Below are 144,179 nucleotides of genomic sequence, written 5' to 3'. Positions count from 1 at the left end.
AACGCACAGGAACTCACTAGAAGTTTTCCCGCTCACTCCTCCTCAGTCAGGTCACCTAATGATGGCATTTTTAAAACAGCTGACTCACAAGAAACTTGGGAAATGACATAAGATAGTTTAAGGTGCCGTTATCTTGTAAATATCAAAAGTGACCATTGTAGCTACTGTCAAAAGTCACTTTAGTGCAGTGGCCACGCCTATTAACAAGTTAGCTTGGCACTGGATGCTAACTGGCATTAGCTTAGGTGTTTAGAATTGACAAGAAAGTAAGCTATTCCTTTGCCAAAAATAGACTAATTACAGGTTTAGAAGATAATGTTAACGCCATCTAAGATACAAGGACATTGCATTAACATGTCACATGTTTTTAACGCTAGTTCAAATTAGTGTTACAATATACCGTAAATACAACAAGCTTACAAAGCATAAATATAGATATAGCCACTATGCCTTTGGTGGCATAGAGCAAAAGGACTCCAGACATACACGACACACTGTGGACTGTATGAACAAATAGACATATTAAAAGTGAGTGTATGTGCAATAAATGGGGAGAGTGAAGAGAGGAGTATGTGTTCACATCATCACGGTAAAGAGACAAGGGAGTGTGAGAACAGCTGGGCGCCCTGCTGGAGAGAGAGAAGAGGAAGACAGAGGAATAAATGGCTGATGAATCTGACTTTCAGACTGACAGAGAGAAACTGAGGGAGGAAGGAGGAAAGAGCGACAGAACAAAGCAGAGAGACGTGGAGAAACAGATGGCGATACAGAGCGGAGAGAGAGAGAGGCTGGGAGAAGGAGAGAGAAAGAGACATAGAAAGGCCGGGGAGGAGAAGTATAGAGAAGATATATTTAGAGAGAGGGGGAGAGTTTTAGCCTCCCAGCTAGAGGCATGACTCATCTTCTGCCAGCTGACAGAAGGATGGATGGAGGGAAGAAGGGAGGAGATGGACAGAGTCGGGGGGGGGATACAGAGCGGGTGAAAGAGGCGAGGGGAGAACGAGCGTGACGAAGACAGGGGACGCAAGAAGGGGAAAGATGGGAGGAGAGAGGGAAGGAGGATGGGTTTCCACGAGCAGTCGTAACATGCAACCACACATGTAAGCAGAAAAAACAGAGACACATATAAAACCACGAGGCCCCTCCAAAGCCCCTCTCAGCTGCTTCCAAGTCCCACTGCATTTCCCCCACGGGTGTGTACGTGTGTGTGTGTGTGTGTGTGTGTGTGTGTGTGTGTGTGTGTGTGTGTGTGTGAGAGGGCGATGAGCAGTAAATTTCCCCGCAGCCAGCTGCGTTTGGCAGTTTGTTTGCCGCACATGTGTGTACATATGTGTGTTTTTGGAGTAGGAAGGGGCTTGAAGAAAGAGAGACAAAGACACGGAGAGAGAAGCTCGTCCACAGCGAGCGGAGCAGGTAGCTCCATCGTCCCGTGGGCTTTCTGCGGTTGCCTTTGTAGTTTGGAGCTCTTTGGTTCTTACAAACGCGCCCATATGTCTGCGTAAAGTTGCCGTGTGTTCACGTGTCTGTTGTTTTTTTGAACATTTTCTGAAGAGAAGTAGTGAGCAGGGCGATATGAAAATGTATTTATTGCTGTCACTGACACCACAGAGAGCAAACCATAGATTTGAAGAATGAATTTCAGAATAAAAGTCACTATAAACCCTTTATTAAGCAGGTAGAATGTGTTAGGTGGCTTTGCAGGATGGGAATGATTATGGATTATACAGCATGTGTTGAATTAGTTTTGACATATTTACCACTCCTTTTTACAGTGTGTTGGCAGTGATGAACGTACGTACATACATACACTCACTCACTCACTCACTCACTCACTACTTACAATTGTGATACTTGTACTGTGAGGATTTCTATACCATGATACTTCATACTTTATTTTTCTTCCTACTAAGCAAATATTGCACCTTTTATTTGCATACAAAACACAGAATGAGCTTATACAACTGCAGTCCACTGTCATACGTTAAATTACCCAACATTATATTAGCTCCACTTTAATCAACTACAAAAGTAAAATGCTACTTATATAATAATGCGTGAGTAATAAGAAAATGTATAATAGTATCACAGACACAGGGGCCATTTTCCTGAATTATGAGTATTTTTACTTTTGAAGTAAATTCTGCCAATTGTGCAGAATAACTTGCTTATATAGGAGTATTTTTATGCTGCTGTATAGCTGCTGCTTCTGCTGTAGCAAAAGATCTGAATGCTTCCCCCCCACCACTTTTTTCCTGGGAAGGGGACTAAATTTTGACAAGCCAGGAAATGTTTGCCTCGAAGTTGCAGAGAACTGCGTGAACGTCTGAATGTCCCATCTGGAGGAGGCTCAGGTTCAGCCTGATTGATGCATCTTTATGTGTCACATCCTTCAGAGAAACCAGCCCATGATCTGGGATACAGTTGTAATTCTTCCTGTGAAATCTGCCACGAGCAGGTAGCTTAAGAGGAGTAAACGTGCCGCATCTAAATCAGCCCAATTCTGCCTTAAAATGTCGACATTTCAGCAAAAATTAGGATGCTTCCTTGTGTTAGCTCTCTCCACTTTCTTTTCTGTCTTTTTAACTCGGGGGTGATCATTTTTTTTAAGTGACAGTCATTTGCAGAAATTAATATTCAGCATTTTGGCTCGAGCAGCTTCCACGGGGCTCAGCTCAGAGCTCATCAGCCGACCGCAGCTGGTTTCCCTGCAGGACAGAGCTGGCTGCTGCGCTCGCTGTAGTCTGGCACTGTAGGCAATAAAAAGTGAGGCTGCCGTTAATCCAGAGAGGAGCTGCCGACTTTCTCAGGCATTGCTCCCTGTTGCATGGCTATTGCTCATATCCTCTAGGGACAAGTCCTCTCTCGCTCCCTCTATTTCTCTCTCTGTCTCTGTGTATCCATTACTTGGACACTCCCTCTCTCTTTCACCCTCCCTGCTTTCGCTCCCACCTCCTCCTTTCTTCATCTCACTTGGTCCAAGTTTTGTCTCCATGCCCTCACCCCTCCCTGCCTCATCCCCCCCCCCCCCCCCCCTTCTCTTAGCTGTGGCGTGTACTGTGGCTGAATGGCTCCTCCTTGTGTTTCAACAGGCACATCACAAGTTACCCGTCAAAGCGGCTAACCGGAGCAGCGTGGCTGCTGCAGTCCGGTGTTTGTGAAGCTCTGGGTCATGTCCCAGAATAAGCTGTTGGCCTGTTTCTCTTTAGCTCCCAAATGATGAGACAATCAGTGTGGTTTAATTAGCTCAGTCCTCATGAGGAGAAACCTATTTATTTAAATTTGGCTCTTAGATGTCTCAACCAAAATACAGATCATCTGGGAATGGGGAAGCATCAACAGTATAAACAGGAATTTTAATAAGTTAGAATATTGGAAACTTTGCCCTTCATAAGATGAAGGCAAGAACGAGCATGTGAACCAGATGACAAGTTTTAACTGATAGGTATCAGCAACTGATTACATTAAGACAATTATATATAAGAAGTTTTCTGAAATGTCATGTTTAGACTTGCAAATTAGGCTTCATATTATTAAATATGCACTATTGTGTTTCCAGAATAGAAATCTGAACACTGGATAAAGCCAGGTTCAAAATTCTTGTGTCATTTTATTGACATATTAGAGTCGAAGGTTTTGACAGAGGGAATTTTTATCACTCCATAAATCAGAGAGTACTGTCAGTAGACACAATAGAAAAAACAGTTTTTTGCCAACTTTTTAATGAATGATTTATGAGCAAACCTCTCTGTAAAACCCTCCAGAATATATTAGATAGAAATAAGAGTGGTGACGTTCGGTGTGTTTAAGTGCTTCTGAAGTGGAGATTTCTGGCTCAGAGTGTGAGAAAACACTCATTTTGAGGAACTGACCTTTAAATATATGTATTGTAAAATTCCATACACTTTTAGATTAAAAAGAAAGACACTGCTGGAGAATTTGGTACAAATTTTATATCACCACGAAGCGTCCCCAGTTGATTATTTGCACTAAAACAATTTTCTTTTTTCGTATTGCAAGATTTCTGAGGTTTTACGTTTAAATATGCAAATGCAGCAGTGCCTGTTGATTAAGGAGTCTGAGCACTTCTTCCACCACCGTCCTCAAACATCAATTTGGTATTAAGATTTAACGTGCAGCCAAAATGAGGAACATTGTGCATCACATGAAAACCAGACTGCTGAAATTCAACACTAGGTGTTAAAAAAACTTGTGATCAAACACAGTTCAGTGTTTCTTTCTGTTCTTGGATCTTGTATCACAGAGGAGCGTCCATGTTTAACCTCGCTGGTCAGCGTCCTGTTCAGCAGCAGCTGAAATGTCCATCTTTAATGAAAGGCCGGGACACAACAGTGACTCATGATAATGACACACCAATCAGCAGCAGCCCTGTTGTTAAATGTACTACAGTGCCCTCTATTGTACGCTACAGAGACTCTGGTGAGACTGGTGTCTACTGACAAACTTTGCCACTGGCTCTGTTCATGCATGTATCCCTTAAGACCCGACACTACAGGCAAAAGCATCATTCTTTCATGCATTGGTCAGTTTTGAGATTTCCTTCAGACTAGTGGAAAGAAAACCTCCAAAATACACATTAAGGTATTCATTTCAGTTTCAAGCATTTACAAAAGTAAAAGTAGCAGTACTACAGCATGAAAGTCCTGCATTCAAAGTCTTACTTAAGCAAAAAATCTAAAATATTTGCTTCAAAATATATAGTAAGTGGTGAAAGTAAAAGTTGATTTATTTTCTATATATTAATTATCTGAATCTGCAAAATAACGTAAGCTATCAGTCAATGGAATAGGATGGCAATACTCAAGCAAAGTACCTCAAAATGGTACTTGAGTGCAGTACTTGAGTAAGTTATGTAGGGACACATTTTACCACATGAGGGCGATGTTGTCACAGTAACTCCTCAGCATTTCCAGGAGCATCACTGGCCGCACCAGGTGCGTCACCTCCTCTGGACGGAGTCGAGTAGAAACGGCGAGAAGAACAAGAAGAAGAAGACAACATGTAAAGTGGAAATAAAGTCATTAAATTCAGCCTCCGGGTCACTTACTGGGTGATCGGTTGGACCAGTTTTAGTGGTGTCACATATTGTAATTACCTTTCTGTTTCCCAATATGTATCCTGTTTCATTGTGTAATTGTTTATTCACTCGCTCAACCTGACTTTGGCCCGCCCACAGCAGAATATCAATCAGATGTATATTGAAGGCAGCCAGTTAGATCACGCGCTGGGGGGGGTGTTTAGGTGCCTCGCGAGATGAAAGGTGCGCTGTGTCAGTTGCTGCGGGTCTATTATCATGCAGAGACGAGGGACATCCGACTCTTCACTGCGAGGCACACCCACAGAAGTACGAGTTTGAACTGAATATGAATGAGGAGATTAAAAAAACTAACAAAATATTATGTTAGAATAAAACCATTTAGGCCTTCAGAGTGACTTTTGTCCGTGGGAATAGCCAAAAATGTCTAGAAATGTCCTCAATATGCTCCATTCGACAAAGTTTTTACGCAAGCAAAGTTTGGATCAGTGAAAGGCAAAACTGGTATATTATTGTGTCATTTGTATGACCACGTTTCAGGCGTAATTTTCAGGCGTCATTTGTCTTTATTGAACTTGGTGACCCTCTTGATCACCCTTTTTCTCCTGGTGGTCCAAACGGGCTTTTCTAAAACGAATAGTCTCATATTTCTTTTACTGATGGGTGTTTTTTAAAGCCTCAGATTTTGGAGGCCCTGGTCAAATCTCCCCCTGCGTCCACCTTTGGTTGTGGACGCACTCTTTTGAGAAGCAGTGAGTCAGATCAAAGAGCCTGTTCCTCCGCAGGTTCACCGCCCACCGACCCAGCCGCAGTTTGTCTTTGACCGGGATATGAATTGAGGAGCGCTCGCTTCAACACGCCTTTTCTTTACTCCGGGACTTTTCAGAACTCCTGCCCGCCTGTGTGTGTGTGTGTGTGTGTGTGTGTGTGTGTGTGTGTGTGTGTGTGTGTGTGTGTGTGTGTGTGTGTGTGTTTGTGTGTGTGTGTGTGTGTGTGTGTGTGTGTGTGTGTGTGTGTGTGTGTGTGTGGGTTCGTGCGTAAAAGTGTGTGTGTGCGGGGGGGGGGGGGGTTGTGTTGTGTTGCCTTTTATTTTCTCAGACCAAAGAAGAGGGGATTAGACGATTTGGAAGCACTCACCTTTTATTCAAACAAATTATTCACTTCAGCCAATAATAGGAATTTGACGCGCGTGAACTTTTTTTTTTTTTTTTTTTTGTTGATTGAGGTTTTGCAAAACGTTCAGCCCCCGTCGCTCACTCTTGGAACTCTCAGGGTTTCTCCACACTCTCTTTGGCGTGGCCCGTTCTCAATCCTCTTATCAATTATATTTTATACTTTAAAACACTCCCCTGTCCGCATGTGACTGCATGCGTCAACTTAAATATGGCACATAAACAGGATCCGCGGTCAGAAATGATGGACAGCGCAATCAATAATTCCCCACTACTGATTTCGCCCACTTCAAGTCCAAAGCATTTGAATGCAACATCACAGGTGCATCCACTCTTTTGGCTCAACATTGACGCGTCCGATACCCATTTGATGAACCCTCATGCGCGCGCAATGTATGGTTAGGGAGGGAGGGAGGGTTGAGGTGAAGTCGGGGTGAGAAGAGGAGGGGTGTAGGCGAAAGAGAAGGAGAGAGAGAGAGGGATGTGGAGCGGCTGTGAGGGACAGGAAGGGAAAGGAATAGTCGCTTTGCTGCCCAATTAGCGTTTTAATCGTGTTAATCTTTCCCGAAGACAACAGCGGGGTCACGTTGTTCACATCGTAGCTTTGTCTTATTCTTAAGACAAGTGAGAGAGGGAGAAAGAGCCTCGCACTTAGCGTAAAAACCCAGCTGATACCATTTTACGCACGACTTTGCCTTGAAGTTTGTACCAGTGAGCTGGATTCACGGGCAGCCTCTGACCTCTCTGCTGGGGAAAATGCTGTAATCTCAAACCAACTATCGACTCTTGTTCACAGAAGCTACGAGGAAACTACTTTTGGGGTTTTTTCTGGTATTTTAATGGCAGTGTTCTTATAGTTGTAAAGGCTGGGAGGAAAGGACAGCAGGGCGAAAGACAAGTGGACTAAAAGAAAAGTGGTGTAAAAACACAGAACGCACGTGAGTTGGACTTTGGGTCTAGATCTAAACACTCGACAGGACTGAGCAGGACGCCTGCTTATGTTTCCCATGTCTCAACAGCGGAGCACTTTGCCCAGCGCCGGCTGTGAGGCGGTGACGCGGCGGACCATGGACAACAGGCCTGTCCGGAGAAGGCGAGTCGGTGCCGTGCGACATCTGCTGCTGGCAGCCGCCTTCCTCGCCTGCAGCTCCCAACTGCTGCTTGTGGATGCCAACTCATGGTGGTGAGTGACTGACTAATCACTGGTGGCGCATTGATTTCTTTTCTGAAGGATATGTTCAGCAGTGCGGTGGCGCATAAGAGGCGGATGAACTATGACCCTGGAGCGCCACTGATGACAGATTTTGTTGTTTTGAGTTTTATTTGTTATAAAACTACTGATACCAGCTTCCAAAAGTTAACTCTCTGATCGTATCCTTCATATCATTTTCCATGACTGCTGTTGATAAGATGACAAATGGAAAAAAAAATGTGAACTATAGACTTTGTGTTCCCTCTTGTGTCTGTGTGTGTTTTTTGGGGGTGATGTTCCAGTCGTGTGGTGGAGCACTAACGGTGAATGGAACAAATGTGAAGGCTCTGTCACAATATTTACCCTGGCTGAGCCCCAAATGGCGCTGCATGACGGCCTGCTGCTGCGCCCATAGGCCCGTCAATTAGCCACGCTTGTTCTTGACTTACACCATGCGACAATGCTATTGAGTTCCTTTTGTGGCGATGTGGTGGAGGGTGTGTGCAGGTTTGTGGATGCCTCTCTCAATTTATGCAGAATCTGAATAGATGGTTTAGAATAGATCTCCCTTTAGCTCTTCACATAGGAACCATCTTCACACAGTTCAATTTCCCTTTACAGCCACGGAAGGGCACACCTCTGCCGCGACCAGTCATATTTGCTGTGTTTGAGCACAGATTGCCTTATTTTTTTAAAGCAAAAATGAGTCAAAATGTATTTAAAAAAGGACTGGAAAGGACGCATGAGTATAGTGTTAGCAGTGATGAACACCAGAGAAGTCTATTTATCTGCACTTTATAGGCCAGTCGTACCAATAAACTTGTGTCTGAACTTTGTCCTCCACAGCACCAGCCTCCTTTCAGAGAGAGTTGTAGATCACAGAAATCCTGCCACTTCTCTCTGAGTTTAACAGATAGCATATACTGGTTTGAATGTAGACTAAATATGGCCTCTGTCTCTCAGGTCACTGGCTCTGACCCCGATCCAGCGGCCAGAGATGTACATCATCGGAGCTCAGCCTCTCTGCAGTCAGCTGTCTGGTCTCTCTCAGGTAACTTCCTGTTATTTGGGGGGTTTTCGTGGCCCTACAGCATCAACAAAAGCAGTTCCTCTTCTGTACTTTGACTCTGAGGAGATAAAGGGGAGAATTTCCCCACAGGGATCACTTAAGTATCAAACTATTAACGTGCTAATCTCCGCTAATCTCTCCTGCGCTGCTGTGTGGTCTGCAGGGCCAGAGGAAGCTGTGCCAGCTCTACCAGGACCACATGGTCTACATCGGAGATGGAGCCAAGACTGGCATCAAGGAGTGCCAGTACCAGTTCAGGCAGAGGAGGTGGAACTGTAGCACTGTGGACAACACATCTGTGTTTGGACGGGTCATGCAGATCGGTGAGTTTACATTTTGACGAGAGATCAGGAACAGAGCGAGGAAAGGTTGTTGTTGTCTAAAAAGACTCTTGATCAAATAAGATCTGTCAGTGGTGACAGCTGTATTGTGCCACTGACTATTTTGAAATATAAAACAAGGGATGGCAGAGGAAGTTGTAAAAAGAGTAGTCAGTCATTCTTTGTTTCACTTTGATTGGACCTTTATCATGATTATTAAAGGCACAATTCACCCCAAAATCAAGAATACATGCAGTTCAATTATATTCAGGAGAAGGCAGACTTCTCCACAGCCGAGATCTCCAGAACTCTGCAACACACACCAAAACAATCTCGATGGATAAACAGCACAGCAGGTAAGGGGGATGTGTTTTTGACTTTGGGGTGAACTGTCCCTTTCACACAGCAAGCTTTTGGATGGGTCATGCAGATCAGGGGTGTTGAATGTTTGACAGAACAGACGGGGTCATGTGAGGTCAGTGAAATAACAGGCTGAAATAATACTACACTGTATCACATGTCTTGGTTTACACGGGAATATGAGTTGGACAGTAGCCTGAAACTGAATCTATAGCAGAGCAGAGAGGGCTGATACATGGATCACACAGCCGAGGGTCAGGGATCGGAAGAGTACTTATTTGTGTGGGGTCGTGAGAAGATGTGACATTAAAAAGTCTTAAGTTTGCGCAACCACACAGGGTAAATACAGATTCAATAGAAAACACATCATTGTGTTACAGCCATTACAATATTCAGGATCCAGGCTGAAGCATCAAAGCTAGATTTGGTTCTGCACAACATTAGTCTGTAGGGTTACAGTAGGAGTACATTCAGCCTATTAATTTTAATGTTTAGCACATTTCAAATATTGATTTTGGCCTTCATTACTAGCGAGAAAAAAGCCTGTGATTGTATTGTATTGCATGGAAATAGCGCAGAAGCGTCTTGCCCAAGCGAATACCATCTCACCGCTCGTTTCCACGTTGCGCATGCTCAATGGAAAAGCGAAGACGCGTAAAAATGATACAATTAAGAGAAAAAAAAATAGTCAACTGTGCTAAGAATGAAGTAGACGTTTTTAATCGTTTCAAAATGTAAACATGGTGGTCCGATATGCAGCAGTGGCGCTGATCCTGGATCAGTATCATGTGCGTCTAAATGCCCAGCGGGCGATGTGGGAAAACTCTCATCAACAAGTACGTGTCAGATCCGCTGCGGGCAGTCAGACGAGGTGTTTGCTGCTCTTCCTCTGTCTCCGGCCCTCTCTGCCTGCACGGCTCTCTATTGACAGTCAGTCTATGTGCAGGTTTAGACAGAGGTGTGAGTCGGTCCATTGTCCCGCGGCTCCTCTTTTGAAATGCGCTGATGAGCTGACACCGAGCCGGCAGATCCGGACCTGCTATTTGAAGTCTGGCCTCCGCGGACTCATAAACCAGTCGGCCTCTCGCTCTCTCTCTCTCTCTCTCTCTCTCTCTCTCTCTCTCTCTCTCTCTGAGCGGCTCTTTATCCTGCTGCATAATCTGTATGTTGCACCCTGATGCTCCTAAAACCTGAATGAAGAGCTCACACGCCTCAGCTCTGCATGCAGACCTGCCTGTCTGCCGGTCCCTGTTGATTCCAGACTGTGCCGCGAGCCTTTTACTGCGCAATGAGTACTGCTACTGTTCATACTTGAAGTACATTGTGCTGATAATACTTACATGAAGTACGATAAATAAATAAGAATGACGGCATTTTATTATATTTTATTTTATTGGTTTATTGTTTACATGCTTAAAACTGCCAGAATTACTTTTAAAAGGCAGATTTTTCATCTGTTATCTCCGTCTTTTGTAAAACCCTTAAAGCATGATAAAATATTACTGAGCAGTTGAGGTCAACCACCCACCGGTAACAAGGTGTTATTACAGGAATATTAAAACACCAAAAAAAAAAAAAAAATCAGCAGAAGCCAAAAATATGAGGCTGAAGTTGGTATTTAAAATTAAGGGATATCATGGACATGACACTAAAAAATATGTGTAAGACCACTGAACTCATCTCGGATAATCGAAAACTTCCATTGAAGGGAGAAAATTCACCCTACAAAAAGTCAAACTCTGAATTTGAATCTAGTGAAGCGTCACAGTGGTCTCTGTGAGTGCAGCCTCCACCAGAAATACCACAAGGCTTGTTGCTGTTCACATGCAAATGTTCAGCTCCACCTCCTACCTGTCAGACCACCACCAGCTTCATTCTTCTAAGTGGTTTGTGTATTAATGTGTGGAATAGTCATGCAGGCTCTGTGTATTCCACAGCCAGAGTTTTTCTACTGACATTAGCCCAGATCCTCCCGTACTACAGTACATTGTTGAGGTAATTGTACTTCACTACTTAATTTTTCTATTCCACTACATGTCTTTAAGAGGTTTATTTACTAGTAAATTTGCATGTTTTTAATCCAAAAAGATCATGAACTATCAGCTAATACATTTTGATATATATTATTACAGGTGAAGCTAAACAGCAGTATATAAAGTCATTAAAATTAGCTGCACCTTACCCAGCTGCAACATTAAAGTCATCGCTAATTGTAATCAGTAATAGAATATATATGATTCTAAAATGGCTCATATACAAGTATAAAGTATGTATTCTGATGTTTATACTGTTGTACTTTAACTTAAGTAAGTTTTTAAATGCAAGATTTTAACATTTCAACATTTAGCAGCAATATTTATCCAGAAAATGTGTAGTTTTTCCTCTGAATAATCCACAGAACACACTGCCAGCAGGCTTTAGAGGGACTGCTTATTAAAGTAGCTCCAGTGAAACCTGTTGATGAAGAGTAACAGGAGCATTGTTTCTGGAAAGTTGCTTTCTTTGATGTGAGAACCACAAATGATTCAATTCACCTCAAAAACATGCATCACTCAGCCTGAACACATAAAATACAAGATACCTCGAGAGGAGAGTGAGAGAATATGATTTAATCTGGGTGAAATCAGCCTTTACCTGTCCACTAGTGGGACAGGTAAAGCCAAAGTGTTTATGTCATTAAACGCTGCATGTGTCTTATGGGTCACTGAGCTGGTATTTAAAGCTACTAAGCTTAACCAGGTACAGAGTTAGAGCCCCAAATCACAGCTATTGTCTATTGTTAGGTGAAGTGGGTGTGGGGCTGTTTGCTCTGTGTGGGTGTGGGTGTCTGTGTGAGTGTGTGGTGGGGGGTTAACCTGAGCAGTTACCCGTGTTTCCTGTCACTGAACACACACCTTAACCACAGCCCTAAATAAAAAACATGGTGACCAAACATAGCTTACTGTGTGTATGTTCAGTCATCACTGGACATGCTGATGTTAGCATTACCTAATATGGAATCTATTTCCTCCTCTCCATCAGGCTCCAGGGAAACGGCCTTCACTTACTCCATCAGCGCGGCCGGCGTGGTCAACGCCATCAGCCGGGCGTGCCGCGAGGGCGAGCTCTCCACCTGCGGCTGCAGCCGTGCCGCTCGACCCCGCGACCTGCCACGCGATTGGCTGTGGGGCGGCTGCGGCGACAACGTGCACTACGGCTACCGGTTCGCCCGGGAGTTCGTGGACGCCAGGGAGAGAGAGAAGAATTACCCACGCGGTTCCACGGAGCACGCCCGAACTCTGATGAACCTGCAGAACAACGAAGCAGGCAGACAGGTACGGCAGACATAACACACTCAAGGCTTAGCTTAAGCTAAGAGGACCCCATACTACATCTGTATGTCTGCAAGGAATGTGTGTGTGAGGCGAGATGGCCCCCGATTGCCTGACCTGGCAGTATTTGTGAGTGTGTGTGGGTAAGTTATTTATTGGGAGGGTCCAAATGGTATAACTGCTAACGCCCTTGGAGTCTGGCTAGGTCACCAGGTCAAAGCACATTCCAGCGCAGTGACACACGCGCGCACACACACACACACAAGCTCACACAGTCACATAAATGCAGCAGCACAATGGATGATAACATATAATTGTTTGATGAGGTGTCAGAGGGGGGAAACTGTACAAGGAGGCAAGACTGATGGATGGTCTCTGAGGGATTTTGGCCCACTCTGGTTGCCGTACAGCAAAGATTAGTAGTTCCAACCTTGATATTGGAGCTAAAGCTGTTCGGAAATGCTTTCAGGTGAGGAGAGCATTAGAAAAAGTGCACTAAACGAAACCCTTCACCTTTCAGCTAGTCTGTACACACACACACACACACACACACACACACACACACACACACACACACACACACACACACACCCCTCCCTCGTAAAAGGTCCATTTGCCCGTTCTGGTACACACTGGATCAGGAGAATGTGTTTATCTTCAGTTAGAAGAGCTTTGTTTAAGCTGTTTGCAAGACAGAGACGCTGTGTGTGTGTGTGTGTGTGTGTGTGTGTGTGTGTGTGTGTGTGTGTGTGTGTGTGTGTGTCTGCTTCATTTGATTTGTGTGAGAGACGGTTAGCCTGGTTTTGTGTGTGTATCAGGGGTCAAAGGTGAGAGTCTGGAGAGGTTGTGTTTCTGCTGAGGGTCCCATTGGGGCTATAGGAGAGTGTATGAGAGAGACAGATCTACTGCTTTGTATTAACACATGCACGCACACGCACACACACACACACGCACACACACATGCACACAGTTCTTCTGCCTTTCTGTATACACACTCCTTTGAATGACTTTTCCTTCTCTCTCCTGTTTGATCCCTGGTTTTCATTGTTGTCTGTCCATCGAAATGGAAGAGAGGAGAAGAGGGAGATGAAAAGGAGGAGAGGAAGACAGCTTCTCTCCTCCTCTTCATCCCTTCTTCTCTCTTTTCTCTCTCTCTCTCTCTCTTTCTTTCATGGACACGCTGGTTTGTCCTAAGCGGGATTTGTCTTGCTTGGTTGAACAGGGCAAACCGCAGGGCTTTTGTCGAGGTGACAGGGGCGTGCCGCTCGCTGCGTGTGTGTTTCTGTGTGTGTGTGTGTGTGTGTGCGCGCGCTCAGCTTCATTTGATTTGTGTAGAAGACGGACAACATGGTCGTCTGTGTGTGCCTGTGTGTACAAGCGTCTGGAGACAGAGACACAGGGTGAGGGATGGACCTCCGTCACACTCCTCCGACTTTCAAAAGACACACACACACACACACACACACACACACACACACAGCCACCTAGGTCCACTGTCTCCATTTCACACAAATCAAATGAGGCCGGGCTTGTCACACAGAGACCAAAACAACTCGATGTCCGTCCCCAGTCTGAGGACAGTAACAGGACACTGTGCCGCCTCTGCACTGAACACAGATGCAAACTTTCAGATTCATCCGTCAACCTGTGGATCACTTTGTTGCTTGTTGCCAAAACGACCAGACTGAATCCTTTTGATTTGGGAAATCTCGTAACAAAAGAGAAACATCTTAGGTTTGTTCCCAAAGATACATCTAAATGGCACAAATTAATGCAGAAAACATACAGACTTTTCTCTTTGTTGTTGCTGCAGAGCTATTAAGTTTTAGATTTTAGGCTTCAATGTTGCTCTTAACAGAAATGTGACAGACGGTAGCAGATACAGACAACTTGTAAGGCGATGTCATACAGCGTGTAAAAAACGTTTTCTTCTTCTTTTAAGCTTTTTAAAGGCTGATCCTCAGTTTGTTCCGATGCAGCGCCCTCATGTTGTTTTCAAAAAATCATCTTGTTACCGTTTGAGTTATAAGCAGAAGCATTTTTACGCTACGCGCCACAACACGTTTTCTAGGCTTTTTTCTGCAGTGAAGTCGGCTGCATCACAAATTTGTCTCAGTGGTCTTTACAGTCTGTACAGCATGTGAACCTGCAGTTCAGATACGGAAAAACTTCCTTAAAACTTGTTAACAGGAGAAAAGGTTAAGAAACCTCAGGGAGAGCAACAGAGGATGGATAGAAATAGGAATAAAGGGATTTGCACATCCTGTATACAGTATGAAAATACAGATCCAAGAAAATGTTATTAGTTATTCCCTCTGAAGATCAGGCAGGACAACACGCTTCTCTTCTTGGCTATCTTTACTCCTCATTCATTGCTTATCCTGTCACAAAGGGTGGGCTATTTTCTCTATTTCTGCCCCATTCTATGACTACACACACACACACACACACACACACACACACACACACACACTCACTCACACACACACGGCTCCTAACCCCTAACCCTGTCTGAGCAGAACCTATTGTGCCTGACACAGAGACCGTGTCTCCACCACGGATGACTGCCCGTGTGTGTGTGTTAGTGTGTGTGTGTGTTCATCAGGTCCAGTGTCATTGCGCCCAGCAGGCACGACCCACCAAATAGCTCAGTATGATGCTGGACACACACACACACACACACACACACACACACACACACACACACACACACAGTATATGCCTGGTTAGACTGGACACCATGAGGTTATTTCAGCCTGCAATAATAATCTTAATGATGATGAGCTGTTTCTATAGTACTGCTGGAGGGATGTGGCTCAAATAAATGAATCGGGAAATGTGCAAAATAACAGCAGTTATGGACATGAAATAAGTAAGTAATGAAAGAAAAGGCTACAAAGAGAGAAGTTAGAAATGAGCTGAAATAGAGCTGTTTCAGGTCACCGCTCTTAAATTCCACTGATTGCCGCAGACACTCAAAACAAGGCTTCTACCGTCACAAGATGTCATTGTCCTCTGCTCTCCGTGTCTGTCTGCGGGGGTCACGGGGGTCGAATCGCAGGATTGGAGGGTGCCGAGAGTTATGCCTGCTGGGTAGTAAAGTAGAGGACAGGGGAGCAGGAGGTGGGAGGTGGGAGGTTGAGGGTCGGGGGTGTTTGGGATGCAGGGGTTAACAGAGGTGAGAAGGTAATTGGGATCAGGCAATTTGAAGAGGCAGAGCAGTTCATCTGTGGGAGGGAAAATCAGAATATAGTCGATTCAGCAATCAGCCATTGAAGTGTGAGAGTGTGTGCAAACATGACACAAAGCACGATCAGTGACGCAGCACATGGTATAATACGTGTGTGCCGAGGAGGGGTGGGTATGTGACTTCAAGGCTGCCTGACTGACGGGGTGAAGCTGTGTGGGTGAAGGGCGCCCCCTAAAGTTCACTGCTGCAAGGGCCATAAATCTGTTTTTTCAACAAACCCATATGTTAAAAAATGGCTCTTAATGTTGAGACAAAGGCAAACATTTTGCAGATCAAATTGGAGTTTATTTGTTTTAAGACAGGGCGTTTCATGAGGAAACACTGGCAGGATTTTGTAGGATTTAATGAGAACTATGTTTATATTTTTCGTAGACATTTAGACCTTTAGTACGCACGTCTAAAATAATTTGAATGAGAGAAACTTGTGGCAGAGTGTCATGAAAACAAGTCAAAAATATCAGATGAACGGTTCTGCTCTGTGTTCTCTTTATTATAGGACTATTCCACTGAAAGCTACTGGTTTTATAGCTAAACTAATAATATGCCATCCTTTAGTTTCCTCACAGCTGTTATTTGAAATGACTGCTTTCTATGTGTGGGATGCTTGATTTACAAGACAGCCACAGTTCCTCTGCTTTCTATTCTCAGTCAGCTGTTTGTTTTAGTTTGGTGGAGTAGAAGAAGAATAGCACATATGGAGCAAAAATCCTTTGTTTTTACATTTTTCTCTTTTGGATATCTCTTTTACTGCACATTTTAACAAGAGAGGGTTTTGCATCAGTGCACAATGGCAACAGAAAACCGGAGACAGGAGACTTTCTAGATTTACTGCTGTATAAAGATATTTCTAGCGCCTCGGGAGGTGCAGTAGCAGTGCATATTTTAAGTGCACAGCTGGCACATGTGGATCTTACATGCAGTTTCTGTCCCATCAGTCATTATTCACTTTTTATTCCTCCCATTTAATTTGGCAGCAGCAGCCTGAAGGATTTGAGCTGAGCGAGGGGTAGAGAGGTGGTAATGCCTTCATTTAACTACAGCAAATCACATGACTTCCATTAGTCAAAGGCATATGTGGTGTAGGCTGCACTGATGAGCCAGGCTGGTTAGCTTTTAGCCACTTAGCTGACATTTAGCTACTGTAACTGTATTTTTATGTGCTGTTTTCACTGAAATTACACATTTTCAAGGTCGAGAATGTCGAAAGGTCAGATTCTGGTCTTAACTTTGGCCAAATATGTATTTACTGCATTTTGGCTTTGTAGGGTAGAATTAACTAAAACTATTTAAATATTTGAATATCTGTTATCTGGATTCATCCTGACTTTTTGAGTGTTCAGGTTGTTGAACACATTTATCCTGCATTATTTTGCTAAGTAGATGACGGGAGGGAGTGGTTACACATCTTCACCACTAGATGGCAGCAGCGTAGCAGCAAATATAGTTTATCTACAGCCCAACATGCAAGTTTCACACTGTGTCAGAGGTCTTAATGTACTGGTCAGCTTCTGCAAGACAAATGTCTATGTTCCTACAGTGCTTTTATTACATAATCATTTGGTTTTCACAGAAGTCAAGCAAAAAACTTTTTTCTTTTTGTCCTATATGAGATATTCATTCTCACCAAACACTTTAGCTAACACTGAAATGTCTCTTTCTAAACCTTTAAGTAGACAGCTGCAAGAAAGACTGACAGCTGGTTATTTTTATGTCGCTTTTAATGTGACTTTAATGTTTATGGTTGAAATTTATGGAAATTTATAACATCTGTCTTTTTCTCTCTCCCAGGCGGTCTATAACCTCGCGAATGTGGCCTGTAAGTGTCACGGCGTCTCAGGCTCCTGCAGTCTGAAGACCTGTTGGCTCCAGCTGGCCGACTTCAGGCGTGTTGGCGAGTACCTGAAGGAGAAATATGACAGCGCTGCTGCTATGCGCATTGGACGCAAGGTATTAAACCGAGTGTCATTGAACAGAATTACCCCCCAAAAAACTAAATCTTTACACCAACTGACTCTCTGCACTTCATCCCTATCAGGGCAAGCTGGAGCTGGTAGACAAGCGCTTCAACACCCCGACCCCAGAGGACCTGGTCTACATCGACCCCAGCCCTGACTACTGCCTCCGCAACGAGACCACGGGCTCGCTGGGCACGCAGGGTCGCCTCTGCAACAAAACCTCGGAGGGCATGGACGGCTGCGAGCTCATGTGCTGCGGCCGAGGATACGACCAGTTCAAGACCTACAAGCACGAGCGCTGCCACTGCAAGTTCCACTGGTGCTGCTACGTCAAGTGCAAACGCTGCACGACGCTCGTGGACCAGTTTGTCTGTAAATAGCACTGGAAGGGGCTGAGGAGGGAGGAAGGGGAGAGCAGATGAAGAGGAGCGACGGATGGAAGAGGGGAGGGTGAATTTTCAGGGTTGTGTTCAGGATAAGTTAGCACACACAAAATCATTTTTTCTGTTTCCCTCTCTCCTCCATTTTTAAACCTCCTGCCTTTTCTCATTAAGGGCAAAAGCTGCGTAACAGCTGTGTGGCCTTATTTTTTAGCACAGTGATGTAGAGATAGCCAGAGAAAAAGACCAGATGGATGGGAGGACTGGAAGCAAGGAGTAATGTGATTTCTTCCTTGCTTTTTGGACAAGACGTTTTTCAGCAGAGGCTCCTGTCACTTTCTGCTGTCCTGTATAATATCCTGATCACAACCCCGAAGGAAGGAGGGATGGGAAGACGGATGGACGAAAAAAGAAGGACATCAAGGATAAACGGACCCAGAAAGTGGAACAACTGGATCCTGGAAAGGTGGACACATGCGATTAGTGTGATAACAAAGATATGAGAGAAGAAATAAATATATAATTAAGTAATAAATAAACATACAACTCTGATTGTTATTTAAAGAGGCTCGAACAAACCCAAGGCACAGTTTGGACCCATAAAACTCAGCCCTTTTGGAGTTTGAAGCCATTTAATTGTTGTCAACGTGTCTGTTTCAAAGAACCTTTGACCTTTAACCATGCAAGAGTAATTCTAGCATACGTGAGTTGTGCTGACGTTGCGGAAACACACTTGCAGTGCGTGCACCAGAAATGCAGAAAAGTCCAGACTGAAACAGACGGATGAGAGCGAGCGGAAGAGGAATCACTTATTGGAGGTGCATAACAGGATGGGAGTGAATGGAGGGAATAGAAACAAAGGAAAAATTTGGTGATTGTTTTGCAGCAAAAATTCAGGAGCCACACAGCTGATTGGGAAAGTCCAGCTGCGAGTGTGGAGTTCTCTTTAAAATGCATGAAAAAGCAGTAAAAACACTTAATCCTCAAGTCAAAAAAGGACGACGCCTCCAGGACACACTCTGTCCATTCGTCTCTCTGTAACTACTGCTGTCAGAGCAGATTTCCAGCACCTGTGAGCTGATAAGTGTGTCCGTGCAGGTTAATGAGGCTCGCCGGCCGCCGCCATCTTGACAACCACAAGCAGCTCCGGCTCCATGACCTTCATCTGACAGTGAAGTGAGCGAAACCTCCATTAGTGAGATTAATGTGCTGTATCCGCCTTAATGAACCTGCACTAAGAGACACGCTCACCGCGAGTGCACCTCTTCATCTCATGTCGTTATGCAACTTGTTAAGTCAACAAAAAGCCCTGTGGTGTCGATTTGGCGCTTGTGCCACCAATTTAACGTTTTCTAATAGTTAATCGTGAGTTTTTGCAATTTGGATAGGTTGGGGTGAGATTCTTGGAAGAGTTTGATGTGATCCGATCGAACGTGGACGGGGGAAGACTGAACGTGTGGAAAAACAGAGAGGACTGCAATTTATTACGCGCTACTTTAAAACAGAGTAGTAGATCAGAAGAGAAGGTATATTTTATTATTGTTTTTCATTCTGTTTTCTATGTTTTATACATGAGCATTACTGTGTATTCTTTTGATAAACTAGTCTTGGACAATGAGGCGTTGTTCTGTTTTTGAGTCTGCTGCAGTTCTTATGGAGACGGCCAACACTTTCACTCTGTTCCCCCACATCTGCAGACAAGTCCGTCTTTAAGAGGCTGTTTTGGAAAAGTACGCTGCTGTTGCTAAATCGGGAAGCAATGCAAGAATCCGACTTACAGTAGTTCCATTTACAACAACAATGACAAAGTTATATATGGAATAAAAAATCCCTGATTATTAAAACTAAATGGACAAATATACATCATTCTAGAGCAGAGCGCTGGCTGCATGTCTGACCATTTACAACGCACTAATCATGGTTTTAGCAAGTCATTTTTGAAGAATATACTAAGTACACTTTGTGCTATTTTTGTTGCCTTCAAGTATACCTAAGTGGTACTCAAGTAGTCCTTGAGTACCACTTAAGTAATACTTGAGTATACTTGAAGTGTAAGTGCTAAATTGGCACAACACAACTTCATGAGCATTCGAAACTCACTTGCAGTACAGTTGTATCAATCACCAGTGTGTTGGAAATATACTTAACATCTATTAGAAGTGTAGTGTAGAAGTACACTTTTTAAAAGTATATGTCAAACATGCTTTAAATTAAACACAAAAAAGTAAAAACTGTTCTTGTAATGACCTTTCTGTACTTAAATTGCATTTCCAGTACACTAAAGTATACTGCTTTTTGACCTGCGAAGCCATCCAAGGATCTCTTGTACTAAACGTATGTCGATGAGGTGACGCAGGATTGGCTTTCACAGTCAGCGCTCAGCTCAGTTTGCTAAATGGGTTCATAATTTCATCCTCTCCCGTCATAAAATGACAAAATGTTAGATAAACTCTGAAAATCACCAATGAGACCTATGGAAATGTTTGGTGTCTTTTGTGAGCGTGACAAGGCCTCTGAATAAACACATGACTGAACACTATCCACTGAACTACAGTCAGTGCTTATAGATATGTGTAATTATACAGTATGATGTATTTTAGGTGGCTTATTCTGGAGGAGTAGAAATAACTTAACGGAACAACCCTTTAATTTTATGGAACTTTAATGAAATACTTATTCAAGACAACAATAGAAAACTATATGAAGTGCCCTGAGATAACTCCTGGTCTAAATAAAACTGGCTTGATTTGAAAACAACACTCCCCAAACACTGAATCCAGCATCCATCATTTATCTCTACATTTAAATTCTTGAGCAGATCCGTTATTCATGATCAATGAGTGCAGTTTAGCTCAATTAAAATGACAAAAACTACACATGTACCCATGCTGATCAGTCCTATCAATCAGTATTACAGTGCTGACATGAGCAGAATGTTTTCATGCTTTAATACGACATCACATTGTGTTTATATATGTATTGTTTTCTCACATGAAAAAAGTAAAATTTGTATGTTTGTAACCTTGTTGGTGGTTTATTAGGCCTAACTGCGTTCATTCATTGTGATGATTCCTGCTTGTTCTTGCCCCTCTGTGTTACCTGACCCCTCATGGAGACCTCTGATCCCATCTTATGGTAAAACAGTGACTCTGTTCCTTAAGTGAAGCTGCTTTTAACTCTGTTTGCATCTCAAACTACGTCATATATACTGAGACGCTCTTGTTACTTGAGAGCACCATCACCGTGGCTTCGTCTCTTCTCTATAGCTCTGTGAAATGCTCCGGCAGCTGAACAGCCTCTGAAAACTTTTAGCACTTAAATGCCAAACACACAGTCATGGCAAAAGACGGTCTGTACAGCGCCCTGATTACCAATCCCATTACTTTCAGCTGCTCACAGCTAATTCAATTAGACCACTGACCAGAACAGCATGATCGACCTACAGGGCCGTCAGTGTGTAATCCCCCTCACCTGATACAGGAGTGTGTGTTTAAGGCTCATCCCGCACAAAACTGCAGCCGATGATTATTCCTGATGCTTTTATGTGTGTCTGATAGTAGTGTGTGTGTGTGTGTGTGTGTGTGTGTCTATGTGCATGTGTTTACCGAAGATTAGACCAGTGAAAGTGTAACCCGGTGGTTTCACTAATCCTTTGCACCTGACAGCCATCTGCTGCTGTGATGCTGCTAATTTGAATGTTCTCATGTCCGAAACTAACAAACAAAAATGCAGGCTGTGCTTCTTTCATGTGACTCTTATGAGGATGTTTCAGGTTATATTTTTTCTCGGTATAATACCAGCTTTTAGGCGTGTTCTTATGCGCTCATAGCAGTTTTTTTTTACAGTTCCTGCACAGAGGGAAGACTGTGGATGTGGTGTTGCAGCAGCAAAGTTTACCATCAGTCTGTCTGCAGCTTTTGTCCCTTAAGTCAATCTTGTACATTTTGCATCATTCTAACAAAAAGCAGTTAAAGCAACATTACTTCAGAAAAGGCTTTTGGATGGATAAGATTTCTAAATGTATTCCTTCCCAGTTTCCCTAAAGGGGCACTTATTGCTGGAAAATTCTCACTTTTTTTCAGCCACCTCTGTCACCTTGGAGTTTGACTTCTGTCTCCTCGTGTGTTTGGTGAGCTGGAGCTGTCCTGCAGCTTAGACTTCATTATAAACATTTCCCTTATCTTCCTCTCTCCAGCTTCGACTCCGCTCCTCCTGGAAACACAGCTAAGCAGCCTAGTTGGGTGAAACATGCCACCACTAGACTCTTTAAAAGGCCAAAAAGTGTCTCAGCACATCTGTGTGGCAAACTGGCCCAGAAGATCAGTACAGTGTTCAAGGATGGCCTTAATGAGGCCCAGCTGAGTCCTGACCTGTCCCTCTGGTTCTTACCTGCAGGATTTTGTAGTGTTTGACTGCCAGCTGATGCCAAACCTGCTTAGCGGCATGAATGCTCTCATATATGAACTCTCATACAATTTATCTTTCCTCATTTTTGTGCTTGGCATTGAGCGATGAGATGATTCCTTCCACAACCTGTTCTCCCTGTGTGATGGAGCAGGAGAGGAGGCGTTCTCTGGCTTCTGCTCCTCCTGTGTCCAGCAGGGGGAAACCACCAAGGCAGAGCTTTCTGAATATAAAAACAGGCTTAAAATAGACAAATGTCCACAAATAAAAGAAGCCAAAATCTTCAGTCATACAGTGCACGCACGCCGTTCCCTGTAAGACATCTTTGTTAGGCAGTTGGTGTTTTGTTAGTCTTTAACAGGGGGTATGGCGGAATGAGATCAACCCCCCTGCCCTATTTTATTGTATATTAGGACAGCAGGCTCCTCATGTCGGGGACATAGAGTCTAACTTACACAAACCTCAGTCAGATGAAAGATTGATGAGTCAGGCACACTAGACTAACATATTACCCAAACAACCCCTCTGGCCCTGCACTCGCTGTAACTAGGGCAGTGTTTCTCAACTCTGGTCCTCGGGCCCCACTGCCCTGCATGTTTTAGATGTTTCCCTCCTCCACCACACCTGATTCAAATGATCAGCTCGTCATCAAGCTCTGCAGTGGCCTGATAACGAGCCACTCATTTGAATCAGGTCTGTTAGAGCAAGAAACATCTAAAACATGCAGGGCAGGGGGGCCAGAGGACCGGAGTTGAGAAACACTGAACTAGGGGATGGAGAGGTGGGATGGCAGGTTAACAAGGGGGATGCATCTTGGTCATTTTGTTTGAAAGGTAGATGGCATCTCCCCCTCATCTGCCCTCAAGTCGCCTACTGCATACTGGAGATACTGCTCAGTGTATTTCACAATGCTGACTCACTGAAACAAAGCTACTTTTGATCATTTTACAAGCTGTGGCTGTACATAATGCCAGAGGCAAACTGTACAGTGGAGTGTGTGTGTGTGTGTGTGTGTGTGTGTGTGTGTGTGTGTGTGTGTGTGTGCGTGCGCGTGCGTGCGTGCGTGCGTGCGTGCGTGCGTGCGTGCGTGCGTGCGTGCAGATTAGCCAGCAGCTGTTGTAGTTAAGACATCTGTAGGCGAACTCTCTGATCTGGATTAGCTGAAGTGAAAAAGACACAACTTCGTTCTCTCTCTTCTTCTTCTTCTCTCACACACACACGCACACACACATACACACACAGTATATATGCATTCATTCTTTCTGGGGGTTTTTTTTCCCACTTTTCTCTTTCTCTGCTTTTTCAAACACACACAGAGCTCAGAGACCAACTCGAACACAAATGCTCAGCCACTTATCTGTAAGCTCATTCATCCATATGCTCTCTACAAGCTTTGGCTGGAGCAGAATGGACCGCTCAGTCCTGCTAAACCAGAATATCTAATCTTCTTGGGATGGTACGGTAGATTCAGTAAATGCACTTTGAGGTATAGGTTTATTTCTCACATCAGTGCCTCTTTATTCGTCCAAATGAATGTCTTTTAAACCTGGGAACAGATAGTCCTTATTTATTACACAAAGCTGCAGACAGCAGCTCACTGAATGTATGGTAGCATGTATCTGCATCACTGGTCTCTGTTGCAGCCGGTATAAAGTGGACACACCTGAAACCAACAAGCATGCAAATCAGAGCAATGATGCAACACAGGCTTTTGCAGCCGGATCAAACGGAGCACCCTATTTTCAAAAAAGTTTTGGGAATAGCTTCAGTTACGTCTCTCAAGGATTATGCAGTCTGTGGCTGTTATTCAAAGAAAATGTAAATCCTGGTCGCTCGGGGTGTCGAGTTTGCATTTAATTGCAAAATTGCATGAAAAAGACCTCATGCAAACTGCAAAATGAAAATTTTAAGCATCACCTGCAAATGAAATCCATTAGTGGAGCTAACATCAAACCTCTTTGAGGAATTCAGGGCATCGACCATGAAAAGTTTATTAAGATTAACAGTGGCACCAGAAGGTGTGCAAAGCGTCACTCCAGGCCTCATGAAAAACCAGTCAGATGACAGTGGAACTGTCACAGAATACCAATGAAAGAAAACAACATGTACTTCACGATTTTTAAGCAATATAATATGCATGGACTACATTATTAACATCATTAACAACATGATTAACAATTTAAAAAGCGTTGCTCCATGTGAGAGAGCTCTGCTTCACTGAACACTGAATACAGCAGCGATAAAACTTTCCATGACCTGTGAGCGAGAGAATGAGGCGCGGTGGACATGAAACACTTCCCACCATTGTGTCCTTCTCTGCCATCACGCCCTGTTCATACATGTGTGCAAGTGTATATTTGATCAGGGTGATAGCGACCACATGCAGGAAAGTGTGTGCGCTATATTCAGGCTTGAGAGTAAGAATCACACAATTTTTAAAAGTGTGATTTAAAACCTTTAGCTGACACTGTTACTCTAAAATGACAAGAAGTGAAAAGAAATATGCAGCTGATGTCAGACTTGTGGAAGCTGAGTGGATGCCAACCTCCCAGCAACACAAACAATCTCATTACCGCACACCACTTACACACATAACTGCCAGCTAATGGAAAGTTACTTGTCATTTGAAGGAAATTATGTAAATTAATAATGAGCAGAAAAGAAGAATTAAGTGACCGGTAACCATATTTCTGTTGTTGTTATTCTCAATTTTCTGTTTTTAAATGTTTTACTCTAGTCTGCATAGATATTAGTGACTAAAGATATGGATGCTCAGGTAAGTTTGAGACATCAAATATTGTGTGCTAATCAGACATATTCATGCATTTAATATCTTTATTTAGTTTTTTCCCCTCAGAAAACTAAGCCCAGCCAACTCTTAAATAATCTCTACAGTTAGAAAGCAGTCAGGTCTGCTTTGCTGCTCCAGTCGGTAGCTGCAGCAACAGATTAAATGGTCACCTTACCCAGGAAGGGGCTGGCACACGTGGCCCCAGATACACACAGGTTGAGCAACAAAGCAGAAATGCTGCATTAGCAATGTGAACATTGAAATCAAGGTTATGCAAACATGCTGTGAGAAATGTCACCGCCACTGAGTTCACCGGAGTCCTGTGGAGCTGAACGTTTACCTTCAGTAAACAGCAATTCATAATCTTTCGAAGCATATCACATCATCTGCTGACAATTTTATAATGTTTTTTAATCCAGAGACATACAGACAAATAGCAGTGACCACGATGCTGAGATATCTTGTTTCCTTTTCCAGTATCTGGCCAACTTTTAGTCATTCTGTATTATCTGCTTTTCCCACTAGAGAGAAAGATAGCTGAGACAAAATCCTGAAGGAACTATCAAGTCCTCAGTTTTCAAGTGCTTCATTTACAGAAACATCCTGTTGCACCACACTACCAAGGTCAAAATCACATCACATTATGTGCCTGCGTACACTTGGTACAGAACGCTCGAAACACATCAGTTATATTGTAAAGAAAAATCAATAATTTGAACCATGAGGGTGGACTGTTAGAAAGACAGACAGAGGGAGATGAACTTCAGCTGGCCAGTTCAACTGATTGGCTGAAAAAACCTCCGGCTTAGTCAATAAAACCATGTTTGGAGTCATAATGAATTATGTAAAAAATTACGAGTCCAAAAAATCCACAAACTACAAATAGTTCAGTTAAACTAACACAGTGCTCTTTCAGTTCAAAGGAAGTCACACACGCAACAATTTTTATCAATCATTTAAGACATGATAAGATAAACTCATTGCCCCAGGAACACGCAGACATGACCGGGCGAGGTGATGTCAGTGTGATACTGTTATGTGCATTAGCACAACAATGGCAGAACGGCGTTTAGGGTTTTTCCAGTCACCACTTCCAGATGGTATTTCTGAGGCATCTCCACCCCTGAAAACAAACCTGCTGAAAAGTTGCTGAACTTGTCTAGGGTGAGATTGTGGACCTGATCAACCAGACCGCTGAAGCCACACTGAACTTTGCTGAGTGCAGCAACACACCCAGCTGCCAGAGCCTTGCATCACAATAAATCCATTTGCACAATCATGCAATCAGAGTCGACCATAATTGCACCGCAGCAGGCTCTATTTGTGTGTGAGTATGTGTGTATGTGTGTGTCTGTGTTCTGGCCTGGCATAGTGCACTCGTGGATGTGTCAGGGGGCAGAGAGGGCAGGTGATCTAGTGATGGTGTGATTCTCAGTATGAACTCATTTTTTGTCTCGCTGCATGCTCCCCCCTCACATATGGGGGTGGAGCTGAACTGTCACACCACCTTTTTATTCAAACTGTACAGTTGCTCATCATATGTGTTGATGAGTTTTGACCCGTCTGCAAGAATAACAATAATAAGTAGCATTATTAGTAATACTTTCTGTTTTGTCATTATGAATTGAAGATCTGTTTTTTTTTTGTTTTTTTTTTGATGATCTAATATAAAAAATTTGAAGATGACCTCTTTTCAGTCAGAAAAATACTTGATAGATTAATTTCCAGTTTAAATATGTGTCCATTATTCTGTAAATGTAAAGTTTCTTTGGTCTGTGGATTAAGGGATAATCTATTATACACTGTAGACTGTTAGGTATTGACCAAGTGTAGCTGGGAGTTGCTCAATTTCCACATGGCAGCTGTTTGCCAAAAAAAAGTTTCTAACTGAATGACGGATTGAAACACAAATAAAACACATTAATATGAAATAAAGAGTGGCATAGCTCGTATCATATTTCGTAACACGTTACATATATTTGTTTCAGCGGAGAAGTGTTGCTATATCCACTAGTTTTACACACTTTTCTACAATTAAATTTGCCAAAGTAGGTAAAGACTACAATGTTACTCAGCGCCTCTTCCTGTTCCGGGCAGTAAAGGGGCGTTATTTTTTTTCGTTGAGCGATCTGATTGGCTGTATCCCGTCATGCGAGCGGCGTCACGCAGTGATTGCCTTCCTCCGACGTCGCCGAGTCCAGTCTGGTCTAGCGACAGTCAGAAAGCGTTCAGAGCAGACAGGAGCAGAGCAGGAACCACAACTCTCTGTTAACTGTGTTACGCGACCCAGAAGACGAATTACTGTTCAGACAACAGGACCAGGTGAGTAATACAGCTGCCATTGGCCACTGTTTGTTGTTATTATTGTTGTTCTACCTTGTTTCAGACTGTTGAATTCACGCAGGACTTTCCTGGCCAATCGTTAGTGCCTCCCTGAATGTAACCTGCCAGCTAGCAGCTTTGCTATCCAGCTAATTCTGGCTGTCAAAACAACAGAGAGAAGCATAATCTGCTAGCCAGCAAAGAAAGCACAGCTTTGCTCTCTCTTTGCGAGGCATTATCACTCATATGGAGGCAGTATTCGGTATGTTAAAAGGCAGATAGGTACATGTGGTAAGCTGTCAAAATAAACACAAGCTCTGTTAAGGAGTTATCTGGCTTCTTTCGGTTTTAGCAGCTGTTGTTAGCGGACTAGCCAGCTCGCTAGCTCGGTGTAAACAAACCCTCATCATAGCCAGTCGATGGGCTGCAGTCTGCTTCTTATTTTACCTTTGACAGCACCGCTTGGGTCAAATGTAAGGTGAACTATTTTTGCAGCAGCTTCGGGTCAAACAGATAAAAACGCTCCTTTGTGTGTGGCTTGTGTAGGAAGTATGCGAATTGTCGCTGTCAACAAGAGGGTAGTCTGGCTGGAGTTTGGGCTTTCTTTGTCTTGCTTGCTCGCCAGTGATGTGTGGACTCCTCTGTGCTCTGCCTGAGTTTACAGCATTACTTAGCGTGGCTGAATTTATTGTTTTTTTGCGCACTTCCGTGTATTATTTTAGTGTGTGAATGGTAGAGAGATACTTTATTACTTAGCTCTGAAGGCTAATGTTTTTTTCCACTTGGCAGTCCTATTTTGGCTCATCTTGGTTGATGTTTCTTAACAAGTTTTGCTATGTTATGATTTTCAGATCACGTCAGTACTGCTTTCTGCAGAACCTACCATTTGGACTGTGTAGTAATTATTTAATCAATTAATTATGTTTTTGTGTAAGCTAGGACAAGTAGATTTCCTGAACCTCAAAGACTTGAAGCCCTGATCTGAATCCAGCCTGTCTGCTTTGTTTAAGTCTGTGGAGACTAGTCATTTTTCTTAATGAGTTTTGTTGAACAGTCGCTCTCAGAAGAAGCCAACATTTTCATTAAAACCAGCCAATATTCACTTATTTACCAAATAAAAGTGACTTTTTCTGCAAACAGGGCTGCTGTTAGGATATTGTTACCCATCAGATATTACTGGCTGCCTCAAACTCAGCAGCATTTGTCAAAATCTCTTTTTCTCCCTCTCTTTTTGCTGTTTAACATTTCTTTTTCGTTGTACTGAATGCACATACTGTACTGCATATATGCCCATCCCATTTTACTGTTCTGACTGTTGTCACAAAGCATGAGGTCATCTCATAAATATTTTATGGGCTGGGTAGCTGATAGCCTATTTGTCTTCAACCCAAACTTTACATGTACAAAAACACTCCCGGCCGTCCCCTAGCTTGAGACTAGCCCATGGATATTTCATGGAGAAGTGCTTCAGCTGGTATTTGTGTTGAGACACATTTTGCATTTTTAATCAGTGCCCTTTTGTGCAGTTTGACCCTTTGGGGCTTCACAGTGTCATTATTTCCAAGTGCAAGTTTGCTCCCCTGCAACTTAACAGCACCGGAACGAACGTTAAAACTGTGATCTGTAAATATAATTACCCATACTCATCCTCTGCTTTCATTTTCTAGTTGCACTTGTGCATGTCAATGTATTTCAGTGTCAAGGCCCACAAAGCGATGCAAAGTGGATTTGTGCATCATTTTTATGTATAGCAACCATGCTCTATGTGAAAATCAACTTATGCACAAAGCACAACACCCACAGTACCACCGCAGTAAGTTTACCACATGGAGTTCATTTATCCAGGAAATTCATTCATCTAACCAGGACATCTGCAGTAATTTCCTCTTGGAAGATATTGATTTGCAATTATTATACAAAGGATGAACTTCCCTTGCTTGAGCTGATGGGGGCCTAGAGTCTCTCTCACTGTGCTAGACATGGCTATTGAGCAATACGTCATTTTTTTCCCTTTTTTTTTTTTTTTACTGGAAGTACAACTCTCGAGAGAACTTAATGTATAATGAAGTCTTTGACAGAGTGCCAGGCAGGAGAGCAGCTAAACATAGCTTCTAAGAATAGTAGAGAACTGTCAGTGCAAAGTTGATTGATCATAAGACAGAGTAGCTGCCTCTCTCTTTCTTTTACACTCCTCTTCTCGTCTCCGTCTGTGCTTTCTTTCCTTTCCTCACAGCTCTCCGAACAGGCCTGTGTGTGTGTGTGTGTGTGTGTGTGTGTGTGTGTGTGTGTGTGTGTGTGTGTGTGTGTGTGTGTGTGTGTGTGTGTGTGTGTGTGTGTGTGTGTGTGTGTGTGTGTGTGTGTGTGTGCGTGCGTGCGTGCGTGCGTGCGTGCGTGCGTGCGTGCGTGCGTGCGTGCGTGCGTGTGCGTGTGCGTGTTCGGTGGTGTGCAAAACAAAAAGAACAAAACACGCTTTTTTCTGAAATGGATTATGTTGTTATGATGTTGCCAAAGTGAACATGCACACACATAACAACATCTGCGATACACCCAGCTCATTAAGCCTGTCACTAGTTAATTACTCTGTCCAGAGGCACAGGACGCATCTTACACCCGAAATGCTCAGTGTAAACACCATTAACAGACAGAACATGTTTGTTTCTGTGTGTTAGAGAGCATGTTTGCATGGTAACTCCAGCAGCTTTTATACATGCCTGTTAGTTTGTAAATACATGCAGTAGGTCTGAGGTAATATGTCAGAGGATAGGCAGACATGGGTGTGTGTATGTGTTAAGTTCATCCAAAGCACAAGTTCATACAGGATGCCCTGCCTTTACCCACCTCCAAGGAAAACACTGAGCAAAGGCACTCAAGAAGACTTAAATAAATACCAGACATAACCCGAGTCAATCTGTCTTTATTAGAGGCACCAACCCAACTTCCCACATTGATAAAAAGCTGAGAGAAAAGTTACATGTTGGCAGTTTGACAGTGATTTAAATGAAGTGAGTTCGGTGGCCTCAGCCTGAAGAGCTGGTTAACAAAATATTCTATGGTGCCTGTCTCAGAGAGGCACTGAGATGTGAATATACTGTGGTTAGTTTGCTTTTCATCAGAACGTTTAGGGGACCTATTTTTATCTTCATGTCACCCACCTTTGGATTACCACCCAATGCTTGAAACCCACTGCATTTAGCTGCACCATGTTCACCAGCAGAGCCAGCAGTGCACTGACCTTGTTGTGGTCTGTGTCTGCTTGGTGTTCACATGGTAGGTGGTTTAGTGACATTTAGAGACAAAGATCAGTGTGTTTGAACATCTTGGGGTGTTCATTTGGAGAGTTAACATGTCAGCCTCGGCGTTGTATAGCGAGGGTGCAGGAACACACATTTTCCAGGACTTTTTGATAAATTAAGGGCTTGTCTGCTTTAGTTAACTCTGCAGCTGTATATCAGATTGATTTTTCAGGCTTCACCTCCCACAAAATGAGGATTTGAGAGATAATAACTTGGTAAGATGACCAGGCAGGACCAGCCTGGTTGTTTAAGTGGATTTTGTTGCTTATTCACATGGATCTTTGGCATTGTGTCTGTAATTATGGGAGCACTTCTCTACTCTGGAGGCCAAATCAGGTTATTTTTGTGTCATATTTGTGGGTAGACTTGTTATGGCTCCTGCTATTCTTAGTGAATTCCACTTACTTTTTCCAAAAATACTTTTTCAGATAATACCTGCAATTTTGGGTGAGCCACCGCTTTTAAAAAAATGGATAAACAGGTTGTGAGGACTGGATAACTTTCTGTATGGATGTTTGGTTAGAGTAAGGCAGAGTGTTTGACAGAGGGACTAATGCTGTTTAAAAGGTATGTGTCAGATTGTTACACCAGTTTAGTGGATGTCCGAATTTTTCACATGAAATCAAACCACCGAATGTGACGAATTGGCCCATCTCCTCTGGCGAAGGACACCTGGATGTCACCTAACATATGTTAAGTATGTGTAATCTGTCAGCGTGTTTATTAATAGAAGGTTTTTATGGTGAGAAGTTCCCACCTTCCATGGTGTCTGTCAGGCATGTGTGTTCAGTTGGTAGTAACTGTGCTACGTGGCTGGCAGTTTGTGTGTGCTGTGAATGAGAGAACAAGGGTGTGTGGTTCACTTTCACACTGTTCTCTTTGTTTGTCTCTCCATCATAAGACTGCTGGCAGCCGCATCAGTAACTCTGCTGTACCAGGACTGAGTGGTCACCAGGGGACATGCACTTATACAGACAACCTAGAAATGATGTGTAATATTAATACAACTGGAAATTCCAGATGAAGTATATGATTTAGTTTCAATTACTGTCAGTTAGTTGTTGTGGCTTAAAAGGCAGCAAGGACAGTGTTTCAATCCAGAAAAACATGCAAAACTAGCTTGCAAATAGTCTGACATGTCTATTATTGATTGTCTCATGATGCAAATCCAACACGTGTGAAGCTGCGGGTATGAATTTGCACTGACTAGCTTTGAGGTGTAGCTGCAGGAAGACAGAGAATCAAAGGTGTGTTTTGGGTAATATCACGGTAGGGTGGGTGTGTAAGTGTGTGGTCAGGTTTAAGTGCAGGTCTCAGTACGACCACATAGTCCCAGTGAACAGTAAAAGGCAGTCATGTGGTCTCCGACAGCAGGTTTACATCATTGTAAAGCTGTCCTAAATACAAAGGGAGGCCTATTCACCAACCCCCTGCTGCAGGAACACACACAGCATAGAGCACAGTAAAGTGAAGCCAAATGAAGAGTTTGACTCCAGAGTGACTAATCCAATTTTTTGGAAAGGAAATGTGATGTCCAATAGTTGACGGATAACAAAAAACTAACAATTTACCAGCCAGAAGGTCCTGTTTGTCATTTATTGTCAATGATTATTGTACCAAAGCTCTTCTAAATTTTATATTGAGAATTCAGCACTGAATGAAAATAATTTTGATTCTTCTCCTTCTGCAAGATAACAACGTTTGAGGTCATTTTGCTTGCGATGCTGATAATCCACAAGTTCAATTACCTTATAACCAACCAAAAGTTATTGCCATCAATTCTTTGTGTTTTTGACTGAGTAAGCAAGTTCAGGGGCATAAACCAGTGCTCATCACTACCATCCACACCCACAGGACTTTCCAAGGTTAAGATCTCTATGTTTGATTTGGACTGAGCAAATAGTGAAAGGCGAGACACACATGACAGCAGGTCAGGAGCCAGTCAACTTCAACACGCTGTTTAAAGGGCAATGTGCAAAATGTGTTGTCACAGGAAGATGTCATCTTGTATGACGTCTTTGCGCCCTTTGGTCCCACATTAAGAACAAACAAGACTCTGCTCCCTGTTGAAGGTGGACATGTCTGTGCTGTGGGCTGTGCATTGGTGGATGAAGTCAGTCAGTGTTACACCTCAACTTGAGACCTCATCCTAATTCTTCTAACATATGCCATATTTGTAGTTTTGAATTCGTTTTTATGTGTATTTTTGTTTGCAGAAATACACTCGCTTTCCTGAAATTGCCCATTTAGAGGCAAATAAAGTATTTTGAATTAAATTGTTTAATACAGCCATGGTCTAAAGTTGGCGTGTGCCTGTGTCTATGTGAGAAAACTGAGTAAATAAAAGATACAGATCAGGAAACTCGTACTGGCAGGCAGTTCTGTGTAACCTGTTTTAACATACCGTGTCTCCTGCTCACTGTTTGTCTGTCTAACCTGAAAAACCAGCTGTGGGAGGTCACAGAAAAGTTGAAAGTCATGCCCAAGTTGCAAATCAGTTTTTAGATGTCATCACCTCATCATTTGAGCCAAACATGCGTTCAGTTTAATAAACTATGACACATAATGTCTAGTATAGCCGTCAGTCCAGTATCTCACCTGCTGAAAGGTCATAAGAAAATGAAGAGGCTGATTTAAGGCGCAGCTTTTCACTGTTTTGGTTCACTCTCAGTTCTCTCATAGTGCTGCTTTTGGCCACAGCAGGCAGCTATTTTGAGTAAAAAAAGCATTAAAAACCCTCTGTTGACTACCTGCTAAGCACCAAACAGCAGACAGGCATAGTAAGCCACAAGCTAGTCAACAGAGTGGAGCATTTAGCAGCTGCAGAGACAGATCTTCTCCTTAGCAGTTGATAGGGAGCAAAAACAGCTAAAAGAGAGTAAATATTGCATTTGGTGGATGCCTTTTGGTAATTTAATGTTGCTATCATTGCTGTTATGGCTCACCGTAGTTCGCGTCATAGGCTAAAATCAATGTGATTCAAATTTCCGCCATATATAGTACAAATGGTGTGTTTGTGTGTGGCTGAAAAAGGGAGAGAAATATATGCACTGCTTTCCTATGTGGCACAGTGTTCAGTTTGTGCGTGTGTGTGTGTGTGTGTGTGTGTGTGTCAAAGAGAGTAATGACATAGCAGGTGACAAGCCAAAGGCCATATCTGGCGAAATGACTCAGAGAGTGAGCATGCGTTGTAGGGATAAAGTCATGTAGCTTGACAGCTACTAACATTCACAGCACAAGAACCATGAGCCTGTGCTGAAAGAAGTGGAACAGGGATACTGTAACATTGCTGTGGAGGTGAATAGATGCCCTGCTGTGTGTCAGATGTCTGTATTTTATTTGAGCTTCTATGGAGCTTTTCAAATGAATCTTCCATCTCTGTTGTCAGCAGTTTCATCAACATAAATACATGTAGGCATTCATAAATTTTGACTTTTGGATTTTACTAAATTTCCCTGGTGTGGGATCAATTAAGTCCTATCTTATCTTATCTTATCTTATCTTATCTTATCTTATCTTATCTTATCTTATCTTACCCTAACACTCTGGACTCATTGAAAATTGGATCACGAGTTGCAAACAATCCGTTGCAGCCACCACTGCGATCTATTTCTACTCATAGTATAATGCTAATAAAATTAGCCTAGCCTAATCTTCATCTGTACCTGTGCAGAAATACCAGGTTTAAACAGAAAGAATAGATTAACTTTATCTCTGCAATGAGATTAGGGTTGAAGTGATATGACATTTCACAGTATACCATGGGATGAAAACTGACCGTTATCATGTAAATGATACTAAAAATTTATATATTGAATTCTACCAAATTAAAGAATGTAGGACATCATATTTGGGGAAATGATGATAAGGATTTTGTTCAACCAAAAAGCTCCATTCTTCTATCATTCTTTTAAGGATCATTCCAACTGATAATAATGATAATATTAATAATAATACCATGAAACTGTGATATTTCCTGAGACAGTTATCATACCATGAAAACTTCACACTGTTTTAACCCCAAATGAGATTACTGTTGCAGCACAACAGTTAAAGTTACTGTTTTAAATAATAAAGCTAGAGTCCCTTTAAGAGCCAAGAACTGCTAGTTAATAGGCTCTTCATACAGAGATTTAGCGCAATGGAAAGCAAATATCAGATAAAACAGAGAAAAGGCAGCTTGTTTCAAGCTTATTTTTGAAAAGATGATGATATAAATCTCTAGCTTGGTCGAAAATTTGCATTAAAGACATGAAAAAATATGACAGCTGAATAAGAGTGGGAAAGTGTCAACTTTGTGCCATTGTTTATCTGCTTGAAATCAAAAAAAAAAAATGCTACAACACGGGTATTAAAATCCAGTAAATAGCAGATGCTTGTAAAACAAAAATCTCTGATCTTCCTCAGCCGCTCACATCATCTCCCTCTCTCTTGTCTTCGTCTCTCTGCAGACTTCCTGTCCTTCATACTCAGATTGTCTTCATGTGTGAAAATGGCTTTCAAGTCTTTCAGTATATGGACAACACGGCGCTTACTGTATGACCTTTGTCCTCTATTTGTAAGAGAAAACTCAGCTTTCCTTCAAATCGTCCATGACCCACAACTTAATGTGTCACTGCCCAAACACCCACACAGTGGAGTACCCGGGCGTAGTTGCATGTCACACAACCAGGCGATGCTGCAAAGCAGGTTTAGTGAGTCATGTCTTCTGTCCATCTTTAACATCTCTTTTTTTGCACCTCTCTCCCTTTTTCCTTCGGTTAGCAGAAGTAATGCTTTCACCCGGCAGCCATTGTGTGCAGTGAACTTCCTCATAAAACACATTTCCCTCTCCCTTGGCTCCCTGAACCCAGTGTGTTTGCCTCATTCAGGCAGCATTCACCATCATTTAGTTCACCTGTCGAAGCCGCCCTCCTTTATTACACATAATTTATACAAAAAGTGATATACGTGGAATTTTAGTACAGTCGCGGGCATGACAGATGGGCCCTTTAACCTAAAGTGGGTCCCCAGCCCACAGTTAAAGAACCAGAAGTGGGTACTTCTGCTTCTGTTTCATTCCACTTCCACTTTTTGCAGCTGCTGCCCAGGTTTGCCAGCCACTCGCTCCCTTGAGGAGAAAAAAATTGAAGAACAAATCAATTCTCATTGATGTTTCTTTTCAGTTTTCTGCCATTATTATTTTCTTTCTTCCCCCTGTTTTTTTTTTTTTTTTTTTGTCTTAGCACCTGAGTTCCTGTTGGGTTTGTCTGTCAGCTGCCAGCATTGATTTTTGGAGCCGCCTCTTCTCGGCTCTACATTGACAATGACTACTCTGGAGTGAAGTCAGCTGTCCTCTGCTTGTGTGTGCTGGTGTGTTTGAGAGGAAGCTTGAGCGAGACAGAAAGAAAGATGGTGACAATGAGCGTGAGGGAATGCTCGGCACACGCTCGTGCCCGCGTGGAACGGTGCACATGCATAAATGACCTTGTTGTGTGTCCACCGTTAGCATGCTAATCTTAGCTTGTTTATAGTTACCATTAATCTCAAAGTACAGCCGAAGGTTAAAATAGATCTGGTCTTATCCTGCAATGAAGTGTTGTACGAGCTGAAATCTACACTCAATGGTATCACAAGATAAAAGGTCACAGGATCATCGTAGTCATTGAGACTCATCCTCTGTGGACAGCGAATGACTTTAACGACCATCCATCCAATAATTGTCATGATACAGCGTATCACTGTGTACTACGTGTAGAAGGCCATTGTGTCTCAAAAGTGGGTGAAAGGTGGTTTAAGATGGTCCGTGTATTTACACATTATTGCCATTGCTTGTTCACTTTCTTGCATCTTTATGCCTGGATAACAGCAGCCTCCATGTGGAGTGTAATGTAGTGACCAGGCAGCCTTCCATCTACTGTTTTTTGAAGGTGTTTAGACTGTGGACAGTTTGGACTCAGTACAGAACATGCAGCCACATGCAGTGCAGATAAGATGTGCGATATGACAATGGACTAGTGTAGCTGCATTTACACACACATCACAAACCCACCCACATCCTGCGCCCTCAAGACATTATTTTAGTGAGATCAAGTGTCAGGTCATCAATACTGATAATTATTTATCAGTATTGTCCTTTTTGTCGCTACAAAATTGCGAAGGTTTTAAAACTGCTGACACACTCACACTGACATATACACACACAGTGTCATATCAGCTGTAGTGGATACACACACTTAGGGTAGAGCTGGTATTGACCTCTGGGTCGAATCGATAGCATCAATATTAACAGCTCAATAGCATCCTTGCTTAAAGGACAATAATGCTTATTGATGTTATTGCCTCACAGCTGGTTCATTGTGTCAAGAGAATAAAATATAAAAAAATTAAACTCTGAGTGAATTGGAAGGCTTTCTGTATTGCTGACAGCACACAGCCTTGATTGCTTGGTCAGGTTTATGTATATGGGGAATGGTTGAAAACTGTGTACTGAGCAGTTTCATCAGCCAAGGAAGGGAAGCTCTGCTCGAGGGCACATCAGTAGAGAGTCTGGGTGAGGAGAGAATATTGGTTAATCCCTGTGTTGACCCAGGGTTACCCAGCAAGTCACGAGTGTGGCTCCCTCAGGCTGCTGCACTGTTTTTGTCCTCTGTGTCCGTCCCTCTGTCTCTTCCTGGGGTTAAAGTGTCACTGCGGGATGTTTTAATGTTTTATTTCTTCGTTGCTTGTCTGCATTATTGGCTTGTTTCATGGAGCTTGATTGGGGAAAATAATTGCACCTCATACCCGGATTTTAATAGGGAAAAGAATTAGAGTGTATACGACATTTGCACGGCTTTTATGAGCCAAGAAAATTGTGATCATACAGTTACTCCGCACGGAACATCTTTATGAGTCATTTTACATCCTGTTGTCGACAGACATAATGTGTCAGCTGTTCTCTCAAAACTGAAACTTTAACATTGAGAACTGGCTCGGACCCTGGGAAGCCCCATTTGATTTGGGTGTGCAAATCAGGTTTTTTCTTTGCTCCCTCATAGTGAGTGTTTTGTGCCAATGGTAAGAGCACTGATGATGAAGCACTTAGGGCTGAAGCAACTCATCTTCAGTAGGCTACACTTTGTTTAATAACTTCACTGAATGTTTATGGCTGTCTTGCCTTCGTCAGGGTGGTGTCTGAGGTTGTTTCTGGGAGGCAGTATGACCAAAATCTGTCACGGTGTATGTATATTGCCAAATCTGTACTGGTGGACACATATCTGCCATCACATAGAAATGGAAAAGTAAAAAACACACATACTAGGCTAGGAAGTTGTAGGAAAGTGACTGCACATGCAGAGTGAGATGGTCACGTGTGGCCGTCCACACAAGTCTCTTTAATGTCTTTTTTTTCTTCTTCTTCTGCTTCCAGGCTCTTATCAGACCCACACAGAACAAAACCTCTCAGCTATTTCAATTGTCAGGAGAGCTGTTTGTTCTTGTGTGGCAATCGGGCCACAAGGCCGCTATCTTGGGAATCGACTACAGCTGCAAAAAAAACCCCATCAGAAGTCGTTTATTCCTCTTATTCCCCAGCTAATAAGGACCCGGCATGAAATCTCACTTTTCATCATGTCAGAAAATGAGGGTGCAGTTACTCAAAAAGAGCGTCGAAGTAATTTTCAAAAATAGTTGATTGGGGAGAAAGAGGAGGGAGGAAAGTGGAGAGATTGATTGGACAGTCTCTGAGTGGAGAAGTGTTTGATTTCGATTAGGGGACCTGCCCCCAGGCCAGTCATCTCAGCTCAGCCCAAATGGTCTTCTCTCTCATCTTCGCAGCACAGAATAGCCGGACGGGCTGCTGGTCGATGTCACTGGGTTATGAAACTCTCAGTATTTTTCCTGTGGCCTGTCTAAAGATTTTCTCTGTCTTTTTGTTCTTGACTCTTTGTCTCTTTACCCTGCTTTTCTGTCAGTGTTCTTTCATCACCACCACCGGTTGTGGTTTGATGGATCTTATCTCTAATAATTATCATTCACTGGGAAACCACTTGTATACACACTCACAACACACACCTACGCTCCAGACAGCTGCTTCCATTAGTGTAGTATTAGTGTAATTGTTGTTGGCTGCTGGTGAACAGAAGCTTTCACTTTTACCTTTGAGGATTTCTTTAAATTCCATTTCTAATATTTAAAAAAGTTCACTAATAGGTAACTAACTGTATCTCAATTACAATATTATATACCATTAAGAAATTTTCCCACCGTTTATAATATAATACAATGGTAATTAACAATATAACAATAATAACAATATATTGTATATTGTCCTTTACTTTAGATCCATTGCAGCCTTTTTGCTGCCTGCATACTTGAATCACCCTGTTACAAATGTCTGCAGCAGTCTGTGTGTGGATGTTTACAAGTACATGCTCAGGTGTGTGTGTGCGTGCATGTCTTTGTCGCCCCCCCCCCCCCCCCCCCTTTGAGTGTGTAATTCCCTAATGTATTGTGTGTTTGTGGTAGCACAGGGAGGTGGTTTAAATGAATTGCTCCACTGCTCGGGGGCATATTCACATGGACGTGGCCCCTGTGCAGGGCCGGTGTGTGTGTGTGTGTGTGTGTGTGTGTGTGTGTGTGTGTGTGTGTGTGTGTGTGTGTGTGTGTGTGTGTGTGTGTGTGTGTGTGTGTGTGTGTGTGTGTGTGTGTGTGTGTGTGTGTGTGTTTCAGAGCGTGAGATGCACAGAGAGAAGACTGATCTCAGCAGTGTGTGATATGCTGATATGAACGTGCAGCTGCAGTTCTCATCATTTACGCAACATTAACGCTTCGGTCGTGTGAGTGTTTAGAAACACGCTGCTGTAGAAACAGCAGATATGAATGGGTCTGATCACGTAACCATGAACATGTTTATCCTCATGAAGGCCAAATGTCTGCACAAGGATAGAAAAGTAAATCTTCCAAACCAAGGATGTTTTTAGTCGTCATATTTGCTCCTAGTTTAGGTTGTAGTTAAGGTCCTCACATGTTTATTAAGCACTCCTATACTCTTAAAAGCATGCATGTCTGAACTTACATTCAATAACAGGCGCTGGATAAGAGTCTTTTCTTAAGTTCTAACATAACTTAAGTGACACTTCAGCAGCTGCATCTGTGAAGGTGGTGTCAGAGCTGACTAAGTTGCTGGATTTCGACTCGATTTGAGTGTGGTGGAAACTTCCCACCTTGCTCTTCACTCCGAACACCGCTCGTCAAACTGAATTTTTAAACGAAGCGATGTGATGTCACATTTCCCTGTAAAGTGCTTTGAGACATTTGAAGAAACACACATTGTAAATTCTCAACAGGGCACACATCTACTTCCTGTGTGCACACCTCTTGTTCCTGTCCTTGACACCTCTCGTCGCTAAGCAACTCACCATGACAGCAAGTTGGCAGCTCCTGTTTTGCTGCTGGTGTTAGTGGATCCAGTGTTTTAAGACCTTGAATACCACAGATAACTTTTTGAAGTGGCAGGGATGAAGCAACAACCAGCATCATCTTTGTCTTCAGTGCAGAGCACGCTGAATGACTGGACTGCTGTGTTGGCGGTGATACAGTTCATCTGCAGGATAGTTTGTCTTGTAAGGGGATTGAACCTGTGACCTTTTAACTGTTAGATAATGCCTCTAATATATTTATCCTGGGCAGTCAGGGCCCCGTGGAAATGGATGGCTGTGATATAGTTTATACAGCACTTAACTGCGAGGGTTTAAGACCTTGTTCAACATTTATTGGTTATATTATTGGCTTGTATTTTTTTATTGTTTGGAAAATGCTACACAGGATTATCTTATTACCTTAATGTTGTAAAAATATGGCATTTCAACTTTCTTCCTTTATTCTTACTCGTCCTCTCTTTCTGTCTCTCTCCAGCTTTGCCCCAGGAGTCCGGAGTGAAGGCATCAGTCCAGTCCAGTGGAGTCCAGGTTGGTCATCTATCTTATAATATCATCTTGTCACATGTGCTCCAGTTGTGCCCTCTTCAACCCATCTGTTCCTGTTCGATCTGACCAGGTTTGGCCTCATCTGGATTTAGTCACCTTCATCCACTGAGTCTTCTGTCCGTGGAGGCCGGTCCAGCGTTTCAAGCTGGACGGAGGAGAGACGAGCGGGGCCGAGGGCCCGGCCTTTGTGCTTCGACACAGAACTTCAAACCTCGTCGAACACACGACAGACAGCACGCCTACAGGTCCCATGAGTCCCCGGGAGAAAGGAGCCACGCCCACCTCAGGTCCTTCAACCAGTCACCTCAGCACCTCAGAGTGCCCCTCACACAGTGGGGTGAGTATCCAACACACACACACACACACACACACACACACACGCATGCTGTCATCTGGTTGGTTGAGAGCCATGTGGTGCGGTATGGGTCGACTGGTCACACAGTAAAACTATCCAGCCAAAACACACACCCTCACATTAATAATTAAGTCAGTGTTGCTCGTGAGGACGTGAGGAAGTATAATATTCTGTAAGTGATGCCGACCAGCATGAGAACATGAAATATCTACATTTCTACAAATTAAAATCTCAATCAATGCACGAACGGGAATTGATTTTGCTTTTTGAGTATATTTGCAAAGCAGCCTGTAACACATGGATGTGAGTCATACACAACACACACACACACACACACACACACACACACACACACACGCACTATGTGTTCATTAGTAACAGTAATTAGTATACCAACCAATGTAAATGACAAGGGAAAAAAAGGATTGAGGAAAAACAACACCATTATAAAAACAAAGTTTGCAAGTATTATATAAAAATAATCAAAGATAACTTGCAAAATACACACATTTATACATCCTCCAAGCCCCCGCATCCCACCCCCTTTACCCCCCAAATCCTCACAATAATCCATCCATGAGTACATTCGAATTCATGTTATTCACAGGTCTTTGTCTCACGTGAGAGAAACAAGGCCATAAATAGATGAACAAATACGTGATTATATTGCTGATAATAAATCTGATGACAAAAAAGAACAAAAGGATGTGCTTCCTGTTTGGGTATTAGTAGTTAGTTTAATCACTCGACCACCTCGTGTGTGTGTTAATACTTCGTTTTTTAACATCAGTTACGCTTTGAAGACCTAATATGTTTCCACAGATCGAGAAGTAGATTAAACACTGCTGTAGAGTTAACTAAACATGAGATCTTTTTACCGCAACAGATTTGGATTTAAAGCTTGTTCAGCAATCTTTTGGGACAACATGTGAGAGTTTGCTTGTTTTTTAAACCGCACGGTGATGTTAAGGTCTGCTTTCATTTCCTTGATGGGTGAGTTATCCTTAGAGCCTGGAGCATAGAAAATACAAAAACATAAATACACACAAGGGTCTAAAACAGAGAGACATGATGACACTTCCAGTGAACAGCACTTAAATGCAAAAACGAAACGATGTGCTCATGACTTCCCTGAAAACATGGCATGACAGCTCGTCAGTTTGTTTACATGAAAGTACATACAGCGAAAAGAGGAAAAGAACAAGTTAAAAGAAAGCACCGTAACCAGAGCGGCTGGGCGTTTGGTGCCTTGCTCAGGGGCAGAGAGGAGACTCGAGCAGGATGTCATCAGTTTCTCAGGCTTTACCAGCAGCATCTTGGAATTTGATTCAGCACAATTTGATCATGAGCCTCTTTCCTGAGCTTTTCAACCTCGGCTTATTATCGACACCCTCACCACCCTCAAGGCTTTGCAGACTCCTCGATGACTCATTCTGTGCTATAGTAATTAACAGTGCATCATGATAGCTTTGGCTCAGCTTCGCCTGATGTTCAGTTTTAGTTCCACTCCAAAGTGACGTGGATATTGAATGTGCGTGAGATTCACAGCCCCTAAAAATAGGCCTGTTGTGTCTATATACAGACGTCTTCCTGGAAGGAAAGCAAACACATTTACCAAAAAATGTGCCCGATTAGAATCCCATGAAGGCAGCCTATCGAACTGATCAAACAAACGTGCCACACGCTCTCCCTCTCAGGCATCGCTTGTGTTCCTGTTTAGACTGTGTTTGTGTGTATACAGACAAAACTGCCCGCCTGTTGTTTGGTGTGAAAGGCAATCAGCATAGAGCCGCTGAGCTGAAATACAATAGTGTTTGTGTGTGTGTGCACTGTGTCTGCTTGCGTGTGGTCGTCTTTGCGTCCTTTTTACCTGCTGAAACACAACCCTGACACCTGAGAGGACGCTCGAGGCCCCCTTGGCCTGAACAGCGAGGGCAGGCTGTCTTTAACACCTCACAGGCCGCCCTTTGAATTTTTCAGCATTTTCTGTAGGTGTTGGTGTGTCTGGAGATGTGTTTGTGAGGGTGTGGCATAGCTCTGGGGTTGATAGCACACATCCTGTTCACCATCAGATTGGATGGGCTCTCATTCTGGCAGTTTGATCTGTATTTCTTGTCTCTAATTGCATTGGAAAAGCTACAGGGCTGATTTAAAGTAAACTCAAACTCTTTATTTTATTCAAGCTTCCTGTTTTTCAGCCCTTTGTGAGCCTGTCCCTGGTATTTGTTTGTCTTCCTGGTCACACCCCACAGTTGCAGAAAATAATTTTTTGAGACAATAGCTGTTTACCTGCCAACAATTCCAGCCTAATACTTTAGTATGAAAAGTTTGTTTGGAGAATTTGGTGCACAGAAATGCTTTAAACAGACCATCATGCTTAAAAACTTCCCGGTAAATTACTGGATAACCTTTCAAGCATTTTCACTATTCACACGTGCAGCTTCATTCAGGAACGCTTCTGTCTTGCACCTTTGCACACATGCCACGGTAATGCCAGAATAGATGAGACAGGCAGCAGTCCAGCAGATACCAGTAATGCAACACTCATGGATGCCAACTGCCATAAAGCTCCACAGGTGAAGAAGATGGGCCAAGGCCATGGACGTTCACATGGCAGGAGACGTTTCCATTTTTAGGAACACGACGGACGAGGAGCTGCTTCGCTGTTTGAGATCTGCTCACCCTAAACAAGTCACAGAGTCGCATGCTTTGCCAGCGGAGTCTTGTGATTGGTTCAGTTGCAGCATGTGAAACGGCCTTTCAGGAGACATGCTTGTCCCTGTAGTGTTACTGCTTTAATTCCAGCACAACCGTACTGGCATTTTCCCTGAAATGTTACTGGGTGTTGAGGTGGGAAATTTGCCTTACAGAGATCTCTGAATATCCCTGTTCTCATTCACACATACAGGAAATGTTCCTCTATAGTTTAGCATTGGTAATCCGTAAGCGCCAAACTTTCAGTGTCATTTAAGTTCAATTCAGTGTCCTTCACAGATTGTTAAATTCAATTAAGACTTGTAGACGGCATTAGCTGTGAGGTGAGTCAGCTTGAATTGAGAGTCTGTGCTAATGAAGCTAATGGAAATTAGTTTTCAGGAGAGTGGAGGACAGATCCTGCTTTTCCTGTCCTTTTTAAATGAGTTCAACCAGGGAGTGAATAAACAACAGATACCTCTCTGTAAACATGCACCTCAAACTCTGAAACTTAGTGCACATACTATACACTCAGATGAATGAGAAGGGGAGATCGTAAGCCAAAAACTCCAGCTGTGGACTTTAATTACACACACTTCAACCACCAAACAACAAAACAAGGGAAATGCCAATAAATGGGGAACTGTGCTTTGAGATTTCAGACCTTTGCGCCCTCTGCACATCCTCTCTCCATGCCAGTGCTTTGTATTGCTTCCATGCACCCGCTCCCAGACTCAGGTGGATCTGACATCCAGTTTCACTTCCTCTTATTGTACCTCACATCTGTGATTACAATCCCTCAGTTATTCCACCATTTCTATTATAATAATGCTTTGTACGTGGAAAAATAGGAATGCTGACATGCTGCCATGTTTTAAGGGCTACAGTGGGAAGGGAAGTATGTTCAGTAACAGAAGAGAAAGCAATTACTGTCATTGTTTTTAGGGAATAAACAGAAAAAAAGGTTTGTGGTTGTGAGCTAATATATCACACTGAATGTCTGAAATGTAATGTTATTGAGATGCACTTCACTGTCTTGCCTTGAGTTGGATGACAATTAGTACCACTCTCATAAATATAAGGCTACATCCAGCAGCCAGTTAGCTTAGCTTAGCTTAGCATTAAGGCTGGAAACAGAGGTAACATGGACTTGATAATAGATAGTTGTTGATAAGTAGTTTGAGGTAACGCAAACCAGCAGAACTGCAAAATCCCTCATAAAGCAGCCTGGATCTTGTGCTTCACAGGCTTTTAAACCTCCCAGCGCTGCAGGTGATGCCTAGCCCCAGTTAGACGTCCAGCCTCCCCGTCAGTGATGCTAGAAAAAAATAGCAACTTTGAAGTGGCTTTAAACAGTGATTATCCTTGATTTAAGCCCTCTGACTGTGAGCAGTGTGATAAAAATCTGTGTTACTTTGTTGCCTCGTTAATGCAGATTTTTCATGCCCTCATCATGGTCATGGGCAAGAACAGAGAGAACAGTTTGTCTTGTGGCAGCCCAAGCACAGTGTCTGCTTTTGAGTCTGGCATGTGTGTGTGTGTGTGTGTTTGGAACATACTGTCTGTTTTTCAGGGTCTTGGCGTCTTTTCCAAATTGTTTTGGTCCCAAGAGAGCATTGTGCATGTGTGAGTCACATGTCCAATCTGTCTCCGTCTGTGCTGCACAGGGGTTACGGTGTACAAGGGTGAGCTCTTTGCTCATCAGTATGTTATGAGGTCAGACTCTGCTGTCATTGGTCCGCTGAGTTTCGGCTTAATCTTGTTGGCTCCTGCAGCCGTTTCCTGGATCCCGCCCTCTGCCAAATTGCCAACATGTGACTTTGTTTACATTGAGTCTGAAGTTCCACGTTTCGCTGGAAGGTTTTTCCTCAAATGTCTCCTCACTCTTCACTTTCTCGCAGCAGCTGACGATAGAGCTCAGCAGAGCTAATTAGAATGGAGGATTCTTCTCAACACACACACACATGCACATAGGGGTGTGTGTACGTGAATGTCGTTAGTCAGGTGAAAGTCATTAGCCAGGTCTACAGACAGAATGGTTAATGAGTCTGAGGGGAGCTGGATATGTATTTTTTTGTGACAGAGACACAGGGAGAGAGTGGTCTTAAGGGGCTTTTAAGAAAAACTACCTCATTTAATCGTCAGCAGACTGGTGTCTTCAGGGATTTCCTCGGCCCTCTCTTGTTCTTGTGTCTGTGAATCATCCAAGACTGGCTGCATTAGCCTGTGCTTGTATGAAAAGTGTTGGAAGCCTCCGTGCTGTTGTTATTCTTGACTTAGTCGTGCAAATGCACTCCTTGCAAAATTTTCATGGGTAATTTATCCATCATCTGGTCATTTGTTGTGTTGTTCTGTTTATTGTGAAGCTGTATCTTAAGATGTATTTTGTCTTGTTGTACACCCTGGCTGTTCATGGTTTCTGCAGGACAGATGCTGAGCTTCAGTTTCATGTGTTTTGTAAAGTTTTCAATAAATTAATGAAAGATTCATTAATGAATGAATTATGCTCAGCCCTGCCATGTACAAGCTGCAGAATATATTTTTCCAAACAGTGCTAAAAAAAGGTAAAAAGAAGAAATAAAACCAATACAAACATGCGCTCTATGATGCTGGAGAAACTAATATAACTTAAATAATCCATCTTGACCACATTTATTGGAAAAGAAAAACCACAACATTCACTCTTGGTCTGCGTCCATATTACCTCCAGTGTTCCTCAAGAGTACTCTGTACATGGATGAACATTTTGTATGAAAAAAACACAGATTCATTAAAATAACCATCATCTTATCGTGCCATCAAAACTTACAGTGCACCTGCAACACACTGATAAGGTTAGCTATCAGACACACACTCTACTAAGCCCCCCCCCCACACATACACACACACATAAATACAGAAAACACTGTGATTGTTTACGATACTGTGCGCTGTATAGAATCAGTGGAGCTGAAACAATGAGCCAGCTGCTTCATTAGTTGGTCAACAGAAAAACAACCTGAAGCCATTTTGACTTTTTTGATCATTTATCTTGTTTTGTACACATAAATCCAAAAAGCTTCACACGTGAATATTTGCTGCTTTTATGATATTAAATTGAGTTGATGCTATCTTTGAGTTTTTGAGTCAGCTTGTGCTTTGAGAAATTGTCATTCGTCTTTTTCACTTACAGTAAGTGGTTGCAGATGTAGTTGTGCTAGATTTGAATATGGGGTGTTGTTTTAAAGCCATATGAATTGACAAGCCCATGCAGATCTGAATAATATGATGTTCGTGAGCATACTTAGTAATATTCCTCCAAACTTCACCCAAAAGCCAAATGTTTGCTTCGATAACAGACTAGCAGCGTTTTTAACACTTTGAACACTTTTAATACACGTCCGAAGTTGTGAAGGTTCCCTCAAGCGTTTCCCAGCAAATCTTTTCCTAGAAAACTGAGAACAGTGCTCTCTGGAAGTGGCTCTCTGTGTCCAATGAGCAGCCAGCCTGGGCCACGCTGACCTCCACGCTGTTGTAGTCATACATGATGAGCTGATGTGTAGCGAGGCCCTGGAACCGAGGATGGACACACCCCAGAGGGATGGGATCATAACCTTAACCACGCACACACACTTTCACACGGAGAGAAATTTGATTCCTTAACCTCTGCCATAATGACTTGTCAGAGAGCGGGCAGGCTGAGTCACGTGTGGCCGCCATACTGCATTCATCCAAGTGGAGTGTGTGTATGTGTGGGAGTGCCTGAACGTGAGCACATTAGTGTGTTAGGGATAGCCTTCGTTTCCAGGAACATCAAACTACTTCACTCCTACAGCCCGTCTGTCTGTAGTATTTGATCTGATTACAGCAATGTCAGCTGAGCCGTTCACAGCCAAACTCTGTGCCTCACCTGCTGCTAAACCTCAACACTGCAGCGTTCACAGTCTGGATTGAGTTTAGTGCAGCAGAACAGATGTTTCAGCGGAGAAAAGCAGTTTTCTCTGTCTCTCAAGCTGGCAGCTGGTCATTTTCTGCTTTTCTCTCCTTCGGATATCTGCAAACACCCACAGCTTCCTCGCTATAGAGCAGCGTTGTGTTTCATTTGGTACGAAAGCATTCAAATGCCAACTAACAGACCCACAGCAGCCGTATTAAGCAGAAATTACTCCTGACAGAATTTATCAACTGTTCTAAAGAACGACATGTTGTTGATGTTCTATAAAAACATGCACCAACCTTTCTTAAGCTAAGAAACACATAGTTTTAAAAGCATTTTGTGGCTCCAGAGGGAGCTGCAGGAAACCTGTCTGTGAAGATTCATGGTTATCCAGAGCCTTCTTCTTTCTATTTAACCTCACTATCAAGGTCATTAGAAGAGTTGAAAGGACAGCACTGTAGTTGTGGAAGAAGAGAGAGACCATCCCTCAACAATTCTGTCCTTTCATCCCTTCCCAGGAGACTTAACAGCTATTCACAGTTGTCCACATGTGACAGTGACTACACCAGGCCTCAGGTCACTCCAGCAACTCTGCTGGAGTGACCTGAGTAACAACGGCCGTTACACAGCCAGGAACAGCAGCGACCCAAGTGGTATCAATGACTTTGATAACAACCCCACAGAGGTTAAATACCTGAGACTCCCCACTGGTCAGTTAGACGTGAAGAAGCCCCTCCGAGGACGCCCTTGATTCAGCCATCCTCAGCCTGCACGAAATCTAATAACTTCCCTCAAATGATGTCAGTTTAAGTCTGAAAACGCTAAATGCTCTATAGAGTAGAGGCCTCTGTAATCCGCTCCTCATTTCTGCTTGAAGCTAAGCTAATAGCACAACACGTCCGATTCCACAACCGAAATGTTGGTGGTTGAGTTGCATTGTGGGCAATGTAGGTGCCAGGTGTTGACGAGGAAGACGTGTGACATAAGAAACATAGTGTCTCAGGTTCTGCTGCATCGATTAGCATTTACTTTCATGCTTTGTCTGACCACCGACAAGAATCGTGCCTGGTCATGCGATGACATTTTGGCTAATCTATACTAGTTCAGAGGTTAGCACGCATTCTCGCCATCTCTTTCTCGCAAACCTGACTTCACAAAAGCAAACAAGAGTGCGACTGTACAGTAGCCTAACAGTAAAAAGGCGGTTTGCAGTGAGAGCATCGCTGATCATAAATCAATTTAAACGTACAGGTTGGAGGCTAAATACCTCCCATCCATCTCCAGCTCCCTCTCCCTATCTGTGTTGCTTTCTTTATCGTACTGTATGTGTTAACTAAAGCGCAGCGTGTATGACACGCTGTCCGCAATTCCAATCTGTCCTCCGAGTATTTACTGCATTTTACTGCAATGTGTATCTGAGTGGATCACCGTCCTTCATTCAGCCTAGTATCATCTGTGCAGGTGTGAATATGTGTGTATATGTGCACTGATTCAGTGATGGTATGTTTAGTATATGTAGAGGACACCCTACACACACACGCGCACGCACACACACATAGAGGTTTTCACACCCTTCAAGAATAACCTCACAAGCTACAGTGAGACCGGCAGCATCTGGATTTAAGCTTACACTTACATTACATGCATGCATGGCCACACCTGAGAAGCTATTACTGAGACACACACACACACACACACACACACACACACACACTGAAAGACTGCAGAGCACACGTGACTTAGCTCTCACCCAGATACCCTCTGCTCACATCGTATAGGCAATCACACACAATGTCAGGTGTCACCTTTATCTCAGCGTTGAAACAGTGGATTTAATGTGTTGCTCGCCTTCAGGTGTGAGTGAAACCTAGCGTGTGTGTCTTTCTCTTACTGTACGCAGCAGTGGACTGAGATTCGTCCTCACGCGTGATTAAGCGCCGTCTGCACGCGCGTAAGCAGGCGGGCAGATGTCAGACTAACAAACTGCGACTTTAGGAAGCTGAAAGTGTTCACAGGCTTCGACTGTGTGAGACACGTATGTGAACCTCCACACAGGAGACATCGCGGTCAACACACCCACACTAAGCAGGGAGCATGCAGTTGGAGTGTATTTTGCTGGTGGGTCTTTAAAAATGGGTTAGTCATGCATTATATATACAACAGGACTTCTCTGCCTCTTTCTGCAGTCCTCTTGTCTGTCTCTGTCTCACCACTTTTTTTCTAATTTTCTCACTCTTGTCTCTTTTGTTCCTCACCCCCCCTCCCCCTCCCCCTCCTCCTTAAATGAAAAGAACAGAGAGCATCTTTTCTACTCCCTTCCTTTCAGCAGAACGTGGCATATGTGTGTGCGTGGTGAAGATTGTGTGTCTGCGCTGGCGTTAAATAAATACATGATTTGTGTTTTCATGCATTTTTTTGCATGCAGCACCTCTTTGTTGTGTGTTAATCAGTTTTGTCCACCTGAATCCACTCGCAGCGTCACTGCTTTTTAGTGCGTGCGCTGCGTGTGGGTCCGTTTGTTTGTGTGTCACTGATGATGAATGACTGAGTATTTATCACAAAGCACTGGCCATATTAATTCTGTGCCTGGCTCCCCAGCTGTGACAGCTATTGTGTTAAATTGAATTCACACTGTCGGTCTAATCTTCCATTTATAAACGGAAGATTAGCCGGACTATGTCGACATCTGTTCGGTCAAAAATTAGCTCATTTTTCCTTAAAAAAAAAAAAAGACTCTATTTTAATTTTTGCTCGTTCTCATACAGTTGGACAGGAAACCCAAATTCACACCAGTCAGTGTTGTAATCAGTATTAACTCACATCTCAGTCTGTTCCTGTGTCCCTTGAAATCTGAACATTGAACTTTCCACATGTTCATATTTAGGATTTTAGGGCCTTTTCACACCTGAAAGTTGGAGTTAAGGTCTGCATTGCATAAATTAGACCCAGTTAGTCTTGCTTTCAATCTGATTGGGACTGAGGTCACCTGTTTTCATCAGACTGAAGATTGTCTGTTTGGTCACTGAGGTTTCATAACTGTAATTTTGGTTCAGACCCAATTGAAAAGTCTGAAAATAGACACCAAATGAGGTACAGCAGGTGTGAAAGGGCCCTAAAGTTCTCATCAGACAGCAGATAAGTCTGCATAAGTCATAAGATGTTTAATATTATAGAAAAGAATCAAAAATACACAAAATTCTGTTCTAATAATTTTTTTTTTCTTGTGACATACCGGTGAGGCAGCTAAATTTGTTTCAAATGACACAATATGTGAAGGAAAGTCAATTAAATAAATACATGAAACCTGTTTAGGGGGTCACAAGTAGATACATCTGAAAAATCATCTGGAAAATGTCAGAAGATTGGTTGATATGGAAAACCTGGATTACCTTTTACACACCTTGGTTCAGAAATGGGCGGCACGGTGGAGCAGCAGGTAGTGCGCTTGCCACACAGCAAGAAGGTCGCCGGTTCGATCCCCGGGTCGGGCGGGGCCTTTCTGTGTGAAGTTTGCATGTTCTTCCCGTGCATGCGTGGGTTCTCTCCAGGCACTCACACAGACCAAAAACATGCTCATTAGGTTAATTGGTGACTCTAAATTGTCCTTGGGTGTGAGTGTGAGCGTGAATGATTGTATGTCTATATATATGTTGCCCTGTGATCGACTGGCGACCGGTTCAGGGTGTACCCCGCCTCTCGCCCAATGACAGCTGGGATAGGCTCCAGCCCCCCCGAAAGGGATAGTAGACAATGGATGGATGGTTCAGAAATCTAACACCTTGCAGCATACACGCTAACTGATCCTGTTTATTGCTCACAACTTGAATCCTGTGCCTGTAAAACCACTGATTCTTTACAATCACTCGGTGCATCACAGAACACAGCAACACAATTTGTTGACAATCAGTTGAATCTGTGTTTGCTGGTCGAACGTCACCCGTCAGCAGCAGGCTATGCAAGATGATCGATGATGAACCTGGAAGGAAGTTTCCTGGGCCTCTGAAACGTCTCCGTCCTCACTGTGTGTCTGCTTCTTGTCTTTTCAGAGTTTCCCAGAGTGCGATGAGGAAAGAAGAATAAATGAAGAGGATGACAGAGGAAAGGAAGGAGAGGAGAAGGAAGAGGATGAGAGGAGCAGTGACGAAGGGTTCATGGGCATGACACCGCTGCTGCAGGCTCATCATGCCATGGAGAGGATGGAGGAGTTCGTACACAAGGTAACAAACACACACGCACAGACAGCGGTTTCATGTATTTCCTCCAAGAAGCTTCTCCTCCACATTCTGCCCTTGAACTTTTTTTTGTACAGATGTTTTGGAGCGCCACACATTAAATTCCACCACCCACTGAATTTGTTAATCTTCCCAAGAGCAATGTTTGCTTTACTGAGGCGGTTTAACAACAACACTGAGTAAAACCACGCAGTAAAAGAAACCAATAAAACCATAAAGACACAATGAAAACAGAGTCTGGTGTCCTGAGCAAACTTCCTATTCTCTGGTTTATTATTTCTTTATTGTTTTATGTTCTGCTTTATCTCTTATACAGAACATTTCATGAGCCTGGGCACAAGCCAAACTGGAAAATGTCCAAGATGCAGAAATCAGCCAGTTTCTGACTGATGAAAGTGTCGACAGTGTAAAGTTGTTTATCAGTGTCTTCTTCTGCCATTTACTTTGCCAGAAACTCTGATAACATGTTCATGGTTTGATGCATTTCACATCAAAGTCTGATAAGTCACGTTATGTCCTGCAGGACAACCAACGACGTGTCATTATCATTATTTATCACTTACAATTATAAGTAGGCCAACGTTTAGAGTTTTCCGTGTCTGCTTGTGAGATGACTCTGCTGGAATGTGGTCCCATGAGCCGAGTGCACCGGCCTGGACTGGTACACACACACACACACACACACACACACACACACACACACACACACACACACACACACACACACACACACATACTGAGAGTCTGCTGAAATTACAACCAGCAGCTTGTGAATTAGAGAAATGAATCACTGGAGAGAAGCTGTCAAAGGATTCTTTCTGTGCCATATCGAGCTTCACGTTATTTATTTACATCACTTGACCTCGATAGTGTTCATTTGACACGTACGCTACTCACACGCGTGATCACACACTCTACTCCCCTGTACTCCCCACACACACACACACACACACACACACACACACACACACACACACACACACACACACACACACACACACACACACACACACAGATTCTCATAAAGGACATTTCTGGTTCTTTCTCCAATCTTGAATTTGTGTCTGTTTGTGTGTGTGTGTCAGGTGTGGGAGGGCCGGTGGCGCGTCATACCTCACGACGTGCTCCCCGATTGGCTGAAGGACAATGACTTCCTGCTTCACGGCCACAGGCCACCCATGCCTTCGTTCCGCGCCTGCTTCAAGAGCATCTTCAGAATCCACACGGAGACGGGAAACATCTGGACACATCTGCTAGGTAGCACACACACACCCACTGACGCTCCTGTGAGGCAAACAGTGCGCTCACTCCCAACCTGAGCCCGTTCAAGTAAACCTCATTTTAAGAAGAGGCGACTTCAGCATCACCTCACAAAAATGTTGTAAACTGGGTTATAAACAGAAACAGATGAAGAAAAGCACACACGCTGCGTCACAGCCAGCAGTGGGAATACCAGGAACATTTAATACAACTCTTGAACAAACAAAAGAAAGATTTAGCTAAAGATGCAGAGCTTTGGGTCTGTTTCTTCACTCGTTATGGTTTTGTCCTTTAGACCTGCTTCACGAACCCACGCAGGCTTCGTAACTAAATCGCAGCAAAGCAGCAAAACCAGATTATTAGCTTTTATAAGCAGTGCAATGTCAAAGGCTGAGCTGTGAGTTTGTGTAAGAAAAGGATAAAAAAACCTGCTCAAATCCGTCAAATCCCAGCGCATTACTTTTGATTTTGAGTGAGTGCTTTAGAATTAGTTGGATTTGTGTTTGAATCAAGCTGTTTGTTGTTTCTACACTTCATTTGAGCCAAAGCGTCAATTAATGTCTCAACTGCGTGTTTCTGCTCCCACCTAGTGGTTAAACAGAGATACTGCAACCTAATGTCATATGATTGAGGTAATATTAGTACTGTTGATGCTACCATACTTACTTATCTTGTGTTGTGTGTTTGATTTATGTGTCTCAGCATTCAAAATGTGCGTTAATAAGTCCAGGTGATGCTGCACCTGAATACATGGAAACATGTTTCTATCTGAGAAACTCAGCGGGGGACGGCAGCATGTGTGGGCCTTGATAAATATTTAATCCTCAGTCTATCCCCTCGTCTCTCCTCCCTTTGCTCTCTCTCTGCAGGCTGTTTGTTTTTCCTCTGTCTGGGCCTGATGTACATGTTCAGGCCCAACATGTCGTTCGTGGCTCCGGTCCAGGAGAAGGTGGTGATCGGGATGTTTTTCCTGGGCGCCATCCTCTGCCTCTCCTTCTCCTGGCTCTTCCACACCGTCTACTGCCACTCTGAGGGCGTCTCCAGAGTCTTCTCCAAGTAAGACGCTCATGCTGCAGCAGATAAGTGTCCTTAAAGCTGAAGAAGTAAAGGCATCACGTAGACCGCAACCCGCTCTTTGTTTCTGTGTCCAGGCTGGACTACAGCGGCATCGCCTTCCTGATCATGGGCTCCTTCGTCCCCTGGTTGTACTACTCCTTCTACTGCTCCCCTCAGCCCTGCTTCATCTACCTGATAGTGGTGTGCATACTGGGATTGTCCGCCATCACCGTCTCCCAGTGCGACTTCTTCGCCACGCCGCAGTACAGAGGAGTCAGAGCAGGTAGAGTGACATGGTGACGTGATGCGTTATGATGTCACAGATTTTTTGAAGCTTCATCTGCAAACCTGAACTGAAGCTTTGAATGTAATAAACTGACATTTAGCAGCTGTGCACGACCTGCGCAGCACCAAACAGCAGCATTTAGCAGCTAAAGAGCCACATGTTTCCCTCAGGAGTCGCTAGAGACCAAAACAGAGCTAAAAGAGACTTCATGGACATTTGTGTAAAAGGCAATGGTTGCATGTTTGTTCTGATAACTTCACCGTGTGTGTAATGACATCACCTCCACCCTCTCTGCGTGTGTGTAGGAGTCTTTGTGGGTCTGGGTCTGAGCGGCGTGGTTCCCACCCTGCACTTTGTCATCAGTGAGGGTCTGATCAAAGCCACCACCATGGGTCAGATGGGCTGGCTGTTGCTCATGGCGACGCTCTACATCACCGGAGCCTGCCTGTACGCCGCTCGCATCCCCGAGAGGTTCTTCCCCGGCAAGTGCGACATCTGGGTGAGTGACGAGCAGCCAGCGAAGCCAGCAGGAGCACCTTCTTCTTCACGTCTCGCTCTCTTTGTGCCACTCGTTTCTCTCTCGCACACATTTAATTCAGTCTTTCTCTCCCTGTCTGTCTTTCCTAGTTCCACTCCCACCAGCTATTCCACATCTTGGTGGTCGCGGGGGCTTTCGTTCATTTCCACGGCGTCTCCAACCTGCAGGAGTTTCGCTACACGGCGGGAGCGGGCTGCGCCGAGGACGGCACCCTCTAACACACACGCACACTCATTCGCTGGTGTGTTTTTCGGGGAGGCACTGGCTCTGATAATATGCACAGAATTACACACACACATGCACATAAAACACACACGCTCTCCCCCTCACCGAGACTGACCACCAAATTGGGTTGTCTCGCGTGTGTGTAATACACAGGATGTCCTCCCAGGGGGCGCTGTTACAGAAGACCGAGAGGGTTTTTGTTCTTTCTGTCCCCCTCGTCTGTCTGTCTGGCCACCTCCACCTCCTCTGGCTCTGTTCACTAGAAAACCACTTCTGAGACTCTTTCCAGGAAGTGTGTTTGGAGGGGGCGAAGCTTTCCAAACCTCCCCTCAATAATCCTGCATTTTCATCTGTGTTGAGTTCTGACATTTAAGAGTGAAATGGTTTGATTTGAAAAGGAAGCGTAATTGTGGCTTAAAGAAAATAAAAAAAAACATTTTGGGGTGTTTTTCGCTGAATGCAGTTTTCACACGTTCAGCCATGAAAGAATCACTGAGTGGAACATTCTGGATTTCTTCCATGACTGTGAAGGCGGCGGGGGGGAGATGTTGGGAACTGGGGTGGGCGGGGCCTTAATAGTCACTTTTAAAAGTTAAAAAAGAAAAAAAAGAAAAAAAAAACTTTTCCATGTACATAAGATTTCTAAATTTTGGGTTATAGATTTGTATGAAATATATATATAAAAAAAGAACAAAAAAAAAAAGAATAAATATGTTAGATTAAAGAGGAGGATGGAGAGGTGCTGTGTGTACACTCGCTCCAGCTGACGCGACGGAGAGAAGGATGTTTTGGTCGGAGGGAAGCGCTTCAAATAACTTCATGTAGTCTGTGTATGCGAGAGGCGAGGAGGGAGTGTGAGGCACGGCGTCCGAATCAGGCGTGTCGTGTCCGCCGCAGTCACTTTTCTCACCTTGAAACCTCGAACTGTAACCGAGGAGGCAGCAGGACGACCTTCCTCTGCTCCGTTTTTCTGTTTTTCACTGACATTTGTGCTTAAAACCAAATCTAAAGTCAAAAATATGATATATATATATATATATATACATTTTGATTTGTAGCCATGTTTATTTTGATCAGCGGTTTAAGTTCGTTCCTGTGACGCGCCATTCAATGATTGGCTGAAACACATCAGGACATTTTTGGCAAAGGGGCCTCGCGGTCGTCTCCGTGTCACACTGGTAAATCTGCAGTATTATGACAGCACAGATGCAGCTGTCGTCTTCCTCCTCTGTGCTCAGATTCACCTCGTCACAGATCGAGGATACTCTGCCTGGAAACATGTTATTCTCTTTTTTGATTGGATGGTATTTTAATTTATCCACTGCTGTTATTCGGTATTATTATATTGCAAGCTTTAATTTTCTTTTCTATTATTTATCGGTTGTTTCTGTCATTTTTTTTTTTGAGTCTCTCGCAGCCTAAAAAAAGCAACAAGTCTCTTATAAAGTTAATGACTTTAAGACTTGGAGACTTTTTAAAGATGTTTTTTCTGGCAATAGAAAAATCTCACCTGCACAGAGGAAAGCCAAAACTCACTCTATGACTGTTTCTTAATTTAAGTTTCTGAGTTTCTATTTGACGGCTGCTGCTTCTGAACAGGAAGTGGAGTTCTGTGTGAGTGATCGGCGTTTCTGCTTTGCATCACACACGTTTTTCTTTTTTTCTCTCTCTCTCTGTTTTTATTTCATCTAGTTTATTTTAATTTATTTCTCTTGGGGAGCGCATATTATCTGTCGAAGCACACGTTCCGTTCTGATGGGAGTGTTTGATTGCAATAGACCTTTATATCTGCTGTATTGTTCTAATAAAAAAAAAGGTTTTTGGAATCTGTCACTGAGTCTTATTAGTGGTTGATATGAGCACAACACTGAACCTTTACATGAGAACACATGACATAATAAGCTGGTCACCTTCACATTATGCTTTTCATTACGATTCTTCATCTTTTTCCCCCAACAGGAAAATATTTGCTTCTCTTTAAAATGTTTATGATATTCTATGTTAATTTACTTTCTGATATTAGCAAAACAGACAGAATTATTTAGCATTTAGTCTTAAAGCTGCTCAGTTTGAAAGACACATTTATTATATCCAGATTTACCAGCCTTCATATGACAGTGCATGCATTCTAATGGTGTTGTTAGTCTAAAGTTATGGATTAAATGTATTATAAAATTATAATCTAAAATGCACATAAAATAGTTCGTTGTTGTTTTTTTTTGTTAAAATAAGCAGCATGAATGAATGAAAATTAATTTGTGTTATTTTTATTTGTTGTACATGTGTATATGTTTGATGCTTTCAGGTAGAAAAAGAGGGGGGAAAAAACAAAGTATTATTTCGCTGAAAGTTTAAATTTTGTAGATTTCAATTTGTTAAAACCATTTGTTGAAGAGGTGATGGACTCTTCCAGTGAAGATAGGCTCACGCCTTCAGCTGCTCCTCATTCATTGGCTGGACTGGATGAGGGGGGCGGGCTTTGGAAGGGCGGGCTTCGGGCTGTCATCAGGTGAAGCGGAAACACCTGAGAGTCAGAGGGGCGGCCGTGATGGCGCCGTAAGCTCGTGTTGTTTGTTTCGTTTTTCACCGATTTTGAGGAAAAGAGTTGACGGATGAAGCTCGAAGGCTGAGCCGCAGCGGGTGGAGGCTCTGCGGGGATCATCCACCCTGCAGGTAAGCCTTCATAACACGCCAGCACTCCAGCTTCAGTCACAGTACCAATACTAATACCGCACTGGAAATACTGCAGTACAGCTCCTGCCATGAAAATGTTCTTTACGTAAAAGTATGTGAGTATAATGAGGACAATGTACTGCAGATATTACAGTAAAAGTATTCAGTGCAGTAAAATCAGATTATTCTAAAAGCAGCATTTTAATGTAGCTGGTTGAGCTGGTTTGAATGAAGGACTGCAGCAGATGGTTATTGCCATCACGGATTAATGTGCTGATTATTTCCTCCATGAATCGATCGATTATTTGGTTTGTAAAGATTCTGAGGACAGTGATCAGCGTAGTTATCAGCTGACTTTCAGTTTGTGTCTCAGCTCAAACTCATGTTTGGTTGACGTTTTCCCAGATGATTCAGACTTTTTAATCTCTGACACTCACTGCTGTCGTCAGTGGTTTGTCAGTTTGGACAAACAGTACTGTACCTCTTTCTTTATCCCTGCTCCCAAATCAGTCCTTTGCTGTAGTTTGTGAATTTCCAGACGACGTGTACTCACCTGTCTCACCTGTCATCAGCTGCTGTGGGAAAAGTCAGTTTGCACATCAGGTGAAATCTCTGCACGTGATCTCAAAAAACGTGACGTCAAAGGTCATTTATGAGCACATTAAAAGCACACAGTCTGTCTGTTTAAGGGGTGAATGTAGAGGACATCGTGTGTCGTGTTGAGGCTCATAGTTTCCTTCATCTGTAGCTAAGAAGAGGAGCAAAAGCAGCCTGATTAAATATGATGGAAACCAACATAAGAGGGATCGAGACGTGCTCATAGTTCAGGTTAGAGATGTTCGACTCTGAGGTTTCTCTGAGCAGTTTTAGAGCAAGTATTCAGATCTTTACTTCAGTCATAGTACTGATTCCACTCTGTAAAAATACTCTGTTATAGGTAGAAGTCCTGCATAGAAAATGTTGCCTAAAAAGTAAAAGCATGGAAGTTTAATCATAATCAATGAATCATGTCCTTTAAATGTCTCCTGTGACTGTTACATTATTTTGTATCATTAGATCATTATTGTTCATACATTAATGTAAAATAATGCTTTTATATGTTATTACTGTCATAGTTGTTTGAGATGGAGCAAGATTTAACTTGTTTGATTGTTTCTGTTCTGGATCAATCTGAAGATTATTTTAGAAAATGATTTCTGATTGTTTTGTTTTGTAAAATAAAAAAAAAAAACAAACAAACTCAGAATTATTAGAAAAAAAAATCCAAATAATGAATATTAAAAGCAGCAAATGTTCACATTTGATGAGCTGGAACCCTGAAATGTTTATACATGGAAATTTAAATTTTCTGTCAATCAGTGAATCAATCATTCAATCAATCAATCATTTGATTGTACTTAAAGCTTGTATGTAAAGCTTCATTTTTAAATGACGAGAAACTAAAGCCTTCAGAAACATGTAGTTATATACAGCAGAAGTACAACACGTGAACAGACTTGAGGATCTCCTTCTTTACTCGAGTAAATGTATTTAGTTACATTCCATCACTGAATCAGACCCTTTTATTTGAATACACAGAGTGTGTGTATAAATAAGCCTTGATGTGTGTTGTTGGTCAGGATGATTTAATGAGTTTTTTGGCACCAGGAGCTGGAGGCAGAACTCAGACCAGGACAAAAAAAGACCAAAACGACCTGCATGGCGACAGCAGACACCACCAAGAGGTAAGAGAGAGAGTTACTGATGAAGACTGGGCTAATCATTAGGTTTTTATCATGTAGTGTGGACGCATCTGTTGTGTTTTTCCACTTATTTATTCAGGGTTTCCTTCAGTTAGTCACAGTCCTGAGAGACAACAAACCAATCAGTGAGTCAACATCCATTTTTTTTATTTTTCTTATAAAAATGTAGACCTTGTGGACAGACCAGTTCACAAAAAAATCTAAATCTAAATAATCAGACTCTTTGAAAACAGAATCACAACATTGAGTCCTTTACCTAGATTCATACGTACAATTCAAACTTCTTTGTTCCTTAAAAACACAGTAAAACGTGCCTCGTCTTTCCAACGAGCGTGACGAGTGAACCATGAGAGCAAAAAAAAAACCAAAAACAACTTTAAGTATTTCCAAAGGGAAACAAGTAGATCATAAAGCACGATGCTGCAAATACATTCTTTTTCCAGAGCAGACAAACAAAAACAAAGAGTAAAATAAGCACTTTGGTCTTCCTCCTCAAGCACACTGAACATGATTATGCGAGCGTTTTTGTGAATGAAGTCAGATTCAGTGAGCTAAAACAACGCTAAGGTGTTTTCTGTGGGCACGATGACGTCACGTACCACGAAGGACGTACTTCAGGGGGGAGCGAAGTGTGCCGAGCAGGCGAGGTACTAAAGCAAACAGGGTGTAACTTCTTCTTCTGTTCCGTTTAAATCTGGTTTTAAAGTGCGTATCTTCATTCACGATCAGACGTCAGAGAAACCTCACTTTGATCACTGTTACATGTTTGCTGGGAGAGTTTCAGATCGAATCTGATATGAAATTCACTCAATTCGTTAAGTTAGTAAATCTCAATGGACGCAGACTGTCAGACATGTTTCGTGCTGCTGTGATATTTTAAGTGTAAGTAGTTACACATAAAGGTGTTGAATCTCATTTTTAGACATTTTCACATGTATAAACGTGATGTTGCATTGTGGGATTGTTAGCAGAAACTAGAGCGATTCGAACCAAACCTCATTCATTTCCCGCACGTTTTAACGGATGCTGCGTGTTACTGCCTACATGTATTGCTGGAAATACTGTCAAACCCGCTGATGTGGGTTCAAAGAAGAGTAAAAAAAGGATGTTATTTCTACACGTCCGTGTCTTATCAACACATTAACCGTGTGATTGTTTCTCTGCAGCGATGTCAGCTTTCCCTTCACGTCAGCTGTGTTCACGTCCACTGACAGATATGTCAATAAAGTTATCACAGATTGGGAATCGAAAGTGATTCTGAGAACTCTAAAAACAGACAATGTTTACATTCGTATTTGTCCAACATCAGGAACTACACCGAATGCATCTTTAATGTTGCTGGAGCATTTGTGCTCCAAACCAACCTGATTTGATAATTAAGGAACCTTTTAACGGTAGTTTGATCACCATATACTCTGTGGTTTAAAGTTTTTACATATATTACAACTGAAGCTTTAGGTTGCAACAAAATCAGAGAAAACTTGGTTTTCTGAGGAAAACCGCCAGACTAACGCGTGTACTTAAGGTCGTAACAGAGTCTGAAGGCTTGTTTTGAAATTGACTCAACATATAAATAATAACTTTAAGCAAACAAAACACACAATGACAATAAAAAGATTTCTGCCCCATCGGCATCTCAACACTTTGCCTTCAAATTCATGAATGAAAAATGAGCCGTCTGCAGCTGAGAACCTAAACCATCAACATAATAATTTACGCTTAGAATAATACTAACACTTGTTTGTAGACAGCTCAAATATAGCATCGCTTTGTGTCATCAACACAAAAAAAAATGAAACAAACTACAATTCAAATAAACCCTAAGTAAAAACACTGAGTGGGTAAATAAATAGTTTGTGAATTGCACAAAGTGGGAACGTTGAAGCTCAAAGCACTCCGATATGCGGAGATCGCCGTCCGGCCGTCCAGTCGGTCGATCGGTCAGTCAGTCAGCGAGAGCGACGCCCTTTCTCCGTTCACTGTCACGATTTGATCTTCCACAGCTGCCAACAGGAAGACAACAGGGTTAATACAGAAGCACTCAGAGCAGCAGCGTGTAAAAACACTGAGCGTCGTCTGAGCGTCATCATGTTGCTGCTGGTCAGGAGCTAATTCCTTTAACTTCTTTATATTGAGTAAATACAAAGTAACTTAAAAACTGCCCTAAAAGTATAAAGTATAGTGACATTAGTTTGAAGTAGTTCAGGGCAGGACTTGAGCACATCTGAATATTAGTCTTGACTGCTGCTTTCACCAGAACGTTGTGCAGCAAAGTTCATAGAATCTGTGTGAAACATGTGATGCTAACCGCTAACAAGCTGGTGCTGATCAGCATCACGATAGCTCGTCAAGCCAGCAGGCTTTGTGACTGTTTCAACAGCGACTGAGAGCAGCGTTACAGAGAAACCGTCCAGCTTTTGTCTGATCTGAACTCGGCTCGTTACTGATCAGCAGAGGAAATGTGAAGCAAAACATTGATGCGGGTTTAATTTTCTGGCTGAAAGCTTATGTTCAAGTGATGTGAACGTATGTTTCTGTAACATTTTAAAGAAAATTAGCTTACCTTCAGGTTAAACCCTAACAGGTCGGATATGACTCCGGACACAGCGGACAGGATGACCACCTGGGTGATGTTGTAGAGCAGAGGGTTCATAGTCAAACCATACAACCTGAAGGGAGTGTCTAACTCCTGGAGACAGAGAGGACACACAGCGGGTTAGACTCTGAGATGGTCAGAAAAAGGGCATAAAGAAAATGAAGACAGAGGGTACCTTGAGTAGTTTGGTGGCCAGTTTTAAGACGTTGTTGACCAGCGTCAGCTCCTCCTTCTTGTTTGGCTTCTTCTCCATCTTCAGGTACAGGTTGATCTGTGAAGCGCACGGCGGATCAGCGTTAGACAGCCTGCGTGCGGTGTGATCAGCGTGCTGTGTGTGTTTTCTCTGCGTGTACCTGTTCAGTGAGCAGTATGGAGGTGTTGCTGTACTTCTTGCTGGTCTCAGAGCCCAGAGTGACGAAGCGGAGCAGGAACAGCGACAGACTGGAGCACCAGATCACCAGCTCCCAGTTATAGTGACACTCCAGGAACGTCTCATGGACGTGCAGCAGCTGGAAGAAGAGGCGTGAGCATGTTAATCCAGTCTGTAACGTCATGCTTCTTTTAATCGAAACTGAACAATTAGCATCATGGCTTTCTGAATGTTTGGAAATAGGAAATATTTGCTTTGTCGCCTCCCAGTGGTGGGATCGGAGAAGACACCGGCATGCTGATGAGACATTACAGTCATTTGCTGGTGTTTCCTTTCTCTTAGGTGTAAGTTAAAGATTAGCTGTCATTTCTGTGCATGTGTGTCTGCGTAGTCTAAGAGGTAATCGTTCCAATGAGCTCTGATGTGTGGCTACATTTGTCGCAGAACACCTACATGTGGCAGAACATGACTGCAGTGCCTGGTGTCACTGTCCACACAGACGGAGGCCTTGGATATCTCAGTTTCTTGAGCTGTACTTGTAGTTGTTGGGCAGCCTGTTCTGACACGGTTCTGCTGCTCAGAGGAGCCATGCACAGCCTCTTTGAAGACTAAATAGAGTACTGATTTGTTACAGTATATTTGTTTTAATTCATCATGCAGCAACACTGTAAACACTCAACATACAACTCTATCATGTCATGTCTGAAAAGGGTTTAGATGTGAAAACAGTGAAGGTCCACACTCAAACTCTTCTTCATTGTTCAGCTAGCCACTGTGTTAAACCTCCTCTCTCATTCTAAACTCTCATTTGCATGTTTGTTGATGCAGCATCTAAAATGATGATGCTAACTGGTTGAATGTGGATGTATTCACAGCTGATCACCGCTGGAATGTCTTTGACGATTTGACAGACGTTACCTGAGCGCAGCAGATGAAGACGACGGACAGAGTGAGCAGGAAGGCAGACGACACGATCACATCCACTGAACGCTGAGGACCCCGTCTCTGCAAAGGCAACGCCCATTCATTCATTACAGTTGGCAATGTTGGTGAGCACTTCAGCGTGGAGGCGAATGTTTCTGTTCTGAGATAAAATTACCTTGAGGTAGGAGCGTAGCGACAGCCACATCTTGATGTTCTGAACTTTCTTCAGTCTGAAATGAGGGACCTCAGACTTCCTGGCTCTGCGGGCGGATGTCAGGTGACCAAACAGCTTGGCAAACAGTAGCCTCTGAAACACACGCGTGAACATTAAGAGATAAATCCCCCTAATTTAATCCGCACAGAAACGTATTTGACCGAGCTTCAGGATGAAGTAAAAATCTGTCCCACTTGATCGTCTCACCTGTTTGTACGTCCTCTCCGCTACGCTGAGCAGGAAGAAGAAGAGCCATATAAGGCAAACGCGCACCAGGAAGCTGAGTGTCACCATGGTGACGACCATGGCGTCCGATCCACACCCGCCTCCCAGCGCCACAGACAGCAGCTCATTGGCTGAGAGCGTGGTGAGCTGATCCAAGTCGCGGTACTGAGCCAGCCTGCAGGAAGTGAAGCGTTAGTGAGCATCTTTCCAACCAGTGACAGCCTTTAACATGGAGGAGCTTATTCAGGAAGAAGTTTATAGATACTGTGTCTTTATTTTAGAGGAGAGGTAACACCAAACCTATGCTGGCAGTACCTGTACGCGAAAGGTGTGAGGCCAAGCGTCACGGAAACCAGGTTCCCAAAGACCTGGTAACCAATACCAGGAGTGTAGAGATTGACCTGTGAGGGAGGCAGAGAAACAGGTAGTGAGGTTACAGCATTAGTTTGGTTTTTAATCCCCTCTTCTCTGACAGGACGCAGCAGTGCATATACGATCCATGGTTAACCGTCATTGGTCTCACACAGATGTACACGCAAACTGTTTTCTGCCTGGAACAAGGTTGCTGTGGAATATAGGAGCTGGCGATTGGTCAGTAAGTGTTTTCATTCTTGCTTTCTGGCTTCGATTTGGATCTAGGCTATTAACTGGCCTTTGTTGCCACTGAACACTCCTTGTTGCCGCTCTGAGTTTTGATAGGTGGGTCAGCTGACGCGGGTCACGCCCTCTATCTGTTGCTTTGCTGTGGAAGTCTGAAAGGGGCTAACGAGCTGTGATGGGGCTCATCTGTGGCACTGCCTGTATTTACTCCAGCTCACTTTTAAACAGCATGTGATCTCTCTTGCCCATGCCAAGTCTCTAGCTAGACTCTTTTCCTCTGTGGTTTCCTGGTGCTGGAACCACTTACCAAACTCCATTTGATCTGCAGAGTCTCTCTTGATCTTAAGGAAAAAAACTAAAGCTCTTTACTGAACTCTATTCACTCTATGCACTGCCTCGTAGCACCTGTGTCCAATTGGACCAGAAATTAGCGTTACACCACTCCCTCTTGTTGTTTTCTCCTGTCTGGAACCTTGCTTGTGAATTAGGTAAAGATCAGGTTAATAAATCACTTTTTACTTTACAATTTTGCAAGCTGATGAGACGACCTGATGACAACAACCTCCGACGACAGTGTGGGAGGTAAAACAGGAAAAGTCCGCCTTGCTTTAGTAACTCACTCTGTTCATGATCATGCCGCTGATCTCCAGGACCGACATGTCGGCCTTCTTACACTCGTTTCCCTCCCACACTATGGCGCTCACTCTCTCCAGACCGGGGTTGGAGCTGTGCAGCCAGGGAACGTGACCCTGAGGGGGAAAATGTGCACACACCACAGCATCCACACGGTTACTGACCTGTCTGTTAACCACTCTGCTCTGTGGGACTGTTCAAAGGTTTCAACAGCATTTAAATGCTCTTCTAGTGTTAAACAGGCCACAGCTACATTTTTCACAGTCATTTTAATGCTTTTGAAACAATAGCTGTATGTAACCTTGACATTGTTAAAAAATAAACCTATTTTTTCAATCAAAGGAAGCAAAGAGTTTTTATTTTCATTCCTATAAATATTTACATCTGCTAATCATCACAGCTTAAGTTACACTGAGAGTTTCCACATGAAGCCACATGTCAGATGTCAGAGGGTTTACAGACCTGATGGAAAGGGTCGTCTCTGTATTCCTTTTTAGCAGGAGGACACACAGGCGTCGCTCCTCCTTCTCCCTCTGTGAACAAAAGGAGTCACAGAGTCAGTTTCATGACACAGACCGACTTTAAACAAACCACTCTCGGCCATCTTTTCCTCTGACCTGTCTCGGAGGTGCAGGATGATCTGCACTCGGCACAGTGCAGGAAGTCTTCCCACATCAGGTCCTCGGTCTCGGACTCGTGTCGAGTGCTCTCCGAGTCCTGAGTCCTCAGACTGGAACATCTGGAGCTGCAGCTGGTGCCGGACTTGGGGACGTCCTGAGAGACAGGAGGGGATGATTGTTATTGTGTGAACTGACACGTCCTGTAAGCATTTTTCTGTCATACACTGATCAAAGTGTGTGTGTGTACCTCCACAGCATAGTGTTTCTTGTAGTGGTGTGTATTCTTGCGGTTTCTGAGCGTACAGTCGCTGTTCATTCTTTCCACTCCCCTGCGGAGGGCGCTGTAAGATGCTTCGGGGTCCTCCTCGCTGGACGCCTCGTCTGACGCTGGCTCCTAAAAGACACACACATTTTGCAGGTCTGTAGAGCACCTACGCGATGATCAGTTGGCAACTATCAAGACTCCCGCCTGTGCTTTGATGGATCACCTTGTTGCCGCTCGCCAGCATCAGTCCCGCGCTGCGGGGTGTGTGAGCGTGTGTCGGCTTGACGTGAGAGTTCCAGCACACCTCGTCGGCCCTGTTCAGCGAATCGCATCGCTGCTCATGGAGCTGGAGCCCCTCCTCGCTGCTGCGGTTGGTCACCCGGCCGTCCAGCGACACGTAGCCGTTGTCCGTCTCCGTCGACTTGTCGATGGACAGCTTGGACTTTTTGGATCTGATGGAGGAAGCAAAGGAGGGAAGAAAAAGCGAGACGGGGACAGCAGAAGATCGACAGGAAGAGACAGACGGGACAGGTGGAGACAGATGTGTAGATACACAGCAGACAGTGAGTTTACGGTCATGACAGTCAGTCTCAAGAGCAGACGTGCACTGAGATAAATCACAAACGGGATGCATTCAGCACAACACTGTGGAACAGTCACACTAACTGAGCACCAGATACAGAGAGAGTGCTGTACAAAACTGTACAAAACCCTGACGGGTTGAAGTGACTGTGGCAGATAATCAATGGATGAAGTAACCGAATCCAGAGTTAATCAGTGCTCAGAAATGTTCCACAATGTCGGCTGGACGAAGCAGAAGCCTGGGGACGAGTGGCGGCCTGAGCTACAATAAAATTCAAATTCCAGACATTTCATGCCTTTAAAAAGGGCACAAATGGAGTTTACGGTTGATTAATTTGTAGATTTTTCTCCGGCCAAGAACCTTGCCCCACGCCTCTTTTGAACGCAGCTTGGTCACTAGGTCATGCACATCAAAATCAGCTGCAAAATCCCTCCGTTCCTCACTGAAAACAGCTGCGCCACAGGCCAAAACTGCTGGCGGAGCTACGTTTTGATAGCACAGGGATCAACAGAGAGATTAACTACAAGGTCAGAACAATGTTTTCAGCACAAAATGTTCATCAGCGTATGAGGAAAAACTGGGCCGATAAAAGCTGTGACTGTGATTGGAGAGGAAGTGATGTTGCAGCTGAAGAAGACCAGGTTTGGTCTGAAGCCAGGCCGGGGTTCAGCTCTTCACTCTGTATTTATTTTATGACTTTAAATAGGTTTATTCACTTGTGTAAATGAACCCACTTAAGTTCATTTATTCCAACTTCAACTGGTAAAATCTTTGACCAGGATCATTTGGTGAACTGAACTCCAGCCCAGTCTTTGTACATCTCATTTTAGGAAGATGGGAAACGAAAATACACACCCAGCTTTACAGATATCATGCCAGAAATCTTGGAAGAGAGCGCCCAGGCTGTATGTGGTGCTGGCTGAGTGGGAGTGTGGCGCCCCCTCCTGTGTGTTATCGGTAGTGCTAGACCCGTCGCCTTCCCTATGCACCTCCATCTGAGATGCCTTCCTCAACTTCCTTCAGTTTGGAAAGAATAGAAGTGTGGAGAGAGACTTAGAGTGAACCTGGACACTAAAAAGACCTGAGACTACAGCAGTGTGTCCACCGGGAACCTGGCTACGTTTTTAATCAGGTGCTACCAGTAAAAAGGAAGTTTTATGGCTCTGGTACCCAAAACTCAGGCACCTGCTGGACACATTGGCTGAGACAGTTAAAAGACAAATTCTACAGAAATCCTATCATAAGCTGTTCTGTATTTTCTAAAAACTTTTAAAATAGCTTTGCAATATCAAGACGCAATGAAATCTGAAGACAGGACATTCACATTAAAGTCACATTTGGCAGATTACAGCTACATTTGGTTTGTGACCTCAAGGAACCAAATATCAGAGAGTGATTCTTGAAAAAAAGAAAAGGGTTAGTGACACATGAAATGTGTCCTGTGACGAGACTCATTTCTCTTTTCCTCTGGGAGATAAAATGTCTACAATAAAGAGAAAGACAGATGAGGAGAAATGTACAAAGGAGCAACTTTGTGTGGTATTAATTCACTTTTCCTTAATCGTCCTTGGTGCGAAAGAGCACCGAGGTTGATTCGGTGATGACGTAAACACCTGGATGCCCCGAACTCACAAACCTCCCCAAACCCTTTCCAAAACTGTGGCATGGTCCAATTTTCTTCCCAACAGTCTGAAAATTGTCTTAACATCATTTTGAACCAGAAACAGCAGCCGGACACTGAAAGCTTTGAACCAACAGAGAGAAAAGTGACAAACTGCAAGCCTAAAAACTACAAAAACACACCAGGGAAAGCCAGCTACTGTCTACTATCACACACAGCGAAGCCCATTTGTCTTTAACCAGCAACGTTTGATTGATCATGGAGAGATTTCCTGAAACATTGGAGGTCAAATGACTCGTCTCATGTGCTCTCAGAGAAGAATCCACTTGCCTGGCAGGTGGTAACCACACAATCTAGATACAAAACAAAGGCTTTCTCTAAATGCTGCTCCCCATTCTTTAAAGAACAAGAAACTGCTAATATGACGTACATTTAAGAGGTTTGGATCAGACTAAATCAAGTTTGCTGGCCGGTCATGTCGGCTGAGATGTGAGGAAACTCTCCATGATGAACATGCTTCTGTCCAGTCTGACTTTCAGTGAAAGAAGCTGACTGAGACAAATGCAAACCAGCAACAAAAGACGGATTCACTCCTTTCTTTCCTAAACTTTCTTCCTCCCCTTGTGTTCTGTCTCGTGCTTGGCATCTCTAGTTTCCAGAGGCTCACTCTTCTTTCCTTCCTTCCCTCTCTCCCTGAACAGGTTTCTTTGTTTTTCCCTGACTCACTGCTCCTCATACACAGTATTTCCCTCTTTTCTGTTCCAGTCCTTACCTGCGTCTCTTCCCCCCGCTGCTGGAGGCAGGTTTTGGGGTCCTGGTGGAGACAATTTGACAGTGCACAGTGCCCAGCAGCAACATGAGCCAGATGGCTCCGAACACCTCGGTGGCTGGTATCCCATGAGGCTGAGGGATGGTCACGTACAGGACTGCTGCTGCCACTGCGGGAGAGACATAATCAAGCATTCAGTGCATTACAGAGAATTTACATGATCAGGTTTGGAGTCAGTGTGCAGGAGTAACTTTCATTAACGTGGATTTCCAATAGCCTTGCACCTACATGTGATGTGCATGTAGCTATGACACTTCATGACGAAGACAGTCAAACATCTAGCTGCTAAAACGAGCTAGAAGTTGAGTGAATAGCAGTGTTTTAGAGGTGTGTGTGTGAGGAAGTGAGCAGGAAGGGTGGAGGGTTAGAGAGAGAAGAAAACAGTCTGTTTTCATCAGGGCTGAAAAGGGCATCATAATGTAGGTGGTGGAAAACACTGCTCAGTGGTCTTGAAAGTGTTTGGGTGGCAAGTGAGTGCAGCTCAGTGGGTGTAACCCGGGAGTCACCCCATGCTCGCAAGATGTTAGAAAAACAGACACGCTGCTGCTGCTGCTGCTGAACATGTCGCATTTAAATGTCCGCTGAGGATCAATTCAGCCTGGACAGCAGATCAGTCAGTAGAGGTTTATGATGCTGTGTCACATGCTATTTGTCATAGTTAATGAACAGAGTTCGGTGCACAGTGTTGGAGAAATCGGATATTTCCACTACGACGCTCACACCCACCCTGCAGCAGATAGAGAGCCAGCAGTAAGAGGAAAATGGCTCTGGAGGTGACCTGGATCCACCATCGATAAAAGAAGGGGAAGAAGACCACTCTGACGATGCCCTTCCTGGTCAGCGACGTCCACGGGCTCTCCGGTTTGGCCTTGGCAAACGCCGAACCTGCAGAGGAAGAGAGCGAATGCACCCTTAGTTTAACGAGGGGAGCCAATTAAACCAAACGGCTGTGCAGCGAGCACAAAAGCTCATCACTTAAAACATCCTGCAGTCACAATAAAGCTGCGTTTATCTTTTATCTTCCTCCTCTTCTGTCTTTTTTGGCCTCTTTCCATCGCGGCACATCTTTGTCTCACTTCCCCACATCCCCCTCTTCCTGTTTATCTAACCTCCTCCTCCGTTTCTCTCTTGATTATCTCTCTCCGTGAAATAACAATGAGGATGAATTTGGCCGATTTGATGAATAATTGAAGATGTGATGAATATGAGACAGAGACGAGAGGGCAGATAGAGTGATGAGAAAGAAAAAGCGAGGATTAGCGCTGACAGGAGGTTGGCAGTGCGACACCGGCATCTCAGGTTCATGTGTGTTTTATGTTGATGCCGCTGAGCGCACCGAGTGTGTCTGATGGCTTTAGCTTTAGCAGGAAGGCTGCCTGGTATCCAATCTAATTAGCTTGATGGAGAGGAAGTTTGCACGCACACACATACACACATTTCCTTCTCACCTCTAACCAAGTCCACATCTATAAGGTCTGGTTTGACATGTCCCGTCTTCTTTGGCTTGTTCCTCAAGCCCTGTAGGGGGAGACAAAGAGACACAGAGTCAAAGCTGTACAAAGACGGAGACGGAGATATTTTAAGCATAAACGTATTCACACACGCGTCTACGGCAGCTCAGCTACAGGAGGCTTCTCGTGCACTTTATGCAGTCATTACCACACACACACACATGAAGAGGCACACCGTGCATTCAGGCTCTAATCTACTCACATCTACGAGCTCTAACTCGACATTTTCAGGCCCATCTGGAGATAAAGTCTAAATGTTGAGTTTCCCTTGCTACTCGTGTTCGCTAAAGACTTCAGAGGATAGAGGAAAGACTTCAAAACATCCCTAAAGACCCTTCAGTCCTTTAAAGCGGCGGCGGCATTTCAAAGCAGCGCGTTCCAGCCGTCACTCATCCCTGCGAGGTTTACCGTCACGGCTTTAAAGTCGGTGGCTTGCGCAGTTTATGAGCCTGGGAATATCGCTCCCCTGTGGCACGCTTGCTTCCTGTGGCAGCCAGTCACTTCCTCCTCCTGTGATGCATACACTGCGACTGTGTGTGCGTGTGTGTGTGTGTGTGTGTGTGCAACGGCTCCGTCAGCTGTGATGACAAACTGTGCTGAAACTTTACGAGTGATCTTAAATCGTGAAATTCACATCAATGTTAGGCATGACAGCCTTACTGCATGAGTGACAAGAGGGACAGTAAATACATAATGAACATTTACGTGTGTGTGTGTGTGTGTGTGTGTGAGAGATTGAGTACAACAATGTGTGTCTATAGCAAGCAGCCCGACGGCGGTTTCATTTTAAAGAGGTTTCAGATTATTTTAATGGATCAGCGCTAGCGTTCAAAATTCAGACGATACTGAGAGGTTTCCCTTATCGGTGCACACGTGAGCAGGAAATCTTGACAAGTCCTTTCAAATCCGTACATTTCAAGTGTGCGAGTCACAATCGGCAGTATTGTGAAATGACACACAAAGCAGTTCCCTTGAATCTGCCTGGCTCATGTTAATATTTACATAAAGGCCAATCAAGTCCTGTGTTATCAGTCAATGGTCTGATAGAGAGGCTTGATGGAGGCCCTTATCTTTAAATAGCACAGCCAAAGAGCCGATACACTCTGTGTGTGTGTGTATGTGTGTGAGAGAGAGACAGACAGGGAAAATGTGAGAGCGTAGACAGCGGTGTGTGTGTGTGTGTGCGCGTGTGCATGCCAGGCTATAAGAAGCCGATTAATAGCATCCTCTTGGCAGTAGATTTACCGCAGCAGTAAAGTCCTTCACGAACATCTCGCCTGACCGCGGCTCTCTTACCTCTGAGCTATTCATAGCCTCTGTATAAACTACTTTCTCCTCCAGTTACACGTCACGATGTTGCTTCAGTGACTGACCTGACCAGAATTGAAGACATTCATTTGAGCGCTTATGAGCGCAATTTCTGTCACACAAAGTGTTAAAAACGGCAACTCTTTGTGTTTTACCTTTCTTATTAAAAGCTGCTTGTCCAGGTGCTTTTTATTCTTATTTGCTACATACATGAAATACATATTAATACATATTTTATTAATGAAATTTGAACCAAAAACAGAGCACAATATATTGTAATTCCCTGTTTGTCCCAGCAGGTGGCCACTGGGTTTCCCCTGCAGAGCTTTACAGTGTTTTCCTCATTAAAACCTCACTGATAATAAACAAATGCTCACAGTAGTAAGTTCTTCTATGAAAGGTTAATTTAATGTCATTATTCCATCTCTAGAAAATATGAGAGAAAAATGTTCATTTTGTCAACTTGGACTCCTTATTACACTGAAAAAACACCAGAATTGATCATGTAAATGCTGGAATATGTAATGAAACTGCATGCCTTGCCTTGATTTGCACAGTCAGATCAGATGAGAAACAAAAGTCAACACTTTTAATAGGCAGGATCTATTTCAGGCCCTGATCCAATCTCTTATTAGGGATCAGCTGTGCTTTTGGAAATGAATATTGTGAGGAACTAAGAGCATGATGAGGACACCACGGAGCAGCTGTCTCTTCTCTAAAGTGAAACAGATGTTAAAATAGTCAATTTTAAGAGACAGTCGCTGCCACATCTGACTGTTAAACAGCAGCCAAACAGCACTTCTGTGGAGTCCCTCTAGATTTATGACAACAATATTGGTTATCTAAATTTTTCATGAGGCTATAAATCCTATAATTAACATTTTACAGGGATGGGGGGGAGTGATACATCTTGTACTTGTACCATGCCAAGATAAGCTCAGCACTGTCCGCTGCAGCTACAAACTCTGGGAAACCAAGGACTTGACAGCCAAAGAGCCAAGGTCACAGCGCTGTGTTTGTTTCTGTGTGTGTGTGTGTGTGTGTGTGTGTGTGTGTGTGCGGACTGTGAACTCATTAAACGAGTGACTCTCACCTCTCTGTTTACAGGACAAGATGTACAGTAGGAGGGAAGAAGCGGGGATATCACTGCCTTAAAGCAAACAAAGTAAATTAAACACTACATGTTATCAGGCCCTAAAAACACTTTGTGAGGCATCATCAGGTCCTCGAGCCGCCGCCTCGGGAACTCGCGTATCAGGAAACCTCTCATTAACTCTGAGAAGCGCAGGATGAAGTGGTCCTCTTTTGGGGTCAAAGGTGAGAGGTCGCAGTAGACAGGTGAAGAGGCTCTAATGACCGCAGCTCTGGACGAAGAGGGAGTCACTTCAAGGCATGCACACACACACAAGCAAGCAATATTATCCCATTAACCTTGAATTTGATCCCACACGGTGAAGCGGTGCAGAAGAGGTCTATAACTAACGAATCTGCATACTAACGAGCCAAACCATTCACAGCCCTCTGTAGCTCCAGAGGCAGCTGATACCTCGAGTGACCTCACTCGAGTCAGGGCTGAAGGTAAATCTGAGAATGTGAAGTGAGGTTACCTGACCTCTTTTTCTGAGGCTACAGGCGCGAAGCTAACACACCTGAGTCTCTGACCGGACACTCAGCAGTCCTGTTGCATTGTGGGTAACGTAGGTGCCAGATGAAATAAAAAAGGCTGATTGTTTTTTACTGTCCACCACGATTCTGATGATGTTTCTGAAGTGCAGCGCTAAACTATTTAAGTTGTGTTGGCTCAGAGAAAATAAGCTCTTAAAACTGACTGATTCATGTGAAAGTGACAGAAAGAGACCCTTGTTTTCCTGTTTCTATGACAATGCCTCTCTGCCATCACTCCACTTCCTACTTCCTGGTTTAAACTGGTTATATATATCTATTTGGAAAACAGCAGCACAATGGATTACTCCAAAAAGCCAGAAGATAAAGATGCAGCAACAGTGATTTCCTGTATACTTGATTTACCCAACAATCAGAAAAATTACAGGTTATATTTGAATTATCGCTTTCTTTATCTTTAACTTCTATCACTACGTCAATATCTTTTCTCATATTTGTTACAACTGCATGGTCAAACTACGTAGATATTAATATACACCTTAGATTGTAGTGTTGGCATAAGGTTGAATTGAGCAGAACGAGTGTTGGAACAGGAGGGACGATGGAGCTCATACATATTCCTGCTGTGAACTCAGCAGCGACTGGTCACAGAAGTGCAGCTGTGACACTGATGTATTTTGTGTTTTAAAGTACAGTTTTATCCATCGTGAATCCTTGATCTGAGCTGACCTTCAACAGGTCTTTGTCACTGAAGGAGTAAGCTGTTAGGAGTTAAAGGAGACCAGAGTTTCGGCCTGTTGCCACCCCGATCCCGTCTCCAGCTAATCCAGCTGTGTGTTCACACCACAGGTGCTCAGTTCCTTCATTTGTCTACAAGGAAATGTTTGGAAAACAAGGTCTTCCTGCGGCCAATCACAAAGCAGTGTTGCTACAGTGTGAACGCAGAGTGGGGTTAATAAACACACCGGGGTTTGACTTGGCAACTGAACTGAGCCGTCAAAACAACCAATCACAGTCTAGCAGTCTACAGCGTGGGTGAGCAGACGTGCACTGTGGGACAACAAAGGGGGACGTCCCCCCCGCTGTGTACTCACCAGAGAAATAAACTGTGGAGAGGAGGAGGAAAAGATGGATGAAGAAGGGATGGAGATGGAGATGAAGAGAGGAGAGATGGGCAGGTGACACCCAGCCAGGAGGGCACAGAGGAAAGAGTTAACAGAAAACACTGGAAAAGAACTGGCAGCATGGTGAGAGACAGCCAAAACTGAACAAAAGGAAGAAGAGAGAGGAAGCCGGAGCAGTGAAAGGCAAAGAAAGACGAAGGAAGACACAGAGGAGGAGGAGATGAAACGGTGAAAAACAGAAACATGGTGAGGCGCAAACAAACGGGGAAGCAAACACACCTTTATTTCTCGCTGCTCCACCGATTTCTCCCATATCTGCTGGTCATAAGCGCCAATCTGGAAAAACAAACAGAGAAAAAGGTTAACGGTGGGGCCAGGTACAAGGTTTTAGCTTCTTCATGGCTGGTACACCATCATCATCTTAAGAAGGAGGATAATGATCTGATAATGATCACAGTGAAGGTTTCTTTAGACGCACTAAATTCTTCAGTTCCCCTCAACAGCGTTCATATCGCTGAGCAGAGACCGCCGTGGACAAAACAACGTCTCTCCCTGGAAGAATCTTCGTTATTTACTAAAAACGCACAGATAAATGTCGCTTCATTCTTGCCTCGAAATCAAAGTGAGCTGCCAAAGTCTGCATCATTATCATTATCTAGAGCCAGATTATAGCCCCATCACAACCCATTTAGAGATTGTGCAGAGCGTGCAGAAACAGCTCATTAAGGGTTTGTTTTGTGTGGGAGTTCAGGATTTTAAAGCTCTTGCTTCACAACTGGAGCTGTCATGATGTCAAAACACAAGCCTTACCACTGCGATGTGGGTAAATCTGAACGTGGGTCGTCAAATGCACAGCAATGTTGTAAATGACCCCTTAAAGCAAGTTTTCCACTTACTATACTCCTTAAGTAGCTTTTCCAAATAAAAAAAAAAGACAAGGGAGGCTTTACTGTCACTATTATTTTCATTATCGATTAATCAACCAGTTATCTTCCAGATGAATCGATAACATATCAAAAACAATTGTGAACAATGCTCGTCACAATTTTCCAGAGCCCACAGTGACATCATCAAATTGCTTCTTTTGTCCAAACAACAGTCCAAAGACTCCTCGTTTACTTCCAGAAATGAAAAGAAAAGCAGTAAATCCTCACATTTAAGACGCAAATGTTCGACATTTTTTGCATGAAAAATGATTAAAACGGTTCATTAATTATCAAAACAGACCAAGTGATTAATGCTTAAGCAATGTTAAGCATTATTTTCCCATTTACACGTCATTATTAAGGTCATAATTGGGATATTTTAACACAGCAGGTTCAGAAGGTTAACTTACTTTTACCTCAAAGCAAACAAGCAGAGCGGACACACTCCGTCTATACTATGCGCCTTCTGTTCTCTCTTATTTACTTTAGACCTCTCAGTCTTTACTTTTTCCTCAGCGTCTGAAGTGGAGATAAGAACCTGTGAAAATGGTCCAAAAAAGGTCAGGTTCAGCTGGAGTGCAGCTCACAGGAAAACTCTCTGACAGTATGATCTTGAACTATGGCCAGTATTTATCAATGTCTGACACACACACACACACACACACACACACACACACACACACACACACACACACACACACACACACACACACACACACACACACACACACACACACACACACACACACACACACACACACACACACACACACACACAGCCACTTTCTTATTTCTGCTTCTTTTTAATCCACGCAGACACAAATAGCAGCTCAGCGTCGAAAGTCGAAAGCCTGAAGTCAACAATTCGGTTGCTTTTCATGCATCGTGTGTGTGCGTTCTCAGAGTTCAAAGAGGATCAGCTGAGGCTCAGACCTCAGCAGATCTGTGTGTTCATGTGAGTGAGTGTGTGTGTGAGTCTGGGTCACTGCGCGAGCTCGCCAGTGGAAACTCTGCATCTTTAATGAGCCTTCATTAAACATGAATAGAAAGACGGGAAGAGAGAGAGGTCAAAGACGAGGAAAGAAGACGATGAAGAGACAGAAAATGGGATCACTGGAGAGTTACTTTATAGATCTCTCACTCTCTTATTTCCTCTTTTGCTCTGTGCATGTTTCTCTGGGCCATATCACTTATATCATGCTATAACCGCAGCAGACGAGTGACTTCTCTTTTTAATGTGTGGAATCAGTTTGACATTGTATCATAACAAGTACAGGTATAATAGACAAGTCCTGAATTCAGCCTTCTTGAAAAAATTAATTAATTAAATAATGTCGCCGTAAAATTGTCTCTATTTGTGCTTTTACAGAGAGCACACACCGGCTCGGATGACTTGTGATATCCCCGTGTTAACCACCAGACAGCAGCATGAGATGTGGGTCAGGCGGCGCGTCACACTGCGCTCGCCCCACATTACACGCTCACGTACGGAGCCCGTTCTCGAAACGGGCCCCCGGGTGCATCCTTTAGCTTTGATTTTGAAGTTCATCACGCTTACTGAACTGCAGATTTTTACTGCAGCATGTGTCTGCCGTGCTGCTCGCAGGTCACATTATCATGCAGACGGTGGCTGCCTTCCAAATTATTCATCTTGTGATTTCCACTCAGACTCAACAACATCAATATTCTTGTTGGAAATTTCGCTCCCGATTTTTGGTTTTTTAAAGCTGCAATAAGACACTCAGGCCGCTCTTGTGTTCATTTAGCAAAATAAAGAGCAATTCCTAAAATGTGACTTTATGACTGGGCGGTGACTTATCGACAGACGTGGATCCCGAGGCTCCACCGCACGCGAACGAATGGCGCTAGATGGCATTTAATATGAAGTATGACTGACTGAATTACCGTGTGACATGTGGGCTGACAGCTAATTTTCCACATCACTCAACCTATTAAAAATACACACACAGATTGGAGAGGATATGGGAGTGTATGTGGAGGACAGCCAGAGGGCAAACACGACCAGACTATGCAGCAGGAAGATAACGAGGCAGAGTGTAGACAGGGACAGAGGGCAGGTATGGAAGGAGAAGTCTCTCTCTCATACACACACACATTGCCTGTTACATCATGGAGTAATGAGGTAACAGATCTGACAGGGTGGGATTAACGGCACTGGAAATCCTCTTATCCACACTCATCCTTGCATCACTATCTGTATACCTGATCACCTGCTCTCAAAACAAATTAGCTCTTCGGCAACAAAGCACTTAACAGTACAGCTTCTCTCTCCGCTCGCCTCTGAATTTTGGCATTATTATTCTGCCGTATCGCGCTGAAAATTCTGAACGAAACAGACGTTTGCTTCAGTCACTGCCGGGGGTTCAACTGTGTGGTGTTGGTCAAAAAGGCGTGTGAATCTACGCCGATTTCACTGAGAGAAATCCCAGACTTCATCGATTTGACAGGCAAATCAAGCGCTGAGAGTGCACCAGAAGGGAGGATGACGAGGCCAAGTGTGCTGCTGCGGCAGTGCTGGGGTCACCATGACGACGGATGGAGGGACGATCCAGAGGAGGGGGGGGAGAGAAAGAGCGGGGGATTATGTCGGCGGGTTACATAACAACTGCCTCTGCAATGGAGAGGGTGTTTTACACACGCACGCACGCACGTCTGGTTTGAACAGATATGGGGGGGGGGTTGAGGTTTGTGTTTAAGGAGCCAAACATTCATAAGGTGTAACACACTGACACACATATCAGCTGTGAATTATCTATTATCAGTGTTAACTGTTTCCATTCATCTGCGATCTCTTATCATAGCTGGGATTCAAATGTGGGGCTCTGAGGTACCACAAACTGGATTATCAGATGCGGGAGGTGACACGCTGCCAGTCCTGACGGAGCCACAGAGATTTATCACCCAGCTCTGCAGAGCGTTTTAGCATCTTTCACTCTCTTGATTCACTCCGCTCACTCGACGTTGTTTCCAGCCTCAGCGGGCGGTTTCTGGAGAAAAAGCTCTACAGACACGCTGTGCACTACCTGCTCAGCACCAAATTGCTGACACACACACACACACACTGAGTGAGTAACTGGTGAACATAAAAGGAGCATTTAGCGACTTAAGAGCCACAAATATCCCCCAAGACTTGGTGGAAACTGAAAACACAGCTGAAAGCAGAGTGAAGAAGGGACTTGTGTACATAAATTGTGACTAGGTTTGCCATATAAACTGTGCAAGGTGAGAATATGTTGCATTTTCAGCTTGTTTCTGCTGCCTTAAAGAGGCTAATGCAGGTTTAAAAAAGAGCCTTTTAATGCTGAAACAATTAGTCAGCTCACAGTTAATTTTTGATCAACTTTTAAAGTCTTTCATGAAGCAAAACTACAGAAAAATTTGCTTGTCAGAGCTTCAAAAAATGAATACCTACTGCTTGAAATGACTGAAAAATGAGGGTCTTTGTTTTTAGACTTTGAACGTTTCACCTTGAGCTCAGAAGACAATTTAACAACTAAACTAAGAGCTAAAAATTAGTTGTGTCAGGACTTTAAAAACATGTGATGCTGAAGACTGAACAACGCCGTCATGTCTTTGCTGACTGCTCAACAACATAAACAAACAGCCAAACAAGCATTCTGGTAAATCTATTTCATTTCTCCAAGCAAACTTTTTCACTCTTCCTTCCAGAAAACCTCCGCTCTCTTCACAATGAACCCGGCTGTGATGGAAATCCCTCACCTACTTGTGGGAATCACCTATTTACATAAAGTGTGTCTAGGCGTGGTGAGCTGACACACTGACTAACCACCAGTGGAAAAGCAGAGAGACACTGACGGCGTGTTTACAAGGACACACTCAGTTTAGAGTGATATGTGGTGTGAGCGTCAAAGACTGAAGTAATGAATGAATAAACAAACATTCCTGAAACTGATTATTTATAATAATGCACCAGTTTCTCTCTCTTTTTTAAATGAAATCAATCATTTTGTCTAGCCAGCAGTAAAAAACCAAAAGATATTCTCGTCACAATGACAATATTATTTCCTCCAAGAACAACAGAAAAGAGAAAGTGAAGGTGTAACTGAATAAAAAGCATCAGAAGGGAAAGAATTAAAGGGAGTTTGGGTCGGACAGCTGGTCGTGGCGTGCAGATTAACCCCTCTGCTGTGTTTTAGGTGTGGCTATGGCAACACACACAAGGAGGTGTTGCTGCAGTGTGTGTAAGGCCTATTTTCAGTGCAGACAGGTGTGTGTGTGTGTGTGTGTGTGTGTGTGTGTGTGTCTGAGTGACACACTCATTTCAGCAGCCTGAAACAGACAGCTCCAGATCAGCTTGTTTTACAGAAGATCTGATCCCAGTCAGGAATGTATAACTTGCTGCGCCGAAACCGATTAATCAGCTGACCAGGTTGTCGAATCATCGGTCAATTGTTTTGTCTACAGGACGTCAGAAATAAACAACAAATGTTTTTTTGTCTGTCTCAAGCAGTCAAATGCAGAGAAGAAAAGCAGCATGTGAGAGGGTGGAACAAGCAAATGTGTGGTACTCTTCCTTGAAAAGTGACCCTAACCAAAAATTATTTAAATAGTTTCCAATTCATTTTCTGCTGATCTGCAAATCAATCCATCGAGGAACCATTTCAGCTCTGATATTACTGCTATGAATGACTGTGGGACGAGGACAAATGCATCAACCTCTGCTCTGTAAGTCTGTTTTTTCTTTCTGGAAAGCAGTCAGTAACTAGCAAACTGTGATGGGCCAGCACCTGATCGCTGAACATATTTTGGGGTGAAAGAGAGCTTTGTTGTTGAGCAGCAGCTTTCTCATGTTGACAGGGGGGAAAATACACACCGAGAAGGAAACTGCACCACTCATGTGCCTTACAACTGAACCTTTGGCCAAATACCTACAAAAATACACATGGTAAATATGTATGTATAATAAATAATGTATATAAAGCTACTTGATTATGTGTTTCCTCCTCTACTACTCTAAATCCAGCCATGCCCGCCTTATAAAAACATGCTGATCTGATGAAGTCATGAACATCCACAGATCCCGCCCACATACCAAGGACGTGGACATGTGTCACTTAAAATAGGCCTTAAAGCCGCCACACAAATAAGCTATAAGCTGATTTATCACTGTGCAACTTTCTAACCTCAAATACATCACCGACGTGCCACGGGAAGCTGCCAGTTGGCTTCCTACTTGGCAAAAGCGAGAACGATGTGTCAGACGTTTAAAAAAAACAAACAAGGAAGTCTGTCTGGTGCTGTAACAGATATAGACTCCACGGCTGCGTGTGTCTTCACCGTGATACGGGCACCGTGGTGAGGGGGAAAAAAAAAAAAAAAGGGCAGCGTGCACGCAAACATGACCCTGACTTTATTTGCCGACAGACATAGCGCAGTCAGAAATAAACTGCGCGTCATGTGGGCCGCCGCCTGAGGCCTGCAGAGGCTGGAGAGCTGAGGGAGGCGAGGTCGGTCTGAACCGCTCTCTCAAACCAGAAACCTGTCATTTCTTCTCGTAAACAGGACTTTGTCTGTGCACTTGATGTATTAATACAGCTGTCTGTCATGCAGCAAAACAAAAAAAAAATGCAAAAAATGCAGCAAAACAACCTCAGCAGACTAAAGAACGTGTTGTAAAAGCTGAGAAGACAGTGTCATTTTGCATTAGACTAGGCGTATTTATTGCATGAGAATAAATGTAATTATTGGACTAGTATGGATGTGATTTCTGCACCAGAAAGACATTATACTGCATATATTGGATTTAAGTGTGCTTATTGGCCAGGGAATGATGATCCTGAGGGCCTGCCAGAGGTCAACAGGTCAAACAGGTGAGTGTTCAGGCGGAGGAGAGTTTTTTTAAGAATGTCTTTGGCTCTGCTGAGGCAGCAGGGGGTGGAGAGGTCTTTCAGGGAGGCCAGAGGGCGTCCGCTGATCTGTGCAGGGACTATTTCTTCAGCAGAAAGCAGCTCCGGCATCCACAGCATGTTCTGAGCATTACCCCAACTTACAGGGACGGTTTCTGGAAAGCACCACTGCTGTTGACTTTCTTAAATGTCATATCCTGTGAAAACCACGGGGGAAATTACAGTCAGCTCCACTGAGATGGGCTGGACCTGAACCACGTGTCATGTCCACATTTGCTATAATATCACCTGAGCAATGCCCTGATCAGAAACGCATCAACACTCATACAGGCCGAGGCTATAAACACAACAGGTTATTTTCCAACACGTGAGGCTCGTGAGGAGCCACTTAAAAATATGCATGCCTAAATACTCTCCTGAGAGCAGTATTTGTTTGTTTGGAAGGGTTTCAGGTGTTTGCTTCATGTCGTACTCCCTTGCTCTCTTGTATTTTTAGCGAAGCCAGCGCTGAACTCAACAGAATGTAATAGCTGCAATGAACCCATCTCTGCCCTTCAAAGCTCCTCTGTTATTGGCCAGCCTGTGAATCACAGGGCAGACACATATTTGAATCACTGGAGATAAACAAAGTCGTCCTCTTCAGGTGACTCAAACGGCAAAGACAACAAAGCCTTCATGGCGTGTGTCTTCCAATCACAATCTTTAAAGAGGGTTTTACCTCCTTCACATGGCGATAGTCAGAGGAAGAAAAAAAAAAATTAACACGTCTAAAAGGGATGTCAGAGATAAAGAAGCCCTGAGGACAGTTGAACAGGCGTGATCTGCTCCCTAAAAAGGGCTTTATTCAATTCATGACTCAGCTGTTGTCGTCACTGGTGTGTCTCTGCCCTGACAAGCTCAGCTAGACACACACACGCGCACGCACACACATCTATGGGTGGCGATCAAGCTTAACATTAAATTAATGAAAGAAAACAGATTTAATGCTTTTAATCCAGTTTCTTAGTCAGGATCCTTGAGCTCAGCCTAACTGAGCACGTAAACCTTTTTCAATGCTACCAACAATTAAATGCTGACTTATTTAAGAACCAAAACAAAGAAGCAAAGCAGGGAAAACCTGCTGTTTTCAACAGACAATAGTTGCTTGTCTCATGCAGACAGCAGTGTTTAAAGTTTAGACCTTTAATTAAAGTTTGCAACCTCTCAAATGAGTCATCTTCAGTGTGACCTGTTTCCAGTGAAAGCTCGTGTTGACGTCTTCATCTGCCAGGTGCAAGCAGGAGATCAGAGAGAGACAGACGGGCTTTCGTGATACCACAGACAGATGAAAGACAAAGAGGAGAGCAGGCAGATATTAAGACGGGGAGAAATAACAACAGGCGAGCAGATGAGCAGAAGCGGCTCGAGGACAGACAGACGGGGCCGTAGTGACAGACAGGTTTGGGAGGGCAGAGAGCCCCGAGAGGCAGGGGGTGTGTAAGCTGAGAGCTGCAGGGGGAGCGGTGCTGGAGCCCAGCAGAAGATCTGATATCTGAGACCATGGAACAAGACGACACACAACACCAGGCCGGTTTCACACTGTGCCGAACGGCCCGACGGCACTGAGGAGGTCACTGCCGAAACAATGTGCATCAGGGAGAGTCTGCACACTCACATGTCTCAACTTCTTTTGGTTTTTAAGGGAAGAAAATCGACTAATGCTTCAGAGCCAGACCCATAAAGAGATACAAGCCAATCGCAGGTAGATTGATATCAGTTTACGAGCTGGACAATGAGAAACAAGGCTGCGATAAGAGTGTTTGTTTAACAGAGAGCCCTGAAAAATGTCCTGCTCAGTACAGACTGTGACTGCAAACAAAGAAAAAGGGTTTCAAACTTGATAGACTTCACATCTGTTATATGTACCCAGATTTTTTTTTCTTCTTGGTTGAGCATGAGGTTTTTAATCTTCTACTTTTAAATATCACTTTAAGTTAATCATTCTGCATCATTAAAGAGTGAAGGTGCACCCTGTAAGCATCACATTTTCCCCATTTGTGGTTTAAATACTGAGGCAGTAGAACCAATTCTGCACAATGAATTTATTTTGATAGCACTGCAGGCAGATTTGCTGTCAGATTTTTGGAAATACTGCATATATTGTTTTATGGAAACAAAACTTTTTAGCATATATGACCATTTACAACTGGATATCACATGACCAAAGCTCCATATTCAGGTCAAGACAAGTGAGCAAATAAAATCAGCTGTGAAAAACTGCAATCTTCTTCTGCAATCTGTAGCTTTTAGCTTTGTTTGTTATATTTCTACACCACTCAAAAGGACCTCTGGTAAACCTAGAGGAGTCTTTACACATCCCTATATGTCCACACACATACACAACATTCACAGGCCTTAATGATTTTACAGCAGGAACAGACTGCTTATTAAATTCAGAAATAACAACCTGCACCATCCAATGTGAAGCACAGCTCTCTGGAGCGACTCTTCATTTCCTAAAGCCTATAGTAGATGCAATGCTGCAACACTGTGTTAAAATATTCAAGAGTAAATGTGGCAGTAAAATTCAATCTCATGTTATCCTTTTACATTTCTCATGGAGTATGAATTTTTTAGAGAAAATGCGCTTCAAAATGTAGAAAAATACAACCAGTGCAGTCATTTTAGTAGTTTTTTCTTATTTTGTGACATGCAAAAACCAAGCCAGTGTGCAAATGTAAGAAATGTACAGTGTCTTACCTTTTTCTGGTACCACACCACAGCATCTTTTACTTTGGAAGCCATTTACATGTCCCTTCTCCCGGCCTAGGGCATCTTAGACTGAAAACACATAGCGAGAGAGATAGCAGCGTGAGTGATGGCGTAATGAGGAGAGAGAGACACGACTGAGGTCTATATACCTGGCAGGGAGGTGTGTCATGCCCACTGACGAAGGAGAGAGGGAGGGGAAGACACACACACACACATAGCTACACGCAAACACATTATGCAGATTTGTGTGAAGGCGTTCACTCTGGCCTTCCTCCCACATGAAAACACAGACACAAACACACAAGTTATGTCTCCTTATCTTCTTCTAATCTTTTTGCTCCTGAATCTCACACACACACACACACACACACACACACACACACACACACACACACACACACACTAGTTATTACATCAGTCACTTTTACATGTTGTCTCCCGTGACACCCCCTCATAACATAAACAAACACAGTCTCTCTACGAGCTCGGCTGCTAACAATTATCACTCTAATAGTGGTGGTTAGCGCTGGTTGTGCCACTGAATCATATTGTGACACACACGCATGCATGCATGCACACGCGTGCGCATACACACACGCATTTTCCGGGAAAATTTTTGGGAATGGCTGTTGGATCCCTCACGGTGGTTTGGGCGTGTGAGTGATTGGCTTGGAAAGGGAGGCTCATAAACACACACACATGCACAGACACAGATGAATTGACAAGTGCTAATGACAAGACGTAGCACCGCTGAACCCACGCGTGCAAGCTGACGTTCACAATAAGGAAGTGGCAAAATGCATTAACTGTGTGTCAATGTGGATGTAATCATTTGACTTGATTATCAGTACTCATCATCTATCAGGAGTCCTGTAAGATGACGGCGTGCACAGATGCTGATGCTTCTACAATTTGGCGCCTTCTGTGTGTTTTTGTTTGTCGAGTTTTGTCAAGCACATTATGTCTACAGAGAGACCAGTCAGACAGCACATCAAAGCCGGCCTCCCTCCCAACTTTGGTGCACACCAGTTTGCTTACAGAGCAAATAAGTCCGCTGAAGACACCATGGCATCATAGCTCTTCACCCCCCCGCTGAGCCACTTAGAACATCAGGGCAGTTATGCAAGTACGCTCTTCACAAACTATAGCTCGCCGTTCAGTGCAGTCATTCCAGACATACCTGTCTGCAAACTGCTTGACTTCCTGCAAGCCTTCCTACATACACCTGGATGAAACTCTGAGCGAAATGACTCTGCAGTCGTCACAGGCTCCGACTGGCAGTGACAGAAAAGTTGACACCCAGGTGCACTCGCTAATTTTTGCCACACGAGCTGAAGTTCCAAACGTAAGCACTAGTGCTGTCAATCAATTAAAATATTTAATCGCGATTAATCGCACGAATGTCACAGTTAACTCGCGATTAATCGCAAATGAATCGCACCTTTTCATGGAAAAGTGGATAGGCTTGCTTTGTGTAAATGTTTTTTTTATTGAAAACAACAGCGTGTAGTGTTAAATTTCACACTAACACTCTCACTTTGAGCAGTCATTCACATTTGAATGAATCAAATCTCACACAATTTAATACTGTCAATAAACAGATGACAAAAAAATAAATACTTGGTTACAAAAAAGCCCCTTCAACAACCCTTTCTAAGGGATCAAAACAGGGTGATACAAGATAAAGTTACAAAGTGCACATCATTGTAAACTAGGACTCAGCCTATAGTGCAGTTAAAACATGGCTTAAACTTTCCTTTCTTAAGTTTCCTTTGAACATTACAGCATCCATATGCCTCTGTTGAAAGCCATCCATTGTCACCTGGTTTTGACAAGGAGGCAGCGGAGAATTCGCATTCGTCGTGTGTTTGGTCATCAAATGTTATTTCAGACTGGATGTGCTACGGTGATAATTCAGTTCACACCAACAATACGCACAGATAACTGAATCTTGTTCGCATCCATTTTGCCGTTTCGCGCTTGACATCCACACAAACTGGTAGCCTACTTTTTTACAGCTAGCGAGCAGACAAGACCAAACAAGTGCGGGGGGCGTGCCTATTGTTTTGTTTCCGGTTTACAATCGGATCCTGTAGTTTTTCTTACGTTACTAGCAGTGGCCACAGCTTATAAAAAAACTACAAGTTCACTAGGTCACAAAGAGCACTAATCTCACGATAAAAAATTACGTTGTTAAAATTGATTTGCGTTAACGCGTTAATAATGTGAAATATTTGACAGCACTAGTTAGCACATAAATGACTAGGACCATTATTTGCTGTTTCTTACTGCACATGGGAAAAACGAATTCTGCTCTACCAACATTATGACTGTGTTTCTAGTGCAATAATTATAGTTCTACCAAAACATTGAGGACATTTATTCAAGAGCAAAATGACACTGCATTGATTCACACAGCTTATTTAGAGACGGTGATGTCGACTGTGGATGTTTGTTTGCTTGGGTTGTGCTGTAACTCTTTTGTGGCTTTTCATTGTGCTGATAAGGAGTAGTGCATCTAATTACATAGTATTCAGTACAAAGACAGTAAAGGCTTTCTGTTCTATTTCTAACATCTGGGTCACTGATGATGGAAGATCACAGAGAGCTGGCATTCATCTGTGATCTTTGCTCAGAGTGTGCATTAGGCCTGCAGTGTGTCAGTGGTACAGTCAGTGTGTTATTCCAGGAGGTCGTCTTTGAAACAGGATCTCCTGGTGATGGAGGTGACGAGAGCTTGTTTGTTGTGGGCGCCGGAGCAGACAGTGTTAATGGATCCACGTCAACAATCCGGAGCTTCAAAAGTGACACTGTGAGCAACAATAAGGAGCTAATGTTCCCTCATTTAAAACAGCTTTATGTGAACATCTGAGAAGATCTGAACTGAAGCATACTCAGAATGCATATGAGGGCTGTAACTATGTTGACTGTGACTAATGATGTAGGTTAAAACATTAAAGTAGAAACCTCCTCCGGTGGGTGAAGGTGCAAGAGGAAGATGATGTTGTTTAAAAGAAGCTGTAAAGTGGAAAGCATGGACGCCTGGTGGTTAGCCGCCCTCCTTCCCTCTTCTCTCTGCCTCTCTTCCTTCCCCCTCTGTCTTTCAGTCTCTGTGTCTCTTTTCTGTTTCTGTGTTATGTAAGTGCAGCGTTGTCCTGCTGTGTGAGTGGGAGGGATGGAGGCGCAGATAGATGGAGAGTGATGGAGGGCAGCGGCTGCAGGCCAGGCAGACTCAGGGGGCAGTGGGAGCTTTCTGTTTTCTCTTTGGCTCTTTTGGTTATCAGGAAATATTACTCAGTCCCATGAAATGTTCAGTTTGAACCTTTAATTTGCAAAGTTAAGACAGCCTGCTTTGCATGTGAAGGCTTGTCTGTGCTGCCAGAATCAGTCTGCTGGGTAGTCCTTCCCTGATGCTCGCATTTCCAAATCATTACGTGTCATCCTTTTTGATGAAATTACATCTAAACATGCTTATAGATGTCAAGGCAAGGTACCAGCAATTGTTCTTTCAGCTGAAAACAGTAGAAGTTATATTCATTTTGCTTGATGCAACAAGACTGAAAAGCTGAGTCATGTTTGTCATCCGTCAACGTGACAGCGGCTAAAATAATGAGTGGATTAGTCATGATGTTTCAATCGGCAAGGGAGGAATAACAGAAAACGTAAATGTATTTCATCCTTTGCAAGGAGGCTGGATAATGCATCACAGCCAGCCAGGTACAGAGGAGATGGCACGATTAACTTGTTAATAGCTACCAGCTGTGAATTTGATGCTGGTTCCTGGTCTTTTTGGGTTTGGGCATGAATTTCTGGACTCATGAAGACCTCTACTTGCAAGTCCTGCCAGTTTTATAAAAGCCATTTGATGAGTTGGCTGATGACGGTTTACCTTGACAGAACTGTCGTGAGATCAAACTGCAGACTGCTCGACAGCCACACAGCTAGTGGCCACAACCAAACCACAACACTTAATAGCATGTGTCACCATCTCAAACAAATAAGGGAGCAGCAGTGTGCGAGTGTGTGTTTATGTCACGTTCAAAGCCGCCCTGGAGCAAGTCCAAGCGCAGTGTGTCAAGATCAAAAGCAGGAAGGACAGAAAATGTGCTGCTCTTGAAGCAAGTGTGAATATTTCTAAGTCAAGCGCAGGCATCTGCAAGCAGTATTAACTGAGAACACACACACACACACACACACACACACAAACACACAGAGCAAACCACAAGCTGACTGATGCACAAAACTGCAAAGAACACAGTTCCCATAATCGTAAATGCTGCACGCATGCTGCTCATAAAGTAGCAGAGGCGTGGGTGTATATGCATTTGTATATGTACGTGTGTGTGTGTGTGTGTGTGTGTGTGTGTGTGTGTGTAATCTGACTTAGCCTACTTTCAGAGACACATTTCAGACTAAAGACCAGGCTTGTCCAATTGAGGACCAAAGTTATGTGGCTGACTGGGAAAAAGCGGATTCTTTGGTTTGTGGTCACGGGGGTTGGGGTATGTCTCTAGGAAATTAATGCAAGTCCATTTAATGTCCCTAAAGTGACTCAACGTGTGTGTGTGTGTGTGTGTGTGTGTGTGTGTGTGTGTGTGTGTGTGTGCATTTTGCCCCGGAGGCATGAGACATTTTTAGCAACAGGAAGAAAGTCTCTTGCCTGCTGCTGTCTACGATTACGATCACCACTCCTCCCTCCATCCTCCCCTGCTGAACCACACTCGACATACAGCATATGATACAACTGCTTGTTGCTAAAGCATATTTGAACTTAAAGACAGCCTGGACTATGCTGGTTTGTTCTTTTTGGGCGCAGTGGTTTCACAAGTCAATGGGTTTACAGTGTCAATAAAGGCCTTCATGTGAAAAGTTAAGAGGTGGAGATACAGGCGGTGACAGACGGGAATAATGGACGGCGTGCACGTAAAGAGCAAACACCATACGGAGCGTGAGAAAGCAAGAAAGGTATTCGCTTCACTTCATCTGTTAAAACAAACACAGAGGAGAGTTTACAGTATATATATATATCTAATAAACACACACACACACACACACACAAGTGTAACACGTCCACCCTAAACTCACATTCACCTCAAACTACTCAGCTCTGCAAAGAGAACAGAGGGATTTAAAACAGCCATTCATTTAAAATATACGTTTAATGCTCAGCATTGGGCTGTCCTGCACGCGCGGCAGATTCAATGCTGTTTAAGTGATGCTGGCTTCCAGGCGTTTTTGTTATTGAACTGAATTATTCTTCCCTCTACCAGTGAAATGTTCCCCGTGCTGCTGGCTGCAACACAAGCCCAAAGCATGATCGATCCACCCCGTGCCTGACAGGTGGAGAGGTGATCCTTTCATGAAATCCTGCACCCCTTTGCCGCACAGGAGAACAGAGCACCACCACTCCAGAGTCTGCTACAGCTTCACGAGGGTCTTTTGCAGTCATACAGGGGGGTTTGACAGATCACTCTGAAAGCTTTCCTATTGGTCCAGACCTCAGCTTGACCTCCACTGTTCCTGTCAACTCCCATTCCTTAATTATATTATGAAATCAGATTACCAGCTACCTGAAAAGGCTTTGTATCTCCTTATAATCATCTCCTGCAAGCTGATTAAAGTGTAAAACCTTGGTAAAAATGTGAGAGGTTACATCTCTCAATTGTACAAATTTCAGATCTCAGCCAATGAGACGTTAGAAACAGGTTTGCGTCCAGCAGGTGTGCTCGTAGCTGGAGAGCCCTGCCAGCTCGCCTTATGTGCCAGGCAAGGCAGCAAACACCGTACTGCACCTCCATCATGCCTCAATGTGATGCCAGCACCGATTCACACACATTATGAGGCAAACACACACACACACACACATAGACATCTACTCTTGCCTAACACAGCCTCACAGACAGGATTAGCTGTAAACTGCTGACTTCTTACTTATGCTGGATGACATCAGAAAAAAGAGGCTGGGAGATGTTTCCTGGCATACTTTTTTCCCTCATCTTCACCACTCTGGGCCCGTCAACACATCAATTGCACATATAGCTACTAAGTACTAATCTGAGTTTAAGATGAATTTCTCTTGAAGGGATTTTGGTGACTTTCACATATAAATAATGGACAAAATAGCTGATGCAGCGTGTTGAGAAGAATATTTTCACTTCATAATAACAAAAACCAGAGAAAGGCAGTAAATCGTCACATTTGGGGAGCTGGAGGCAGTGAAAGTTTGGAATTTTTAGTTGATAGATGATTATTGCTTGCAGATCTAATTTGTTATTCAATTTTTATTCCCCTTAAAGGATATTTCTGAATGAACATGAACAAACAAAGAGGTTTTCAGGTGCACCCATCTATAGTTTATACATTTCACTCTTATGAGGGTTCTGTAGTTTGAGATTATGTAAAACATTTTGAGATCAGACCAACATCAGTGTTAAGATGGCTTGGCGCTGAATTACTGTAGAGCAACAACTGCTCACAACTGCGAGCAAAGTGTCAGATTGCACAACCACAGAACAACAATGGCGAGCACGTCGAGGACAGAATGAAAACAGACCTTTATCCAGACAGACAAACCTACGAGAATGACGCCCCGTCATTAGTGTGGCTGGACCACAAACAGCAACGTCTCCTGTTGTTAACTCCTCGACTCTCTGGCAAGCCCTCCCCATCCAGAGATAAGAAAAAAAGGCAGATCCTCCCTGTTCAAAGCCCCAAAATCCATCCATCATGCCGCGGTGTGATGCCAGCGCTGATTCACGCACATTATCAGACAAAAACACACACAGACACATACTATTGCCTAATACGGCTTCATAGGCAGGATTAGCTGTAAACTGCTGGGTTATTATTTATGCTGGAAAACATAACAAGACGAAATGGGCTGGGAGATCTTTCCTTACATGCTTTTTTCCGAAACCACACATTCACAGTGTTCCCAAAATACACCGTGTTTTGCGAGAACAGTGCCTAGACAACACACACATACACACACAGAGTGTATGTATATTCTGGTCACAGGATTCACAGACCTTGAAAAGAAAACAGCTGAAGGAGAGTGCTTTCCTGTGAACCTGCTTCATTTGAGCCTACATTTCTAACCCACTATCATATATTTGAGGCCGTCATGTGTTTGTCCCCAGTTGATTCCGCTCATTTTCACACCACTGACTCCGGGTACAACTCACGTCGACAAGAAGCGCCATTCACAAATGCACCCCATTACAAAGCTCTCAAAGAATTTAACAACCTCGATAACAACCACACAGTAGCGCACACACAAACACACACACACACAGACCAGTGCCAAGTCTGTCTGAACTGGGCCAGAGAGAGAGAGAGAGAGAGAGAGAGAGAGAGAGAGAGAGAGAGAGAGAGAGAGAGAGAGAGAGAGAGAGAGAGTGGTCAATTAAGACAGTGTGTATTATGTAGGCCACAGTTTTTAAGAGGGCTTTTTGTGCCTGTGACTGTGTCTGTGTGTGTGTGCGTGTGCTTGCGTGCATGCGTGCATACGTGTCTTTGTGTGAGCAGGAAATGGTTGGTGTAATTAGCCATATGTCTCCTGCAGCTACTGTACAAATGCTGATATGAATGAGTGTTAGCAGCAGAGGAAGGTGGAGTTTTCAATGCATTGTGTTTGTTTGTGTGTGTGTGTGTGTGTGTGTGTGATTTCCAGCTGTGGTACACAGTAAGTACACACTCTGAAAATCTGTAAAGTAACCAGTAACTAAAGCTGTCAGACAACTGTAAGGAGTGAAAAGTACAATATTTGCCTCTGAGATGTCGTGGAGTAGAAGCATACAGCAGCATAGTAAGACAGTAAATGTACTCAGTTACATTCCACTGGTGGTAATTTCCATGTAATCTCCCTGTTCGATTTGTAAGAGATAATAAGAGAGAATAGAGATGAAACCAGTGTTTAACCATATGAGGGGTTTTCCGGTGAAAACCTCAAATGTCTTTTGATGACGTTAAATTAGTTTTATTACAGTCGACTGTACTATTGTGTGCCTCAAAGCTGGTTTCCATCGTATCATCACACACACTGCTTGTGCCATGTGCAGCTGAGCCCCCTCTCACTCCTTTCTGCTATTGACCAAAGTGTGAACGAGGTCAAAGTAACTGTGTATTTATATGGGTCAATAACCCAATGGAAATCCAAAAGTCACACACACTGGGTCAAAAGATGACCCTAAATGACATTTTGAAAAGTAACCACGCTTTTTGGTTTGATTTATAACCCAACACGTTATTGTGACTGGTCACCAATTGGTTTTCACACCCATGGGCAGAGTGTCGGTGCTATATTGACCCAGCGCGGGTACCACCATTCACCCAAACTGGGTTCAAAGCGTCCCACTAAATCCTACTGTGTAAACAGCAGCAGTCAGTATTTCAGCAGACTCCATCACAGCCAACAGCAGCACAGACGATGACACAGTCCAGTAAAGAAATCGTACACACACACACACACACACACACACACACACACACACACACACACACACACACACACACACACACACACACACACACACACACACACACACACACACACACACAAATGAGGAATCTAGTGTCATTTTTGACATTTTACCGTCGATGTCCGTCTGCGTCTGCGCAGTCAGTGAAAAAGCATCTGAACCTCTCGGTCCGTCAGCGCCTTCCAGAAAACACACACACACACACACACACACACACAATTACCACAGCTAAATGAGTGTTGAGAGTGAGGGTGTGGCAAGTATGTGTGCGTTCATGAGTGTGCCTGAGAGAAAATTAGTGTGTATGTGGTAGTTGTGTATGTGTGTATTAGGAGAATTTTTTTTAATGGTTCTCATAACATTTAATTTAATTGGTTATGCAACCTGCCACCCTCTGACTTTTTCAATTTGACTCTTAATAGCTCCTGAGACGAACACACACACACACCTTTTTCCATTCGTAATGTCTCACATTATTGCAAATGACTACGGCTGGTTTCCAATAACCAGTTCCAAGTTGTTAAAGCAGCTCATTCATGAAGCTGTGACTCCATCAAATCTCTCTGTGACTTTTTTATCTCCTCTCTTCTCTATTAGAAAAGCAGAATTTACCAGATGTTCAACTGAGATAATCTAAGTGACAAACCCTGATCTTAACCTTGTGGTTTTACGCCTCCATCAGCCAGTCAAGTCACCAGTTGAGGTCATGGTGACCTTGACCTTTGCCCACTAAAAATCTCAGCTCATCCTTGAGTTAAAGTGAACGTTTGCGCCACATCACACAGGAAAGGGTGTGCGTTCAATGACTGAAGCAACTGTTTCAGCTCAGTGGGCGACTGATTGATCGCACTTTACATTCACGTGAAAGCAATTGACCCTCTGAACCCAAACCCCGCTCCTCATGCGACACATACATTTTTACAACCTGTGCAAACCAGGCTTCTCCTCTCTGCTCTCTGTAAACACAGCCTGCAGTCCAAGTTTCATTGGATTGATGTCATGTGCAAGCAGGTCTCAATGTAGTCGACCCTGGCCTGTGCGCTGAGGATCGTGCTAACAGATTAACCTTTAGATGACACATGTAGAATAAACACATGGGGGCTCTGAGGATTAGGTGTAAACATGAACTCATGTGTAATCAGAAATGAATACAGAAGAGCGACATCGATAAACAACTACAGATCTGACCCAAATCCTACATGAGATGAGGGCGCTTACCACCTGCAGTCAACAATTTCCTGTGGGAAATCAAAACTTAAAAGCTCCAGATTGGGAAGGATTCAGATGATTAAGTGCGATAATTCGCGACTGCACTCTGATTTGATGAGAAGCGATCAAACAGTTCTCAAGCATCGACCGTCATGACCTCTTCAGGCTGGATGGTACTTGAATCAAAAGTATTCTGACAACACACATCGCTTTTCTCAACAATCCCTTAAAACTAGGACGCCGTTTCTCGGGAAGTAACTTAAGTTCAGCAGAGCAGAGGAGAAACACATTAAGGTCAGCCAGTGCAGTGTATGTTTCCTAAACCTTGTGATGTGTAACTGTATACGTAGAGTGCAGCAGCAGGTTTTACAGGCTGGATAAACTGAAATGAGTCACGTTAGGTTTTGAATTCAAGGTGGAGGGAGGCTTCATGTGACGGGCCTCGTGGAAGGCAGGGAGGCTCGGCGGAAAGCCTCCGCTCACATCTCACAGGTGGGCGGCTTTCAGGGCTGCCACGGCCAACAGAAAAACCATGGCAGACGGCCACAACAAAGCAGATCCACGGACGGCTTTTTAAACAAGTTCACCTCATCCATGGTGCGAGATAACCAAGCTGCTAATTATGGCCTGAGAAAGCAGAGAGTGGCGGTCGGGCAAGTTTAGATGGAAACTGAGCGTGAAACAATGGTTTCGCCGCTGGTGTTTAGATGGACAAATTACAGAGAACTCCAGCTCTCTGAGCTCAGGACTGCTGGGTTTCTATCAGTGTAATGCTTCTGTGGGCACATGAGGAGACCTCCTTCATGAGAACTCGTGATGTGTAACACTAGCCGCTCCCTCTCTCTCCGGCTGCTCTATATTTCATGACGGGCGCAGGTTACATCTCTGAGCTGAGCCGAGGGGGCACGTGTGTGTTTTTAAGTAAGCGCGCGTGTGTGTGTGTGTGTTTGGGCGCCTGTGGGAAATACGACGCTGCCCAATTGATGATGAGGGGTTGAAGGTGTCAGGGGGATTCTGAGAGTGTGTGACACGGAGGGGCGGTGGGGGGACGGGGGATCAGGTTTTCCATCATGTTGGGTGAATCCCTGACAAGCTCAAGTAACACCAACACTTGACCTACAGAGGGCTTGATCATATAGCAACACACAAAGCCCCCATGAACTTATAAGCCACCAGAAATATGGTGGTAATGGTGAAACACAGCAGTGAGAGAAATTCCAGCAGTGAGAGATCAGCCGGATCATTGATCGTCTCGGTTATTAATCAGCTGTGACGTCCATAAACTGAGAAATGACAAACACGCAAGCAAAGGCTTGGATTCCGAAATTAGTCGGACCAGTTTGGGGTTAAAATCAGGTGAAATGCGTCGCGGCAAATAAAACGCAACTTCCAAACAAAACACCTCAGATGTTTTCTAATCATCTTATCAGAAATGATCACTAAAAATCATCATAGTGTAATGAAAGCAACCTTGCATCCAAGCTCACCTACATCACACAGCCTTTAAACGTGCCTTCCTCAATAGATAACAGTGATTAAACATAACTGTACACACAGAGGTCTTTGACTCAAAAGGAACATTTTGCATTGAGCACCATAAATGTCACACTAACTGGTTTTGAAAAACCCTAATCCAGGGACGTCCTTGCAAAACATCTCAGGTAAAGATCTTTCTAATCTGTTCCAAAGCTTAATATTCTTTGTAATATTTGTGTCTCACATGAGGCAGTTTAGTCAAATGTGTGAAAACACAACACACTGGTGGACAAGCTGATAACATTTATTGGATAGGAAACCAGTAACCAGAGGTGAACTGAAAGAACTGAGTCATAAAAAGCACACACACACACACACACACACACACACACACACACACACACACACACACACACACACACACACACACACACACACACACTCTCTAAAAAGCCCTTTCCTCTCCTCAAAGGGGAAGTATGTCCTTTTTCCCTGTTTTGCCTTTTCTCTTGCAGACATAATGAATGGTACTCATGAACTACTGTAGCTGCCTGAGCAGGGTCACTGGGGTGTGTGTGTGTGTGTGTGTGTGTGTGTGTGTGTGTGTGTGTGTGTGTGTGTGTGTGTGTGTGTGTGTGTGTGTGTGTGTGTGTGTGTGGACAGCTGACACCCTCGCAGCAACAGAACAGGGGTTGTTGAAGCATGCAATGTTGTAACAAAAACAAAACATGTTGAGTTGTGGGGGGGAGGGGGAGGCTGCACACTAGTAAACACACAATGAGCGCACATGCACAAAAACACACAAACACACACACACACACAGACTGCACTCACCTCTAGTTAGGCCGTGCAGCTGACTGGTGTTTCGTCCTCACAGCCAAATTAGGGCGGGAGCTGCACATTTGGACAACAAAGAGAGAGACGGTCAAGATTCAAAGCAATGACAGCAGCGTGTGTGCGTGTGTGTGTGTGTGTGTGTGTGTGTGTGTGTGTGTGTGTGTGTGTGTGTGTGTCTGATTTGGGCTTTGGGTTTTGGCTGGTGCCTGCATGATGTGTGTGCATAAAGAGGCTTAAAAACAGCGTGTCTCTTCCTGAGCTTCACACACACACACACGCACGCACGCACGCACGCACGCGCACACACACACACACAGTAATGAATAACATCAGGCAGAAAGGATCCCAACAGTCAAGGTTCTTTAACAATGCAGCCCTTCTGGAAAGTCAGGAGGCCGACCACCATCATCATCACCATCATCATCATCTTTCTCTTTAATCATCATAATCATTCCCAACATGTCTTCTTTGTCACCATCAATTATCCTGCAGAACGGTATTCCTGATAATGATAGGCTAACAAGGCAGGTAACCTGAGACTCAAAGTCACTGCTCCTCAGGGCAAAGCTGCTCAGCATGACCTCTCGTCACATCCCCGTGTTACATGGTTGGGCGATATGTTGCTTTCTGCCGTGCGATGGTAGAAATGTGGCCACGGGTAGAGATTTGGCAAAACCGTTGCACATCGCACACCCCTGATGTGTTAATGCTCGGCAGGTTTTCACAGAATTAATAAAAGAAAACAACATTTCCATACAAGGCCTTAAAAACACTTAACATGGCGACACTTAGCATGGAGATCACCCAAACCAAGATAGGCTGTAAACACCCATGGCTGATCAGACCTCCTCTGCAGACTGTGTGGGCATGTGCAGGCTGCGCCTAATCAGCCAGAATAACTCAAAACACCTGCATTAGGAAAAAGCGAATCTGTCCGAGGCACATCACAGCCTGACCTATCGCTCTCTAGAAGTGTCTCAATGGGTCTTTTTCACATCAGTCATAGCAGGAAAAGCACAGGTGTTACCGATTATATTAACCATGACTGTGTTCTACTCATGTGTCCCACTGAGCCAGCATGTACCGCAGTACCAGGACTCTAAACTGAAGCAGCTACATGGAATATAGCCATCCTTACTTTTATTATTCACATCTGTGCTTTTTCCTACTGTGACTTGTCAGAACGCCTCCTGCTGTATGAAGCAGTCAAAATGACTTCCCATCTCACTTGCTTTTACAGACTTAGTACCTGAGCAGCAATGGCTCATCCTACCATACAATTCCCACGTTATCATTAACAGAACCTGTCATTCCACCGCGGCGCAGCTGAGCTCATAACAAGGCACTTCTCCTGTGACTGCACTGCCACTTGACCTTTCTCTGTGACCTTTCTGCTTGCACTCAATACTGCAACGGCTCCCTTGCTGCGAAATATATGGCCGCGCTGCAGGCCACTCATGAGAAGATACGGCGGTCGAGTGTGTGATGTAACTGTATTGCAGCTGATGATGTAACCAGCTCTGCAGGCAGATTCGAGCTGCACGATGCACACAGCGTCGTCTGAGCGCTACTCAAAGAGACGGACAGACGGAGAGAGAGAATATGCAAAAAGAGAGAAAGACTGAACAAATGGTACAAAGGAGGGCACCGTCAGACAATAGACAGCAGTCTGGGTGTGTGGATGCTACAATTACACACACTGAGACGCTCAATCAGGCAGTCACTCAACCACTGCAATTCACTGTATGCAAATGCATGTGCATACAAATAAAAATACACACCGCCGCACAGCACTGACTAACATTCGGGTCATGAACGCTGCAGAACTTCTGCTTGACTAACAAGTACTGCTGGCCAAACTGACAATCGATCAATCAGTGTCTCAAATGACTCGCACCCTGTTCAGTCCCATCCACGAGGTGTGTGTGCATGCAGGTGTGTGTTCAGAGAGTCCCCGGGGAGGAGCCAGCTGGGTGTAACACGACGCCCGTCAACGTGCAAGATGCAGCGACAGTGATTTCGCAGCTCGCCTCCCATCTGTCAACAACTAACGAACACAGGGCCTGTTTGCAGACTTCTGCTGAGTGCTCTTGCAAGCAGTTGTTTGCCACTGTGCTACATTAAAGTGCCTTGCTCAAGGGCACCTCAGGGGTTCTTATACCAGACCGAAAACCATATTTTAACAATATTTTTTATCTGGAGCATCAGCGTCACCATGTTACCTGAGATGCAAAACTGTGACCGTGATTTGAATGGAAGTAGGGATTTACCACAGCAGTGATAGTCCATGTGTTTGAGCTTTAGAAACAGTAAACGTCACATTAGGCAGTGCTGTCATACATGTCTGACTGCATACTTGACTACCTGCAGGTGAAACAGACATAGTAAATCATTGGCTACAGTCCAAACACACTGGTGTCTCTCAGCTGCAGCTGTAGACGACGCTGCAGCTGGTCGTTTCTCCTGGTGTCAGGATCTATCATTTACTCAAACGAAGTCTCATCTGTTCCGCTTCTACAGCCTTTATGGGCGTATTCTGCTTCATAGGAAATCCATATTTCATAAACAAACAAAAAAAATGCACGTTGAGGTTTATTTGACTGTCCTGGCTATAAACTAACAGTACAAATTCATATAGGACTCTCACAGTGGTGAGGAAGGTGAACTTAGGGGTCACAATATGATTGCAGTGGAAAATCTGGGTGTGTGATGACAGTGTTAGTCAGACCCTGGAACAGACAGGCTGGCTGGAAGGCAAACCACGTTGGATAATCAGACAGCCTGCCAAACTGGGTGCCCGACCGCCTGCTGAAGCCTGCAACAGTTTCGACTTCAGGGACACAAGATAGGTAGAGACCCCACACTGGTTACACAGCAGAATGAGAGAGTAGAGAGCAGAGAGCGAGAGCAGAGCACAGGGTTCAGCCAAAGTGGAGTGACACGAGTACAGCATGACAAAAAAAGTGATGGAAACATGGTGGAGGCGAGTTCAGCTTCCAGGCTTTAAAATGCAAAATCTTCTTCATCTTATATGACTCTGAAGCTAAAACTTCAGCACCAACCTCTGCATTTTTCACCACTTCCTGACAATTTACAGGTCAAACAAACCATCGATCGGCAGATTAATCTGTCATGCAGGCTCTCCTTTAGGAGGCTGTGTAGCCAAGGTGGTGCACCACCTGGAGCCTGACACAGGTGTGTGTGAGAGCAAGCAATCTGAAAAAGACGCCTTCACTGACATCCATACTTTAAGGATGACCGCCTCACAAAAGAAACCCAGGAAATGCTCTGTTTCATGATCAGTGTACTTTGTGCATGACAGGCTAAACAAAAGTCACAACCTCGAAAAGATGGCACCTCTGGCCCTTTAGCTGTTTTAATAATCAACTAATCAACTTGAGTATTTTTTTTTTGAAGAAACTCCAGCTTCTTAAATGTGAATATCCTCTGGTTTCTTCACTCCTCTAGGGCAGCAAATTGAATATCAGGACATTTGAGGAAATCATTTTGAGCTTTGGGAAACACTGACGGACGTTTTTCAACATTTTCTGACTTCTTACAGACCACAAAACTAGTCGATTAATCGACGATGAAAACAATAACTAGCTGCAGCCCTGTTGGCGTAAATGGTTAGAGCTCTGGTAGAAGTGGAAGGATTAAACTGTTTAAAATGAGAAACAGCAGCAGAAGAGTGGAGTATAGTAAGTATAATACAACGGCTTAAAGTGCATCAGAGTCAAGTGAGTCAATACAGTCGTTTGCACTACAGCAAAGCGGTCTGTACTTCAAGCTGCTGTGTGTCCTTTCACTCCATAAATGGTCGGACCTGTGCAGCTCTGTGAGACAGTGAAAAGCCTCCTAGCTAGCCTCCATGTAGATGCAGCCACGGTGTTTTCAGACAGTCTTCACGGCTCAGTTCACACGGTCTGTCCTCCTCCTCCTCCTCCTCCTGCTAGCTCATATCATGCTACATAGTTAGCTAAGCTACCGGCGGGCACAAAGAGCCCCCACAGCTGACCCCAATGCTCAAATCCTGACAACCGCTGTCCAAACACACTGTGCAGCCGCTCAGCCTTACCTCCGTAACAGCGAGTCCCCGCAAACAGCCGAAATGCGCTTTCCGAACGTGATAGACGCCGCACCAGGCTAACCAACCTCGTCCACTGTCTGGGAGAGATGCTGAGTGTCTGCTAAACGATGTTTCAAGCAGTAGCTTTTCCCTTTCACTGTAAAAATACTACTTCAGCCCCCTGCCCGTAAAGCCCCGTATAAACGCGCCATGACTTTTGTAAGCCGATAAACCTCGCTGGCGGTTACTAAAGAGGAAAGGAAAAGGATAGCGGGCTTACATATCACTCCAGTCAACAAATTAACCGAAAAGCACAAAAACATGATACAGCAAAATGTCGCACTTTTGTGTTGTGGCACGGTACATGTTGTATAAACACAGGCGTCGGGAGGAATATAAAGAACTTTACTTACCTCTAGTGGACGTAGCCCGAAAGCACAGAAAGAACCTGCAACAAGTTTGCGCTTTTGCGAAAACTTTACGGTTAGACGGAGCCTAACCAGGACCAATGGGCTTCCAGGATGGGCGGGACAAACAGAGATAACGGACCTGACAACCCTCCGTCTGTTATCGATAACGGATACGTCTGTTGATAACTGTTTGAAATATTTCAAGAAACGGTATGAATTTTGTTGCGCGCCAGAAGGGGAGACGAACATGCAGGCCACCGACTTAGAAATACAGTGAAGTAGGTCGGGTTTTTGCCTTGAAATGAAAACACCAACCGTTAGCTAAATGCTATTGGGCTGTAAAAGCTAGCTGTCATTGTAACACGAGCTAACTGACGATGAATGGAAAAAAACTTCATTTAAAACGGACTCCAGCTATTTGCAGCCACATGATGTTTGATGTAGCTAACAATAGCACGTTTTTAAGTGCCATCAGCAGCTATTTTAACGTTGCTGTGTGTTCTATTATATCGCTTTTCAACCTAAAATAGTCCATTGATTGTGATTGTGAGTGTCTGACTGTCCCTCACCTCTTCTGTCCAGCGTCTGTTTGCAGGTTTCCTCCTCTGATCTGTCTCCAGTCAGTGAGATGTCTCTGGCTCAGAGGGTTCTGTTGACCTGGGTGTTCACCCTGGTCTTCCTCATCATGCTCGTACTCAAACTGGACGGGAAGGTGAATGTTTTTCCTCTTTTAATGCCTGTCAGTCTGTTCTGATAAGTCCCCCCATTTCTCTCAGCTCCTGCATCCCATCAGCTGACATCATCAGTTAAGAGTATTTCTTCAGGAGGTTCACCTCAATCGAGATAGCTAAATAGTCAATTTAATGCAAATAATGAGTGTCTTTACTGCAATCAGTCCCATTTTACTCTCAGAATTCATAAAATTCATCATTAACCTCTCACCTGACCTAGAAAATGACCCACCACACTTCACCAATCACCTTCAATCACCTTCTCCCTCTCCTTCGTCCAGGTGCAGTGGAACTGGTTCCTCATCTTCCTCCCGGTCTGGGTCTTTGACGGCATCCTCATCCTCATGCTTGCCATCAAGATGGCAGGCCGCTGCAAGCCTGGCTACGACCCGCGCAACGGCTCCCCGGACCTGCGCCTGCGTGCCTGGTACCTGACGGCCATGCTGCTCAAGCTGGGCTTCTGCCTGACGCTGTGCGCCAAGCTGGAGAAGCTGGCCGACGTGAAGCTGACGTTTGTGTGCATACCACTGTGGACCATGTTACTGGGGGCGCTGGTGGAGCTGGGGCTGAATATCTTCCCTGAGAGGAGAGAGGCCTAGATGTCCGGTTCAGTCATTACACCAGAATTGTTGAGGACAGTTTTGTGAGATTGAAGCTTTTGTTTTGTACATTTTGGCCTGATTATGTTTCTCAAGGCTGAGGGAGGAATCCAGTCCTCGCCTCAGACATTGGTATTCATCTTAAGAATGAGAGACTTTGTGTGAAAATAAAAATCATCACGTGGTCAGACCTCAGTGGAGTTTGCTGCAAGGGCTTCAACAGGGCTTCAACAGCTGCTGTTAAATCCGTCACAATCCATTCATTTAAGATGATCAGTAAAGCTCAAAAAATGGCTCTATTTTCTCTACAAAAAGTGCTATAAGGGGATCAACTGTACTGTATAAGACTACTGTGAAGCCTGCACTGGAAGAAGCATTAACCTCCTCTAATGTTTGCTTTTGTTTTCAACTCAAGATGTTCAGTATTCTCGTGTTTATTTTCACTGTATGTAAAAACCTAGCACAGCTGCTTTTCTAAAGAACTGCAGGAACTGAGTGGCGTTCAGTGACTCCGCTTCCTTTATTTGAGCTGCAGAGCATCAACTGTCGACTCTCGGTACCAGACTCAGTGTACATTTCCTTACATATGATCTCAATGTTGTGTGGCACCTTTTCTGTTCATTCCTGTGTTGTGGAGAGGAGCCGGCCAAATATTATTTCACAAGTTAGAAGTTAACCTTTAGAGGTGTTCATGACAAAAGCTTGGATTTGCCTGCATGCAAACAACAAGGGGAGTAACTTAAATCTTAAACTACAGGCCACCTCCTCTGCACTGCACAAGGTTTCTTTTGTACTATGTAGATGATCATGTGCTCAGTAAGCTGTCATGAGGTACAAAGGTCCAAGACACGAATCACACTCTGTGACCAAAGTGATTCACGTTCAGATGAATATGGACAATTCATTTTTCAGGCGTAAACATGAGCTCATTGGAGCACTCGCTTCCCGCAGTTTTCTAGTTGCGTCATTGTTCCATATTTCCAGCTTTATGGTACGGCTGACACTGCGCATGAGTGACATCTGCTTTGTGCCATTAGTGTTTCGAATACATTCATTGCATTGTTTTGCACTGCGTAGAAATAAGAAGGAATCAGTGTTTTGAGATCAAAAGTGTTTGATAATTCATGCATGTGTTGTAAAAATAAAAATAAATGGTTTCTGTACATTAAACTGTTCGTCTCAGTCGTTCTGATGCTAAAATAGTTTGCACAAGCAGCAGTGATAATGATGGAGATTCACACTCAAGTGTCGCCAAGATCACAATAGTTACAGACTACAAGAAACAAAGTTTTGTGGTTTGGAGGAAAATCCTGGCGGGACATGACCCGAATTGAACTGTGAAGCCACCGCAGAGCCAACAGCAGTTCCGACTTCAGTTCCTCTAACACAGAAGTCTTTGTCCTTTCTGTGTACTTTAGATTTAAAATATTGTGGTATTTAACAGAATTTGAATGTTCAAATATTTAATGGTGTCACAGTAGTGTTTCCAGTTTCCAGTCTTTGTGTCCGCAGAGCTCCAGCTGTCCTGACGCTGTCCTGACGCTGTCCTGACGTTAGGAACTCAAAGCATGGACAGAAATGATTCACAAAGGCACAATAGTGGGCTCTCTGCCAGGAGGCGTCAAGCATGCCTGCGGCCAGTTTCTACAGTGGAAACCGCTTGAATCAGACCCAAACCTGTAACGCTGGCCGTCATCAGAGGGACAGAGGCGAGTGTCCTCTGTGCAGAAACAGGGCTGAAACAGGGTGGGTGTAGCAGCAGAGTTAGATGAGCTGGTTGCTCTGCAGGAAAAGAGAGGAAATAAAAGCAAGTTTGTGTTTAAACAAAGCAATGTGGAATAACAGTGAGCTTGCAGTGCTACGGCTAATTGAGCATTCAGGCATGCGTGGAATTCCTCAACACACTCTAGACTGTAAATTACTTCAGCTGGCACTCGTCCCACAAAATCCAGTCATATGCAGCAGGGAAAGTAAGTGTATTTATTCAAATGCATTTTCGGAAAGAGCAGATTGCAGGTTGAACCTAATTGTATGTAAGAGTGAATAGAAGTCTTAAACTAGTTCCAAACTATTAAAATGCTACTCACAGCGCACAATGATGCATCTTTATTAATGATCTAATACTATAATATCAGAGGTAGAACAAGTACTTTTGTTGCCTCTGGTATATTTTGCTGCTAACACTTCTGTAATTCTACTTAATTAGGATTTTAATGTACTTTAACTTATCTGAATAGGCTTCTGCTACCACCAGTGGTAATGCAGCATGGAACAGTGATCATCTGGCCGGTGTTTCAGGGGCAGGAGAAGTCATAAAACCCACATTAATTTCACAGCTTAACTGATGATGACCGCCGTTTCAACATTAGTGTTATAATGGAACATCGACCTTGAGAAAAGACCGTACAGTGAGTGCGTGTGTGTGAACACACTCGTGCAGTTCAGTGAGGTTTTTCTGAGTATTCCCTCCAGAAAAAGCCCCTTTCTTTGTCTCCGCTCCGACTTCCTGCCTCACTCCCACTCACTGCGAAGGTCAGCTGAGCTCCTCTGGCGTTCCTGCTGAGCACGAAAGGATGAAAAAAAGCTGTTGTGAGGTGCGTTTGACCTGATGAACAGCGGCCCTGAATTATGGGGCGGCTGCTGCTGCTGCTGCGCTGTGGCGTGTTTGAGCTGTCTGCTCAGATCTCGCCTGGTGAAAACTGCTGAGCTCATTGCTGCAGACTGCAGTGAGTGGGTGGCTTGCATAAGAGCGACACAGGGAGAGGAAACAAAGGCAGGTATACATCAGACAAAGGTGGAGGATAGTTTCTCTGGTCTTTAACCAACCACATTTTGAGACATAGAGGTTGGTGCCAAATGGTGAATACACACTTCTGGTATTAACATCTTAAATCTTACACCTTAAAGCAATGTTTCATATTAACAACAGCCTCTATTGCAATCGTAGAGAATTATCATCTGACAATGCAGTTCTGCTTAGCTCTGCAGCTTTAAAGCGTCTCTCGGAGCCTCATTTCGGCCACAGCAGACAGTGTTTCTCACCATAACAAGCTGTGTGTTCCTGAACTCTGACGTCAGTCTTTACAGTATTTGAAATCCTGTATTGTTTACAGCCACGTTCTCTGGCTGCAGTCTTCTTCTTCTGCATCTGTTGGCACAGTATTGCCACCAACTGTTGATCAGTGCAGTGTGAAGCTGATGCTCTCATGCTCACAAACAGGGATCCACTCATGAAAACTCCATAGAGCTTCTAGTCGTCAAAAATCCCATAAACCATCCCTACGCCTCAAATTTTTCCTTCCCCAGATGTAGAAAATATATTCAATAAGACATACATATTAATACATTTCTCAATTCTTCAAAGTTTTTCCATTGTTTAACCACCAGACCAGGACGCATCAACTCAGGATTTTCCATACACTGAACCTTTTATTAGCTAGGCTCATATTTGAAGTAGAAACCACACTACAAGTTTTTCCTCTTTACAAAACGTCTTATGTACACTACAGTGCTGACAGTTAAAAATCACAGAAACAAAATAGAAAGAAAAAAAAAAACAGACCAAAACCTTGAGATAAATAAACTCTGTGAAAACAAAGCCAGCCCCTGAAGACTTGTTTTGTTTTCAACCATAATTTTGTCACATTTGTACAAAAAATATAGAAGTTCCTGTCAGTTTTTTTTTCTCATTTGTAACATCTGAAACCCAAAAGCATAAAAAGAGCTGCAGAGTGCCTTGCAACTGGCATCAAGTGCTTAATTATCACCTCCCTCTCCCCAAAGCCACAGAGTGAAGAGTTCTGTCTGGAAGGTTTTATTAATTTTCAAATAGGTTTCAGGCTGGCATGAAAAACACAACCCTGCTTTGAGCCGCAAAGTTTGACTCATACCAGCTCGCGCCGCAGATATTCAGCAGCTTGAGATCCCAATTTAAGGCTTTGCTCGCATTTTCCAGGAAGAATCTCAAGAACTGGGACTCCTGAAAATGCCCATGAAAGGACAGAACTCCTTCCCTGCATGGCTCTGGACCATTTAGTAGTTCACAGTTAAGGACAGGCACTGGGGAAACGTCGTGGGCTACATTAGCATGTGGGCTGCACTCCAATATCGATAGTGAAATCAAGACATCGATCTTCCACGCTTGTGGGACGAGCACTGAGACAAGAAGAGTTTGACTTCAAAATCAGATATTCGGCATTTGGAAAAAACATATATATAGTCTTCATAGTTCATAATTTATTGTACTTTTAAAACACAAGAGGTCACTGCAGTCCCTGCTTGATAAATAAAACACGTTAAGAAACAGGACGCTCCACACTGTAGAGAAGCTGGACTTCAGGTAAAGAGATAAATAGTGCTTTGGGAATGAACTCTCGACAGTGTACCTTCGCTTTTATCCACAAGGAATAAAAACAACTTGTATCATAAAATGCTGAGGCCTGAATGACTCATGTAATAGTCTTGGAAGAACCTGAAATTATGAATAATCTGACATAATCTGGGATTCGTAAAGCATCTCCAATAATATCAGCTGTAATTAAACAGCGGTTGGTATACATATATATATTGTTACAAAGTGCGGTAATGAGTCACGTTTGGGAAGTGCTGACCTCCAACATCTGTACGATATTGCTATACTTCTTATCCAGATGCTGTGAGGTCTTAAGCTCACTCATAGTGAGCTCTAATACAACGTTACGGACTGAAGAATATTTCAATTACCCTGAACCTGAAAGTCTTCACAGCCCACTAAAATCAGTGAAGCAGGTATTAGGAGGTAACTAAGATATCAGGTTTTTGTTCTTTTTAGGAGACCAATATATTTGTGGATGTGTCCTGAACGTTTTTTTTCTTTTTTTTTTTTTTCCTGAGACTCTGAAAGGATCCGTGTAGGGGCCTTGGCTGGGTCAAATTCTTCCTTGGCTGACCAGCAAGTGCTTGGTTTCCAAAATTAGGAGCCCCTGTTACACAGCCAACAGACACTGAAAAACACAGCAGAGTTACACTCAGAGCTCTGCCACTGCTGCTGACAGCTACAAGCGAAGAGCAAAACTTTTAAGGAATAGTTTCACATTTTGGGGAAAGATGCTCATCGTTGCTATTCTCATGACTGTGTGATATGAAGCTACTGGCAGCAGCCCCCCCAGCTAAGCTAATCGGCTGCTAGCTGTGCCTTAATATTTACCATACAGACATGAGAGTGACTCTCGACAAGGCTGCAAATAGACCACGTTTCCCAAAAAGGCCAAACTATTCCTTAAATTTGGACTCTCTTTGCTGTATACTGTAGTTTCCTATACTGATTTAGAACATGGGCGTTTCCTTATTTAGTGGCATAATATTCTTGTACAATAAAACACTAGAACCGTTTAGAAAAATCACTTAAGATACCTGTTAATTACATGTAAGCACCCTCAGTGAACATGATTCAATGGACTTTTTATCAATCAGGATAAAAATACTGTCACCGTGTGGTCAATGGGGAAATGCATTTGTGTTTAAATGCAGCAGATTATTGCAGAGCATTATTGCTCAAAATACAATATTAGGGAAAAGTACTGCGATATACTGTATTAAGATGTATCGATACAATATAATGGAGGAAATATTACATCAACGCAATCGCGTATTGTATAATATCACAATTTTTCAACCATCATTATTCCAGAAACAGTCTTGGGCACAAAGAATACACTCGAGTTAAAAGCCACGAAAAATGGAAGCATTAGCTGCAAGTTTCACAAAAAGGTCATCGACCTTTTTCATATAAATATATGACACAAAGTCTCCTTCCTACGTCTGATGGCTCACAGATACTCTGACATTTGAGGGTTATGCTCACTTCAAAAAAGCACAACCAGACAGCAGTTTTCTCAGACTCCGGAGCTCGTTCAAACCTTTGACACTGAACAACATCTTTTTAAAGTCAAAGCTGAACCAAAACGAAGCAAAAACAATAATCAATCGTCAATGCTTTTGAACGCAAGCACAACCAAAGCATCAGTACAATCTGAAAGAGTCCAGTCGAGAGGTCTGGGATAAATAATGTCCAACTCTGCTTTATAAACTACTGTGTTCAAACGGATACGCTCCACCGGCTTCCTCCACCTTTCCTTTTTACATCGCTTTACAACAACAAAATAAAACCGTGTACATATACAGTCCTTTAAAAACAGCATCCTATGTACAAAAACTACTATAAAATCTGTTTCCGCTCCTCTTCATGCGTCGGGGGAGGGGGCGGTGGTAGAGATGGAGGAGGGGGAGGCGGCGAGGAGCAAGGAGGGGGCGGGGGGTGGGGGAAAGGTGGCGCTGAGGTTTGGTATTGGGGGTAAGAGCTTGGTGGTTGAGTGAGGAAAGACTGAGGAGGGAGGAAGTGGTGAGAGGGGAAGTGGGGATGCTGAGGGGGGAAGAAGGTTTTGGCGTACTGCTGATGGTGAGACAGGTGAGGGGGGAGGGACTGGGAGCTGCTGGGGGGAGTGTGTGGTTGAGACGGGCAGGCGATTCGGGGCGGCTGGTAATACGGCTGAGACTGCGTGGTGATGTTAGGTTGGTGCGGTGGGTGCAGGTGGAGCTGGCTTATGTGGACCGAATGGGGGGGCGCTTTCTGGCTGAGGAAGGAGTTCAGAGTTTGGGCGGGCAGACAGGGACTCGGGGGGAGGACTTGAGGCCTGTGAGGGAGATGGGAGTGTGGCAGCAGAGGGGGGAAAGAGGGGGGAAGCACGTGAGGGAGGTGAGGAGGAGGGAGGTGTTGGGGCGCGTATTGCTGCATGTAAATCCCTTGCCGCCCGGCGTCCAGTGGCGGATGCATCTGTGGATCCGTCCCGGAGTCCACACTGCGAGTCCATTTCTCCTGGAGCGTCCGAGAGTCTGTCGGCGCTCGAGCTCCCACATGTGTCCGAGTGTCAACCTGCGAGGTGCGCGTTTGTGCATCTGCAGCAGGCGGCCCACGTGACGCCCGGACCTCGGGCAGCGACCATGTCCGAGCGTCTGAAGGGACATCTGTCTGTAGGCGAAGCGAGTCTTTGCCCTTCTTCGGTTGGTCTGACTTTGAGGAGGAAGGCAGCTGGGACGTCGAAGACATGGCAGGAGGAGGGACTGTGGACACTGCAGGTTTGGAGCTGGTGAGGGAAGATGTAGTGGAGGCTGAGGCGGAGGAAGATGTGGACAGGACAGGAGACGGAGAAGAAATAGAGGACGGACAGCTAGCAGCATGGGAGGAGTGCAGAGGAGTCACAGTTGAAGGCGATGAAGACGAGGAAGACTTTGAGATGGGTGATTTAGGAGAAGAGGAGGAACTCGAACTGGAAGACGTCGTTCTGCTGTCTGAATGATGGTAATGGTGTTGATGATGAAGGTGCTTTGATGACGCCGCTTTGGGTTTCGTGTCCTGATGAGGAGGCTGGGAGGCTGGAGGAAGAGGCGAAGGGGATTTACTCTGGCAGAGAGGAGGCGCTGGAAGTTCTGCTTTCATCTTTGCAGGTGGTGAAGCCTGCTTGGGTTTCTCTCCATCATTTTCCCTCTGCTGCTCTCTGTCTCCAGTACTGCTCACGGTTGAGTCCACTGAAGGAGCAGGCGGAGACGACAGAGGTGGATGTTGTTCCTCATTTTTGACAGCTGGCAACGTCCTGTTTCCTGCCATGTCAACCTCTTCGTCCTCCACCTTAACCCTCTCCTTCACTCCTTTCTCACCCTTCTTTTCTCTCCTCCTCTCCTCCTCCTCTTTTTCCTTCACTATTTCCATCTCCTTCACCTCAATCTTCTCCTCCTCCTCCTCCTCCTCCTCCTCCTCCTCCTCCTCCTCGCCCTCTCCGTGGTGGTATTGTTTTAAGCGGACGTGCCACGCCAGGCTGCAGACAGACGACACGGTCTTGAACTGGTGGACCACGTTGCGAGGGATGAAGTAGATGTCATCGTGGCAGAGGCGGATGCGAGCGTAGCGGATGCCCTCGCGGCGCAGCTGGTTTAGTTTGGCATCATCCACCCACTGCACACACTGCAGAGACAGAGGAGGGGAGGAGGATTTAGATGAAAGAAAAGAGCAGGTCGATTCCAAAAATCAAACCTCCATCAACTTTGAAGTTTTCTCTTGTTATTTTCTCCTTTTAGTACAAACATAAAAACCCTGAATCCCTACCTGAAAGCCAAAAGGCTACATTTCACGTGCAATTAATCTTATTTTAAAGTAATATGACACAATATGAAATGCAGATATCATAATATTGCCAGACAAATGCTAACTAGCATCACTGATCTTACATTTATCTATTTATTGCTAACAGCATCTTCGTAGGAGAGAAGTTAGGACAGCCACAAAGGCCTTTTTGCAAAAGTTAATGTGTTGTAATCTGAAGGTTTTAGGAAATTCCTTTTGATCATTTCCAGAGCAGAGAGAGCTGCTCTGTGGCTATTTTTGTGCTGGTACATTCTCCACACTCGAAAAAAGTCTCTTTAACTCAACAAAGAAGAGCTTCACGGCTTAAACAAATCACATCAAAATGATTTTAAAAAGAACAGAAGAGAACAGTCTGGGTACATGTATGTCTCACCATTTCTGAATTTGTCTTTACTACCAACCAACGATCACCAGGACTGAATACTGAAAGTGTTAAGTTAGAACGTGTGTACTTAAAAACAATTTTTTAAGCACTTTTTATTTTGGAGAGATGCCTGGCTTTAAGTGAACTAGACAGATTTCTCTAATGTGCTGCAGTTCAACATTTCCTCCACCAGGTGGCAGCATCCCAACATCAGATGATTTTAACTGTCTGTGCCAGAGGTGATAACACTCTAACAGTGTTAAAGAGTAAGTGTTACATTAATTTAACACTGTAGAGGAAGTCCTACATAGTAAGGATGAGGTGTGAGCTGTGCTTTCTGCATGTGTGTGTGTGACGTAAAACCTGAGATAGTGGAGGTTCATGTAGGTCCAACTGCAGCCTCTGAACTACATGGGGGAAATCACCAGCATGGAAACACACGACGTCTTTGGTTACACGAGGAGGCTCCGAGCTGAAAGCGAGGGAGGACGGAGTGACAGAGGTTACAGGATATCTGTTGGTAAGCGTATGCTGCTTCTAAAGACATCACACGGCGCTTCGCTGCCTACCTTCCTCCGGACCGTACAGCCTTCAGCACCCCCACGGCTGCTGTGGTTTGACGTTCAAAGCCCTGACCGATGTGGTCAGCGTGGGCCCGAGTTCGATCCTCAAACAGCATCTCTCTGGGCTCGCTGGTCCTGGGCAGCGACTGCAGCAGGTTCTTCACCTCATTGGTGGAGCTACAACCCGGCAGAAATGAAAACGGCTTCAGAAACAGCGGAGTGAAAAGCAGAAAGACACACAAGATGTGTCCACGCAGATCCACAAAGAGATTTCTCCCCCGTCTCTGCTGTCCTGCTGTCTAAATAAAGAAGGAAAATGTCTACAGGCGAGTGGGCAGCTCACTACTTCCCAGCTTTGTTTATTGCTTTGTTTCCTGTCTGCTGTGGTAAAATAAAAGTACCACAGCGGCTTTATCAGCTGGTGTTGTTGTTATCTTGGTTGACATTGATGTAATCCAGACGCCAAGGTGTGACATGTGGAGCAAAAAGGATGTGAAAGAGGATGAAAACCTGCATCAGTCTGGATATAATAAAACATTCTTCTTGTGTTCAGGAAGTGTTGGAGCCTGTAGAGCTGCAACTGATGAACCAAGGTCATTCTTACTAATTATTATGACTCATTAATGGTTCGGTCTTTACATTTCAGCAAAAAATAAATAATTTCCCAAGGCCCGAGTTGGCATATTGTCTATGTCTTTTTTGGCCCAATTAATATGGGAAAACTCAAAAATATTTACTTTAATATGATCAGCAAGAATTCACATTTTATAAGATGGAGTAGGAGAATGGTTAAGAATTTTACTTGTAAAATGACAAATACAATTAATCAATTAGCAAAATAATCGCTGATTCACTTCCTGTTGATTAACTCATCAGCTAATTGACTAATTTCACCTCTTTGACAGCATATCAGGGCTGAAACGACTACCTGATTGACTAGTCGACAGTTAGAAAAACAGCTGCTGTTTTGATAAAAAATTTGTGCCATTTATCAAGAATCAAATGTCATTTGCTGGTTCCAATGTCTTAAATGTGAGACTTTGCTGCTTTCCTCTCTGATTTAATATGATTGTAAAGTGGATCTACTTGTGTTTTGTGACCAAAAAGGCAAACTGAAGTGTGTAGCTTTAAGTTCTGGGAAAATCCAACAGGTATCTTTTTTCTCACACTTTATAAATGATTAGTGAAAAAAAAAAAAAAAAGATGATGAATGTAAATGTTGGCTGCAGCCCTGGAGCAGCTGTGACATAGAGGATGAAAACACACATCAATGTGTATTCAGTAAAACAGTTTTCAGTAATCCTGACTAAATGTTTCACAGCACACTGAAAAACAAGAGTTACTGTCTGCAGATATGAGCTTTTTCTACCTTTACATCCAATATCTTTTCTTCCCATGCAAATCTTTTTTTTTCCATGTTTGCTCTCGGCAAAAACGACTTTCATTACATGATCAATATGGCGTCCATTTAAATTCACAGCTAACAGGAAAAGGAGAACGAAAAATTCTACATCAGTAATATCCTCTTGGAAACATTTATGAAAGGCATCCAGTTGCATTTTAACTAATGGAAAGTAAAAAACGAGTTAACAGGTACAACCGCTCAGCTTCTCAGTCTGCGTGCATGAAGCCATGCTGCCAAACAATAGAAGTACTGCAGTCAGCTCACTACTGGATCAGTGACTCACACTGGAGCTGCAGTCAGATTCAAACAAGAGTATAAACACACACACACACACACACACACACACACACACACACACACACACACACACACACACACACACACACACACACACACACACACACACACACACACACACACACACACACACACACACACACACAGAGTCTGTGAGAGATTCCTTCGAGAGCGTAACACAGACACACACACATACACACACACACACAGACAGAACGGCAGTGAGACTACTCGTGCTCAACACTTAATTGTGCATTCATTCATTCGGAGATAAGAGGAGAGAGGCAGGAGCTGGTGGAAGAGGAAGAAAGAAGCAGAGGAAAATAGTACAGAGAGTAGGGGGAAATGAAAACACACACACGCACACACACACACAGCTCAGTGTGTCTGAGCTGACTGCAGGCTGACAGTAATGAATGTAAAACCGGGAATCTGGTAAGTGAAACACTGAAAAGAAGAGAGTGTAAAGGGAGGAGTGCTGAACGTGCACATCCAGAGTGATCTTTCAACTCGACTATCTTCAACCGTCCTCTATATGTGAGGTCCTGTTGTTCCGGCACCATGTATGTCAGTGTGCAGTGTGTCGGTGTGTGTGGACTGCACCAAGTCGTCAGGGCAGATTCCTGTGCATTTATGGGCAAATAAAGTGGGGGGGGGGGGGCGGATAAGCGAGGAGACTGAGAGGAAGAGATGAGTGGGAGAGAGGAGATAAAGGAGGGAAGCAGGAGGCGAGCAGGGGGATAAGGCAGGAATAAAAAGGAGCGTAAAGCAGAGGGAGAAAGGGAGACAGAGGGAACCACGATCTCTGACGACAATCACCGTTAATGTACATCTTAAAGCGACAGCACACTGTCCTAAAAAAAAGGTTGGACATCATGTTTCACAGGGGCTGTAACTAGTGATTATTACTGATTGACCTGCCAACTGTTACCTCTGTTAATTGATTATTTGTTTAGGGTATGACAAGTCAAAAAACAATCCATCACCATTACTCACAGTCCACAGTCAATTAGCAATTAAATCTAATAGAGAAAAGCAGCAAATCCTCATATTGGGAAGCTGGAATCAAGTTTTTGCTTCAAAAGTGACTCAGATGATTAACTGCTTATCAAAATAGCTGCTTATCAATCTTCTGTCAATTGATTAATTGACTAATCATTTAAACCGTACTTGAGACTGAGCAGGCTGACAGCCACGCGGCTCCTGATGGACTCGGCTGTCATCCGTCATGCCATTTGTACCTAAACAGGAACGGCATGTTCTGTGTCAGACCTCTGTCCTGCTGGCCGAGGCTGCTGCCGTTACTATGCAATTATTGTAAATGTCTGGCAGCATGGCGCTCTTTGACTAAAAGCTGAAATATTTTGGTTTATTTTCATCATCTGACCACTATAATCAAGCTGAATTCTCAGACTGAGAGTCTCACTGCTGTCAGAAATGCATAACAGCTTGACCTTTTCACTGAAACCGCCAAGAAAAAGAGGCTGAGTGATGCAAAGAGATACGGTCAAACCGCAGACATGGTCTCGTCCTTCTCTCTCACACTGGTTTTATGTCTTTTTCTTTCTACACACAGGCAGAAAAACACTTGGACTGCCATGGTATATTTAATATATGTGTTTTCTTTAAACACACTCTTACAGTTCCTGAAAATACCAGCACAGTAACTCTGCAATAAATCAACTTAAAGCGGGAAAGAGAGGTCAAGAGGAGGAAACAGAGGACAGATCGTAAGAAAGATGGAGAAGGAGAGACAGGGCAGATGTTAAGAGGTAGCAACAGGCTAAGGACAGAGAAATGAGGGGGTGGGAGGAGTGGATGAAAGAAAAAGAGAAGAGAGTTTGGACGAGGAGGGGAGTGAGAGATTGAGGAGACATGTGGGAGCAAAAAGGGGAAACATTTGAGAAGAGTACACCTTGGTTTGCAGATGTCACTTTGGATTCATATCTCATAGTAATTTATGATGGAGTGATGGAACGAGACAGGACACGAACAAAGAGGAGAAGGGAGTAGTTTAACCATCTCTCTCTCTCTTTCTATCCAGCCATCCGTGTCTCTATAAAAAAAAAAAATCTTTCAGCACCAGCTGTTGGACGAGTCCCTCTGACAGCACACACACACACACACACAAACACAAACACCGTTGAGACACCCATCACCAGCCGATTCGCAACTCATACAAATCAGAGAAAAGCAGCAAATCTTCACAAATTAGAAGCTGGAAGCAGGGAGTAGGTAATGTGAACAATGACTCGATTGACAAATTTTTTCTGTTGATCGACTGATCGGTTCAGCTCCAAAATCTGAAATTACATTTTTTACTACTGAGACAAGAGAGAAATAAGTGCTGTGTGGAGGGAACGTGTGCGGTGTGTGTTGTTCCGCACTTGGTCGGCTGCCACGTGAAGTGGCATCTGATGTAGACTCTATTAACATAATGATGATCTCATCTGAGTGGAGAGCCACACACACCGCACACAAACACACACATGTATTCTCGCCAGTGGTCTCCCTCACAGAAATCGTGTGTGTGTGTGTGTATGTGGGAGACACAGCTTATGTGTAAGCAACAATGACACTGTGACAGAGACAAACAGAGAGGGTGTAATTGCCTCATCCGGCGCTGCTCGGCTACAACAAAGCTTCATGCTGCTACCACGGCTGCTGCTTCAAATGTGTGAGTGTGTTTTGATGCTGTTTTTCCATAATCGCTCCTCATGGGCTGTACAGCTGGCTCAATGAGGGACACACACACACACACAGACCACTGAGACTTGCAGCCAGTGCAAACAACATTCACAGAGACCAAAATCGCTGTTAATTCTGTCGCTGTCTCATAGCAGTGCTTAAGGAGGATCCAAAGTGTTGGCTGTCATCACTTGTGTGTGTCGTTGTATTATTTGCAGCTGGACTCACCGCTTTCTTTTAAAAGGGGACTTTGGTATATCAGCTACAGGTATCATCTGTTCTCCAGGTCTGACCCACATTATTGGACCGTCGTCGCTCTCTGTGGGATTCATCAGCCTCAGACTGGAGAACGTTCCCCACGGAAGAGTCCGCTGCAGCCAGACAGACAGAAGAGACGGCATGAGGGAAAAGAATCAAAGCGGTGTGTGAGCACCTCCCTGACTTCCTCAGCTGTTCATCAAGTATTTTATTTATTCCACAGATTCCCAAAATCTCATGCGTGAGAAAACTTGTCAGTGGCGCCTGAGATGCTTCAGAGGGCGCGGAATCAGAGCCAAAGCCCTCGACAGATAGAAGAGCGCCAGAGGATGTGCGTCTTTTGATATGCAGTATACGACGCCACTCCTCCACACTGGCATGCAGGAGATTTGAAGTGTCAACACAGAATAGCAAACAGAAGAAAAGCTTGTCATTCCAGCATTACAGGGACAGCAGTACAGACAGTGTTTTGGTGGTCTGTTCCCGTGCAGACACATTAAAAAGAGAACCAGCACGAATGGAGCTGAAGCTGGAAGCTGCGACTAATCACTCTGACACGCCACTTAACGCCTTTTCTTTGCCAGCCACCACTGAGAATATTAGGTGCGTTGTTGATGTTTGTGTCTCGCAGTATGTCGCCATCTGTTCAATTTATGGCATTTCCAAATAATAAGTGGTGTAAATGCATCAAAATATTTGGGAATATCTAGTTTATAGTATTACCAGACATTTACAATAAATAGACTATTTCTGAGTTACAAGCAAGTAAATTGTGCCTGGAGTAAGCAAAGCCTACTTTATATTTCAGTGAGAAGGTGTTTTATGGCACAATATCAGCCAACTGAACACTGTCACATAACCTCTGAACTAATCCCCCAATAGAGTGTGATGTTATAATATGAGGGAGGAGGCCCGGATGAGTCTTGTTTCAATACCTTGGATCAAATATTAGCACATGGTGAAGCATGTATGTAGATGCGTAGACTTCTTCTTCTCCTCAAAGAATAATCCCACATCCAATCACAGCTACACACATGCAACTAAGTCAGCTACCTTATTCTAGACAATGGATTAAAGCTATGTCTTGCAGTGTGGCATTAGACTGACTGAATTACATAGTAAAAGGTAAAGTTGAGGATTTGTAGATGCTGAGAGAATAGGATGATGACCGAATTGTGCACTTCTCTTCTTAATTAGCCACATTAATTATATTTCTATCCTATCAAGTTTTGATATACATTTATATCTGTGTATCCAAAAGTCTGATATAGCATAGAGCTCTATTGGAAAAATGATTAAAAACACAACAAAGAGCCTCAGTGTTGAACAGGCCGACTTGTCCTCCATTACCGTGAACATGATTACTGTAATGTACACTCATTAGTCCACTGAATGGGTATGATTCCCACGCTGAGAATAGCTCCTAGTATGTGTGTTGATGATAATAATAAAAACTAGTCTCCAACATGTCTTCAGTAGAAACAAATGGGGTTGCAGCTGAGGGCAGCAGACAGGAAGTCAAAAGGTCAGTTTCGATCTTTTCACAGGATTTGCTGACACTAACGAGAAAAATTATAGTTTAAGTTCAAGCGCATCAGCTTTCCTTCATTCTTTGCTTCTTCTGTATAATGCAATGCCTATCTGAACACCTCCGTCACTTTCCTATTCACTGTGCATCCGCACATTGTGTAGCTGATTAGTATTACTGATACTCATCCCATCCTGACTCACCTTCAGGAAGGGTGACTCCTCCAGCATGCCGAGGAATTCTGGGAAATAATCCCCGACCTCCTCATCCACGGCTCCCACCAGGCTGATCTGCCTCATGGCCCCGGCTCTATACGTACCATTGCTGTATGTTTTCTTCACCTGCAGAAGCACAGGGGAAACACAATGTTACATAATGATATTATTGTTTTAACACATCGCAGCATGTGGGTGACATCAATTACTCGGCACGGCTCAGTTCTAATCAAAAATATGTTTTTATTCAGCTTTTCCCTCAGTGTTTAGCTGAAAGCGTACAGATGCCCGTATTTTAATGTTCCTTAATGAAAAGCCCACACACTGAGGCATTATAATATTTTCAATTCAGGTTTCCAGTACAACCCAGCTTTGTCAATCACGAGTTTATTTTTTATACAACTAGAAGATTAAGTTACACATACTACAGCTCAAATATTGTGAGAGGATAACAGCAACTGCAGGAGAGAACTGTCACGTCCCAGTTGAACTAAGACATCCTGAATGTAATCGAAGACATTTAATATTTTTGTCAGTGGTCTTAATATCTTGTTTTGCTTGTGACCCCATAACAACTTTTCATGTGCTGCACATGGTTGAAACAAATACAAAATAAAAAAGGAATAAAATACCCAATAATAAAATAAGGGAAAAAGTCAACAAATTTAAACAAATTTCTCTATGGAGGCCTTTTTTTAGTCTATACAGTGGTATTAATGAGGGAAAATCAATACGACATTCCTAACATTTCAGAATGAAACGTTTTTTCCTGGGTTGTTAGATGTGTACCCTTCACAGGCTTGACCAGTGGGCTGCAGCGTGAATGTTTATACAACATATATGCATTTAATATGGTTTGATAAGACAACAGGAGAACACAAAACCGAACACTGACCTGGAAGCTTCTAATCAATACTGGGTGTCAAAACAGACACTGTACATGCACGTGTGTGTGTGTGTGTGTGTGTGTGTTGGTGGTTTCACTTGATGTTTCTGCTCCACCAGTGTGACTCAACAGACTGTTTGCTGCTCTTCACTTGGGTGACAGAGCATAGTGTGTGTGTGTGTGTGTGTGTGTGTGTGTGTGTGTGTGTGTATCTGACCTGTCTCTCATACCCTTGGCCCTCAACAGTCTCTTGTGTGTGTGTGTGTGTGTGTGTGTGTGTGTGTGTGTGTGTGTGTGTGTGTGTGTGTGTGTGTGTGTGTGTGTGTGTGTGTGTGTGTGTGCAATACGTGCAGCATGTGGCCTGCATGCTGTACTCTTGGCTGATCAGGATGTGTGTGTGTGTGTGTGTGTGTGTGTGTGTGTGTGTGTGTGTGTGTGTGTGTGTGTGTGTGTGTGTTGGCCAGATCCTTGGCTGCTCGCCTCTAGTGAGTCACCGCTTGACAACAAGGCAGAGATAAAGAGAGAGAGGGGGGAAGAGCGACGGGCCAGAGGGAGGAGAAAGCGAGAAAGAATGGGGGAAAGAGAGACAGATGGAGAGAAGTGTTGAGAGGAAGAGGAGGAAAAGAAAGTTTAGGAAAACAAGCTGTGAAAGAGAAAAGACAAATGTAGGGGGACAGAGAAGACAAAGATAGACAAAAAGTGGAGGGGTGAATGGAAAAACCTCAAAGGGGAATGAGGAGGGAAGAGGGTCGGTAGGAGACAATGAAGACAACAGGATTTTTTGGAAGGTAATAAGGAGAAAGGCCAGAAAAATAGGCGAAGGAGAAAAGGGGACAACAGAGGAGGAGATATAAGATAAAACAGAGAAAAGGTAAAGCAGTTAAAGAGACAAACGAGAGGGAGTGTGAAAAGAAGGGAGGACGAGAGGTGAGGGAGGTGAAGTAATGAAGATGGAAACAATGAATTGGAAAAAGACTGAAGGGGAAGGTGCTCCACAGCTCTCAGGAGTGTCCTTGAGCAAGGCACTAAATCCCCAAAACTGCTGCTCAGAGGCTGATCGTGCAAGATCTGTAGTTCACGGCAGCTCTCAGGCGTGTGTGTGTCTGTGTCTGCGTGTGCGTGTCAGCCATTTCTTGCATGGTGTTGCTTTTAATAAGGAAATGCTGTTGGTCCAGACTATTTATGCAGGCTGGATAATTAGGGGTGACTGGCCATAAAACCTGGATTATGGGGTCAATGATGGTGGCAAGTTGAGATCAAAATAACAACTCACCACAACAGACACGGCTAATTTCAGCTCTTCACAATCATCTTTAATCATCTGTAATGTTGAGCTAACATTAAAATATTTCAACATTTGTTGAGACTATACGCGACAGATACTGGATATGGATAGTGATGTTTGGTAGCATGTAATAAGAATTGCTTTCTTTGCCAGTTAATATTTAGATAATGTTTATGATTAATTAATTAATGGACAGTTTAGCATATAAAATTTCACAAAATATTGACTTTAAAGCGATATTAAACACAGCAAATCCGCCCCAAAGCTGGAACCAGCAAACGTCTGGCATTTTTGTTTGACACATGACTTAAAAGATTGACAGATTATCAAAATTGTCGTTGATTAATTTCCTGTCAGCTGTCTCATCAGCGGTAATGTGTTTTGTTTGTTCACTTGCAAATTGGTCTAATTACATGCATCAAATAACTGCCTATTGGAGTTGACTTGATCCGTTCACTTCATTTCACTGCATCTGCGCCCCGACACTGTGTGACATCCTCACAAGATGATGACGACGAAAAGCTTGAAACACTCACTCGCGCACACGTAAACACATCACAACTTTAAATAGTCTCACTGAGTCAATGACCTAGATACTGAGAGGAAAGTGTGTTTGTGGAAGCACACAAACGCTTGTAAGCATGAAGGCATTTGAATCCATGTGTGCACACAATGTGTCTCTGCCAGCATGCGTGCACCCATTCATCTGCCTGCATACTTATAACTGTGTGTACTTATGAGCGTCTATTTTCCGCGTGTGTGTGTGTGTGTGTGTGTGTGTGTGTGTGTGTGTGTGTGTGTGTCGGTGAGTTTGTGTGTTTACCCAACGCATAATTTAACAGCAGAATAACCCCCGTGCTGTCAACAAAGAGAACAGTCTCTCACTATCACAGGAGGAGCATTAAGAAACGCTTCCTCTGCCGCGATTGAACGGATAAATTTAACAGCCTGTGATTCACTCACACACTCAAACACACACAGCTTGTCTATAATAAGTGAAGGCACGCAGAAGGAAGCAGGAAATGTGACAGACTTCCCCCGAGTGGGGCTGTTCAACATGCTTCGGTCCTTCCTTGCTTCTGCATACGTGTTAACGCACACGTTTCTTTCACTGTTAAACCTGATCATAAGGTCCATTTAAAAAAGGCAGAGCCATCTGCACAAAAAAACCAAGACCATGAATAAATACAAGCTGAACAATAAAAATTCTGTTCGCAAAAGAGGAGAAGAGACAAATCATTTTTCTCTCCTCCCCCTGGACCATTATCTAAATTCACTGCATCTCATTTGGTATTCCAGGTCTGCAGATTGTCAGAATTAAAAAGCTGGCATTATTATATATAATTATCATCACTGTCATTTCTCCACTGCCGTCACTTATCTTTAAGTCTAACTTGCTCCCTCTTTACTCTCCTCTCACTGTTTTACTCAGATGATCTATTTTTCCCCTGGTCTCTGTCAGCCTCTCCATCTCCTCCTCTTCCCCTCATAATACCGCGTCCCCAGTGGGAAGTCTATTAGATCAAGCCTCTCTCTCTTTCCTGGTCTCCTTTCCATCTCTGGTTCAGCAGCTGTAACCACTTGTTAATTCTATCACAACTTTCCATCCTCTCCTCAACACATCCTTTGCTCTCTCCGGCTGAGTTCATGTCAGGGCATCATCTCGCTACTCTTCCTGACCTCTGTAAGCCTGTCTTCCTCTCCCTCCCCAGCTGTCTGTGTCACTCTTTCTGAGTCATTATGTCCAGTCAGTCTCTAGTGTGCTAAGTCTCTTAGTCCATTACTGTGCCTGCGTCACAACAGAGCTTCTGGCTGCTGACTGGTGCCTCATACACAATTGCTTTTCAAAACTTTTCTTACGTAATCTCTCCCTCGGCTTACCCACACAACGCAGGCATGTGACTGCACAGACACGCTTTGAATTAACATAATGTAATGGCTGCTTTCATTTAAATGGACACCAGGACTGTGTCAAACCTTAAGCGCTGTTTTAAACGATGCAGTGTGAGACACAAAGTCCAGACTTGTTTTGTAAACACCGTGTTGGAGACGGTTTGGAGGCCGAGTGCGACGGTTCTGCCTCCAGTTTACAGTGCATGAAAAGTGTAGGAGCAGGATGTCTACAGTGGTGCAGACTGGAGCTAGAGTCAAATAAGCTGAAGGTGGCTGTGATGACCCTGAAACCGTGAACTGTCATCCGATGTACAATGAAACATGTGTTTTCAAATGGAGAGCAGCATAAGGGATTTCCCCACAGACAAGGAGCCAGTCATGGTACGAGTTTCAGTCATGCTTCCTCCTTGTGACAGCCTAACATGGCCATGCTTAATCAAATCGGCATGCTAGCCGGTAGTTTGCAAGTAGATTTAGCTCGTTCTTCCATTTGCTCATCGGGCCTGACCTACTACGATGAAAAAGATGTTTACTCAACAGAATAAATGAATACTCCAGCTTGAACAGGCACTAATTTATGCAGACAGAAAACATACTCTGTAGTCTCATCACCTTTCTCTCAGAATCAACAGGTGTTATTATGCAAGAAATCACTGAATGGAAAAATAATTAGCAAGAGTATAAACTTTATCTCTTTGGCTGTCAGTGAAATTGGATAAGACAAATATTGTTGTCTTATCCTTTCATCTGATTAACATAATATTCTGTTGATAAAACATGTCTAATAAATCTATCTCTTTGGTGCACTGGTTAATATCTCCAACACAGACTGGTCTCATATCTGATCCTCTACTAGAACACACCAAGACCTGTTAAATCCTTGTTCTAAGGGGAACCAGAATGACCTTTTCAACTTCATTATATCATCTAACGCAGTGTTTCCCAACTCCGGTCCTCGGCCCCCCTGCCCTGCATGATTTAGATGTTTCCTTCCTCTAACACACCTGATTCAAACGATCGGCTCGTCATCAAGCTCTGCAGTGGCTTGATAACAACCCGCTCATTTGAATCAGGTGTGTTGGAGCAGGAAACATCTAAAACATGCAGGGCAGGGGGGCCGAGGACCGGAGTTGGGAAACGCTGATCTAACAGAACAGCTACGATTAAATGTGCCACAGAATTCTCTGTATTATAATATATTTTCTCTAGCAAATGAGATCCTTTGTCCAGTAATGCTCCTAAACATGCTAGCTGATAACTGGTTTGCGCATGGGGCTTTGTCGTGAATGTTCTCACACATCTATGAGCATATGAGCACATGAGCTCAGATTAATATAACATTAAAAAGCAGCAGTCTGCTCATCGCTTTGTATTAATCTTCAGATATTATTACACTCAGTGACTCAACAAGAAAGAGCAAATTACCTCACTGTTGAAGCACCTCATGTATTGACTGTCGGGCTATACTTGCCCTGAGAAAATGGAGTGCTGTAATCTTCTATAATCCTTCGCGCCACTGAAAATGCCTTCAGTCAGGTACTGAATACAAAATACTCTCACGCAGCCCGAGCAGCAGCAAAGCAACTTTGATACCCGCAGTCAAATTCTACACAGCATATCTCGCACACACAGCTGATTATCCACTGTAATATATGTAAGTTGAACACAGAGAGGTGCGTGGGTGACTGTGTCTCATATTCCAGCAGCCCACATGAGATGTGTAATACTGAGAATCAAATCTACACGCACGTCAGACAGGAACAAAAAAAACAAGTAAATGCAAATGTCCACAGTCTCGTCTTATTTTTCTGTCACACAGCGTGCACGCACAAATGTGCTGCAAAAACAAGCTGTCCAGTCATTTGCAATTGGAAGCAAACAACAGAGCAGCAACATAGAGAGTGGAGGGATGAAAGAGTGAGAGACAGGCGAACACAGAGGGAGGGAGACACAAAAAAGGGAGAGGAGAGCTGGAGAGAAAGAACGGCAGAGAAGAACTGTGGAAAGACAAATCATTAATCTGTGTGTGTGTGTGTGTGTGTGTGTGTGTGTGTGTGTGTGTGTGTGTGTGTGTGTGTGTGTGTGTGTGTGTGTGTGTGTGTGTGTGTGTGTGTGTGTGTGTACACCTGTGCTGTGTATGCTCACATCTGTGTGTGTGTGTGGACTGTATGTCTACCTCCCAAGGTCACTGCTGAGAGGTAGGAGGGAGGGAAAAAAATTAACAAGACCAGCGGACAATGACGTTAGCCCTGCGAGGAACACTACTCTTAAAGGGACAGTTCGGGACACAGGTTTCTGCAGGGGAAAGTCAATTTCAACAACGGGCCGTTTCGATGTTTAACTCGTTCATTATCTGGATTGTGTTTATTCAGACGCACACAGGGTTCAAGGGTGTGTTTGTTGAAGCGGAACTGGCCAAAACTGAAACAAACACGCGGAATAACATTATGAATATTTCATAGGGAGAAAAAAATAGCCAGAAGGAGAGCGATAGAGAGCATAGACTGCTCTACCCTCTACCTGTAGTACCACACACACAGGCGTTCACACAGCGTGCTGGCTGGTGCTGCCTGCACTCTCATTGAAAAAGAGCAGGCGGTATCTCTACACAAAGGCACTCAGGAGGTTTGAGGCAACAAAAGGCTTTTCATTAGTGAACTATAGACATGGGACAACTGTAAATGAAGAGGTCTCGCTGTGTCGCTGTGCTCAGAGGAGACAATCCAGACAGACACCAACAGCGACACGCACTTCTTGTTTTTCCAGTTGTCCTCAAAAGGTTGTGTCCAACTACAGAAGCATTCATGCTTGTGCCTTTTTGAAAAGAACACCTTCTCTAGCCTTCCTGACAGCAGACGTCTCTCACAGGCTATAATTTTACTTCCCGCTTCCTTTTCTGTCACCATCCTATTCTTATATCAACCTCTTCTTCTCATCTTTTTTTCTTATTTAGCCTCTTTGCTTTTGCTGTCACCCCTTGTATCTCTCATGACTTTTCTTTTCACTCTCTAAATATCTTGTTTTCTTTCTTTCCGTTTCCTCTCTGGAGAGCAGCCCCGACCCGAGCACTCCATACATCTGTGTCGTAGTTGTTAACATTGTTGTTTAATCCGAGAAATCAGACATCAGTATAAATGCCAAAAGCTGTTTTACACTGGACAGATGGAGGCAGATGCTTCAAGCAGATGGTTAAAACACTGACAATACGACTTCTTCCTCCGCACACAGCAGTCATCCAGTCTTTGCCTCCAATCGATCTCTCTCGCTTCCCCCAGCATCCCTTCATCCTCTTCCTCAATATGTACTGCATCTAAATCTTCCACCCATCTCTCCATCCATCTGAGTTTCTCTTTACCCATCTGGCTCCCTTCTACATTGATCTTTGTTTTTTAAGATAAAAAGCGCTGGCTACCAGTGTTCCTACTCTCTGCTATGTATACTGTATATGCAATGGCTTTACACACAAAACCTCTTAAATGCTGTGTATGCATGCCATAAAAAGGTAAAACTGGATGACAAAAGGTAACATATTGCTTGTGCAATAATGGACTGAATTAAGAAGACATCAGGATTAACTAAATGATTCTTTAATCCATAACACTCACACACACAAACTCCATGATAAATAATAAGAATAAAGAAAAAGACTTCTCCAAATCATCTATAGACCGGGCCAGAGTTGGAGGAATGTCTCTTGCTCTCCACCAAATCCGAATGATAAGCCAACAAAGCTGCACTTCATATATTTGACAACAAAGCAGCATTTTATGATGAATAGAACTTCTTCACCAAACTGCACCCTATGTGACCTGAACCAAATGGGGGCATTTTTACATATCATGTGGGAGTTGGAATCAACTTCTGGCAGTTAGAAGTTTCTGGGAGCAAATAACAACAAATAACTGACGTCTCACATGCATGTGCACCATTACCAAGCTGAATTCATAAAAACCACAAAAGCACACAAAAGACACAGAGCCGCAGAGTCTAGAGCCAGACTTTCTCCCTGCACAACACCAGAGCCAGCAACATGACACGTTTTAAACAGAAACTACTGTCTGTGTGTGTGCAACACAAAAAGATTTAATGGCTCTTTGCTCAGCCTCCATCTCTTCCCGTGTGTTTGCCTACAAAAACAACAACAAAAAAAAATGCTGTGTAGACAGTTGCCATCATCTTTTCCTGTTCCGCTCCACCTACACAGGTGCCCTCCATCACATGACCTAAAATTACACTTCCTGCATCAAGCAGCTTCATCACAACAAGATAAACTTTTGGGACTTTCTCATCAGACAACCTCCTATTGCATGAATCATTTAACAGGTCAAAAGGTCCTGTGTTCTCTGACGGCTGTGATACTCAGCCAAAGAGATGATACACAGAGGAAAGAAAATAAGAGGCTTGGAAATGCAATCTGCAAATCCATTTTTCAGATAACTGATGTTTCCATGTGTATGATTGTGTCTGACTGACCTGAGAGTAGAAATTAGCCATAGTGGTAGTTTCTATGTCCTTCTTTCCCAGTATTTCCATTTTGACTGGAACTGAGGGGAATTTATTCGAGAAGTAGTCCAAGAAGTCTGGCAGGTAGGTGGCTTCTCCATGGACAATTCCCATGACATAATGAGCTGCCTGGAAAACGTGATGAGAAGAGCAATTCAACTAATTTAAATATTGGAACTGGCATCATCTATGGATCAATCTGATCAATATCTAAGCCGTACCTGGGATGAGTCTTCACTGAAAGCCAAGGTGACAAACTCCTGGGCGAATCTCTGCCTCTGGCTCGTAGAGAGAGAGGAGAGCTGGGAGGTGTAGGCATGGGCCACCAGGGCCCCTCCGTTAGGCTGGTTCTCTATGTGGATGTATGGGGCAAACTCCAGGCCCTCCATGCCAGGATAGGTGCACTGCGGCTGGTGTTTTATCGGGGAAGGTTGTGGCGTCTTGATGGAAGACGACAAAGTGTTGTGGAGAGAGGAGTTAAAGAGCGATTTGGAGGCAAGAGGAAGGGAGGAAGGCAGGAGGTGTGCAGTTTTGTTGTTAGGTGAAGGGTAAACTGGTAGAGGGGATTTAAATGGAGACAGGGAGGAATTGTGGGCCGAATTGGAGGATGGAGGTGAAGAGGTGGGAGGTGGGAGGAGAAGGAGGCCAGCGCACACGGTTTGGCAGGAGCGGTGGTACATCTTCACTCGTTTGTGCTTCTCCCCCTCTTTGTGTTTCTTCTTCTTTTTCTTCTTCACTTTTTTGATTTGCAGCTCCTCTGAGTTGATCTTGGCTTTCTCTTTTTCATCTGGAGGGAGAGGGAGAGAGAGATGGAAGCGTCTTATTACTTAGAGGGAACAGACTTCATAGGAGAGGACATGCTTAAAAGATAAACACAAAAATATGAAAAAAAAAAAATCTAATTTTGAGGCTTGCAGGGAGTTGGGAGACACATCATTCATGCACGCTTTGTTAAAAAGAAAGAAAGAAAATCTATTCAAGTCTGCCGTCTGATGTGTGATGGATCAACAAACCGATCCTCAGCCCTTTTCATTCCCTGCTGTAAGACGACACTTTTCACTGCACTTTAGTGAATCGGCTTCTCTTGCAATGACGAAAGCTCAGAAATGTCCAACGGAAGGAAAAACAAGAAGAGAGAAAACTGCAAATGAGGTGTTGATTACACTCTAGGCCATATCATTGTACTGTTTGTTTAACAGTTTTTAAGAATCAAAACAAACTGGTACCTGACAGATTCCCTCTTTAAAAAACAATAAACCTAAAATTAATGAGTCCTAACTATTTTAAGTAAGTGTAGACAGATGACTCATAGCTTTTCCCAGATGGCGTGCATCTCCCGGGGTGCATGCATAAAATAAATTGAAGAGCCCTGCATTGGAATCCCTTGAGAAAAGCAGATATGACTAAGAGAGAACAAGCTTTCGAGTAGCATATCTGAACAGAGATAATGCTGTACATGGTAGACTATGTCTTGAAAGCCTGAGGCGAGACAAAGTGGAACATGCAAATTTATGCACAGCGCTACTGTATGTATTTGTGGGTGTGTGTGTGTGTGTGTATCAGAGCTGCTCACATTTATTTGAAACCGTGCTGCTGGCTGCGAGCGGGTGTCGACATGTATACATTTACTGTTCATGTGTGTGTGTGCACATGTGCTACTTTGATAGAGGTGCTGCTGCCTCAGCACAATTCAAATATCAGCTATCATCTCATTCACGCACACACAGACACACACACACACACAGTCTAGTTCGTACCCTGCACACGTTCAACACCAGATAAGGCAGGAATGAGACAGAATAAAAAACAGCAGAGAGAGAGAGAGAGAGAGAGAGAGAGAGAGAAACATAATGTGTGTGTGAGAGCAATAAAGAGAGCAACAGCAAGAACGTATTGGCAGTACAATGCCCAATCTACTAATCCAAAAGCTCTTTAACCCACGAGTCACCCCTCCCCCAATTCTGTCTACATGTACACGCACACGTTTTTACTCACAGACATTAACCTCCATCAATCGAAGGAAATATGTGAGGTGTGTACACGCATCACGATGCTGATGGGAAATGTAATAAACTCTGTCATGCTTGTGCACACTTCAAATACAGGTACTTAACTGTACTTTACCTTATCTGTTCTTTTTAGTACTAAAACATCATTTTAAAATGATTTTCTGACTGCGATAATAACAACATTCTACTTATCTAATAGTCTGTTGTGATCCAAGCACCAAAAAGCAATATCAGTGTACAAATACACATTCAGACAGCTATGCCAAATATCTGTGAGAGTGTTGTGTGCCCGCAGCTGCTGTATAATAAAAGCCAGACCAGCAATGGCTCCTTCTTTCATGGTTTACTGTGGGCAGATTCCACGTAGCTGAAAGACTTTAACTGTGATTTTTAGCATATTTTTTATTCTTTGATATGTTTTATGGATCCTATTATGCTTTATACTCAAGTCTGTGCTCCACTTGAAACTTCCACTTGGGGAACACCTGCGAGTGTTTGAGTGATTACTCCCTCCTCAATAAAAGATGATCTAAACCAGCAATTGTAATTTTTTCTTTTGTCAGGAGCCGAATGAAGCGGTGCACAAAAGAAATAAACTTCATTGCAGCTCTCAGAAGGTACAGCGAGTTTATGAATCTCTGTTGTCCTTATACAGCAACCCTGACAACGGGTTTATTGACAGACAGACAAATTACAATCATAATCAAAATACAATAGTTTTCCAGGCCTGAGCCACCATAATGATTCAGATTTGACTCAACTTGAATCGAATTACTGAATCCAACATTGAATCAAATATATCTATAAAAGCTTATGGAACAACAGTGGCTTCATGGTTATTTTCATACTCGTATCCTTATTAATACTTTGGTCTTTAACATATCAGAATAAAGGGAAAATGCATAATTTGTAAAAGACCAAGGTGACAAATGTCTTGTTTTGTTTGTCCTACAGCCAACAATGTTTAATTCATAATGATACAAAACATGGGAAAGCAACAAATCCTCATATTTGAAAAGCTGGAACCAGCAAGCACTTGGCCATTATTGCTTTAAAAAACAGTCAAAGTGATATATTAACTTTTTATTTATAAAACGACTGACGAAGCATTTCTGCTCATATCAAAGGCCTGAAGAGCCTGTGAGGTGCCTCTGACTGTGAATCCCAACCTGTTCACTGGCTGTTAGCTTCTTAAAAACATGTCAATTTCTGACCTAAGACTTGACATTAATAAAATTTCCTCCATTAGGGTTCCACATATTGAAAAAATGTCCACAATTACAGATGACTGTAACACCCATGTGCGCACAAGCCGGGATCTCCATCACACAAACACATTCGTACAAGAGGGGCCACTTGGTTAGACGGTCACGATCAGTTTAAGGTCAGATAAGTTCCCAGTCAAACAAACACGCACGCACGCAGACACACACACAGTGGGACACACAAACAAATGGCCTCAGTGGTAGTAAAGCAGCTTTACTGTCAGAATAGCTGTTTGCAGCTTATTGATTTCCTATAAATGCTTCCTCTGGCTGCCTCTCTCTCCGTCGCCCTTTTCAATTGTAAACTTAACACTTTCTCACTGATTAAATTTCTACCTTCCCCTCCCTGACTCTGTCACTCCCAACATTTGCAAACTTAACACTCTCTGATTAAATACTATTACTGAAAACCTACTGTCTGGTGAAGAGAGCCTCCTCCTCATTCCTCTCTTGACTCTGATTCAATATCCCACCCTATATCCCAGCGTGTCTCTATTATTGCGAACACATGATTAAATACTGGGCTCTCTGGCAGGGTGACTGCAGACTTACTGACTGTTCATCAGCCTCTGCCTCTCTCTCAATTCACCTTTACAATTCTTGCTAACACGACACTCATACCATTCCCCAGACAGTATGAAGATTGAAAGCGTGAGCTAAATTATCCATCTGTGATTTTCATCTGCAGCCGATGGCTGTGGTATGTGGCCAAAGCCACAGAGTCCTTCAAATGTCACAGTGTGGTCGCAGCATACCAGCACGGAGACACTGAGAGTCTGACCAGAGCTTTAGGACAAATCAAATCAATCAGAATAAAAGTCTGTCTACAAAAAGGTCGAGTCAAGTACATTGAGAGAGAGAGAGGCGGACATTACGTCACTGCGCTCTGCACAAAAGGTTAACAATGAGACTCGCCACCACATTCATAAAGTGTGCACAGACACAAAACAGAGCCCGGCTGATTCACCTGTAGGCAGACAGCAGCTTTTCACATTTCTATTTTTATCAGTGTACAAGCTGACAGTTCTGCACATGAAATAAAGAAAAACATACACATTGGAGTATGTGTGTTTTTCTAAAGTCAATGTTCAAAAATCTCTATCGCGTTTTGATGAGTTTACCATTCAAGATGCACCATTATCTTAATCATGACACTGTTTAGTTCAGTTGTAGACAGTAACATAACCTGCCTCAGTACACACTGTAGGTTTGTCACAATTCTTTCATTAAAATTAAAGTATTTGTTATGTTCATCATGCCGTGTTGTTTATTTTCTCAATCACTATTATTCATTAGTCATTTAGTGTAAAAAGTGAAAAAAGTTGATCATAATATCCCAGAGTTAGATGTGACATCTTCAAATTGTTTACAAAGCTGGGACCTCTTTTTTGATACGTTACTTAAATATGATAGTCTGTCTATTGACTAATCAATAACCCACATGTCATTTCAACACTAACTCTGGCACATTGTTCCTGCAAATAGCAAAACAGAGCGGCCAAATGAGGCGCAGACAGAGAGGAGCAGACATTGACCTGCAGAGAGACTGGCACTAGACACATGGGAAAGCTCCTCTGGCCTGGCTCATCTCTCGGCTTCTCCTGTTACAATCCCAGCTAATAGGTCAGACTAAATAAACCCTGAGCACAAATTCTCCGTGTGAGGAGCAGCACAGAGCAAAGGTCAGCCTAATGCCAAGGATCACATTCTCTAAGACAAAATGAAACCGTTACAGCCACTGTCACGCTGTGCTATTTTGGGCCTTTTGTGACGACCCCACAGTATTAGCCTTTTTTCAGCACCTACTGGAGCTCCTTGTATGTTATAACCAGAACGATGATATACTGTTAAAGCGCCCAGTGAAAGTGATCCAGTGCCAAATGCTGGGAAACTTCCAGTGTTTGCCACGTGCTGATGCCTGGTTTCTGAGAGATATGACTCAGTTTCATTCTACTCAACACATTTTCATTTTTAGCATCATCATCATCATGGCATTTCTTTCTTCTTCTTTTATTGCAAACCATGAAAGGTGCCAGAAAAGAGAGAAACAACAAGCAGTCTGTGGTGTGTGTCGCTTAGCCAACTGAGCCACCAGAACACATTTGAGTTTGTCCCCGCTCTCACACCAGCAGACTGCCCAAAGAATAGCAATGTTGACAAGAAAAATTATGACAGCTACTTTCTGCATCTGTATTTATGTTTGGCGTACATGTACACATCTGTGTTTCCACCCACCTTTAATGGGCTGCTTGACTTCTCCGTTCTCCCTCTTGATCTCGTTCACCACTTTGTGCTTCTTCTTCTCCTTTTCTCTCTCTCTGTCTTTTACCTTCTTCTCCCTCTCCTCTCTGTCTCTCTCCTTTGCCTTGTCCTTGTTGGGGTGCTCTGTGGATGGGAGGAAGTTTTTCAGGTCTCGGTGGTGAAAACACATCTGTATCGGTGGCTGGGTTTACTCACTCGAAAACACACATACATACTACACTCCATTCACTTGGATTTTTTTCTTTAACACCTTGACTGAACTCTTGCCAAGTGGTTCACCTTGGCCGTCACACTTAACTTCTCTTTTATCTTGTTGGTCTTCCTTCTACAAAATGTCTTGCTGCAACAAATTCACCTCTCCACCAATCATCTGCTCTTATCTCTTATGTTTCTTCAGCACTGTAATTACCTTCCAGTTCCCTTTGACTGCACCAGCCACCCCACAGCTTCGATCAGAACCTTATAGGTACACCTCATTAGGATAAAACTAAAGTTTCTTCCCCCAAACTCATCCCTGCCCCATGTTCTGCCTCCACTAGCATCAATATACTCTGCTCATCAAAGTCCTAAAATCCTCAGTTGCTTTTGGACTTTATTTCCTTTTCCAGCACTTCTCCATCTGACAGAACCACGAGAGTGTTGAGGGAATGCTACAGATCAAGGAAAGTGTACTCTAATATTGCACTCATTGCAAATCACTCTGGATGAAAGAATCAGTTTAAAGTGTAAATATCATAACATCGCTCACACCTCTTCAGTTGTTGGAGTGTTTTAAGGAAGGCAAAGCATGTCCAAGTATGGAGGGGTGTGAAACAGCATCTCTCACCTCCAGCTGAGCTAAGAAAACCTCACCTTTCTTAAAATAGCTTTTACTTTATCAAATCTTTTCTATCTCTCCTCCTTTGATTCTTTATTTCCTTTCCCCATGAAGAAATAAAAAAAAGACTCCTTTATTTTTTTCCACATTAGTTCTTTTGCGGATTCTTTCTTTCTTTTCCTTTCCAAAGAACTTTATTCTTTGAACTCAGTCAGATCCGTCTTGAAAAGGAAGCTGTGTTTTCAGACTGTTCACTCTCCAGTGGACATGGGGAGTGGGAAAGTGAACACAGAGGGTTTGGACTGACTGTTGGCGGGATCAAAGGAGAAAATGCTTTGAAAGTAAAAAGGCTTAAAGGAGCAGTAGGAGAATTAGAGGTACATCGATTCACTCTTTTTAATGACAGTATTTAAATAAATACCTTGGCATTTTGATGTGCAGTGGGTCATTTTTCTTAACATAACGTGCGGGTAGCCATGCCCCTCATACCCCACGGTTAATAAGAGAAATGCCAAGAACGTTAACAAACCATTTTAAGAAACTACATGCTGTAAAATTACCTGACACTGTAAGCTGCCTGAGCAAAAAAAAAAAAACAAAAACAAAACACAGCACGTTCCAAAACATCAATTTAGCTCCACAGGAAGCTGTCTGCAAAGGAAGGCTGACTCAGATCGACTGCCAGATTTCTAAAAACATGTCAGGCCATGCTGGAGTGATAAGATTCAAAAACTTTACATTTAAGGGCAATGGAAGATAAATTAGCCCAGTGGCTGGCTGGGCCTTAAAATCACTTGAGAACATAAAGATTTATGGCTTCAAGGTCATCAAGTTCAAACTGGCAAATAACTAAAATGTATTATCTGTCACGGCAACGCAGCACAAATCTAGTTGTAAATGAATGTGAAATGAATGGGATCCATGAAAGTGAAACTCCATATCTGTTTTTTTGTTTTGTTTTCTGACTTTTCTTGCAGGAGACAGTTTTGAAGGGGAACACAGCAGGTGGTTTTCACTGTTTGGATGATCACAGGAGAGAAAGCACTTTGAAAGACTCGAGGCCAGAGGCAGGCAGATTGTAAGCGCTGCCACACTGAAGAATCACAAATTCAGAAAGTCAACGGGGTATCCATACCCCATCACCCGCCCTTACAATGAACTTTTTCTATTTAATGTATAAGATGTATTAACCTGTAGGATAGTATTTAACACTGGAGCACAGCCGGGTCTGAATGTGTGTTAGTAATGTGATAAGACTGGCCACCTGCCCAGGAGAACCTGAACCAAAATAGATGAAACCAGTCTATTAAACATAAATGTTTATGTTAATCATATAAAGTTTTCAATGCCCTTTGATATCATTTACAAACGTTCTATTTAATGCTCATTTCTACATTCTGAGAATTTGGTTTTATTCCTGACAAAGCCACAAAGCTCACCGTTGTGAATATCACAGCTCAAAGAGGCAAAAGACACCCTGGCCTACAATGTGCGTGTGCATAAGGGTATATTAAGGTGAAAACGGTTCAAATTCAAAACATACATAACATTTATAGTATTACTGCTACTATCAGTCTGTCATCAGCTGCTCAGCAAACATCAAACTGAAGCTAATGGGAAGGAAAGATGGAGCTGGCCAGCCAGTCACGACAACCGGAACACAAAATATTTTCAGATCTTCTTAGATCAGTGTCGTTAAACTGAAAAACTACAGGTAAACCTGCCCTCCAGGAAAATCCTGCTACTCCAGATGGTCAGTCCACCCCTGCTGGTCTGGCAAATCCAAGCCTTGCCATTCAAGCTCTTCTCGAAATAAATTAGCAACAAGGTTCATACTGTATTGAAATGATATTGCACGTGCAGAGTCAAGTGTCTTGTAATTTTCAGGACAGAGCAAATGACCCAGCCGACAGTAATTTAATTGAATGCTGATTGCAGCTAAGCTCCACTTTTTTTCTCCCTTTTGCCCTCGCTGTCCACGGCCACACACAAGTAGTCCAAACAGTCACGGACTCTGTCAGCACGGCACATTTACATGCACACAAAAAAACCTAATTAGTGCAAATTCAGACATTTACAAGATTCACAACAACCCAACTTCCCCAATAAGATGGGTTTACATGACTTGAGTATGGGCAAATAGGAAACTGGTATACTATATGTACTAAAACAGAATGTTATATATTTACGCTGACACTGTAACGCAGCCACACAAAGGGGGGGGGTATGGATTCAGCACAGACAATATCACATAAACTCTGCCGTTTGTGAAAACCTGTGACCTTTTGTTTCATGACCTTTCTCATGGCAGCACTACACGTCTCAGCACAGTAAAGCTACATGGCGGCACTGAGAGCAGACCAGCATGATTAATTCAATTTCATGAAGTGGTTAAACCATAAAATAAACCCCTTTCAAGAAGGGCAGGCTTGAATTATGCCAAATGAAAGACTTTAATGTAAACAGAGATGCCGCAAATCTGTAGTGAAACCAACATGTGTCATTGATCCAAGTCTCTGGCTGAACATTATACGCCGTGAGTGGATTGTAGAGGGAAAACAGACAGTATCTGGCACTGTTTCCAACAAGCCTCCGCTTCATTATTTTTCAATTACGCTGTTTATTCTGAAAGGTCCATAACAATAGACCACTTGATCGAAGAATATTAAATCAGCTTTATGTTGTAAGCAATAATCTCTGACTTAGCTTCTACAGACTGACTGACGACTGTAAATTTCAGGATTATTCTATTCAAAATGGATAATGAGAAGAAGAATTACTGTCAATATCCATCAGACTATGATCACAACAGCTGGAAAATATACACAATATGAAACTGTGATCTTTGGAGTTGTAGCCAGACATAAGTTCCACTAGTGGTTCTTGTTAGCAGCTTGGAGAGGTTAGTCCTCACTGCATGTATTCTTCATCTACTACCATCAGAGAAAGTGGAGATCCAGTGGATTAACTTGATGGAAATGTCTCCACAACAACTGGAAAACTCTTAGGCTACACATGTGTGCTAATCATTTTACTTTGGACTACTTCGAGGGCAAATACAAAACAGGATTCGCTTCAAAACTGAAGCTGGATCGATACTGACTTCAAACTTAGAACCTGTAAGTTTTGACCATTTTGACACACTCCATGGCTAATGTTGCTAGTAGCATCTATTGTAGACTCACAGGCTGGAGCAATGCTAGCTTATTCAATACTGACCGGCAGTCAGGAGAAACTGTGTGAACATTAAGCCTCATCTGAAGCCAATTAAATAACCAGAGTCAGAGTAGCAGCATTGCTTTTTGTGTCAGTCCTGACATTATCTTCCTACTTCATACTGCAACACAAGCTTAGCTGGTTTTGTAGTTGCAGGAAAGCCCCTGCAGCATGCAGGGCCGGTATGTGTGTCTGTTGCCCTTGTATGTAAATGTGCTTGACAGACGTGCTCTGTGGTACACTGACTGTTGTACTTACATTCTGCAGATTGTAGTGATGCAAATGTGTCTACACAAAATTCAGGAACTGGTCGTTGCTCGATGGACTGCATAATTTATTTTTATCACAAAATGCTGCTCATAATAAACATGTGCAGCTACATTCACAGTTTAAACAGCTATCCCCGCTTTGTGCCAATCACTCACCCACTCACTCCACCACTAGCTTACCGTTAGCCGTTATCCTGCACGCGGCAGCTAGAACACAAGTGGTGCTTCAAATTGTCAAGACTGCTCTTCAGCACACCTGCTAACAAAACTTTCTGTCCTCAACTTGCAAGCTACAGTAAGTAGCGAGTTACACATTTCATGAAAATAATCTATCATTCTGTTCTCTCTCAGAAGTTAAAAGAGTCTGATCTTCAAGGTGTTCCAGTACTTAAATTTTGAGTGCCAAATTCAAGTACTTCAAGCCCTTCAAGCATCTTGTGCAAACCCTGTGGATTGCCATGAAATCTGGTACAGACATGATGATGATTCCCAGAGGATGGACTGTAATGGCTTTGGTGATTCTATGGCTTTTCTTCTGGTGCCATCATGAGGTTCAATTTTTTGTGTTTTTAGCAGTACAACAATTGGGTGGCTTACGATAAAGTTTGGGACACACACTAACTTTTCATCTAGTGCCATCATCAGGCACGAAGCACTGCTATGCCCAAGTAGATATGGATTTCAAGGGTACTATACAGAAAGTATATACTGACATTGGTGGAAACACAGCTTCAGTCAGACTCATGTCTCTTATTTCAATACCAAATGTAACTAGGGGTCACTCCTCCCTGCCAGCTGCCTTCAGGTCTCCCTCCAACAGCAAACCCACCACTAACAATATTACTATGATGATGTGATACTCTTTTAATCCCTGGGGGAAAATTCTTCCCTCCCAGGAAGGTCAGAGCACAATCGGCCTCAGAGCGGCACTGCTGAAGCTGGCAGGACTCACTCTCTGCCTCAAGGAGTCAAACTTGTGCCATCCTGTTGAATAAGACTATGTCTAACCACAGGGCCGGCCTGCCATTCAACATGTTACAAAAACACAGTTTAAATTGTGTTTTTTCAGTGACACCTTAAGACTGTGTTGACTGAGGCTCTGTGACAGCGTCAAGAAAGAAGACTGACACGCTATTACCATTTTTTACGGGAAGGTGCAGCTCAGAATGGAGCATTTTAATCCCTGAAAACATTTCACTCAGGACTGATGTTTTCCATCAACACTCTGCTCCACTTTCATACACTTCTTCATCTTCAAATTTCAAGCTACTCAGAATAATTACAGTCTCCTACCGCTGGCCGCTGAACAGCTTGCCACAGCAATTAGAGATGCAGTGCTTTGCTCAAGAGTACCTCAGTGAAACTGCTGAAGAAGTATTATTATTTACTGTCACTTTCAGCTGCATTTAAATGCTCCCAGTCAGATATAGAGATTAAAGTGATGCAGCCCAAATCATAAGCAATCTTAACACTGCTGCAGACAGCATCAACAGTTTTAAAATGACAATAGCACACATGTCAAAATGTACCTCTCACTACTGATAAAAATACAATAACCGACTTCTAGTCTTAGGATTTCTCAATAAAATGAGTTAAAAGACGCCCATTGTTTTTTAAATGCCACTTTTGTGTTGATCTGTGTAAAGACAAACACCAGCCTTGATCTGCTCTGACATCCTTATAAAGCATGCAAACACGTCCAACACAGCCTGTTTACAAGACAGTGTTTCTGCTAGGGCGACGGGCCAACGGTTTGTCTCGTCCTAGCGTTCATACTGACTGCAGTGGCTGTTCAGAGCATGTCATGACCTCTTAAACTACCCAACTGGAAAAGGGTGACATCATGCACTCACACACTTGCATGTGTCCACTCAGTGCTCCCGCTGGTGTCCAAACACTCCACACACAAATGACATTTACACTCACTGGCAAACTGAAATGCACACATAAAGGGGTTTTGCGACAGTGCTTTGGTGCGACGATGACAAAAACACCCAGAAAAACTCAACCAGTCAACTGAATATAACAATGCCTCCCTCAGTAACTGAAAAAATTCATATATAAAAAATAATGTGACATCTCAGAATATATTTCAAATTGTATTAGTGGCCTATTGTCAATCATGTCTATAATGGAAAAGTACAATGATACTGATCAGCATGTAAGTTTGTTAATCACAGACAGCATTCCTTTGTTTCATGATGTAAAAAATGCAGTCTTTTATGTAATGCATAAGCATTTAACTCATATTATCTATGTATCATATTAAGCAGTAGTGTACTGATTGTAATAATTTGAAATCATTAGACTAGATAATACATTTTCTGTTCATGGTGTTATTGTAATATTGTAAAATGTTTATTAATCAAACCATTAAGAGGTGGTTATTGTTCAATATTTCTGCATAATTAAAAGACGTCTCTGTTCTTAAAGGGTGCATTACCTGACTCTTCTACTTGAGTGTAGCTATTCTGCTTTCCCCTCCAGCCCCCATAAATGACATGCAGTACCAGTGATCACACTCAAAACAAAACTGAACATGGAGGCATTGACTCATGAAGGTAGTAATACTTGTCAATGGGGCCCAAGTGTAATTACTTCAGTGTAATAATAACGGTTTCAGTAGTGAATGGGTGGTGGGATGAATGCACCATGCTCTGCCTGTATAACTGTGGAACATGGAGTAACAAAACGCTGTGGAGCTGTGTTTCCCACACAGCCTGAGGTTACAGAGGGGGGCGTGGTGCTCTACCAAAACAACACTTACCCTATAATGGCGGGCGGCTGTCATATTGTTATGACAGCAGCGTGTAGTTTTAACACACACACGGCTCCAAAGAAAATCAAAAACATACATGCGCATTGGTATTAGAGAATAACAATTTACATCAATCGTTAGGCTGACGCGACGGGGATAACAGCTTGTTTATAGCGTTTATAACATCTCAGTTCGACTCTATTGCATTGCCGTTGAACGTATATGAATAAAACAGGTTGTGTTTTGTCGATATGACGTGACTACGTAACAATTCCGCAGCAGCATGAGAGCAGCTGGTTAGGATGTAACGACCAGGTCGCGCGACTGCTGCCCTGGAACGCTGTTGTGGAGCTCGAGGGTTCACGAGCGGGTGAACAAGCGACGAAAGCTGGCAGCCATAGCCCGCAGAAACATGGACTAAACTAGGCTTTATAGCCACTCAACTCGACGTAAACCCCATTTTTATCGTCCAGTTAGAAATAGGAGCAACCCTCGAGCACTTCACGGGTTCCAACTGAACGTTCACGAGCGCCTTTTCAGCAGCAGCTAGTCCAAAAACGGGACTGTCCAGACAAATTAGGAGGCAGGCAACTGCACACTGCGAGCCACATGTACGTATCCCAAGTGGCTGAATCCGCGATGAGCCAAGTAACTATAAAAGGGCAGAACTCTCTTATGATAAACACAAATTAAACTTTATGAATTCGCCTCAAGTAGAATTTAACGAAACAAAATATAATATGATGGCCTACCTTTGGGTGGCAACATGACCTCCCCATTTTCTCTCTTCGCTGCAGAAGAGTTACTAATTCTGCTGATATCGTTGCCGTTGTTGCTAACATTACTCCCGGGTCCGGAGGTCACCAACAGTTTATGTTTCTTTTTCTCCTCTCCGCCTCCTTTCCCCTTCTCCCTCTCCTTCTCCCGCAGCTTGTCTTTATTGGGTTTCTTGGTTTTGGAGGAGGAAGGCGGTTTATGGAGGAAGAAATCGCTCTGTTTGAGGACTTTGTGTGTGTTTGCCGGTGGCTGGGATCCGCTGGGAGCAGGCACCGGGGGGTTGTTGCTGCTCGTCTTGACCGGGCTGAAGCTCCACAAACCCGTGCTGCTGCCGTAACTCTGCTGCTTGGTGGGCTGCTGGAGTTTCTCTTTGCCGCTAACGTTGCCTCCCACTCCTCCTTCCCTGCTGAGTTTCTTGGGTTTAACGCTCCTCTCCTCGACTCGGACCTTCTTGGGCGGCGGCGGGTTGAAATCCCGGGAAGACTGAGAGCGGCTGTCGGGAGCTCCCTTCGCCTCGGTCGGCTTGACGGGCGGGCTTTTGGCGGAGGCGACCGCCGGGGCTACCGCAGTAGCAGCAGCAGCAGCAGCTCCGGTGAGGTGAGCGGAGCCGAGCGAGTCAGCCATCTTGAGGCTTCTCTCTCTATTTACTCTCTTTCCCCAACGGCCGCCGCTGCTGTGTTTTTTTGCGCGACGTGCAAGCAGGCAGTGAAGGGGCGGGGCAGACGTTTGATTGACAGGCAAGCAGTGAGGGGGCGGGATTAAGGCTTGACTGACAGACAGAGAGGGAAAAACTAGGGGCGGGGCTTAGCATGCGTTATATTTTTCTAAAAATAATAATGAGACTGCAAGCAAAGCCACAGAATATTATAAGAATCATCCAGCAGAGCAACTTAATATTATTATGATCAATTAATGTGTTAATTAATATTTTGAAAAAAAAAAAAATGTCAGTGATGCCTTCAAATTGCTTGTTTAGACTGACCAGCAGTCAAAAACCCAAAGAAATGTCACCTGAAATGATACAAGACAGAAATAATTCACTGATAGTGCTTTCTATCCTACTCAGTTTCATTAGGTTGCACCATGCTGTCTGCAGTGCTTCAGCTGAGGCTGGAAATGATCCTCAAGTGCATTAACCCCACATGCTGAGAGGTGGTGCACGGGGTGGACTTCACACTTTAGCTCATGTCCTTCCCGCTGCTGTTTCCTTCAGGGTGTCCAGTCTAAGGGAGGGGGTGCATCCACTTTCACCTGTTAGCCTAATATGCTTTGGCATTTCCTCCCCAGAACACAACCCCCAGAAGACAGCACGCTGCCCCACAGCTGACTGACAGGACGTGTGGCAGCGAGGTGGTGTGTGTACGTGGGTTTGTTAAAATGTAAATGTTCTCAGCGAAGGGATAAACTTGCCGTCTTTCGTCTAATCTTCGCAACTGGATGAGTTTATCACACACTGAACACATCATTATACAGTGCCATGAGTCCTCCGGCGCTGTTTACACTTTGATTTATTGAGATGAAAACATTTTCTTCACTCAGATAGATTGGCGGGGCTCTCAGTACCAGGCCCTGTCTGTGTGTGACAGCCAGGCGTGAATACTAAACATGATTAGCGGCTGTGCGAGGCGGGGTGTAAAGTTACAAGTGGCCATAAACATTGGGACAAGATCGTCATATGATCAGGGGCGCTGCTAAGGGGGCATGGCCACCCACGCCCTCTCCCCTCCATATGCATAATGAGCTTCTCAGGTGCTGCCCAATCATCAGTGCTGTGTGTGCCAACCTGAGATTTACACCTGATCATCCATATGAAAAATTCCTGGGGGCACCACTGCATATGATGCAAGCCACAAGTGCAAATCTGATGTCTGTGTGTGAGTGTGTGATCCCAGTCCAGTACAACGCTACTGAGTAAAAGCAAGCGAGTCAAAATTCTTCCAGCATCCTGTATGTGACTAATATACCTAAAAATAATCAGGTCGAACACATTACACTGCACATCCCAGGCTTTAAAACAGAGCTGACACAGTTCACTTTCTTCAGATGGCAGTGCAGCCTGCTGCTACCGCTCACATACACTGAACACTGATTGGCTATATAAATAAGCCATTACATAACATGTTAAACTGCTCCATGGGAAAACTGAGGTGACCCACTTAAGATAGCAACCTGGCTTAATTTATACAAAGCAGAGAGAGTGAAACAGAGTGTGTGTTCATATTTTGCTGCTGTGAGTGTAAGTGTGTGACACAGAGGAAACAAACACTATTGATTATCAGGTGAGGAAGGGAGGAAGTGGTGAGGCCTGTGTTATGAGTGTCCTGGATTCTTATGATGCAGCATATGTGTCTTCAACAACTGGAGTTTCTATTGATGCATTCATTTATATGAGTATTATAAAGCAGCAGATTAGAGTATTTAGTAATAAAACCATTTTGGCTCAAAGTTATGAAAGTTCAGGGTTTAGTTGAGCAATCTCCTGATTTATGTTTATCAAGGGACAGACTTAAATGCCAAATATGTCGAAATGCGTCGTTATCATGGGTTTGATTACGGCCTCCTGGAATTATTTTTGAAGCTTTGGGAAATCGCTGCAGTTTCAGATTTGAAAGATTGTGTAACTGCAGTGGCAGATTTCAAGATTCAAGTATTTATTTGGCAAGAATTTCTCAAAACGTGCAGTGAAATAAGCGTGACATGATGAACTCGAAGGTTAATAATTGTAATAAAGATGAACGCAAACTGAGGATGCAGGTAAAACAGGTTTTTAGATCCTCTTGCTCGAAAAGGAGCTTTTATCAGTGATTTTAACCAAAGAGGCCTGACGTGACACCAAAGACATGGCTACCTCCGCTGCAACAGTTTAACTGTATTGTAATGTACTGTATAATCCATCTGAAATGAGCATTGTCTACATGTGAACAGGAGCAAATAATCACAGTATGCCTTCCCACCTGCTGTGCCTCTCTACGTGTGTAAGGTGAATACAAATGTGAAACCCTCAAGGTCTTTGTGCAAGGCGGCAAGCGACTGTGTTTACACCACCTGCCGTGATTAATTAATCGCCATATTAGTGCGTGTGTGTGTACATTCGTCTCGGCGGATCTTCCAGGTGTGAGAGAGGATCTCCTGCTGTGAACCCCAGTACATACACATACACACACACAGACACAAAGACACACACACACACACACACACACACAAAAGATGATTGACATTATTGGATTATATGTGCCGAGCTGTTAGCCAGGAGGAGACACAAATTATTTCATTTCTTGAGACAAGTCAGAGTGATTTATTAACCACTTAACAGCTCTGTACTGTAAATTAAATTGTCTGTATGTACACACACTCCATCAAACACAACCTGGGCACACACTTTTTTCATTACATCATCTTTAGCGAATAAAAACAAAGGGGCGCGTCTTTACTTAATGTTCATTTTTACTGATTGATTTCTGCAACATACAAACATTTTGGGGTGTGTGTGTGTTTGTGTGTGTGTGTGTGTGTGTGAGGGTGAGGGGGGGCTGCAGGAGAGTCCCACAAGAGGCAATGAGCAAGCAGCAGCGAATCATATCGCTCATGCCGCTAATGATGATTGGAGGAGAGAGGAGAAACGGGGAGGGCGGGCTCTCACTTAAAGGCACAGGTGGGCTCTTTTCTGAGATCGAGGCTTGAGTGCATGTGACGGGGTTATAGGCAGGTAGACGGCTATGTGCTGGATAAACAGAAATAAATGGAAAAAGTTTAAAAGACCGTTTCTCAACGCATCTGTTAGCTTCCTGGCGAATTGTGTTCCTGGCAGCATCGACACGTCAGAGATGCTTTGCTCAAGTGAACTGATCACTGGCCTACAGACGCGTTGAAAACGACAGCCTTTTAAAAATGAAAAAGGAGCAGAGACGAGGGTGGAGGAGGAGGGATGAGAGAGAGAACAGCAGGGGAAGTATGAAGGAAGTGAAAGAGGAGAAAAATAATGAGATGCTCCTTGTCCAGAGCGGGAGTTCCATCCCTGCTGCATGTTTAACATTAAAGGAGCACGCTTAGAGAAAAAAGTCACAAAGCGTAAAGAAACTGGTCGAAAAATAAAAAGACGGAGAGAGAGAGTGTGAGAGGAGGAGAGAGAGGCGGAGGTCTGGGCAGGGAGCTGTGGACTTGTGACGCAACAAACAACCGCGTATACAAAAATAACTTTTAAAATACCATTTACAAAAAAACGACCATTATTATTATTATCATCATTAATATTATTATTACAATCTTATTCGAAGCCCGCCGTAGCTATCTGAAAGGGGGGCTTTACTCGATGCTTTTACTCTGCCGACCAATTAAAACAACCAAAAGAAAAAAAAAAGTCGAATCTTTTTAAGCATAGAAGTCAAACATAAAAATAAAAAATAAAAACAAAACCCTGAAATATTTGCCAGAAGCAAAAACAAAAGGGGAGCAGAATAATTTACAGTTTGAAAATGGAAACATCGTGTAGGGGAGAATCATCATCATCATCATCATGCACTGACTTTC

At 43.6% G+C, this 144,179-nt stretch overlaps 5 protein-coding genes across 7 annotated transcripts; 3 read left to right on the top strand and 2 right to left on the bottom strand.

Moving 5' to 3' along the window:
* The first annotated feature begins 7,232 nt into the window (after positions 1-7,232).
* Positions 7,233-18,913, top strand: wnt5b (wingless-type MMTV integration site family, member 5b). Its single transcript, XM_070992356.1, has 6 exons — positions 7,233-7,408; positions 8,381-8,468; positions 8,650-8,809; positions 12,188-12,480; positions 17,516-17,674; positions 17,763-18,913. Exons 1-6 carry the CDS (start codon positions 7,233-7,235, stop codon positions 18,060-18,062), a joined length of 1,176 nt encoding a protein of 391 aa, XP_070848457.1. The 3' UTR covers positions 18,063-18,913.
* An 8,543-nt stretch (positions 18,914-27,456) lies between these two features.
* On the top strand, positions 27,457-56,062 carry adipor2 (adiponectin receptor 2). Its single transcript, XM_070992299.1, has 9 exons — positions 27,457-27,579; positions 40,749-40,801; positions 40,890-41,156; positions 51,831-52,001; positions 53,102-53,273; positions 54,146-54,332; positions 54,428-54,615; positions 54,924-55,117; positions 55,246-56,062. The coding sequence occupies exons 3-9, from the start codon at positions 41,070-41,072 to the stop codon at positions 55,372-55,374; spliced, it is 1,128 nt and encodes a 375-aa protein (XP_070848400.1). The 5' UTR covers positions 27,457-27,579; positions 40,749-40,801; positions 40,890-41,069; the 3' UTR covers positions 55,375-56,062.
* A 3,864-nt stretch (positions 56,063-59,926) lies between these two features.
* On the bottom strand, positions 59,927-100,817 carry LOC139350445 (protein PHTF2-like). 3 transcript variants are annotated; one of them, XM_070991865.1, is made up of 21 exons: positions 100,488-100,817; positions 96,407-96,466; positions 84,396-84,476; positions 75,122-75,178; positions 70,725-70,794; positions 70,003-70,161; positions 69,220-69,385; positions 67,682-67,843; positions 66,467-66,695; positions 66,226-66,372; positions 65,976-66,132; positions 65,821-65,891; positions 65,346-65,474; positions 64,441-64,526; positions 64,108-64,300; positions 63,862-63,993; positions 63,681-63,767; positions 62,746-62,901; positions 62,568-62,663; positions 62,360-62,485; positions 59,927-61,799 (listed from the first exon to the last, which is right to left on the bottom strand). In XM_070991865.1, exons 3-21 carry the CDS (start codon positions 84,438-84,440, stop codon positions 61,779-61,781), a joined length of 2,289 nt encoding a protein of 762 aa, XP_070847966.1. In that variant the 5' UTR covers positions 84,441-84,476; positions 96,407-96,466; positions 100,488-100,817; the 3' UTR covers positions 59,927-61,778. The 3 variants fall into 3 exon arrangements, with proteins under 3 accessions (XP_070847966.1, XP_070847967.1, XP_070847968.1); XM_070991866.1 differs by having other exon boundaries at positions 66,548-66,695; positions 100,488-100,639; XM_070991867.1 differs by lacking the exon at positions 67,682-67,843 and having other exon boundaries at positions 100,488-100,639.
* A 184-nt stretch (positions 100,818-101,001) lies between these two features.
* Positions 101,002-103,385, top strand: LOC139350579 (transmembrane protein 60-like). Its single transcript, XM_070992054.1, has 3 exons — positions 101,002-101,166; positions 101,471-101,600; positions 101,901-103,385. Exons 2-3 carry the CDS (start codon positions 101,517-101,519, stop codon positions 102,216-102,218), a joined length of 402 nt encoding a protein of 133 aa, XP_070848155.1. The 5' UTR covers positions 101,002-101,166; positions 101,471-101,516; the 3' UTR covers positions 102,219-103,385.
* Positions 103,386-105,621: 2,236 nt separating this feature from the next.
* On the bottom strand, positions 105,622-140,330 carry LOC139350671 (lysine-specific demethylase RSBN1L-like). The gene is made up of 10 exons (XM_070992189.1): positions 139,628-140,330; positions 131,789-131,938; positions 126,501-127,066; positions 126,250-126,408; positions 117,701-117,838; positions 115,940-116,082; positions 111,328-111,498; positions 111,122-111,230; positions 107,404-110,214; positions 105,622-107,328 (listed from the first exon to the last, which is right to left on the bottom strand). The coding sequence occupies exons 1-9, from the start codon at positions 140,274-140,276 to the stop codon at positions 108,415-108,417; spliced, it is 3,885 nt and encodes a 1,294-aa protein (XP_070848290.1). The 5' UTR covers positions 140,277-140,330; the 3' UTR covers positions 105,622-107,328; positions 107,404-108,414.
* Between the last annotated feature and the right edge of the window lie 3,849 nt (positions 140,331-144,179).

The sequence above is a fragment of the Chaetodon trifascialis genome, chromosome 22, assembly GCF_039877785.1.
Source record: "Chaetodon trifascialis isolate fChaTrf1 chromosome 22, fChaTrf1.hap1, whole genome shotgun sequence".
Taxonomy (NCBI): Eukaryota; Metazoa; Chordata; class Actinopteri; order Chaetodontiformes; family Chaetodontidae; genus Chaetodon; species Chaetodon trifascialis.
The sequence above is the reverse complement of the archived record's forward strand: the minus strand, read 5'-3'. Positions and strand labels throughout refer to the sequence as shown.

Excerpts from the sequence above, each read along its gene's own strand:
- wnt5b (XM_070992356.1), top strand. The coding sequence starts at position 7,233 with ATGTCTCAACAGCGGAGCACTTTGCCCAGCGCCGGCTGTGAGGCGGTG. Across the intron at positions 8,810-12,187 it reads TGGACGGGTCATGCAGATCG|GCTCCAGGGAAACGGCCTTC; the intron begins GTGAGTTTACAT and ends CCTCTCCATCAG. Across the intron at positions 17,675-17,762 it reads CTATGCGCATTGGACGCAAG|GGCAAGCTGGAGCTGGTAGA; the intron begins GTATTAAACCGA and ends CATCCCTATCAG.
- adipor2 (XM_070992299.1), top strand. The coding sequence starts at position 41,070 with ATGAGTCCCCGGGAGAAAGGAGCCACGCCCACCTCAGGTCCTTCAACC. Across the intron at positions 52,002-53,101 it reads TGGAGGAGTTCGTACACAAG|GTGTGGGAGGGCCGGTGGCG; the intron begins GTAACAAACACA and ends TGTGTGTGTCAG. Across the intron at positions 54,616-54,923 it reads GTACAGAGGAGTCAGAGCAG|GAGTCTTTGTGGGTCTGGGT; the intron begins GTAGAGTGACAT and ends GCGTGTGTGTAG.
- LOC139350445 (XM_070991865.1), bottom strand. The coding sequence starts at position 84,440 with ATGGCTTCCAAAGTAAAAGATGCTGTGGTGTGGTACCAGAAAAAG. Across the intron at positions 66,696-67,681 it reads CATGATATCTGTAAAGCTGG|ATCCAAAAAGTCCAAGCTGT; the intron begins GTGTGTATTTTC and ends TTCCTCCATCAG. Across the intron at positions 61,800-62,359 it reads TGTTAGGGTTTAACCTGAAG|CTGTGGAAGATCAAATCGTG; the intron begins GTAAGCTAATTT and ends TCCTGTTGGCAG.
- LOC139350579 (XM_070992054.1), top strand. The coding sequence starts at position 101,517 with ATGTCTCTGGCTCAGAGGGTTCTGTTGACCTGGGTGTTCACCCTGGTC. Across the intron at positions 101,601-101,900 it reads TACTCAAACTGGACGGGAAG|GTGCAGTGGAACTGGTTCCT; the intron begins GTGAATGTTTTT and ends TCCTTCGTCCAG.
- LOC139350671 (XM_070992189.1), bottom strand. The coding sequence starts at position 140,276 with ATGGCTGACTCGCTCGGCTCCGCTCACCTCACCGGAGCTGCTGCTGCT. Across the intron at positions 126,409-126,500 it reads TCAGTGAAGACTCATCCCAG|GCAGCTCATTATGTCATGGG; the intron begins GTACGGCTTAGA and ends CACGTTTTCCAG. Across the intron at positions 111,499-115,939 it reads TCCCCTTTTAAAAGAAAGCG|CTCCACCAATGAGGTGAAGA; the intron begins GTGAGTCCAGCT and ends GCCGGGTTGTAG.